Source organism: Calonectris borealis, chromosome 1, assembly GCF_964195595.1.
Source record: "Calonectris borealis chromosome 1, bCalBor7.hap1.2, whole genome shotgun sequence".
NCBI lineage: Eukaryota > Metazoa > Chordata > Aves > Procellariiformes > Procellariidae > Calonectris > Calonectris borealis.
Window position 1 is genome coordinate 200,970,011 of NC_134312.1, and position 144,179 is coordinate 201,114,189.

Consider the following 144,179-nt stretch of genomic DNA (forward strand, 5'->3'; position numbering starts at 1 on the left):
TTTAAAATACAGCCAAAAGATATATTTCCACACTCTGATTTGTACTGCTATTATTTCTATTCTGATGCTTTATATTTATTCATATTGCCAATAAAATAAAGAATTATTGTGAGTTTCCAAAGGGCCTACCTTCAGAGTCCTGAACAAGCTTTCCTCTGGTGGGAAAAAATAGTCAATTCTGTCTAGTTTTGATCCTACCTGGCTTTTCTATGTGCACAAAGCAGAAGTCTGTGTTGTTCATATTTTCACACCTTAGAAATATAGTCATCAATCTACCTGATATTTAAGTTTCTGTATGCCTATATTCCCACATGGGCTGCCTAGGCTCCTGCTTTTCTCAGAAAACAGCAAGGAAAAACAATAGCCACTTTTCTGGAAGTTTTCTGTGCTCTTGTCCTGGTTTCAGCTGGGATAGAGTTAAATTTCTTCCTAGTGCTGTGTTTTGGATTTAGTATGAGAAGAATGTTGATAACACACTGATGTTTTTAGTTGTTACTAAGTATCCGGCTAGTCAAGGACTTTTCAGCTTCCTACGCTCTGCTCAGTGCACAAGAGGCTGGGAGGGAGCATATCTGGGACAGCTGACCCAAACTGGCCAACGGGGTATTCCATACCATGTGACATCATGCTCAGTATATGAATGGTAGGCATGTCCAGGAAGTAGCGATCGCTGTTTTTTGGGCATTGCTCAGCGGGTGGTGAGCAATGGCATTGTGCATCACTCATTTTGTATATTATTATTATTATTATTATTATTATTATTATTATTATTATTATTATTATTATTATTATTATTATTATTACTTTCTCTTCCTTTTCTGTTCTATTAAACTGTCTTTATCTCAACCCATGAGTTTTTCTCACTCTTACCCTTCTGATTCTCTCTCTGTCCCACTGGGGCGTGGCGGGGAGTGAGTGAGTGGCTGTGTGATGTTCGGCTGCCTGCCGGGTTAAACACGACAGCTCTACTCTTCCCTCCCTACAGAGCTGATAACCCCTGCTCCAACTTCTGAAGGGCTCACTCAGACATCCAAGGACAGTTGACGGTAAAGCCCAGAGCCGCTCATCAAATGCAGGGGATGCCTGTACCAGGGAATGGCAATGTGCTTTCTAAAGGCTACAATAGACAAACCTATCTTAGCGCACAAACCTATAAAAGGTTAGTCCTCAGGTCACATCTCTTACTCCCACACCATGTGAAGGGCAGAAGACACCTCATCCAAGCTGCCCAAGTGCTGCACAGCTGGTCCATCCTATTCAAGCGGGCTCATCCAGTAGGCAACGGGGAGACAATGTTATTTCCCGACAGCAATCTCATCTATGAGGAAAGGCTGAGAGAGCTGGGACTGTTCATCCTGGAAAAGAGGAGGCTCAGGGGGATTTCATCAACATATATAAATACCTGAAAGGAAGGTACAAAGGGGATGGAGCCAGAATCTTCCCAGTGGTGCCCAGGGACAGGATAAGAGGGCAACAGGCACAAACTGAAACACAGGAGGCTCCCTCTGAACACCAGGAAACACTTTTATACTGTGAGGTTGACCGAGCACTGGCACAAGTTGCCCAGAGAGGTTATGAGGCTCCATCACTGGAGATATTCAAAAGTCGTCTGGGCATGGTTTTGGGCAACCTGCTCTAGGTGGCCCTTCTTGAGGAGGGGGTTGAACCGGGTGACCTTTGGAGGTCCCTTCCAACCTCAATCTTTCTGTGACTCTGTGAAAGACTATGAGACAGAGCAAACTCTGGCAATGCTTGTATCATCTACCAGCAAAGATCCTGTAACAACAAAGCCAGACAATTGTAGGCAGAGTTTTCCTTCAAAAACTGAAAATACTGTCACATACTAAGAAAGGGCCTGTGCAGGAACGGTGATGTGCTCTTATTCATGAGCCTGCCGTTCTGGAAGTGGAAGAAACTCTTACACTCTGTCACTGCAGTGTTGTTCCCCATAAGACATTCTGCCATGGTGTACCTCTTCCAAATTTACATTTCCCAGTTCATATACTTTCTAAAATATTTCTTACAAAACTATTTTACAACCAAAGTCATGAAGATTTTTAGGCACTTTTTGTCTAAATCAATGCATTTCAAACTGTGAAACCAATAATGTCCTGTTGCTGAGGTTCCAGTGATACACAGGGCCATGGGGAGACAGCTGGTCTCGAGGACATCAGTGACATATAGCTTTACAGTAATGTCCAGTTAAAATTTGATGATTAGGGAGCACGGTGACGAGATGAGTAGTGCAGCCTCCTGCTCCAGAAAGCTGAGGAATCAGGGCTGCTGTTCAGTGTGGAGGGGAGGCATGACAGCCTGGTTTGGGGTGGCAGAAGGCAGTGGAAATCATGGCAATTCCTTTGTGCTTCCAACCACTTCCAAGTGGTTTAAAAGGCCACCCAGAGAGATTGTGTCCCCAATTTTATTATCAAACAATTTTACCTGGCTGCTGGCAACTTGAGTTGAGTGTTTCCCACTGATATTCTCACTACCCCCTGCCAGGAGTTACTGCCCTTTCCTAGTCCTGTGAATTAAACTAGATAAGAAATAAACTAAATTAGTCACATAAGCAGCGTATATTCAACAAGTCAGCTCTAGGATCTGGAGCAACAAGGGTGGCTGGGCAGACTGGCCCCCACATTGGTGACAGTGTTGTAACCACAATTTCTGAGTGATGATATGACACTGGACTGTCTCACCACATACTTGCCCTTCAGGTACAATACTTTTTGACTGTCTTGAACACTAGAAATATTTTGTGATATATATAACTAGAAGATTGGATGGAGAGTTGAAGACGTGTCAAAATTGATAGTAGTGTTTTCAGACTTTTCCTCCTACATTTTGGCATAAAACAAAGTCTATAGCTTAAGAAAATTATAATTAAATAAAGAAATAATAAAGAAATAAAAATATAAAGAAATAAAATATAAAGAAATAAAATATAAAGAAATAAAATATAAAGAAATAATTTTAGAACAGAATTGGAGTTGAACTCTTTATATTTACATTTTTAATAACACATCTGGAATTCACTATTTAAAATTTTGCAAATTTTTTTAGCATAATAACCAAGTTTAATTTTCAGTTGAGCTCAGAGATGGAGGTGGATACTGATTGCACATCCTTTTTTCAGGGGAGAAAAGACACTTGTTCTAACTGAAACCAGCTGGAAATACTTGCACTTAATTTAACTTCAGTTTTTCCTAGTTATCTAAAAAGATCACACTCTACTTGCTTAAACAAAACATTTAAAAATGCAGTTGTCATCCATTCTATTCCTCTTGTAGCTGAACACTTTTGTTGTTTTATAATAAATGGTGACATTAGTTCATATCATGTGATTAAAAGGATTCATCACACATTAGAGCCCATAATCGCAGCCTATAGTCTCATTTTAACATTTCTCACTGGCATATCCTACTTGACCCTGCTTACTGCAGCACTTCTATTATGCTGTCTAAAAGGACAAGAGGACTGAACAGAAACAAAAATGCAGGGGTGAACATTGCTTTCACACTCACAGCTATGTGTTCAGTGCTGTTATAGCTCTAGATGAATAGAAGAAATCTGGAGTCTGGCCAACACCGCTTGATAAAAATCTCCATCTTCTAAAAAAAATGTCCTGATGAGTTTAAAACAAACTGAACAACTAAACCAGTGAGCAAGAATCTTCTTTCACAGAAATATAGGACACCACTCAAGACAGCCTGATTTAATACGGTATCAGATTCATACTTCATGCACTATCACTGTTCAGTGGTGTTTATTTTCTTTCTTGGCATGCTGGTAATATATGATGAGGTTAAATATCAAAAGATTGAAGGCTACCGATTAGATCTTTCTGTCTAGGTTTGTAACAGGTAATGCAGCGCTGACAGCCTGCTGACAGCCATATATACCAGTTTGTAACAGGTAATGCAGCCCTGGTGAAGGGCCTGGAGCACAAGTCTTATGAGGAGCGGCTGAGGGAACTGGGGTTGTTTAGCCTGGAGAAGAGGAGGCTGAGGGGAGACCTCATCGCGCTCTACAACTACCTGAAAGGAGGGTGTAGCGAGGTGGGTGTTGGTCTCTTCTCCCAAGTAACTAGCGATAGGACAAGAGGAAATGGCCTCAAGTTGCGCCAAGGGAGGTTTAGATTGAGCATTAGGAAAAATTTCTTTACTGAAAGAGTGGTCAGGCCTTGGAACAGGCTGCCCAGGGAAGTGGTGGAGTCACCATCCCTGGAGGTATTTAAAAGACGTGTAGATGAGGCCCTTAGGGACATGGTGTAGTGGGCATGGTGGTGTTGGGTTGACGGTTGGACTCGATGATCTTAGAGGTCTTTTCCAACCTGTATGATTCTATGATTCTATATGCTTAGGAAAGAAATCAAGCTATAATAGAGCAAAAACACACCTTCACGGTTCAACTTTGTTACACACGGTTTGCCGATAACATCACGAAAATAGCTTTCATATCTCCATGGAGTGACACAAACAGCCAAACCAGATCTTTCTTCTTTTAGCTCTTTCTTTTTTCCTCTCTTTCTTTTAAGAGAACTGCATATCAAAACAATGTGAAAATAAAAGGTAGCGAGGTGCTGTCTGAAGCTGAGCGAAACAAGTTTTGCTAGAGTTGAGCTGTTGGCAGGTTTGTGCCACGGGGTCTTGGGGCCAGTGGAGGGGCAGGGAGGCTGCTGCCGGTGTCGGGGCTTTGGGGGACAGGAGGAGGGCAGACAGCCCTGCTGCGGGCGAAGGAAAGAGGGCTTCGCATCCAGCCCGCAGGGCTCCTGCACACTGCTCCCACAGCCTGTTTCGCTTGTGTTTTGCCCCAAGAGCTTCCAGGTGGAAATATGGTGAGGAAGCCTAAGCTCAAAAGAAAGCCCAGCTTGAGGTTTTTCCTCATTTGTGTTTCTCTGCTACTTACACTCAGTTATCATTATTCATCATTACTCATTTAACTCCTAACCAGTCTTAATGTTTGCATCCATCAGTTTTCTTTACTGTTGCCCTCTTTTACTCACTAAAAAAAGCCTATCTAGAAGCCTGCATTACCCTTTTTACATTGCCATAGTTTTTGCTTCTTTTTCCCCTTGTGGCCTGTCTGATGGGGTCACCCGCTGACGAAATTGAAGGAGCAGACCGTGAGTACGAGCACTGGGCACGTGATGTCCACACTGTCTCCTTGCGGGCTCTGCCACCCACCTCTCCATGGCAAACCTGCTGGAGAGAGGGCTGGCTCAGAGCATTGTGGGTGCTGTCTTCCCGGTGCCTCAGAACTGGGGATTTGGTCTGGACTTTCTTTTATTTAGCAGTTTTAGGATAGCCTTAGAGAGTAGCAGGTCCGAATGAAAGCTGTTGGGTGGGTGCATGGTGTGGTTGGAGTGAGGCAGAAAATGTCCTCGTAACCCTCCTCCTGGGCCCCAAGCGTGGCCACCTGCATGTTTCCGAGCTACACCTCGGGCCGAGCCAGTTTAACTCATCTTCTGAACCGAATCTTCTCCAGCTTTGCTGAAATCCAGGAGCACAATGGTGGCTGGTGTGCACCAAACAGCAGTTCCCCTTCCTTGAGGAAAAAATCCCAATCAATCTGAATCACACCACCTCAGTTTCTCCATTTTAAAACCCTACTCCGCAGTGCTTATTGCTCCTCTCTCAATTGCTCACATTTTCTTCTGAGATGAAGAGACAGCCTGTTCCAGTGGCCCCTTTTTTACTTGGCAAAATCAAGGTAGACTCAGGCTTTCCCCACATCTCTCATAGCCCTCAAAAAATGATGTGTACAAACTCCTGTGCACAGAAAGAACACATGAGACATCCCACAGTCCAAGGTATTTCACATCTCCACTGGGGGACTTTGCTCAGATTTTCAAAACTAAACAAAATCTTCTGTGCTGGTTTTGGCTGGGATAGAGTTAATTTTCTTCATAGTAGCTAGTATGGGGCTATATTTTAGATTTGTGCTGAAAACAGTGTTGATAACACAGGGATGTTTTCTTTACCACTGAGCAGTGCTTACACAGAGTCAAGGCCTTTTCTGCTCCTCACCCCACCCCACCAGCGAGTAGGCTGGGGGTGCACAAGAAGCTGGGAGGGGACACAGCTGGGACAGCTGACCCCATCTGACCAAAGGATAATCCACACCATATGACGTCATGCTCAGCATATAAAGCTGGGGGAAGAAGAAGGAAGGGGGGGACGTTTGGAGTGATTGACGTTTGTCTTCCCAAGTAACTGTTACGTGTGATGGAGCCCTGCTTTCCTGGCGATGGCTGAACACCTGCCTGCCGATGGGAAGGAGTGAATGAATTCCTTGTTTTGCTTTGCTTGTGCGCACGGCTTTTGCTTTACCTGTTAAACTGTCTTTATCTCAACCCACGAGTTTTCTCACTTTTACTCTTCTGATTCTCTCCCCCACTGTGAGGGGAGTGAGCGAGCGGCTGTGTGCTGTTTAGTTGCCGGTTGGGGTTAAACCATGACATCTTCCCTGCTCATTTTGCAGAGGCTGGTTATCCTGGCTGGGCCTTTTTTCACAGTTTAACATATTTTTCATTATATCTTCTAAAGTCCAGGCTTCAGGGCTGCCTTACAGTGGATTTTTTTTATTCTTCCAGTGTGGCTGATGATATCTTGCTTTTTCAATAGCTTTCATGGTCCTATTGCATCTCGGCTCTCCTCCTACCTGAGTCCAGCCCCATCAGCATCAGTCAGCTGCCGTCCCCTTTTGCTCGCATTTACACTGCAGAGCTCTGACACGTGAATAGGGTCCGGTGTCAGAACTAGTGTGACCATTCCTGCGGCTGTTGGAGGCTCTCCCGCATGGGAAAGGAACCCTTTCTCATCTCCTGCCCGCCAAAACCAGATCCTTTTGCTGGCTACCACAGAGATCTTCCATTTCTTCCAGAATCCATCGCCCGCTAGTGTTTTTTCGCCATTGAGTCAGCATTTACTCAGCAAAAGTAAGAGTTAAATAGTTAAATAATTGTTTCAAGCAGTATCTAAGCACTTATGTGGTGGTAGTTACTGTAGCATCCAACCTCATCCAACCTCCTCATACCCTGTAGCACCCAGGCAAGGAAGGGAAATCTCATTACTTTTGTTTTCCAGCTGTGGATTTGCCCACAGCCATACTGAAAAGCTGTGGTGCAGCCACCTCAGGACACCCAAGTTCACGTGGGCTATGAAAATACCCAGGTGTGATATGCCTATTAACATGGAAACATTCCTCTAATACCCCCCCCATGATAGCTTCTTGATTTTGACAGGTCAGGATATTGCATGTTTACATCTATTACATCTAGAAAAATAAGTAGATGAGATAAAAGAAAGGGAGACCCTGAGAGTTATTTGGGTCATTTAAGCACATAAGGGATGGGATTCAACTTGTCTAAGTTTAGATGGGAGTAAATCTGGGTGCCCTTAGAGTCCATGGTGACAGACAGGCACTTCTGCGGTGTGATTAATCTGATTTGCTTCAGATACCCGCACTGGGATTTGCACAACAGAGAGCTGTGCCCGCCTGTTCTCTTACTGAATTTGGAGGGAGCTGAGGGGTGAGCTGTGATGGAGATTCCAGCATCACGGAGGGGACTTCCCCACTTGCAGCTCTTAACTGCTGCTCTGTTAACAGAGGTGGCTATTGATGTGCTGGTGGTTTGAAACACTGAGTGATGCTCAACCTATCCCATTCCAAGAGTCGCTGCAGTGTTGTGTTCTGGTATAAAAAGCCGCAATGATTTTTCTGTGTGTCTTCAAGTCACAAAAGGTATCAGTTATCCAAGTATCCGCCACCTGAGCCCACAGGAAGCTGGAGCAGGCAAGGCTGGACCCACGGGGTGGTTGCCAGCTGGCAGCAGAGCACCAGCTTTTAGAGTAACTTATTCCTTTTGTTCCTTTGGAATTATTTTCTCTAGATTTGTTTCTTCAGCTTTCGATGCTACGGTCGCCAGTGCCACAAGTGCCGGGTAGACACCCCCAGTCCTGCCTCCAGCCGGAGACCCTGCTCCCTCCCCAGCTTCCCCCACATCCTTTTTCCCCAGTCAGTGGTTTGGGTGGCCCCAGACCACACCACTTCCTTGCTGCCGCTGCCGTGGGTTGCCCAGGGCTCTCATCTTCAGTTTGGAGTTAGAGACTCCATCATAACCTCTTCCCGTACCCTTTTGCCTGAAAGATCCTATTCCTCAGTTGGGTGTCTGTGGGGCTCGAGCAGAGACAATTGAAGGCCACGAACACCACGCAGCTCCAAGAGTGATCCCAGCAGCATGCACCTTCTTTTTATTGTGACACAACTCCTCTTTCTTCATGAAAAGCATTCCCAGCCAAGACATGCTCTCCATAAAACACAGAAGGAAACGTGGCTAAGGCTTCCTCTGGCCTGCAGACGTTACCTGTTCTGGGACCCAGGACCGTGGGCATGGCCAGTTTAGGCCAGCGATTTCTCTTTGCAAGAGTACAATCGCTTTGTGTGTGAGGGAAGATGCGGTGATGCTGTATATGGGTCCTCCCAACTCACCTCTGAACATTTCCCAGTGCTGCCACAAACAAAAACTGCGATCACCGTCCAAACCTGTCCACATCGTGGTGCTCCCATATACGCTCCTGTGTGCATGTTGCTCCCATATACGTGGTGCGTGGTCCTCGGCATGGTGCTCCTGTATAGATGATGCATGGTGCATGGTCCTCAGCGTGGTGCTCCTGTGTCTCTGCACGTGAAGAGAGCTCGGCCCCTGTGTGGCCGCTCATGAAGGAGGTGTCAGGAAAATTGCAGTAACTTTCACACGAGGTGGCAGAGCACTCCCGTTGGGCCGCAACCTTTCCCATCTCGGACCCAGCCGCCTCTCCCAGCTTACCAGGACTCGGTGCTGTCTCCCAACACCTCTCCTTCCATGCTGAGGGAGTCAGCTGTCAAATCATCACTGCCCGGGTCAGTCCTCCTCCGGGGCAGGTACCCAGAGCCCCCACGGCCAGGGGCAGCTGCGGGTCTCCTGCAGCGCTCTGCTGCTTCACTTCATTTCTCTCTGGTCTGTCAAATAGGAAAGAAAAAGGTGCAGTGTAAAATCCCCGCTCCCCTCCCCCGCCCCGACTGCTTTTTAATCGCATATTTTTGTTTGAATTTGTCTGGTTAACATTGGCTCTGTCTTGCCCTGCTTTACTGTAGCACATCTGTATGCCTGGAAAACAGCAGCACTGACACGGAAATTCAGGAAAAGAAGAGAGTTGAAATTAGATTACTGTTTTCTCTCTCATTCTTAAATAAAATTGATTTTTTTGACATCTTTTGCTTGTTAACAGTACTATGTAATTAATGGATCTCATTTCACTTTAATATGAAACTCCCCGAGACCTGCATTGTTCATGTTCCTGAGTTTTCACAGAGTTAACAAAAATGTGGTTACATGGAGCTTTGATTGTGTGTGGTGTCAGTTATGGGCTGCGGGCTTTGTTCGGGACTGGCTGTGCAGGCACCCACGTGGCCATCCCAGACACCTCACACAATGGCATAAAAAGGCTCTCGTCTTGTCAGCAACACCAAATTTGGAGAAAAAAAGGCAGAAAAAGATTTCAAACAATTGTCTTCTGTTGCAAGAGCATATATTTTAGTAGATAGCTCTGATGTATCATTTATCTTCTAATGCAATTAATACAATATTAATTTATGTGCTGACAGCATCACATATTATTTAAGGAACTGATTTTGATCACCTAAATTCCTACTTCAGAATAAATTGATCACCGATTGCCATGACTTAATTCTGAAATTTTCCCAATCCGTTCTTGATCATGCTTTTTTGCCTCACTGAGAAAGGCATAATGGCCGCACTGCGATCTGCCTTCCCTCATATATCAAAAGCTATTTTGCCTGGCACTGCCAGTGAGAGTCCTGGTTAGCCAGAATATCTTTTACAAGACTTAGAAGATTGAACAGCTGAAAATTTTGTTGAAAATGAGTACAAATTATGAAGTAGCATTATATATAAGGTACTTGCCTGCTGACACTTATTGTTTCTTCTGTGAAGATGACTGTTGAACTTCTTCTGACTCAAGACATATGGAAGTCAAATCTGGCAGAGACTACAGCAATATGTAGTAAACGGAGTTAATGTTCCCATTTACAGAAAAAATCTGATTTAAGTCTTCCTGTAACTGAGAAACATGATCACCATAATATGTCCATTGAGCTATGGCCAAAGCTCACGGAAACCAATGTCACTGCTTTCCTTTCCTGCAGCCACCACTGGATAAGGACCTCCCAGCAGCAGGTGGTATAGCTGTTATGAGATGAGCTTCTTACAAAGGTTAAAATACACGTAGCATTTTTGTATTAAAGAAATACTGTTTGATACTGGGGAAAAATATAATTATTATGCAAAATGCTTAGTACTAAAAGAACATTTTCTGTTAAAAGAAAAAAGTTATTTGTCTCAGGTGTGTTATACATGCTCAGAGATTGCCAGTGAACACGATCCCAGTGGGAGAAACTGCTTGTACAGCAATTTCCCATTCTGCCTTTCATAGAATCATGGAATCATAGAATCATTAAGGTTGGAAAAGATCTCTAAGATCATCGAGACCAACCGTCAACCCAACACCACCATGCCCACTAAACCACATCCCTAAGCGCCTCATCTACACGTCTTTTAAATACTTCCAGGGATGGTGACTCAACCACTTCCCTGGGCAGCCTGTTCCAAGGCCTGACCACTCTTGCAGTAAACAAATTTCTCCTAATGTCCAATCTAAACCTCCCTTGGTGCAACTTGAGGCCATTTCCTCCTGTCCTATCGCTTGTTACTTGGGAGAAGAGACCAACACCCACCTCGCTACAACTTCCCTTCAGGTAGTTGTAGAGCGCGATGAGGTCTCCCCTCAGCCTCCTCTTCTCCTTAAACAACCCCAGTTCCCTCAGCTGCTCCTCATAAGACTTGTGCTCCAGGCCCTTCACCAGCTTCATTGCCCTTCTCTGGACACGCTCCAGCACCTCCATGTCCTTCTTGTAGTGAGGGGCCCAAAACTGAACACAGTATTCGAGGTGCGGCCTCACCAGTGCCGAGTACAGGGGCACGATCACCTCCCTACTCCTGCTGGCCACACTATTGCTGATACAGGCCAGGATGCCATTGGCCTTCTTGGCCACCTGGGCACACTGCTGGCTCATGTTCAGCCGGCTGTCAATCAGCACCCCCAGGTCCTTTTCCTCCGGGCAGCTTTCCAGCCACTCTTCCCCAAGCCTGTAGCGTTGCATGGGGTTGCTGTGACCCAAGTGCAGGACCCGGCACTTGGCCTTGTTGAACCTCATACAGTTGGCCTCAGCCCATGGATCCAGCCTGTCCAGGTCCCTTTGCAGAGCCTTCCTACCCTCGAGCAGATCAACACTCCCGCCCAGCTTGGTGTCATCTGCAAACTTACTGAGGGAGCACTCGATCCCCTCATCCAGATCATCGATAAAGATATTGAACAGGACCGGCCCCAGTACTGAGCCCTGGGGAACACCACTCGTGACCAGCCGCCAACTGGATTTAACTCTGTTCACCACAACTCTCTGGGCTCGGCCGTCCAGCCAGTTTTTTACCCAGCGAAGAGTACACCTGTCTAAGCCGTGAGCCGCCAGCTTCTCTAGAAGAATGCCATGGGAGACAGTGTCAAAGGCTTTACTGAAGTCCAGGTAGACCACATCCACAGCCTTTCCCTGGGTTCATGTGTACAGTCACCTCGAGGTTCTCTTGTAACCAGCAAACGAGCAGTATCATGGCAGGAACAGACCTCTATTTCTTCTGGCTTGGAAAGAATTCTTGCTTGCCAAAGAAGCAAAGGCAATCTGAGGAATTTGCACTGCAGTACGAGTAAAACTCCCCACTTCTCCCTTGTGAAACACTTTCTTTTGCCAGGTTTCCAGTGCTTGTATCATGCATTTGGTAACCAGCAGAAGGGAGGGACCTGTTTTATATTCCCAGTGTTCATGGGTCTTACTATCAGGGCCAAAGGAGGGTTGTCTCTTGCAATATTCCCACTAGCAGAGGTGAGGATTAGCCTTTACAGACCCACAGTGATGAAGCTGGGAGATGGGTGGCTGGGTGACGCAGGGTTTGGCCCCCAGGAGAAGCTGTTTGGTGGTGGCCTGTGCTCATAGCAACATGTGGCGAGCAACATGGCAACTCTCAAAATCACTGACTTGGTGCAGAAAGGCTTGTGGTTTGATGGGTGGGTTTGGTGGGTTGGTCTGGGCAGATTTAGAGGAATTTCATGTGCCTGGAAGAACACGTGCAAAGAAACCAGAGCAGCCCTGCAAACTGCCAGGCAGTTGCAAAAGGGGACACTATTTGGCAAAATAGCTTTGGCTAGCAACTGCTTCGTAGAGCCCTTTTCTCCATGGAGTTGAGAAAACATGCTCAGGTCCCTGTTCTGTGGTAGTGACCTTGGCCTGGAAAAGGTGCTGAGGGTTTCTGTCCTACCTTCTTTCCATTTTGGCCACCCAGGGTTATGCCATGCAGTAAAGCTGGAGGCAAGAATCCCTGATGCACCAGTCAGCAACCAGTCTAGTCCTAAAGGGCACGTCCACGTGCACCTCAGTTCGGGCAGTAGTCACCAGCCAGCTTTCAGGCCATGCGGGTCTGCTGCAAGGATGGACCTTCTTCGGCAGGTTGGGCTCCACCCAGAATCTGCCAAAGCTGTAATGTTTTGGTATAGAACAGGCAAAGAGTCTCTAGGCCAGATAAAGAAAGCACAAAATGAGCACAGCTGGGGGTCAAAGCACTAACATAAAGAAGGGGAAACCTGTGTTTTCTTCCCTTCATGGCCACCACTTATGTGTTGTATTCAGTAATGGTTTCACATACAAATTCCATAAGCCTTAAATCAGTTGTGTAACAATTTAGAAAAGATCAGGTGTTTCTTTGGTTTGTTGGCTGTTGGGTTCACACCGCTCAAAGGTCACGTAGATGCCTTCTCACAGAGGCTATTTCTGGCCAGCACAGTTCCAGGGAGTGAGGTACATGTACAGGCTTATACTACTATGGAAACTACTCTAAAATGAGATTCCTCACTTGATGAAGGGTGCACTTGTACTTTCCTCTGAGCTTCATGCATCAAACATCAAGTAGCTGATGCAGAATTTAATTTTTTTTCTATGATGTTGCAAATTATCTGCAGGGAAAAGAGTTTCTCTTTCAAGATCAGTGTTCCTTAGCCAGGCTTTCTCCCATTCACGTATGAGACAGCTCAATTTGGGATGAGCCTAAGGGGGTGCCTTCTAAAAACATCATAAACATGATTATGTTTTAACCAATGCTACGTATCAGCTAAAGAAACCTGCTGCCTTTTACCCCTGCTAGAGGTATAGTTTAAGACAAATTGCAGCAAGACAGCAGCACCTCAGGTGCTTGTATTGAAGAGGAGGAGGTGAGGAGTTTGGGTGGCCTGGCAGGCAACAAAACATCTCCAGAAGTGTGCAGGGGGCAAAATAGCAATCACAACTATGTTCAACAAGCTTTGACCCTTGAGGCAGACAAAAGAGCCCAAGTTCTCCATCTGAAAGACCTGCCGTGTGTGGACCAGAAAAATGCCAAAAGCTGTAACTGTTTCTGATGTGGCCTCCTGTCACATATTCCTTGCTCAGACCACAGAAGTTTCTTTCTGAGGAAATCAATCTTAGCAAGACTCTGACAGCAAATGCGCATGCATGTGTGTCTGCCATTGGGCGAGACATGCCCTCACCATGACGTTTATCACCTGGTACATCCGTAGGAAATCAGCTTTCACTCAGGGTCTCTGTATGACCAAACCCAGTTGCTTATGAGCTGAAAATGAGAAGATTCGTTTCCTGTGCTTGATCTCCCTTCCTGTATTGAAGAAAGGTTTTTCTCAGAAGTTGAAATATTGTGCTCATGACAACATTGCTTTTTCTTGAATTTGACCCAATTAGTCTGGTACCTTGCTGGGGATCCTGGGATAGGCCCTCGCTTTTGACCCTGGCAATGTTTGTAATGCCTTTCTTAATCACAGACAGAGAAAGAGACCTTTTAGAGTCCAAACCATGACTTGTTACAGCCATGATCTCAATTTGCAGAGCCTGTAACGCTGTTTCGAAGGCCTCCGCTACTGTGTTAGTCACCTTCCTAGGTAACTTCCTAGGAAACAAGAAGCTTGGATCTATTGATTCCTCTAGCAACAGTTCAGCAAAGTGATTGTCATGAACTAGAAATGATGGGCTATAAATGCTCATCTTCAAAATCTTTTCAAAGAAAAAGCAGCCCAAGCCCTTAAAGGATTCCTAGCACTCTCCTTGGCACCTGCATTTTCTGTAAGATACAGTTTGGGATGTTGAATGCTAATTTCCCCCATAAGTTGAGAATCATACAAAACCAAGTTGTAGCAGAGCTTCAGAGCTGCATTCAAATGAGCCAGTTTATGTTAAATTCCCTATCCCTCACATGAATTCCTAGGGTCTGCCAGGAACACCGTGGCTGGGGGAGCTGGCAGGCTTCTGTCAGAGATGTAAAGACCAGAACAGGAGTTCTCAGGCATGGCTGGTACAGGTGGGTACCCACTGCAGGAGACACTCATAAAAACATTTTGCTTTTATTATTTTGCTCTTTTAACGTTAGGATACAAATCTAATGTGCACCACGATGCGAGTGAAAAATCACAGCAGGTTCTGGATGGACATATCTCCAGGCTCTGCTGTCATAAAACATCAAAACCCTGCCTGGCCGATATGGCCCAGGACTGCAAAGTTAAGGCAGATCACCTTCTGCAATAGATACATGCAGGAGAACGCCACACCTATGCTATAGCTCACTGTCTTCAGCTCCCAACCTGAATGATCCGTTAACATCTGGGGCATCTTGACATGAATCTGGACTAGAATCATTAAGGTTGGAAAAGACCTCTAAGATCATCGAGTCCAACCGTCAACCCAACACCACCATGCCCGCTAAGCCATGTCCCTAAGGGCCTCATCTACACGTCTTTTAAATACTTCCAGGGATGGAGACTCAACCACTTCCCTGGGCAGCCTGTTCCAAGACTTCCCTGCTCCTGCTGGCCACACTATTTCTGATACAGGCCAGGATGCCATTGGCCTTCTTGGCGACCTGGGCACACTGCCGGCTCATGTTCAGTAGTACCCAAATGCACCCCCGGGGATTCTGGAAGATCTCACACTACTCACCCTTCCAGCCCTCTGGGCTCATGTGATTCCCACCACAAGCCCTGCAAGATCTGTGATGAGGCGAGTCTTCCACCGCAGGAACTCTGCAGGCAGGGCACAGCGGTCACCCTGCGGCACCAGGGTGGAGCTGCCACTGCCTCGCCCCTTGCGAGTGGGGACCTTTTCCAGCAGGACATGGGAATTACTCCATTAGTGAGAAAGAACAGGCAGGAGCAGCCAAGCACAAGAGCGGGCTGGAGAGGCATTTCCCAGGACAGGCACCTCCGTTGCCACCGGCAGCACAGTGCCTCAGCTCCCGGCCTCCTCCACCAGGCCAAATGCAGCCCCTGTCAGTGCACCTCTAGCCCATGGTGGCAGTGAGGATGCCACTGGCACTGAGAAATCTTTTTCCTCCTGGTAACGATCATCTCAGAAGACCACAGCAGCACGTGACAGCTCCCCCTTGACTCAGGAACCTCCTTCCCTGCGTTGGGAATGGCTGTGCCTTTGGGAAGGCAGAGCACAAAACAACTTGTACATGTTTTTTTTTTCTCTGAGGCCCTTTTGCTTGCCTGTTTCTCCTTGCACTGCAGAAATCTGTCCCAGCGTGCTGCTGGAGGAACAGAAGGAGCTGGGGTACTTGCTTAAAAATATAGGGGAGAGGTTTCACTTGCTTGCATTTAAAGAAAAAAAAATCTATACATTGTTTCTGTGATTGCTCTCCTGATGCAAAAACACATTCACCCTTACCTAGAAGACTTAGCACTGCTCCCCCCTGAAATTACATCCCAATGGGTTTCTGCAGAGTTTCTGCTACTGTGAAGGGGGCATTGCTCTTTTCTTGTTAATTTTGAATTCTTTTGCTTGACAGTTCAGGGTAACATCCCTTGTTATTCACTTCCTCCCTACTGAGCGTAGATCCTTCAGTCTTTCTCCCAGAAAATTGTTTTCACATCTTTGCTAGGCTCTGATCCTCAGAAAGTTCAATAATTGCAGCACAAAGGCTGGTCCCTTAAACCAGACTGCAGAGCTACCAAGGAATTTTATAGGTTTCTTTCTTACTCTGGCAATGTACTGAAACTTAACTCACCTAAGCTATTGCCTGTGGTTCTGGGGATTTAGCTGATGTGAGGAGTTACTTGCTGCTCTGAACCTCCTCCTCTCTTCCTTTGTGAGATTCTCCAGTTGAAACTGGAGGAGAAATCGCATTATTTTGCAATGAGACACCAATGATACAGACAAGAATGTCATCCCTTGGGGGTGAGCACACTTTTTTTTTTTAAATGTGTGAAAATACACGTTTGACATTGCCTCTGGGGATGAGGTGGGATTTTATAAGAAATACTTTTTGCCTGAAGGTCAGCAGACATGACTGCTTCAGTGTAATGTGGTCATCTCTCTGGACGAACAGTCATACATCTATAAATACATAGTGCAATCTATAGATACTTCTTTGAAGTATATCACTTCAAGTACATTGGCTATAGGAACTGTCCAAGATACAAGAGCATGTATATGAACAAGCCTGTACATTGCAAAAGACGCCTGGGCTCCAATTCTCCAACCAACCTGAACTGAATGGACGTGCTGGTAGAGAATTCAAATTATTTCCTTTTCAGGTCCCTCAGCTGACGTTAAGCCCATCAAAGACTGCTCTTCCTCCCGTTATCTTTCAAAACATGTCTTTTTTTATTATTTTTTAAAACTTTCACCTTTAATCTTGGTAAGGTCACTGATACAGCCAGAACTCATCAGAGGGAAAAAAAAGAATTATTTCTTAAGTTAATGGAAATCTGACTGTAAATCTTTCATTATTTATTCTTTTTATTATTACCATACAGTTGTTATGTACTAATGTGGATGTCACGTCTGGGGCTACAGAAAAGACAAATCAAAAATGTTTTTAGATGTAATGAGGAGAGGAGACTTTTGGGATTATTTTTTTTCCAGAGGTACCGCGGCCAATAATTTTGCAGTGATGGTGGGTCCCTTCCTTTCCCTTAGTGACACAGCTTTATCCTGAGCTGAAAAGCTTCCTCTTCACTTTCAAGTAGGGTATTTAAAAAATTGATTAAAGACTAGAAATGCAAATACTACTATATTGCCTTGCATAATGCATGCTGAAAGCAGAAATCATCTTCATGACTGGAGGAAGCATACTGCTTACTCAGCAAACATACTAAGAAATAAAAATACTATTTCATATTTTAAACCAGTAAAGCACTTTTGGTTTGGCCCAAATGAAATGTCAGCATTTTACATTACACAATTGACAAGGATGTTCCTGTTCATTTCCCAGAAAGGACACGGAGGTTTCATGTTTTATAAAACATAAACATTTTTTTTCAGTGTAAAAACAAAATAGAGGACTTACAAGTACCTAGGCACATTGTACATGACACAACCCACTAATGCTTTGAACACTTCCCTCCCCTGTGACTGTGAATCAGGAACAATTATTTAAATAAATAAATCAATAAATACATAAATAAAGGAAGAAGATGCTAATAAGCCTAACTCTCCTTGTACTGGGGAGAAGACCCATCCTTGAGTTCTTCTCAGAGAAACCAAAACAGCCTGCTTGTGTTTGGCAAGAACCAGCCACCAAAGCATTTTTAAATTATTTTTTTTAAAAGCGTACAACTCAAACTCAGGAAACAGCCCCAGCTCAAAGAAGGAGCTGGTTTAATGTTAGGTTTTGTTCCTTCCAGACCTCTCAAGTCCAAACTGCCAGCTCCCCTGCTCGGCACCAGCGGGCTTTGCTTTCCAAAGCTTTCACCTCCTGCACAGCTGGAAGCACCAGGCAACAGAGGGACACGCGTTTTCAGTATCTGCCCTTCTGTCAAACTCCCACCATTTCGGGTGAAGGTAGGTAAAACCAACACAATAAAGATTTAAACTTGGGGAACAATTCTAGGAAGCTTTCAGCACTCGCGTCAGGAAGGAAGATAGCTGCTCTGCTGCTGCCTTGACATTGCCCCCTGCCCCACGGGGCAGGGGATGCAGCCAGAAGTGGCCCTCACCAAGTGCCACATGCTACTTCTTTGAGAAATGTCACATCTCGGAGAAAGCAAAACTCAGATCACGTTCAAGTGCCGTTCATACTCACATCCTTGGAGTTTGAAAAATTACTTGAATGAGAAATCAAAGTTGAGCTTGATCTTCTAATTTTCTTTTTCTATTTGCTTTTTGTGAACACCTGCAGAAGTTGTTCTGCTCAGGAGTGTTTCAGGACTGCCACCAGCACTGGTTTGCCTGGGTAAAACCACGCTTCATAAGGGAGCAACAATCTGGGCTGCTTTGCCCAGCTATGACAAACAAGAGGGTCACCCTGTTGCTCCTCACCCGTAGCCAGCTCTCACATCCTCCTGCCAGCAACGGAGGAAACGACCACGGTGTTCTTGAAGGATTTTTCCAAGGACTCTGCTATCTTCAGGGATTTTCTCCTTTCATTTCACAAAGAAAACAAAAAAAAGGACTGGAGTAGAAAAACATTTGATTAAACAATTAGTTGAAGCGCTGTGATGCCCCACCAGTAGCGGTACCTGGGACACAATACAGTGATTTATCTGCATCCTTCCCTACTCAAATTATGCACATGCAAGTGTGCCGTGACTGCTGTATCAGTGGCTTTACTCCACGAAGACAACTGGTTCTTGGGTGAGGAAATACAACAATTTCTCAGATATATGTATTTGGAAACACGAACATACTGATATCCTGAAAATACAACTAGCCAGACTAAGCACTTTTAAATATATACCTCATTTCCACGTCCACTGGCAGCACACAGCAGTCACTGGGGGAAATCCTCTGAGCCAGGCTATGCGGGAAGTTGGAACAGGTGACAGAAGCTCGGAAGGGATCATCAGAGTATGAATTAAAGCCGTGCTCCTAAACTCCGTTAACTGTTCAAAATGGATACAGTAAATCTTTTCTGTCCCTTCTCCTTGTGCATTTGCTCCCTCTCCTTGCCCACCAATGCCAGCTCGTCTTGTCACCATCACCTCTCTCTCTCTCCCCCCCCCCCCTCCCCGAAGCTCTGAACACATGCTAGTGTTTCACTCAAATCCTTTCTGGTATTTTACCTGTGAGAGGGGAGGCTTTTGTAAATGTTAAGGTACAATTATGCCTTATTAAGAGATAGGGAAGAGGTAGAATTACCATTTCAGCTTCTTCCCTGCCCAAGACTTATTTCACACCCAAACATGAACTTGGCTCATGTTGCAGTCACACATTTTCCATCAGAGACCGACAGCAAGAAACTCTGAAGCAACCTGATAGCAAAGGGAAGAGCACGAGAGATGCCCGAGTGCGGCGCAGGTCGGCCCTGCCTGCGGGCAGGAGAGGGGAGGTGCTGCCCACCGGCACCCACAGCGAGCTGGGGCCCTGCCAAGGCAGAGCCGCTCGCCAGAGGCTGCCAGCTCCGACCGGAGTAGCACAATGAGCCCGCACTAATCCCCACATCATCTTTGTATGTTTGTGAGATGCCTGCTGTGCTCGTGGGTGTCCAAAGAGATGGCTAATTAGTATTACAGACACTAAGACCAGCCTCAGTTTTGAAGCACATGTCCCATTACACGCTGGTTTCAAGCATCCATGCCACTGCTCATGTGCTGAGGTTTTCAGGTTTCAACATTTCAAATCAAAAAGCTGCTGGAGGAAAGATTTATTTCTGACTTGAGAAATCGGAAATTGCCACGCTTAACCAAGCCCTTGGGGACAGCGTCTCCAGCGCTGCGGCCACATTCAGACCCCTCACACAAACCCTACGGCTTCGCTCTAACCCTAAACAAAGGGTAACTCAACCTTCAGTGCGTCCAAAGCATCGTTAGCATTTGCCATTATAACCTGAAGAGTCACATATGACGGCCTAACACCCTTTTAAATCTTGATAACTTCCTGGCCCTAAACCACTTTGAATTTCAGTTGCATTCAGAGCCCCCACGCTCAGTCCAAGAGGAATCAAAAAGCTCCCACTCCACGTACTCTGCATCACATTCCGTCTTACATTCCGTCTTACATGTAATGCGTATCACATAACGCACAACAGGAGTGTAACGAACTGAAAAGTGAATGTTTACAAAAATGGAAATTGAAATATTTAACTGCCCTTCCTAACAGTAAGAGACAAAAATGGGAAAGCACAACAGAAAAAAACACTTCTATATAATAAAAAAGGTCAGCAAAAATAGAAATGGGGTGTGAGTGCCTACCATCACTCATGCCTTTTCTCTTCCATCCCACAGATCTCCTCCTTTTGGGACTGTAAGGTTTATGAGCCACCTCTCCTGTTTTCCCACCTATTCACACAGCCTCTCACAGGCCAAAGTCCTAGATACTAAGAAAACAAATTTTGCTGCATTATAGAGTCACACTGTGAGCATTTTAAAGATAATTAATATTGTACATATTGAAATTACTCCACAACCACAACCTTTTGTTCAATAAAAATTAACTGTCACAATTTATGCTTAGTTCAGTAATTACAAAAAGCTGCATTTTCCTCAATGACTGCACACAATTATTTATAGAAAAAAAGATGACTAACAAAGCAAATTTCTGTTCTGAAAACTGCATGAATTTTTCACTGTTTCTCAGACTGCACTATATTTTGTATGCAATTTGCCATCTAATTTTCTTAGGATCTTGAGGCTACTACTTCACCTGCGAATTGTTCAAAACTAGATCTCAAACTGAGGAGATGCAGAGCACACGCTGGCATGATTTGAGGAGTTAGGAAAATCCTGTCTAGCCTGGACTGCATTGCCAGCACCATCTGCGGGGCTCCGCGCGGACAGCGCGGTGCAGTCCCCACGCTGCATTTCTCAGGTGAGCTGTGCCAGAGCTCACAGGGAAGGCCGGACCCGCCAGGTTGCCACTTCACACCCTCGTAAGGTGGAAGGCGAGGGCAAGTTCCTGATACGTATCATTACTTGGAAGCTCTGTGTAGAACAGGGCATCATACGTTTTCCTGCACAGCAACCTGCAGGTAACTCAATGACACCAACTTAATTCCGGTCCAGCTGCTGACAGTTCCTACAAAGAAAAAGAAAATGTATTTGCCCTGAACTCCTAATTATTATAAAATTGCATGTCTTTATTTTTTCAAAACTAAGGTCTTTTATTGCATTTTGCATCACCATTCAAATTTAGGAATAAAATGCATACATTGAGCCATGATGCATTCTTGACCGCAATATCTCAGCAGCTTACAACGTTCGATCTAAACACAATAAACACTTCAAAAACATTATTGCTGATGATGGAATAGCTCCATCTTCTGGAATAAAAGTTATTTTCTTGGCAACCATCTTTGTATTTCCAACATGGATCTGTGTGTAAAAATTTCTATTTCAAAACCTAACTTGAATATTTTTACTGATACGGTAGGTGAATCTTGGGTAGAAAATGGGAGGAATTTAGGATAATAATGTGATTTCTGATAAACTGCAGGGAGCATTCATTGTTTTCTAATGACACTGAAAACGCACATCTGTTGTACAGCATGCCCTATTAAAAACTGACCTTGTTATTTCAGAAATAGATGTAATCTGATTTTGAGAACAAGAATTTAAACTCTGTTTAAGACAAAACACTCAACACGCACATAACAACTTTAGTCCTGATTTAGGGTATTTTAAGCTCCACATTAAAAGTTTGTAGTCTTACAGAAGTGTGTTTGTAGTTAAACACTGTCCTAAACAGGGAGTGATTAAAGCCCCTGCTGAAGTACTTGAAGCCTGCACTATAGAGAAGGGGCTACAAGTGATCCTTATTGCTATTTATCAAAAAAATGAAATGTATGTTTAAATGAAGTATTTCAAGTTAAGCACATGATGTATTTTAGGCAGGTAATTAGCAACGATGATTCCCATACATAAAATTTAACTTATGGTCAAGTCAGATGTTCAACTGGAGAGGCCAGAACAAAACCATGATTACAATTTCTGATTTTATCACTTTTATGTATCATGGGCATATTTTATGGCTGTTGCCATAAAAAAACAAGCGTTAATGAACTAAGTTCTTATGTACTCACTCACAAAGGGAAAAGAGCATTGAAGCTGTTAGTGATCTATTGACTGTTGCTGCGTAGCATTTCTTGATTTCACAGGAAGGATAGAGCCACCAGAAAAAAAATGAAAAATTAAACATGTACTTTTGAAATAGTGGTATATCTAAAGTTAATACATACTCACGGACACACAAGAATAGCAGAAATTTAAATAAACTTGCTTAACAAAACAAAGCAACTGAAGCTTTATTTCTCTATATAGAAAGAGGCGTCCCTATGTGCATTCTTTTAAGCTAAGGAAAATGAAAGCGCCATGCAGCCCTTGCAAGAAATAAATCCTAAGGTGGTAATATATATATACATAGAAAGTTTCCCCTTTAGTAGATGATTCCTCTCAACAGATGCTTAATGTCATTTAGGAGAGCCAAACTTATAACTATTTTATAGTAGAATATTCTACTACATTTTTTTCAGTACAATAGCAAAACCATTGCATGAACCACCATATTGCTCGCATCAGTTAAACAAGAGCAAGTAACAAAATTTAAGCAGCTAAACGTGTATCTGGAAATCAGACTCCTTATGCAAAGTAAACACAATGAAAGGATATAGAACAAACAAAAGGACTCTTCTTCAAAAAAATTATCTTTCAACTTTCTGCAACTTCACGTCCCATATGGCTTTTGAATGGAGGCATTAGTTAAAAGAATTTTCCCACCCATAGTCAAGTATTGACTGTATTTAAATACAGCAATGCAAGGACAAACAAAAGTTAAAAATTTAGCATACCATATTACTTTATGTAATATAGCATTAAAATCCCTTTTGCTAAGGCTACAAAGGACATTTACAGTAATATGAGGTACCAGCATTTATGGTCAGAAAAGTGAAGATGGAAAAGAATTATATAGCATTGTCATCAGACATTTCTTTTCTCTTTCTTTTTTTCCTTTTTTTTTTTTTTTTGAGGGGGTTTTGGTTTTGGCTTTTACAAAATACATGTCTGATGACCACATGCTTTAAGCTTAAATTCATTTATTTTCATATATATATATATATATTTTATTTGTAGGGGCAATTGAGAGAGAGTCACAAATAAGGAAAGGACACTAAGGTTTTAATAAGGGCAACAAAAAAATGTTTTCACCAGAATAGATTCACATTACAGTACATCAATATTGACAGCATTCTCTTTTGTCTATTTTTGGTACATAAGATGGAATCTCTCTACATAACCTTATAAGGCTTCAGTAACTAAAAAGTAAAAAACCTATTAGTTTACAATTTATTTAAAAATTCTGAAAGACACAGCAAGTTCTAAACTTTAGTAGTGCTACCCATACACAACCATCTGGTTTAAGAACCCATTAAAAGAGCCTCCTTTCAAGGGAGCTTCCAACAGCAGAGTTGTGCAATATGGATGTCTCTTACTACAAGGGAAAAAAAAAATTACACATGGCACATTCTCATTCATATTTTGCAATGTAAAAAGTTACAAACATACCTAATCAAATAAATAATAAAAAAAGAATCTGAAATGTGTTTGTTATGTATCCTAAAACCACTACGCAGAATAATGGAAACTTTCACTCACAGACTATTTACATGGTAATACCCAGGTGAGGGTACACACTGCTACAAAACTCATAAAACAAAGGGTAAACTTGAAATGTTTTCCATAGTAAAGGTCTAGCAGCATGACTATATCTAATGCTGTTTGTTTTCTTGACAGTTTTTGGAAGTTTATTTTAATCTATGTCTTCATCCAGTTCATAATTGTCTTTATCATAAATATCTTTTACTAAAAGAACCCGTACGAGCATATTTTCCAAAGTGTTGCGGTCCAGTGAAGTGGCAGTGTACCAGATGGGACTCTCTGCGGAGACAGAGCACTCTGGTTGCAGATAGAACATGTCCGTCCTCTGATTCAGATTCTGTGGGCTACAAGGGGGGAAGACAAGAGGGGTAAGAAAAACAGCCTCACGGGACAAAACAGTACGTTAGCACTTCTGACATCCTACGTAAACAAAACTCTAACTGTACTTCGGCAAGTTACAAAAAGAAGATTAACAGGGAGAAATGTGGTCTTGTTCCTAGAAGGAGCCGTGTCGGGTCTGGCCCAAGCCCAGCCAGTCCCGCATTCTCAGAGCGGCCAAAAGGCTGGGACTGAGCAAGCGTTCAGGAGACCATAGACTCTTCCAGCTTTCAAAAATTTGCAGCCCCAGGACTTGCTAAACCAGAAAGTACTTTCTATGTATTTAGGAACCCCTGATTGACAGATTTGCAAAGAGGCCCAACTTTGACATCAGTAATTGCTTGCACCGCTGCCTGATGCAGCGATCTCTGAATACAGAGCCTGGGGTTCCTCTGAAAGTCAAGGATGGTAGTTCTGAGAGATGCACAGAAATACAACAAGCTAAAATTCCCCCTCCTCCTATTTTACTTAAAGGATTGGTCACTATAAGTCTTAAAATCTTTTAATTCATGACCTGCTATACTTTGGAGTTCATATACATGCTTGATCCAGCTCAGACAAATCCTCTAAGCCACTGGAGAAGACCCCTCAAAGAAATTCTAGCATTCTGTTCATTTAGGCAAGTCTCAGAAAATAATTTTCAATTCTGCATGTACAAGTGCCCACCCATGCTCCCTCCTTCATAAATACTGCAGACTTCAGAGGTCAACTGTATTTCATGTTTGTTTGGTAAAAATAAGAATTTTTACCAGCTTGTCTTCCCAAACTAGCTGACAAAAGTTTCAGGTATTGCTCTTCACCTGCTGGGGTGAATGTTGGCTTGTTCTACTCTCACATAAATCAGATTAAGAGTCACATAAGAAGTCAAAATACAATAGTTTAAAATATTCTAATAGTTTAAATATTTTAACTCCCTTCCTACTTTTTTGACAAGCCAGTATTTTTATAGGAACAAGCAATAATATAGTGCTCATAGCTGTGAAAGAGAGGATCCTGAAATTTCAGCTGCAACTGTCCACTGATTACGAACTATATTTCAAACAGCTGGCATTACCTTAAATTTTACAATAGCTTTTAAAGTGTTAAATATTTTATTAAAATTATTTCATCAAAGATGCAAGGTATATGTTATTAGAAGTGGAACCAGGAGAAGCAGTCTGCTGTCTAGTCAGCAACGGTGACCAATATCTGTAAGACAGCAGGACTTGAAAACACACCATAAACGATGCTCCAAATGGGTTTAAGTGCATTCATTTCCCCAAAGTTGAGATGTTTCTAAAGAAAGATAAATTATTCGTTCTCTCCCCGCTACTGGCTGTATAACTCAGTTCAAAAATCCAGCTTCAACTGTTAACGATATACCCTCTCCAAACCATGACAATGGATAGTGTGAAGGCAAAAAAAAAAACCCTGCAACAATCAGAATTAACTGAGTTTATGAAAAGCAGGTGCTTGCATTAACAGACCACAAATTACTCTCTACAAGTTTCTCTCTATCACATCACATACTTGCTCTTCTGCCTACATTGTCCCTAAGCTCTTTCTTCACTTTTAAGAATAAGATGCTGTTTCCTAACACATGTTGTGTCTCATACTTCACTTGATTTATGGTGTTGTATATACAATGTGATTTTATTTCTTTGGTGTCACTAGCCTATATTTCACTTAGAGTTACATAAAATCTCCATTAAAATCAGTCGCTTGAATGGCTGTTCCAACTAAAGAAAAGCATTTCCCATGAAATTCTGTTTTCAAACACTTCCAAAACACTTAGCTGCTAATTTTTTTTTTTTTGTTAGAGTTGCCTAAGCTTTTCTTTTTAATTTCTGTGCAGATTGGAAGGAAACAAGCTATTTCTAAATGCTGGGTTATGGTCAGTAGTATTTTTTTCTACTACAAAATATTTTAAACATGCTTTCAAACTAGGTATCTCAACAGCATCTACATTTCAAATTCCTGGTAACTTAACATCAAGCAAATCCATTGTCTCAATCCAATCCTTACTGAAGAGACAGGGACCTCACAAATGAAACCCTCAGTAGCAAAACCTACCAGATTCCTTGCTGGTAATTCTCTGCAGAGACATTGGGTGTTTCCCAGTAAGAAAATTGAATCATACTGTCACTCCCAGATAGAGTCCTTGACAATTAACACTGAAGTACTCTGCTGCTCCCACACTTTCTGCACGTCTTGTCCAGATACAGAACTGGAGATTTCAATGCTTTCATTTAGCTATTTTTCAGAAGATCTCAATCCATTCCCTCTGTTTGAGCATATTTCATATTGCATCAAACCATTTCCCTTTTGTAACTGGTCTACTCTAGACCACTTCTGTATTACCCCGAACCATACTTACCTTTTAGATAGATAGCACTCAAACATTTTCACAGGGCATCTGGCTGGATCAGATGTGTTTTCAATTTGTTCAAATACTGGTTCATCATCTTCATGTTTCCTTTTTCCAGTAGTAATTTTATCTTTAAGAAGAAAATCAACAACATCTAAGCCATAACTTGAAGTTATTTTACATTTTTCAGTTAACACCCCAGAGTGGGCAGCCCACTAAGCACTGCAACGCAATCACCACAGCTATGCACATCTGCAAACTGGAAATGCAACCTACAGCCACAACAAAGTCGCAGCATTTAGCATTGAGACCAGTGGGCTCAAAGGGATCTTTAACGCAGAGACCCTCTAGTCTCCACGGACCACACACTCCGATTAAAGATCCAGGAGCCGAGGCAGACCTCTGGCTCCCGGCAAGGTGCCCAGATGTCCCTCAGAGGAGCACAGTGTTGGATGCTCCTGCAATACTTATTTTGGAACTGCCATAGTACCTTCACTATCAGCTCTGCACAGGGAAGACACTTGATATCGAAGACAAGCTTTGCTTTCCATTGTTAGAGGATTTTTTTTCCACTGTCTAAAAACAGTGCCAAAAGAAAGTCTTAAGTGCTGCTCCACTGTTTTCAGGCCAAAATATTTAGTGTTAAAGTAGAACAGAGTATTCAGAAGAGCAACCGGTGAATGTGATCCTAGCTGTTTAATCCTCCAAAGGTAATCTTCTTCAACTCGAGAGAATATTGATCCTTCAAAAAAAGAGTATCAGAGAAAATACAATGGATTAGCCCATAAACTGCCCAGGTGCAAAAGAATCCAGTCCGGTAAAATTTAACAAAATGCTCATGACAGAAGCCTCTAATAATCGTATTTAATTATATGTCCACACCCCCAAAACCACCTCTTAAAGACACAGACACTGTTTCAGGAAGAGACAGTCAATGGGAAATATTAGTATAGGCAATTTCATATAGAACACATTTCTGTTTAATTACAACAGTATTGCTTACATGCAGCTCCCTATGTTACTACATAAAAACAAATGTTGAAGGGGCTAATCCTAATCCCTTCATAAAAAGCGTATTTTTTAGTTCATTTTATTCTGCCCAGGCAAGGCCTCCAAATGGCTATACCTTCTTCTTTCTTATTGCTAATGGATACCTCACTTGGAAAGCACTCCTGGACCATACCAGAGTATAGGGAGGGTCCTATACAGAGACTCTCCAGAGCTATACAGAGAAAAGCCAGTTTCAAGAAGAGAGAGGAAAGGGGCTGGTAAGGACAAGCCCTTACTCAAGAGAGGATTGCAAGAAAGATGGAAGAACAGTGGGTTCTGCAGTTCAGCACCAACATCGATCTGCTGGGGAAAATTCCTGTTTTCTCCATGAACTGACGATCCTCCTGAGCAGAAGGCCCATAGCAGAGTCCTCCCAATCCAGATGAGAAAGACTAAAATATGTAGCTTGTTAGCCCTACCCACACATAGCCCAGTGCCTGTCTGCCTGCTTCCCATCTGGGAAAAAAATGGGCAAAAAATAAATTCAGCTCACATAAAAAGTACAGGTTGAAGAGCCGCTGCTTATTCTAACTTTCTCTCCTAAGAATGGAGAGTCAATTTAAGATTAACAGGCAATGGCAAAATCAACTCTTGCAGCATGGATTACCAAGAAACAAGACAATAAGAACAGGTACAGTCTTAATTGAACTCTTAGATGAGATCTTTATCATTTTTAATCAATTCCTATTGCAATGCATAACATGTTTGTATATATCTACATGCTTAAGAATACAGAACTATTAAGAGATGAAAAACATACATGACCAAAAAGAAAATTACCATCTGGAAGTATGCTTGGTTGCCAACTTCTAAGGATTTTATTTAATTCCTGTTCAAACGTCTGGTAGATTGGATCAATAAATATGTTGTCGTTTCGATTACTTCCGTATAAATACTACAGAAAAGAGAGAGAGAGACAATATTTACAATTCCAGATTGGAACAAATCCTGTGCTACAGGGTTCTTTTTCAGCACAATGCTTGCACTTTTAAAAAACCCAATCTATATATATCTACAAATAAAGCAATGACACTTTTCCAATATTTAGCAGTTAAAAGTTACCTCCAATACAACGTATGTTGCAAATTTCTAACTGGATATGAATCATAGATTAATTACAACTCTAACATTTTTCTCTAAAATTTCTTATGTGCAACATTTTTTCAGTGAATGGGAAATCATTTTAAAAAAAAACCAAAACAACTAATTTATCTTTTCCTCCACCTGGGTCTTCAAAGAAAAAAAAATTTAGCAAGAACCTGCCATTTTAAATGTGAACTCTGGACACTGACAGAATCATCTTCAACACAGAACTGGGAGTGAAAAAAACCCAATATATTTGTGGTAATGATAAGCAGCAGCGCAAGAAAAATGACAGGATGGTGCAAGGCGCCTGCCTATTCTGCAATCTAATTATCTTAACCCTGTTGACCTTACAAACAGAAACTCTTTTGAACCTTTACCAAGAATTAATGGCTGAGGGCTATACTAGTATTTGACATTATCCTCTCTGGAGACATTTCTAAGAAACGGAGGATCGGCTTCTTAAACTTTCCACTTCTGTGTTATCTTTGTGTGAACAAGCTTGTTGTTAGTGAATACAATAAAAGTGACAGACACAAAAAAATGTACTCACTTCTGGAAACAGCATCTATTTCTGTACACATACTTGAAATAACATTAAACACAGCACTCATTTATACTAGGCGATTCAGTATATCTTGACATCCTTATCTTTGCACTTGGTTTTATAATAAGGAAAAATGAATGAATACACTTCCTAGAAGCCTCCAACACAACGTCTTTATTTAGATAACTATTTTATACGATATGTTTAACTAATTCTTCAAAGCGCAATATTCCCCAAAATGTGCTTGTTTCTACATATATCCGTTTTGATTTTGTAAAGCAATTCTAAACCAGACAATAGAGCTTACTACAAGCTTCATGGGGTTTGCCCCTCTGCTCCCTGGCATATTTTTCCTCCATGAATTTTCTTTTTTCTCTGGTTTGCATTAAAAGACTCACACTGAAAGCTGGCAGTGAAACTGAAATTGAACTGAAAACTGGTTCAAAACCAATTCCCACACAAGCCTGTAAGAACTCAACTGAAAATATTTCTGTTTCCTGGTTCAGAGTAAGCGTTTGGCTAAACCCTGACATCCCCAGTAGAAACCTGTGAAGCACCCTGGACCGTTAGCACTGCAGGGTCTACAGAAGAAAGATGTCATGTTGCAGCCTTCCCTGCTACACAATACCCAACACATATCCGCAAACCTCCATTTCCACACCATAGCACCGTGCTCTGCTACTCCACAAACTCTAGAGGGGGCAGGATTAGCGTAAGCCCTTTCCACCTGAGATAAGCTTTATCGAAACCGCAGAGAACAGGTAGGAACCCAACATGCCTCCGAGTCCCACAGTGGAGAACAGGCTGAATCACTGTCCACAGCACCTTCAAACATCTGCCAAGCTCCATCAGCCTGAATTTTGCCCAAACAACCCCATTATTACACGTGCAAAAAACCAACCAAACAAAAAATCCCCAATCTGTATTGGGACAAAGAATGAAGGCCACGATGCAGCAGGCGAGCGAGGCAGGCTAACACCTTCTTCTAGGTGAACCTTTTCCACTAGATACCTGCCTGACCATGCAACAATTTTTACTTTTAAGTGCGATATTTTTCAGGACCAGTACTTCAGAGTTATCAAAACCATTATTGAACTATTTCCGGCTGGAAGCAGAACAATTTCAGCTGCACATGAACCTGAACTGAGAAAATGTTCTGGTTTGACTCTGGGACTAGTTTGCTGGAACAGATTTTCCAAGTGCTTCCTTTAAGAGAAACAGTTCTTTTACAAAGTCAAAAAAACAACTTAAGACTTGAAGACTCCTGAGCACTTCCCCTGTGCTCTAACCATATTACACCCAGGAGGAAAAAGCTCCAAGCTGAGCCCATACATTGCCACAGTGAGTGCAGTAATTCTGGTGAAGTGGGGAGGTGCTCTTTTTCTAGCCTATAGCTTCCACATTCTTTTCCTTTGAAGAGAAACTTACTCTAAGTTAGCAAAATATTGCTGATCTTTGGCTTTATCCTTAAACGGCAACATTTAATCTCCTCTGAGCCCCTTCTGAGTTAAACAGATCCAGTATCTTTTAGGCAGTAGCAGACAATTTATGCTCTTTCAGGAGTACACACGTCAGGGTTGTCAGATGGAAAGAAGGACTAAGAAAATACTAGAAGCCAATGGAGTTCTGTTGCACATTGTGACAACTACGTTGCATTTAGTGTACCACTAACTTGTTTAAACCCGTTTCTTCAGAAGGGTAACACATACCCATATACATAAAATTTGCCATTAGGACACAGATGTTGGCTGTAGCCCTTGGCAGCTCACATGCTTACATGTTTCTGTCCCTCACTTGCTGTCTGCCTTTGTGAAATGCAAACTCTTCAGAACAAGGCACACCTTCCTACCTTCCTAGCAGTGGCACAATTAGGCCAATGAAATGGGGCTGTTAACGTCACCTGAATTAAATACTGGACACTAAGTATAAACAATAACTACAGTAACATGACCACAAGTTGTTCCTCTAATGTTCCAGCATTGTGTATGTGTATTAGGGCTCTTGATAATTGTGTTGTGCCACACAAACTTTGGTTCTGATGAGCTAAAAAAAAAAAAAAATGTTTTACACATAACTAGCTTTCACAGTAGACAAGATAGACAATGTCAAAGGCACAAAGAGAAAGGTGAAAAGAGAAAAGATATTAGTTGAGTTCCATTTTATAAACACATAGCTCGTTGTATGTATTGTTTATCAGCTTAATGAGTATTTTCAATTCAACAGAAAGATATAGAGACAGCAGAGTGCAGCACAGAAAGCTAGCTGAATTTGAAACATGCTTCGTAGCAATATTGACTAAAATGCCAAACAATGAATGCTCGCTTCTCAAATTTCAGCCTTGAGGGAAAGATACTATCTAACTCCTTAATTTTGCATACTCTCAATACAGAAAAATTAGTGGAGTACTATTTATTTTAAGATTTTGATTAAAAGATTTGTTATCTGATTCAAGTCCACCTTAAGTACAAAAAAAGTTTAAGCAAGATTGCAAAGCCTGTGAACAGCTTGCTTTCCACATCATATGTATTTTTATTGCCTTTTAACTTGAATGAAGTCTTCTGTGTTCTCAGCTCTGAACACAGCTTATTTTATCTATAATTTGCCTTATGTACCAAAATTAAGACATCCTCTGCTTAAAAGACAAGCTGTGGAATAGCTTTTCTAATTATCTAGTAATATGTTATTGCCTTCACATACAATACATCTAAACTGACTCCCTTTTGGTTTGAAATACAATGTAATTGCAATTTGGGTGCTGGGGCATGTGTGTGTAAGACAGTAAATTTAGAAGAGTTTCCTGCACTCTACAAAAAAAGCCTGACTGCCCACAGTCTGCAATATTCAGTAAATCAGACTCTCCTAAAAGACATTTCAAATAGCTTGTTTCCACTTTACGCTAAGTAACTGAATTAGTAAACCTTTAAAGATTATTCCTTGTTTCATTCGGCTTTTACGTTAAGCCATCTTTAGCAAATAAAATGAAGCACAGCATTGGAAAAATTATGTCATTTTATGCAAATTCCTTGCTTTAACCCAGCAAGAAGCTTAAAGTTATTACAATATACCAGTTTACATTTGAGTTTTCAGGATGGATCTGCAAACTCATTTTCTATACAGACAGCTTTCTACGATGTGATTTACACAGCAGCCTCTCTGTGTTCCAGATCATAGCCATTATATTAAGAACAGCTCCTAGCCAATACATCCACATTATCTCCATTCTTCCACTCAAATGGGTTAGAGTCAAATCAGCAGCTCTGCTTCCCATCTCTACAGCCTCTACTAACCTCCTGAATCCCAAGACACAGATAATAGATGCTGTCAGGTGCATAGTTCTCTCCATTTGGCCTTCGAATTTCATTGACAAAATGTGTCAACCCATAGTTTAACTCAGCTGAAGTATGTGATAATAGATCTTCTTTTAATTTCACAGACTTTGCTGTAAAATAAAGAAAAAATGTTACATTATACAACAGTATTATTACATGGTGGGTGTGGGATGGGTTATTTTTGGACTGGAGAGGGGGAAACTGGCTTGATGTCCTCTCCACTAACCAATGGATGAGCCTAAATTAGTTCAAATGTTATGTCTATATTAAAATAAGCAAGGCTACCAAAGTCTAATTAACCAAATGCAGTATCACCCACTGATGAATGTACTGTCATGCACAGCTGAGGATGACACAGAAGTGGCCCAAGATGCTGAAGTGAACGCAGTGCTGTAGAGGGAGACTGTCAGGGGAAATGGCAGTTTCCAAAGATCCAACAGCATAATGCAAGGGTGCTAAGACGCATGTGGGAGCTGAAGAACAGCAGGAGTAGCAGCAATCCCCCTTTTCCCTCACAGTACAAATGTACACAGAGAGGAGCATTGCAGAAAGAGCAGCAAGGCTCCACGGGAGCGAAGGCCACCTTGGTCAGAGCTCCACAGCCAGGCAATGCCAACCTCAGATGAGGATCTCTTTCCAGGACAAAGAGTAGGATGCCCCTCCCTTGCAATTTAGAAGTCCAGAAGTCCTGAAAAGGTGTGAACTCCAAGGCAAGTTATAGTATGAGGAAAAACAGGATGCAAACAAAAAATCAAAATGGTCATGGAAAGTCAGAAGAGCCAGGAAGGTGCTGTCCTGGCTTGCACGAGAAGTGTGAGACCCAACATCTTGAACCAAGGAGGGAAAACTAGAAAAAAAGAGTTTAACAACTCCATGGTAAAATAATCCCAGTCATTGTGGGAACATTAGGGACATGTGAAAACTTCTATTAAAAATTCCAGCTGAAAATCAGACAAGTACAGCAATTCTCCCTACCAAATAAGAATCTGGATGCCAGATTTTTGGAAATACTTACTCGATTTCAGTTCCTCTAATTCTGGAAGCTCTTCATCTAAATGCCGAGACTTTACCCAGTGCTTCCATGCATTTACACCATATGCGTATTTGAATGGAAAACTACACTCTGAGTTTTCAGAGCTGTCATCGTGAGACTGGTATTCTAACACCGCTTTCCTCTTCACCCCCTGCCATTGAAACACAGTGGTTAACGCCGCCGACAGCCGCTGACAGCAATAATGCAGCAGCTGGGCAGAATAAGCAAGCTGCAGGCCAAATTACAAACTGAATGTTCAGTGTAAAGAAACACATGCTTCATTCAGTAGGTAGTTTCTGTGCTGAACATACTTCTAAGAACAGTATTTACTTAAGCTGACAGACGTTTCTAGTTGGCCTTTCTAACTGGTTCCTAACACTGACAGAATAATTTTTGATAATGGAGTTGCTGTATTGGTTATATTGTATTAAGAAACAAACACACGATGCACCAAATAATTCAGTGTATTCATAGGATTTCATTGTGTTAATGAAAGGAAGTTAAAGATGCTACAAATCTATGTCAGAAGGTCAACTTTTAGGCTCAACTGAACCCATCAATGGAAAAGCCAGCATTGGTCTCAAATTAAAGCATGTCCAGCATGTGGATAATGTCCAGAGGATAATACCAACGGTTTAGACTCCAAATTCAAAACTAGAAAGACATATTTATTCTTAGAAAGTTTTATTAGAAGTTGGCTGTTTTTTTTTTAAAGCTGCGGTATCTACTGCAGTTATTGCAACAAAACCATTTCAGCTTTGTGCCAGGCACCAGAAACTCTATTTCCTGTTAGTTTCCTTCTAAATAAAAGAATATGGCTAATTTATTTGGAATGTCTAAACTAAGATTTTTGACTGAAAATAGTATCTGGGAAAATTACAAGCGAATAAAAATGTTTTTTTTAAACTATTTTATATAGGAGATGCTATAGCTCCCATTATAAGCCATGGTAATGCCAACATTCTTCCATTTTACTATCAAATTAAACCAAGACAGCTTTGTAAAAAGTCGAAGGTAGAAAAGCATTACTAAGAGTACAGTAAGTATATACACACTAGCACATTACATCAACAGTTCTACCAAGGTGAAACAAAAATGGGATCAGAATTTAGAAATCACGCTCCTATTAAATCCAACAGTTAACTGCAACAGACATAGGACCGAAACAATTTTATTATTTGAAATATCTCAATTTACATCATAAAGATAGGATATTAGGTATGAATAGACAATAACGCGTTTTAGAGCAGCATGAGAACTGAAAAAAAAAACCAAACCCAAACCTGGCATATTTTTGCCCACTTAAATTTTGTGCTTTTTTGATTTTTTTAATAGCATGACAAAATTACCTTCTTTTTGGACCGAGGCCTTGGCTGTTCCTCGTATTCTTCCCCAAAAACAGGAGGTAACAAAAACTCATTTTCTGTATCAAGTTCCTCAGTTGCTGAAAATACATTAACAGAAACTTATTTCTAATAACATCTTTTGAATAATATTGGTTTGAAAAAAACCAATGAACTATATCAGTATGCATTAAGGGGTCCACAAAAGCACACATATAATCATTACCAAAGACTGGATTTCAGTAAGAGGAAATAAACCTATTCTTGTTTTGAAAGTAAGGCAAAGCTATCAAAATGTTTATTTCTAAATAAATTGTAAAGGACACAATGCTCAACATTTTCAAGCACCATCTCAAGTCACTAAGGCAACATTTCTTACTATGGACCCTTACGCAATTTTTCCTGCCTAGGCAGTCTTTGGTATTAAAAAGTTTAAGTTATGGTGAGAATGAGCAGCTATGAGTGGAAAAAAATACGAATTAACTTACTACATGCACTTTTATTCATGTATTTCCATCATTTCTATCCATGTTTTATATTTTATATAGCACATTATATTTGTTAAAAACATTAAGAATCAGAATGTAAACTCTCTCAGAGAAACTGGCTTTAGTCTATATCCATACAAATGGTGGAGGTCTAGCTCATGATGGATATTACAGTAATTTCAGTTACCAGATATATGGTAATATGTCAAAATACTATTTACTTAACATTTCAGGGTTAGGATGAAGGACTCTTTCAGGCAACACAGCAGAATGAGACAACATATAAAAAGATTTAATGTTGCAAGTTCCACCTTTATTTACTTTACTGAAGATGGCTCACCCCTGATTTAGCCATCAAGCAATGTCTTCATTCAAAACTGAATGCTCTTCTGATAGTCTGATTTCACCACCTTACCACTCAAGACACCATTCAAACTGGTCCAGATAAAATAGCACTCACATGCAAAGATTCAAGAACTCTGCCCCAGACTAACACCAGTCCTTCTCCTGCTACCACAAAGAATCTTTCTCAGAAGCACTTCAGTGTAATCAAGATCTATCACAAGCTGCTATTATTTCCTATTCCACTTTGATTATTTTTTCCTTCCATGTTTTTTCTTTCTCATGTACCAAGCTTCACTTATAAAAAGGGTTAAAAATCTGGCTAATAAAATTCCTAAGACTAAGGTCAGACTAACCCTTAGACTTGAGCTTTAAATTAGACATACAGCAGACTGAGAAACCCAGTCTGGGCATCTAGTGCAGATATCAATGGCACGAGGCAAAAGACGACTTTCAACATCAGATACAGAAGCTATCCAGGGGAGGTATGAGAGTGTTATGGCCAAAAGAATCATAGAAACATTAAGGTTGGAAAAGATCTCTAAGATCATTGAGTCCAACTGTCAACCCAACACCACCATGCCCACTAAACCACGTCCCTAAACGCCACATCTACACGTCTTTTAAATACTTCCAGGGATGGGGACTCAACCACTTCCCTGGGCAGCCTGTTCCAAGGCCTGACCACTCTTGCAGTAAAGAAATTTTTCCTAATGTCCAATCTAAACCTCCCTTGGCGCAACTTGAAGCCATTTGCTCTCGTCCTATCGCTTGTTACTTGGGAGAAGAGACCAACACCCACCTCGCTACAACCTCCCTTCAGGTAGTTGTAGAGCACGATGAGCTCAGCCTCCTCTTCTCCAGACTAAACAATCCCAGTTCCCTCAGCCGCTCCTCATAAGACTTGTGCTCCAGGCCCTTCACCAGCTTCGTTGCCCTCCTCTGGACACGCTCCAGCACCTCCATGTCCTTCTTGTAGTGAGGGGCCCAAAACTGAACACAGTATTCGAGGTGCAGCCCCACCAGGGCCAAGTACAGGGGCACGATCACCTCCCTGCTCCTGCTGGCCACACTATTTCTGATACAGGCCAGGATGCCGTTGGCCTTCTTGGCCACCTGGGCACACTGCTGGCTCATGTTCAGCCGGCTGTCAACCAACACCCCCAGGTCCTTTTCCTCTGGGCAGCTTTCCAGCCACTCTTCCCCAAGCCTGTAGCGTTGCATGGGGTTGCTGTGGCCGAAGTGCAGGACCCGGCACTTGGCCTTGTTGAACCTCATACAGTTGGCCTCAGCCCATCGATCCAGCCTGTCCAGGTCCCTCTGCAGAGCCTTCCTACCCTCGAGCAGATCAACACTTCCACCCAGCTTGGTGTCATCTGCAAACTTACTGAGGGAGCACTCGATCCCCTCGTCCAGATCATTGATAAAGATATTGAACAAGATCGGCCCCAGTACTGAGCCCTGGGGAACACCGCTCATGACCGGCTGCCAACTGGATTTAACTCCGTTCACCACAACTCTCTGGGCCCGGCTGAAGAGTACACCTGTCTAAGCCGTGAGCCGCCAGCTTCTCCAGGAGAATGCTGTGGGAGACAGTGTCAAAGGCTTTACTGAAGTCCAGGTAGACCACATCCACAGCCTTTCCCTCATCCACTAGATGGGTCACCTGGTCATAGAAGGAGATCAGGTTGGTCAAGCAGGACCTGCCTTCCATGAACGCGTGCTGGCTGGGCCTGATCCCCTGGTTGTCCCGCACATGGCTTGTGAGCACCCTCATAATCCTCCCTGGCACCGAGGTCAGGCTGACCGGCCTGTAGTTCCCCGGATCCTCCTTCCAGCCCTTCTTGTAGATGGGCATCATATTGACAAGCCTCCAGTCGTCCGGGACCTCCCCTGTTAACCAGGACTGCTGGTAAATGATGGAGAGTGGCTTGGCAAGCTCCTCCGCCAGCTCCTTCCTTCAGTACCCTCGGGTGGATCCCATGTGGCCCCATAGACTTGTGAGCGTCCAGGTGGCGTAGTAGGTCATTAACTTCTTCCTCTTGGATTATGGGGGGTTTATTCTGCTCGACGTCCCTGTCTTCCAGCTCAGGGGGCTGAGTACCCTGAGGATAACTGCTCTGACTATTGAAGACTGAGGCAAAGAAGGCGTTAAGTACCTCAGCCTTATCCTCGCCCTTGGTGGCAACGTTCCCCCCCGCATCCAATAAAGGATGGAGATTCTCCTTGGCTCTCTTTTTGTCATTAATATACTTGTAAAAACATTTTTTGTTGTCTCTTAGGACAGTGGCCAGGTTGAGTTCTAGCTGGGCTTTTGCCTTTCTAATTTCTACTCTGCACGACCTAACAAGATCCCTGTACTCTTCTTGAGTTGCCTGCCCCTTCTTCCAAAGGTGATAAAGTTTCCTTTTTTTCCTGAGTCCCAGCCAGAGCTCCCCGTTCAGCCAGGCCGGTCATCTTCCGCACCTGTTCTTCTTACGGCACATGGGGACAGCCCGCTCCTGCACCTTGAAGACTTCCTTCTTGAAGAACGTCCAGCCTTCCTGGACCCCTTTGCCCTTCAGGACTGTCTCCCAAGGGACCCTCTCGACCAGTGTCTTGAGCAGGCCAAAGTCCGCCCTTTGGAAGTCCATGGTAGCAGTTTTGCTGGCCCCCTTCCTTACTTCACTAAGTATCAAGAATTCTATCATTTCGTGGTCGCTAAGTCCAAGCCGGCCTCCGACCACCACATCTCCCACCAGTCCTTCTCTGTTTGTGAACAGCAGGTCAAGCGAGGCACCTCCCCTAGCGGGCTCGCTTACCAGCTGCGTCAGGAAGTTATCTTCCACACACTCCAGGAACCTCCTCGACTGTTTCCTCTCTGCCATGTTGTATTTCCAGCAGACGTCCGGAAAGTTGAAGTCCCCCACGAGAACAAGGGCTAGCGACTGTGAGACTTCTGCCAGCCTCTTGTAGAATATTTCGTCTGCCTCCTCGTCCTGGCTAGGTGGTCTATAACAGACTCCCAGCAGGATATCTGCCTTGTTGGCCTTCCCCCTCATCCTTACCCACAAGCACTCGACCTCATCATCGCTATCATTGAGCTCGAAGCACTCCCTAACATACAGGGCTACCCCACCGCCTCTCCTTCCTCACCTGTCCCTTCTGAAGAGCTTATAGCCATCCACGGCAGCACTCCAGTCGTAAGACTCATCCCACCATGTTTCCGTGATGGCGACTAAGTCATAGCTACCCTGCTGCACAATGGCTTCCAGCTCCTCCTGTTTGCCGCCCATGCTGCGTGCATTGGTGTAGATGCACTTGAGCTGGGCTGCCGATTTCTCCCCCGACATTGGCGTGCCGCCCCTAGGCTCTTCTCTAGAGAGCCTGGTTTTATCCCCTTCCCCCTTCGAACCTAGTTTAAAGCCCTCTCGATGAGCCCTGCCAGCTCATACGCGAGAATCCTTTTCCCCCTGTGAGACAGCTGAACTCCATCCTTCGCCAGCAGGACCGGTGCCGTGTAAACCTCCCATGATCGAAGAAGCCAAAATTCCGCCGACGGGACCAGCCCCTAAGCCACGTGTTGATCCGATGAGTTTTCCTGTTCCCTTCAGTGTTCCTCCCTGCCACTGAAGGGATTGAGGAAGCTATGTCAAGGGAGACACTAGATACAGTCAGGAGCTTTCTTGGATCTTGGATTGATGAGGACATGGTATAAGGAAACAGACACAGCTGCCTGCATTCTGTAGAGTGGTAGAAATTTTAATACAGAAAACCAAGACATTCTTTCAAGAAAGGTCTCAAAGTAGTGATTTCCTTGGTAATTCAAATAACGCTACCTTTTTCAAATACAGGTATGGACATTACAAGATACTAAAAGGTAACACAAGTGATGTGCAGCACACCATCTTGCAATTTTCTAACAAACTTGAGTGGGAAATTTGCCCTTTTGTCATTTCTGCTCTAAACCACCATTTCCCATGGAAATACCTGGTGACTGAAGAATGCATTCATCATTGTTTTCCATGACATATGCCATCTAAGTCTTTGAGCTTTCAAAATAGCTTTCCTAAATCCATGTCCAAAACCCAGTGATGCAGCCAAGTTCGTTTGTGAAAGCTTAATTCCTCCTTTTCTTTGCATTCTGTTTCAAATATTGTATTTAGAAAGATGGAGGAACTAATTCAGAAGTCTTGCAAAGACATGGCAAAGTTTTACCTAACAGTCAGTCAAGTGGATCTTGCAATCAAGTAAAGCTCCTCTGAAGGGATGATGAAACAAAGTACAATGGTTGCCCACGATGTCTATTTCACAATATTTATTAAAATAACAGAAAAAATACCTCTTGGAAAGTCTATTTCAATATCGAGGTCTGGTTCATATGGAACATCAGGCAAGCTTGTCCGTGCCTCTGTTTCTGAGTTTAGTAGATTTGACTCAATTATTACACCTGTCAAAAAAAAAAAAAAAAGGAAAAACTCTTGTTATTTTAACCAACATATGGATTAGTCAAAACAGGGCAGATTTAGAACATTAGAAGCTGAGTTGTTCTAAAGCTGCTCGTTCTGTTCATCGCCATCCTAGGTTTTGTTGTTCTTGGGATCTCAGGTTTACTCTCCAATCTGATTTCCTTCAAACAGAAAAGATACTTATTAGCCCATCTGTCCTTCTTCATTAAGATGAGTCAGCAAAGCACGTGTATAGAAAATCAAATACTGGTGAATCTGGATCATATCAACCAATCACAGAACTCAAACAAGCTTGACAAACCTAACTATCTATTTTTCTACATGATTCTGCCCACAACAGAACAGACTTTCAAGTTTGTGAAAGAAATCCTACAAAAGCAAACAAGGCAGGCAGGCAGAGAGAAATAAAAACTTGACCTCTTTCTAACTTCTGGCAAAGACAGATTTCTCCGAATTCAGTTCTCTGCAAACGAGTAAGCTCTGATTCCATACATCTACTCATTCAGCTAGCTGTACTTAGCAAAAGAGAGCAAGGAACTGCAAATGACAACCTTGCAGCACTGCAGAAATGTCCAGCTTTACTCGGGGAATGGCAACAGTTTGGAAAGCAATAAGCTTCCTGGGACTGCAGCACCATTGACCTCCTATACACCAGGCCCAAAGCGTAAGTTCATGTCATTTATCAACATCCTTTGAGACATCTGTTGAAAGAGCTTGAAAAAACCCCAGAATTTCACCTGAGTCATGGAAAAACCTTAAAATATAGTTTTTGGAAGAGAAGGTAAATTCTCCTAGAAGATACAGAAGAGACTTGAGGATTTTGGCAGGCAGAACTGGGAAAGAGGGGCAAAGAGGTATGTGCACTGCAAAAATATCATTACAGGATATGCCGGATTTTTTGATCTTCAGCTGTAAGGTTGTCCCAGACAGTTCTCTCCTGGTGGGAGACAAGCTGGTGGGAGTGAGCTGGTGGGATGACAAGCCATTTCAGCATCACAACCCCAATGATCTATCAGTTGATGTGTTACTACCTTCAAAGAGATGATACTTGCAGGTCAGGACCAATCAAGAGCAAAAGCATCATTAGGCCACCTGGTTTTGTTGACCACAGTTCCACTTGTGAAACAAATGTTTCTCTTAATTTTAACAGTCCTCGTTATTTCCTCATACCCAACATAAAATGTGCCTAGTAATGTGTTACTACAAAGAGATCAGACCCGTTGTATCCGACCTTGTTCAGAGAAAGTTGTGTTCACACCTGTAAGACACAGCTACAGAGATCACTTTCCCTAAACTTTTGACTTGAGTTTTTCTGGGAGGAAGAATAGCTTGGTTTTGGCTTGTTTTGAGTGATGCTGAGAAGAACACATGTGCATGCAATCCTGGATGACTGCTTGCCATCAGCCAGGGAGCTGGCGCGAGCAAAGGGAATGCTTGCGTTTTTAAAGACAAAGGTCTGGTACAGCACACCAAAGACACACAACAGACGTCAGAGTTTTCTGTATTTCAAATGTGCTAAAGTGATCTTTAAAAATATTTAAATAATTAAGATTTCAACTTGAAGTTGGAACTCAATAATAGCACTGTTGTAGTTAAAGAATCTGTCTCTAAAATAAAAAAACCCAACCCTTCTCTTGATTCACATACACCCCAGCACTCCAAAGAGTCAAAAACTTGGCAGGAAACTCACTGGCCACATCAGAAGCTTCAGCTTTTCCATCATGTTCAGGTACCGTCCCTGACAAGTTCAGTAGCTCAGTTTCCAGAGGATTTGAGGGCACTTTTCCCTTCAGCTCTTCTATTGCTGCAAGGATTTTCTCACTGCTATCCAGAGTAGTGGGCAAGAAAACTGGCACTGGCACCTATGCAGACAGGGAGGAAGAGATAATTAGAAAAGAAAAGAAAAAATGCTGCAACAAAGCATCAACAGCAGTCAACACAGAAACAAACTCTACACCCCTCTTCTAAAAAACAGTTAATACAGATTAGAAACGTATCACTCCAGTGTGGGCTGACAAAAAAATGTTGACAGGTTAAAAAATTCAATATAAATGATTGAGAACAGAAGGGAAAGCAGGAAAGGATACAGAAAAAAATTAAATATGACAAAATATAGTGGGTCAAAGTAAGAACAGAAGGGACTTCGGAGCTTCAAACCTGTCTGACTGTAACTTCAGACTAACAGTTTGGACAAATCACCATCCCATTTTAGTGGCTTGATTGTGAAACACGGAATTTTAGGAATTCAGGGTTTTCTTCCACCATTTGGATGAGATTTGGTACATAAATGATAACAAACTTAACTTAGAGTTATTTTCTTTTGCTGGCACAAGGTTCATTTTTTTTTTTGCTTTTCTTCCTTCTGTTTATCCTACTCTGCCATCCCTCCCCAACACAAACTTTCAGTTTCCCCATTAGCAGAACAAATCAAATGTTCAATGCTTATTCAAACTCAAAAGTATCACTCAGAATTGTTCCTAAAAAGTTCAGCAGCACAAAATTTTCACACTGAAAGCAGGCAGATAGGTCCTAAAGAACAATCAGGAAATTAAGTGCCACTATCGGGTTTCTAACATTTTTTCAATGAATAGTGCTGCAGCATCCTGCAATCCTTTAGATGGACCAGAATGAGAACAGTCAACAATACAAAGTGGTCCCACACATGGATGTGAATGGATGCCAAAAATGAAGCTGAAGTCTCACTTACAGGAACAGGAACCGTTGTAGGAACAGGAACATTTTGACTATACATGTTCATAGGCACCGGAACATAGACAGGTATAGGAATAGGCACTGGGACATACTCTTTTTTCCAATCATCTTCTATTAAAAGAAAAAAGAAAAAGGCAAACACTGCCAGGTACTTAAATATATTTTACACCTGCAGTTTAGGGAAAAGAATCAGAGTATTTGCAACGTGTTCCAAGACAGTAACAATTTAAAAAATCTGCAATGAAGAAATGAGTAGTTCCAGTACAGTTCAAGAGTTACCTGTCTGACAAGATTTTGTCTGCATATGAGGTTTACAGTATGTGGCTTTCGTCATTGTCAAAGGCTTGCAAAGAACTGCCTTGTTCTTCATTTCTCTGTTAGGTGTTGGAGAAGGTGGTGGTGCTGAGCCCTACAAACAAGCAAATAAAAGAGAACGTGCTGTTACACCACACTGATTTCAACACAAGGTTCTTGATTTAATGTATCCATTGATACCTTTCATATATGAGATACTGAAGAGGAAGCTCACAACAGCACAACACAACAGCACCAACTATTATTCTTTAATTGCAAGCTATTCTACATTTCTAGTAATGAGCTGCCACTGCCAGGAATGTAACATAGCTGTATTTTGCTCAGACAGGGCTAGTATTTTGATTAACAACTTTCGGCTCATTGTCCTTTTCTTTTTTTTTTTTAGTTTAAGATACTCTTAAGATATTCTTCTTTACATGGAAGTGCAATCTAGGCTATTTTATAACTTAAAAAATAATTTTAGCTGTAAAAAGAACTCGTTATAAGTAGCATAACAAACTTTTGGCTCAAGGTCTAACCTTCTTGAACTATGCTATAATCCAAAGATCACATTTTTAAAAAAAATGTATTTTTAAATAAAATATCTCTAACCAATTACTTAATACCTAAAGTATGAACTTCGAGCTCCCCCTGCTGGCTCTACAATAGTGACAACAAATACTTGGGAACATCCCATAATGCTCAAACTGCATCCTTAGAGTCAACAGGTAAAAAACCCCTTGTTCCAGACATGGTTCTTGTCCCCTAGCACCTGTTTTAGAACCTGATTTAAGAAACAGATTGTCACTTTTATTTGGTCATATGTAGTAAAACTAGCTCCACATATCCTTTTAAATATGGAAAGAAAGTCAAATCATAAGAACAGCAGCAGGCTTTATTTAACAGGCATACACTTTTTAAAATATAAAAAAAAATACTGTATCACACATAGCTTTTATATGATCTTTAAAAATTTATGGACTGAATTAACATCATTAAACAAAAAATACTAGATGTTTTCAACATGACAGTTTAGCTTGTCTGATGTCTCTAGTTACCTAAGCAATCTTATTTTCTGTGTTTTTCATTAATATATTTTATAATGCCATAAAAATACTTTCATTTAAATCTAAGATTTACCTTGTAGAAGCCTATTTGCATTAAAAAAGTGAGTCAATTTTTTTCATGGAAAAATAGGCGTTCTGAGATCTTCCATGCGACAAACAAATCAAAACACCACTAAGCTTCAAAGAAAATGCACTAAGCTAACAGAAAAAAATTATTATTAATGCCTCTTTTGACAAGCTGACAAAAACTGAAACTCAAAATGAAGGCTGCTGCTCCACTGATGATCCCCATCCTCCCAACAGTGCTGCAAAAGGTTACGCTCCCCTACTCTGTCACCTGCAGCAAAGTCAATCAGACCTTGAGCACCAATTATTCTACTCTTGGGAATTATAATTTAAGATCTGAAGCTTTATTTTCAGCCTGTCAAAGCTGAGATACAACCTCAATTTTCTAATCGACCAGTGAAATTCCCTTCCCTTTCTACACTCGAACACTCGATCAGTCTAAACATGTAAGATACACAGAGTTTGTGGATTAACTTTTCAGCAACACTTTCATGCACTACAGATGTAAAATACATGGCTGATGATTTGGTTTCCCAGAAGTCACTGAAAAGACAAAATATGAACATTTAAAAATTTAATTTCAACTACTGATGTGAAAAAGACTGAAAAACTCCATAAATTTAGCTTAGTGTCATTCAAAGATACTAATTTTTAGATACTAATTTTTTGGTTTTTAATAGTATCCCTTTAAGCCACCAGGATCTCACATTTTAAATACATCCAATTATGTTATATATATGTTAAATATATGTACTTACTGTTATTTTTGTTCGGGGGGTTTGACAGCCCTGATCTAAAAACGTAAGAAAACATTTTTAGAATTTGTTTTCCCTTTTTCAGAATCAAAGCATATTTCAGTAAGCAACTCAGACAACATCTATCATCAGGATAACATTAAATTAACAGCACTGATTAGTACTGTATCACAGGTGAGAACTGTACGCAAGACTTCTCATTCATAGGCACTTGCTACTCCGGCACTGAACCTTACACAAGGCATGCCAAATCAATGCTCCATCCAGATGTGAATATAGCCTCTTTCAGAAAAGTAAATACCAAAATGTTCAAATATGATAATGGCCATTCAAAGAAGTTGTGTTGCTATAATTACATTAATTAAAAAGCTGATTTATTTGAACTTTGCCTGACTTGCCATTTAAACCACGCAAACGTGTTCAGCCCCCATCAGCAGATTTACACAGTACCTATTGCCAAGAGAATAAAAAAAAAAGCAGCAATGTATTCCTCTTATCTAGGTACTTTCATTCCACTCCATTTATTTCCATTTAATTTATTTCTTTTTTCATTCCTAGTGCATTTATCTGCTCTCTGTGACCAAAACACATTTTGAAAAGAAGTGTTTCCACAGAGCAAGTAATGACAAACCGGAGCACAATGAAAGAGGAAAACATTTTCTGTCTCCATGATGGTACAACACTACAATTATGCTTAACCTAAAAAGATGATTTGTTTTTTAAAAAGTGATTACAAAATTGTTTGATTACCTGACAATGTTTCAGCTCTCGAAAAAGCAATAAAATAAAGAGCTAAGATAAAAAATAGCAAGCAGCTCAATGATGCCTCTGATGATAAAGTAAAAAAGGGTAATCGCTAACACAGTTTATTACAACAAATAAATAATTCATGCAGCTTTAAATTTTTCATTTAAAGGGAGCATCTTGTTTGCCATTTAGCAGCCGTAAAGCAGCACATACCATAGTGTAAGTTCTCAGGTCCTTTTTGGGTTGCCAGATTTGGTTCGTTTTGTTGACAGTAGAAACGGAGCAAACAGTGCTGATCACAAAAGTGTTTCATTTCGCCACGCCACTGCACTTTCTCTTTGAGAGTTCCTTGAGACTTACAACAGTCACATCGTGCAGCCTTAATGCAAAGGAAGATTTTGACATTTTTAAACAAGCCTTGGAAAAAAATTATTTCTACATTTTAAAAGGTTACGTATTTAAGAGTACTGAAGAATCATTACCGCTACACAGTTAAGTCTCCGTCATTAGGCTCTATGATAGTCACACTACCTTCTAACCTGTGTATACAGGCACACCTGTCACTTTATTTTCAATTGTTTGCTGGGGGTTAACACCCAGAATGAATCTGCTTTGTTTCATTAAGTCTTTACCAAGTCTTTGAAAATTGCTTACTTCTAGACAGTCAGCAAAAGGTGAATTTTATGCATCAATTTTAATTAATTCCACTGAAGCATTCTGCAAAACAAGAGCAGAAGGTGACTGAGACTCCTTAAAGACTCTCTTGAACCGAGGACAAGCAGAGTTGGTTTTTCCCCCCAAAGTTTGATGTTTTTTTCATTTTAAGTCACAAACAGAATCACTTCTCTAGGTATCAAATAGAGCCCTTTAGTGTAAATAACTTCTATATTTTCATAATTTTAGTAGTTTGACAACAATTTTAGATTCCAATTAATTAGTTAATCAAAGTTTCTCTGTGATTTATAAATAGCTCTCAAACTAAAGAGGTTTCCAAAAAATCTAGTTAGCATGTAACTTGAAACTCAAAACTTTGTTCCTCTGTATCCCTAGATAAACATTTAGGTAATATATCTTTCACCAGCCTACGTGATAATTTCATGAGGCACCACTAAGAAAGACATTGTTTTTCTCCAAAACAGATTCTACTGAATTTAATCAGCCATGCTATAAATTACTATCTGAACAGTGGTAGCCCCAGTTTCAGATCTTCAAGTAAGCAAAAAATTGTTTGCACTACTACTCCCCTTGATATTGCTTGCAACCTCCATCTTAAAGCAGTCCTTAAAAAAAATAAAAGCTTTATGGATGCTCAGGAATCCAAAATAAGTCAACCTAATATATTGCCAGGGGAGAAAGAGGGAAGTTATGATAATACGCAACACAAAACATTAATATGTAAAACCATACACAACATTGCAGTTATGCACAAAGCTCTGATGGCTAAAAAAAAAAAAGTCCAACTGTAGTTCTCACGACTCCAAAAAAGTATGAACAGGCCAATCAGCACAAATTTAAAAAGTAATTAAATGTTGAGCTCCTTCTCTGTACTTGAACAGTCCAGCACCATCCTCTGGCAATGTAGAAAATGCAGCTCTCGGTTTTAATTTTCAAATATTTAAGATGATATATAAAGAGACTAGAATTGGGAGCAATTAAAGCTGTGGCTTCAGGATCACCTCACACTAAGCGCCCAAGTGCCCCTGGAAGGGCAGGTACTTCTCTTCCCCCTCCTATGTGCAGGTGTCAGCAGTAGTGCTTATGCACCTGCAGGGTACAGGAGGTCAGGGACCTTACAGCACTGCGTTACCCCCATCCTCCCTCAATTTTTGTACATTTGTCACTTTGACTTTCTGCTGATGCTGATCCACAGTTCATTTTGCAGCAGAGATGTTCTCCGTGGGACAAAAGAGCAAATAAGTTGTATTCTTGGAAGGGAGTGGGGAAGACAATGAAATGTGGAGTGTTGCCAAAATAGCCTAGATTTATCAGTTCAGGGAAACTGTGAATTCACACCTTTAATGCAAATGCATCTTCCAAAACCACCAAAAGGCTGAAATACCGGTAAAAAAAAGTTTATGTATAATTCACTCTAATTTTAAATCTCAAGCCCACCTAACACTGATTGACAGCTGACCCGTCTACAGAAAAGCCCACCTATTCTGACCTGCTGCACACTGCTTGACTATCAAAGCACCACTTTCTGCTCAATTTTCTCTCTCCTTCCAAGAAAGAAAAAGTTGACAAGATTTGTCACATGTAGCAACTACAGCCTTCCTGCAACTGTCTTCTCCCTCTCCTGGTTCTGCTCTTTAATTTAGGCCTTTGAATAAGTGTATTATTGTCTCTCCTGGGCTGCTACTAAGGTATTTAGGTGAAAAAATTTTGGTTTGCTTCCACATGGAAATTACTATTCCTTAGCAAGCCTAAGATTCCTTTATAAGGATGCTTCACTTCTCATCATATCTTTGCTACACCATAATTCTACCATTTCCATAATCATGCTTGCAGTCAATACTACAGACCCTTCCATGCACTGAAGTTTCCTACTACCTGCTTGCTCTCCCCACTTCCCTGACCATGAAATTAACTGAAAGCAAAAGTGTGAATTCACGATTTTCTGCTTTTTCCTTCCTTCCCCTTTCCATTTGTTTTCATTTGGAATACTGGCACTATATGTTAATTGAATCTCCAAAATACCTGCCTTCAAGTCTGCCCTATCTCTGTGTTTCCAGAAAGTCCATCTATACTCTCTGTGCTCCAATTGCACATAACTCCTTTGCCACTCATAACTGCTTTTTGGTCCAATTCTTTTCCCAGGTCCAACTTCAGCATGTTCAAATGGGCATGGCGGTTAGTATAAATCACTAATGTTTGCCCCAAACTCGATTTAAAAACAAAGTTTTCACATGTGGGGCTTTTATTTACATTTTTAATCCTCCAATGACCTGTTCCTAAATGTTTGCCAATGGTTTGGACTGGTATTAATTTGACCTAGTCTTAGCTGTCTATTCTGAGTTCAATCTGCAATAGATCGGAAGCAAGAGATGTTTCCAGAGAGCGAGTGATTATAAGAGAAAGGAGATCAGCTGTTCTGAAACAGTACCTACTTGAAATTCAGATGCCTAACTATACAATGGCTAAATTCGGACAAGAAAAATTCCACAAGGTTGTCTTGCTGCCTCTACCATTTAGATTAATGCTGGCTCCATTGTTTCAAATTTTACCACTGTTGGCAATCATTGCTATCTGAGCTCACCAGCCACAATCATTTTTCTATGCCTCAGACGGTAGTTCCCCACCTCCTACTTAGTCTTTGCTGAAGACACCTGACCTCCACTGAATACACAGTCATCACTGCACATGCTCAGTCCAATCAATACTCCACTGTAGCCTTGAATGACCTGTAAGCGCACTTCAGCTGTAGTATTTTGAGCAATGTTTCACAATGTATATTTAATGAAACAGATATCTGCGCTGTTCTCAGAACTGTATACTCTTTTTCAAGGTACTTTCAATGCTCTAGTATAGGTAACATCAAATGATTGAAACTGTCATCAAACATCAGGCTACTAAAATACTTATATTGAAATGTCCTAGGCATTTTTCAGATTAACATCCAAACCATGGCATGCCATTGAAGTTTACTCGAGGAGTTTACCTCAAGACACCAAAAATTTGACACCTCTCCTCTTAGAGGCATGTAGACACCATACAGTAGAAATTTCCTCAAAACTTGGCACCAACCGGTAACTGTAGCTGTAACCCAACAGATGATTAGGACTGAACTATTTTTTTACATTTCAATCCCTCATATTAGGTTTGAAGATCACTTTAGATAAGTCTGATGTGCTTCTAATACTTTTAGATAAGAGTCTGTTGTCTGCTATCTTTGAGAAGAGAATTTTGGCATTCAGGGAAGCTCTCCCATAATACTCAATTATTTTTAAAAGTTAAGATGTTTTCCAGATACTACTACATGAAAAAGATATGTCCATAAAAAAAAGTAGACAAAGAAGATGGAGACAAACACTTGTTTAATGAACACAATGCTGGTGTTAAAACATTACTAGGTTATTACTACTTATTTCTCTTCATGTATACATTCATTGAAACTCCAAAATAACACTGGACATTGCATAAATGAGACAAAGCTCATACATATGTAACTATTCTTTTAAGAAGCTAACAGACAAAACAGCAAATGAAGTACAAATTCGGGGAGGGATCCGTATCTATTCTGTCTTCCTATATTTTGACCATTATCTATTTATGGCTAGGTAAGAACATCAGCTAACAACGCACTACCAAATCTAAGATATCTGGAGTGACTTTTATAAAAGAAGGAGAAGTTACCAGCAAGGAGGTAAAGAAAAAAAAAAAGACAATTTTAGCAAAACACACAATTTCCCAAAACCTATTACATGTCTTCCCCATGTAATAAATCCCAAACTTTCATAATCAGAACTGAATTAGGCAAAGGCTTTAAGAAGTATTTGAAAAAAGTGACAATCAACAATTCAACATCATGTAACACTACTTCCACTAGCAAGCGTAAGATTCAAAAAGTAAAAATATCTAACACTTCAGTATCATCAAAAGTATCAAAAGTCACTAGTTACCAGCAAGTCTGTTTAGATTAAATTGCCTTTTCATGGCATCATGTCTAACTTCCCTGTACCACAGTACCAACAGCATTTCTTAAGCAGACTTAATGGGCCAATTAAGTTATTGCCTTATCCCAGAAAGATAACCTGAAGTCAGAGTTTTCAAGTGGTTCTCAAACCTGAATCAGAATACAAGCTTCCATAGAAGTTTACGTACACGAAACTAGTTTGGTATGCACACCCCCGAGACTATATTCTTTGCTGAATCACCAAGAGATTTCTAAAGCAAACCAAAGCTTTATTAAGTTCTCTATCAGAAGGCACTTTTCACACAGGGATAAATTTCACCCCATATCCCAAGTTTTAAGGCATATAGATTAAATATTATTGTATGAAGTTAACATTTCAGTAAGTTTAAGAACTTTGCAGCCAAGCTTCGTCACCCTATTTTCACATGAGACAGAAGAAACACATTCTGGTCTTCAGTAGTTTTCTTTTCAGGAATGTCTAACAGGACCCTACATACATTATTCAAAATAAAGACTTTACAATGTTTGGCTGTAACATTTCTGGAACCAGCCATTCCAGAATATCAGATATGTCTTCAGATTCAGTTCTTTTACGGTAGGTAGATCATCTTGAATTACAGGACTTGTATCTAGCCCTCTAACATTTCAAGCTTTTTATTGCCTTCCGGGCTGTGTACAGAGTTTTGGTAAAGATGAATTTTGAACTGTCTTTTTTGCAATTGCATCCACAAGTGTAGTTCTTGTTTTGATATTATCAGTGTAGCTTTCCAGGATGTTCACACCAGAGATCAAATATTTTATCCATGGTACTAATCGCAGCTTAAACCCAGTCCAATTTCACCTTTATTTCTTTCAAAAATGAAAACAAAAAAACTTTTAACGTGAACTCTTTGCTGGTTGTGCTTCACAAGGTAGTTAAACTTCCAGAGATTTAGAAACAGATGCCATCTGTTTGATTTAAACTTTTATTAGAAATCCATTTGGTCTTGCTTTTCCCTTTGGCATCCTTTCCACTGGGAAATACTGAACAATCAAAGCCTCTGCAGTTCAAACTGTGGGAGAAGGGAAAAGGCAAAAAAGGAGGCAAAAACAGGAACAAGAAAAACTCTGCTAACCTAGTTTATTGTCAGTCAACTCAAGGTATCATCCACCTGTTACTAACAGTGTTTTCAACATTCTGAATACACATTTAAGAAGTTTTGACAAGAAAAATATGGTATCGAGGAGAAAAAATTGGAATTGTAAAGTAACAAATATACATAGTAGTTTCTTGTTTTTCTGTAACTCAAGACTTCCTTGCCAAATGAATTAATAAAATCAGATGGTAGAAATGCTGCTCTAAGATCTAAGAAAACTCAAATGATGAAATTAATACATTTGCTTATTGTGTAGCAAATGCTTTGCTGAAGTAAGCCATATTTGCTGCACAGTCCTTGAGATATCCTCACATGTGCATTTTTGGTTTTTTTAACTGTGGAGCTCTCGTCAAAAATTCTGAGTTACTTGCCTTGTAGTACCAGTCCTGAAATTTTTTACAGCACTCTTCACTGCAGAAATCTCTCACTACACCATCAAGTTCCTTAGTTGCTCCCTTTTTGCACAGCTGTGAGCAGTAATTACAAGTAACACATCTCAGTCCTAACCGTCTTGCAAAGTCTTGTTTATATAGCAGCTTGCAGCCTGGAAACAGATTTTAAACATTAGGAACAAAGTAATTTTTACAGAGAGATATCACAATTAAGAGTTAAATATTGAAAATTAAATGAATACAACAACAGCTAACAACCGGGGCTTCAGACAAATTCAGATTGCGTAATAGAGTATATTTCAAGACATTTTTACTTGAATACCTTTCCTACACAACTCTATGGTTTCATGTGATGTCTGCATCTTTTTCAAAACACTATACTTGAATCTGTGCTTATCAAATCCCTGAATAAACAGTCAGAAAAAATACATAATTTTCTTTTCATATAGACCCATGCAAAAGCGTTGACTTGGAATTATATGGCTCAGTTACACATCCTCAGAATAGATATCCAGACAATGATGAGCAGAAATTTTAGACAACACTATCCACTAAAACAATACCTATCTTCAAGGATCAGCTTATTTCTATTACTACTTTCATTCCTATTAATAAAACAAACCACTTAAGACAACTAATTAATTTTTAAGAACACTAATAGGTACAAGATGACCTAAGAACCAAGAACTTTTTTAAAAAATATAACTATGAAGTAAGCAATGATCAATACTGAGATAATTATGCACTGATAAGAGTTTACATATGAAATTTGTGTAGGATTTGTATGCAATGAATCTTTTCTTTTTTCTTTTCACATCAGTTTTGCGTTTTTTTTTTTTTGCGTTTGCTATGCAGTCATAATTTCAAGGTTGCCATAATGAAAGCTATATTCTTCAATAATCTGATCCTCCCTCAAGCAAATTAGAAAAGACATTCTAACGTATTAAGTGCATTAAAAGATGAATACTGTAGCTATTACATAGGCTATTTTGAGAATATAATGTATTTAAACTACCTCAAATCTAGTGACTATTCAGCTGACGCCTAAATCATATACCATATATCTCTGTAATTGTGCTAATTTTACAGAAGAGAACAGTATGAGAAGATGAAGTAACTGTCTATATTAAACACTGGAGGGACAAGACAACATCTACACAGACCTTGGATTTAAGGTACTGCACCTGTTTTTATGATCTCCCAAATATCACAGTACCACCAAGACCAGAACTCAAGTCTTCCAAGTGCCCACTCTGCTAGGGTATATAGTCTAACACATGCAGACTTCTGTAATTCTGATAAGTTATGAAACTCAACATGTAACATACATGCTGCACTTCCTCTGGCATACAGAATATAAAAATACTATAATTATAATGTATTCAATAATTCCAATTAAGTGACTTGTGCTGTTGTCTATTAGGGTAGTATTTCATGTGTGTGAAACTGAGATACTATTTTAAAATCACTAAAAGCACAAGAACGCAAGTGGAAGCTGCAGCAGACAGCATTTTCCAAAAACAAAAGGTTATCGAGGAATTTTAACTTGCAATGCTACAAGCTTTGCTAACAAATTAAATTTGCTAGCGATGTCAAAACAAGACAATTATAGAATATTGTACAAATGAGACACTGTAGGTAATAACTGTGTTTTAAACTGTTTGGGGTTTTTTTTTTGTTATATATCTGATTCTTTAACAACAGAATAAAGAAAATTACGAACACACAAAACAGGCACTGCAGATGGAAAGTGCCAAATCAAGCAATCATCCTTGCAGTGCAACTAATTCGGATGTTAAATACACTGCTCTGAAGGAAATAATAATTCTGAAGATACCAACATGTCAAGCTATTAGTTAAAAGTACCCATTAAAGCACTGAAAATTTCTTGCCAGTATTTTTTCCTGCTGGCTGTATCTCTCATTATTGTATGGGGCATCTGATTCTTTCCACTTCTTTACAATTCCAGAGTTAGCTCAGCACCACAATGTATCCTCCTCTTCAGCTGTGCCTTAGAAGAGCCATTCAGTGCTCCATCAACCTTTCAGACTATAGATTAGTAGAAGTCTACTACCAATCTCTCTCTACTACCAATCAGGTAAGCTATGTACACCTGGCTAAATAGTCTACAAAATGGAATGGGCAAAGTTGACATTTTTCTTGGCTGCTAAACTATAGGGAGTAAAATTGAAGATACTGCTGTTACATTAAAAAAAGTTATCAGGTAAGAAATTTTCCATTCTATAGTCAAACATCTCCCACATCTCTGTGACTCATGGAAAATAATGAGCAGTGAACATTAAGTAAGGGGAAACAAAAAGTCCAAAATTCCAGCCCTTAAGACTACATGCCTGAAAAACACGGGGTTTTTTATAGATCACTGACTGCAGGGCTTCTTGCTGAAGGAGGCCTCTACAGAAGATAGAAAATCCATCTTTATAAAACTTCAGATGTTGACAGAAGATTGTTATAACCCTGAAGACTTCTAAAATAGAAGTACAGGCTTTTCTTTCTGCAACATCATGAGCAAAATTCTTCAGATTTGTCTGATACTTTTTTATGTCTTTATAATAAGTAACTTAATCCACCTGACCAGGGAACATTTGTTTGCTTCAAGATCTTCTCACTTTAGACAAAGTGAAAACAAAATGCCTTTCTTTTTATAGGATGTATTTTAATTAGGTCCTTGGTACTCTGTGCATACCTAGGATATAACTTTTTATTATAATGCTATGGTTTTGATCGGAATAGCAAGACTTTCTTTGAAGTATGGAAAAAGGTATTTGCCCTTGGCAAAACAGACTCTGAGCTCAAACAACTTGGTCTTCACGGTGCACAGTGTAAATCCTGAATCAACAGAGCAGTAGCATCCATGCTGGCTTTGTAGATGTGACCAAGAAGTGGGATTTGACTGACAGCACATTGTGGATGAGTAATACAAAAAGCACTGGTCGTCTGATCTTTCCGATACCAACACTAAAATCCTCAGGGTTTGGCCAGCCTAACTCCCCTGGGGACTTGGGATTCATGAGTAAAAGTGCTGCCTAAGACAAAGAGCTGACAGCCCCAACATTTTGAACAAAAAGATGTGAGTAAAATCCTAAGTTCCTCAGGATTTCTGCTATAACATCAGACATACAAGTTACAATGTGACCAGATGGAAATCTCTAGTGCTTTAAAGTGACTCTAAGAGAAAATAGCTTTTAATCTCAAAGAAAAATGTAAATGCAGGTCATTTTGTTCAAGCTACACAGGTAATCAATTACGTTCTTTAACAAAGTTGTAACAGAAGACCACCACGCAAGTCAACTGTCTCAGATTGTTAAGGAGCATTTTCAGACAAAGTATCTCCAACTCAAAATCTGAACCAGGCAAAAAAGAAGTAGCTGAGTATCTGCTAAATCAGCGTAACGTATCCTTAATTATGCTATTAGAATTCTGGCTTCCAAGCAAAACCCAACACAAAACCTATCCCTTCCAAACGCCCTGAACTTTGGTTCCCCACATGAACTATGGAGAGAGGATAAGGATCTGAACACAGGCAACAAAGGCTTACTGACAGGACAACACACAAGCAGTTCCTCCAAATCTTTACTTCAGGGACGTTCCAGGTCAAGAGAGCTTCCTTTCTCTTGGCAGACCCAAGAACTGCCAGGTCCAGCCCTGCTGAGCTACCCACAGTAGGAAACACGCTTCACCTGACTGCAGCCTCAGTGCAAGCAAGCTACTAAGAACCTGATCCTATTCTACCAGCAACACCTTCCTGAATTACGGCAAGTTCAGTACATTCACATACCAAGCAGTTGTGAAAAAGGATTGCTGAACTAGGAACACTTCCTCAGTCCTCAACACCAGTCTCTTTTTACCACAGAAAATAACATCTTTTATAGAAAGTAATTGTTCCATCCTAAAAGCCATTAGTTTTTTACCTCTGAAAGGCTGTACTTACTAGACTACCTTTCTCCTCCTCCAAGCTACATACAAGACTTGCTGTTCTCTCATCTTGTAATAACTTCACTGTTATCCTTTAACAACTTCATCTAGAGAAGAATAACAACAGGCCTGTCATATCACAAGCCTGTAGTATCAAGAAGCATTACAAGCTAGGTCTTCAAGTTTTCTGGAGCTATGTTCCATCCACATCTTTCTGCTGCCTCCCTCTGTATTGATTCAAATGCAATAGTCACCTCTTCCATACTCACATTCCTATCATCCGCTGTCTCTGGCTTCACAATAAACATCACTATCCTTAGGAAAACAGATGCAATGCATCCAATTTTGGGTCCTGCTTGGATAACCATTAAAATAGACCCCATCCTCTCTGTGTAACAGAGAGGCTGTGTATCCCACTTACTTCCTTGTCTTCTGCTTAAGAGCCTTTTATTATTTTATTATTCAACTCAACTTTTATACATCTTCAGTTTATCTGAATATTTTCTGATATTAGATACTAGCTCATTCCTTTCTCCTCTCTCCTACTCCCACCCAGGTACTAAGTTTTTGCTTGTTCTTAAATCTTTAAGTTGATTATTCTTTCAGGTTAATAAGAAGCATCTTTGTAAGCGTTCTACATCTTGTGCTCATAATCTCAGCACCGTAAATTGTCATCACCCCTTATCTGCAATAGCCAATGCTGTCTTCGCTTAAAGAACTGGCTCAAACCTCTTCAAAGACACAACAGTGGAATTAACACTGAAGAACACCAATCTAACAAGGGCCACTGTAGTCGAACAATGCAAAGCATTTCACTTGATATTCTTTACCATGTTAGAAATTAGCTCTCCATTGTCAAAAAAATCTCAAGATTCAGCACAACCTGTACTAAAATTAAAATTTAAATGACATTACTTTAACAGTATCAATGTTCTCCCTCTATAGACAGAGGGAAGATAAACATATAATCTCTTCCTCAGCCTGGTTCTATCTTTCGACTTTTTCAACTACAAGAATGCTGCCAGAAGTATCAAAATCCAGGTTAATAAGTTAAAATTTTCAAGTCATTCCAGAAGATACGCGTCCAACAAGCACTAAGTGGAAACTACATCTACGTGATCAGACTCTTCCACAAGTAGAATACCACAAGAACCAACTCGCCAGCTCTTCCATGTGTATTTGTCTGGAAGGTGTGGACCTGTGCTTTCCTTCAGCATAGCCAGGAGCCTCCATGTGGTGCTTCAGCAGCAAGGGAGCCTGTTAAGTATTTCATAAGGCACTTTTCCGATTTGAATATGCTGTCTTTTTTACCTTAACTCATTTTTATCAGCGCAAAAGTATCTTTGAGCTTTTACAGTAACAAAACTTGTTTGGAATAGTCATCTGGAGCTCAAAGATTTAATACCAGACTACTAAATAAGACTCCATGGCCTGAACAACTGCACCGTGCCAATCAGAGTTCTCTAACGAAAACTGCCATGGCTCAAATGGATGTCAGGGATGTCCCACTGTAACTTTTGTCCATAGCAGTCAAAGGAGATTGTATTCTCTTAGAATAACTCAGGCACCTCAAAATCCCCCCGAAGCTGACTTCCACTTTTCTACTAACTTGATTTGTGGGAAAGGAATACCTTCCTGCAGTAACAACATGACTCTTGCAATTGCAAAAGGGCATTTCTATGGATTGTACATTTTACAGTATTTAAGACGCTTTTCATTTGTCCCCTTTTGCCAGGATATTCTAACTCAGCACCAAATAAACCTTCAAAAGAAAGCCACAAGGAAGCTGATATTTCAGGTTAGAATTTATCTCACAGGGACACTGCCAAAGGAAGTGGTCAGACGCAAAACCAAACTGTCTAACATGGTAGGCTAAAGCTGAAAAGGCACCATAGCAAGCCCAAGTTATTTTAACATGGTAGGCCACTGTCAGAGCTGCAGAGAGAGAGATAACAGCTCTGTGAAGCACAAGCCCAAGAGCTTGTAACAGAAGATTTTTATTATGCAAAACACTTAACTCTGATATGAAATTTTACATATACTAAATATCATTTTTTTTTCCTCTAACTATGTTCTATACTACTTACCAATCCTCAATAGCTTTATGAGGTCCTATTGCAAAGTGGTGTGCAGTTAGGAAGTTGTAATTATGCCATAAGATTTTTCATAAAAACGGGTACTTTACTACTGTCTTCAAAAATTTCTGTATGCTCGCCCAAATTCTGTACACTTTATTTTTAAAAGCTGTATCAGTGTCTCTAAGAATACATAGTTGATAATGTAAACTATAAAAAAAGCTGTGTTTAAACAGTTTCTGTAGCTCTCATGTTTAACAATAACGAAACCAAACATCAGGAATGAAGAGGTTCAAGTAGGCTTGATGGCAACCCCCTTAACCGAGGGGAACACAGCAGCTCAGCGCGGCAGGGCCAGCGTACCAACTTTTCCTCAGCGCAGTTCTCCACCTACCGGAGAAGCCCAGCAACTATAACTAAGTCTCAGCAACACTTCGTATCACACATCGGTTTTGAAACCAGTTTGTCAACGTTTCTAGTAACAACAGGAATTGCTATAAATTTCAGGTAATATCTTAATTGGTTGTGAAACATTCATATGTAAGCACCTGTATAAAATTTAACACACTCGTGTTTAGGCTATTCCCAAGATCTGTAATGTTTTCATATAAATCTAAAAATTAATCAACTAAACATTTAATAGTATACTTTACTGAACAATCCCCTGTGCAGCAGTGGTTGGAAAAATGCCACTCAAATCTAATGCTTTAACTAAATATACATCTTTCCTAGACATATTCAGTTCTGAAATTACTTAATTTCCTAAATTTCTTTTGCCACTTGTCAGGTCTACAGTATTTCAAAAGGGGTTCTCTCTACTTCGATGAAACATCAGAATTGTCTACATTGAGTTTAATTTGCAGAATCCGTAATCCCCAGAAATTTATTAGCATACTATCAAGATGATAGTACAGTTGCTAGTTTCATATGTGTCTTTTATCTGTATTATCCATTTGAAAGGAACTCCCAAGCATCAGATAACTGAGTTACTCCACAGCTTACTGACCTTCTCCTTCCAAGAGGCAGACTACTGGATATGAATCAGTGTTATTAAAATTCACATTATAAAATTATTACAAAGCTTGTGTTATTTAAATCATAACACTTAGTTCTACTGAAAAGATTAATTAAATGCAAAATAAGTCTACAAATAAAAAAAGTTATGGTGATACTCATCATAAAATAGTTCCATCGCTGAATTGCCAAAGACCGATTTGTTCTTCTAGACCCTCAGAAGGGATATATGTTAAAAAACCCCCAAAACTCAATAACTTGAGGATTTCCTCAGGATTAAAAACTTGCACAGCCTATCCTCAATTGTCACTCATGCAACTATACGTACATAAAAATCCACAAGCAACTTTGATCTTCTTGCTTTAGCATATACAATATATATCTCATTTAATTTAGATACTGGTATTTTGGAATGAGGCATTCTAGTGGCAAAACACCAGGAGAGTTTAATTTCCAAAGCCTCAGCACCAGGGGAACAGATTAGACTTTTTCAACTAGTCCGTTCAGGTTGTTCATCCTCCATGTAGCATCCGAGTTTTGGACAGAAACAGAAAAAGCATACTGTACTCCATGAAACAATTAATAACCATCTTTAGCATAAATGATAGGTCAGTTCTAATTACACCTTATTGCAACGGGAGTTTCAGCTGGTCACTGCACATATTTTTAAATCTCAAGAGAAACATATATAGAAACAGAGTTGGAATGAAACTGCACAGAAATAGTGATCCCAGAGACTTTAATGTGGGTGCCAGGGTTTGTGTGTAAATATATATGTATGTGCATGCATACAAAAACCTCAGGTATGAAGAATGTGAGCAGAGGAATGATGGCATCTTCAGTACTCCGACTAGGCAGGCCTTAGCAGTCAAGGGGTATTTGTGGCTGATCTTATATATGCTTTCCCATCAGTTTGCTTGAAGACGAACAAATAAGCGCTCTTGCAGAAATTTCAACACCTGTTTAACTTCTGTTGATTTTATCTAGGAGTCTTCTTTTAAAAACACACACCTGAAATTTTCCAGTATTTTCCCTTGAGAGTTCAATTTCTTCCAAAAATGCCAATAACTTTTGGGACTGAGCACCTCAAATCGCAATACATTGTCTTCTGGTGAAGAATAATTGTATGCTCAACAAAATGATTTATATTGGTGAAATTTCTTGAACACTTTGCAATAGCAAAACCAGTATGCCTCTACATCCAACAGGTTTATTTGGTACATCTATTAGTTTTTCTACTTTACAAACAGTTGGACATATTTCTGGAAAAATCTATGACATCAAGGAAAAACTGGTGGTGTTTGGGTGCCTGGAAAAGGGGGATCATCACCTCTGATGATGGAACTTCTATTTGTTGACCTCCACTCAGTCCATCTAAAGACCTGGCCCTCTTCTCCCAACATCAGATCTATACACTGTTAACACTTGGATTCCAGTATTTCTGCAGCAATCAATGACAGTCCTTGGTTTTCCTTCAAAATACAGGGCCCAGGTTGTTTCTACAGAACTTCTGTCCAGGTCAGCAGTTTATTTTCATTGGGTAACACAGACAGCTTTTTTCATATGCATCACAAAGTAGATCTAAGCTACAGCTAGCAGATGTGTGCCATATTTATTCAAGTTACACTCTACTTAATGGTGCTTTTGACTACCTTCTCTCTATTACTCAGTGGTTCAGATCATCACAGTAAGCTGACAAACTTTGTTTTAATGGTAACATTTGGCATATTCATCTTCATAAAGATCATCTTTGCTCTCAAGCTGGTGGTCCAACACATGTAAACTTAGTGATGGACCCACACTAAGACGTCTGGCAATGGGTTCCCCTCGTTTAGTAATTATATTCATGCAGGAGAAGGTGTTTTTATTTCTTTCCTTCCTCAAATTTTCCAATAGGAAATACAAGTCCTCACTTATTTCAAGCTTCCTCATACAGAAATATATCTACGGAAGTAATAATATGGCATAGCCCACATTATGAATCTTACCGATTTTGTTGTGACAGCCACTAGGCTTTAAAATTAGGGATTCGTAAGTATTCACAGTAATACCAGCAAATACGGTAATCTCCAGGCCAAAAAAAGTTTGCTCTTGTCTTTGCATATATTCTGTGGAACTGTTTTATTCACAGAAACAATTTCTAGCTAGATATTATTGAGCACTGCAATGATACACTGTAAAACTGGGCCTTGCTTTGTCCTTTTTTCCTCTCCAGCTATCACTGTGCAGTCCAGAACACAAGAAGAAAGTAATCATGGCAAAGAAACCTAAGCCACCACACTCCATTCATCAGAAACAAAAGATTGCAGAGTCCAGAGCTATAAGGGAACGGCATGGAGGGAAGGCTGCCTCCAGCCCCGCACTCCACCCCTCTCCAGCTTAACAGGATCTTGCTACAAGTAAATTGGCACATCTGCTGTTTAATCTGCCTGAAAGCAGAGATCTTCAGCAAGGTTTATCAAATGATAGTGAAAGCTTTATTATTATAACTAAAGAAAAAAAAAATATTCACTATATCCTCCAGAGATAGGTCGTCCAAACTCACAGTTAAACTTCTAAGATCAGGATTAAATACCATTATCAAAGGACAGCTCACCAGAAGAGGAAAGGATAGGTTCTTGTTAAGACTGTATTTTACTGTTTCTATTAAAACAGTATTTTAATGCAACTTAAAAGAATCCTCTGCCCATGTACCTCCTTTTTAGTTTGTTCTCTTTTTGAAAATCCAAATCATTAATCAGGAAAATTATAATGACAGTAATCAACATACATCGACAGGCATCATTCGAGTTATTGCTTGAATAACTATTCTAAGCCAACACAGAATTTCCACTGTAATATTAAATTTTGAAAATCCTAATCAAAGAAAAAGCTTGATACTCCTCAACGCAGTTAGTGTTGGTATAGGCTCTGCTGCATAGATTTCAAAAAATAATTTATGTATTTTTTTTGCATATGTATATATGCATACATATGTGTATGTGTATGTATTTATACACACACACTTAAGAGTGTTGCCCACTCTTCCTTAACCTGGAGTAAGTGGTGAAAAACTTAACAAAAGACCATAAAAGCAGCTCAGATAAATTAACAGGTACATGCACTCATAATAACAGGTACATGCACTTCATTAATAATAATGAAGAAACTTCTGCTTTAGCCTCAAGTAAAACAGAATGAGTTGTTACCTTAAATTTTAACATTAAATATTAACATAGTAATTCAACTGCAGTAAAACTACAATGACCAATACCTGAGGAAAAAGCCAAATACATACATACCTTCACTACAAAAGGGTCTTTTGATGCCAGAGAAATTCACCGTCTCATGTAGCGTTTTCTCTTCTTGACAGTATTCACAGTATGTAACTATGCAGTGCAGTTTCTTATAATCATCAGAACATGCTCTGCTGCAGAACTGATACACTTTGTTCTAAATGCAAAGTTGCAAAGCATCACGAATAGGGTTAATGGATAAAATCTTAAGGTCTGGATAGCGCAACTTTAAATAATAGTTTGCCATTAAGACACAACTTTAACTTTGCAAAGTAATCAGAAATGCAAACACACAAATAGGGTATGACTTCTAATGCTAAGAATTAACAACTCTCAGTCAAGCTGCCAGTGAGTGCTACAAATACTCATCGTTTCATATGAAAATGCTAAACAGAAAATATGCCAATCAATCTTAGCATATCCTCTTCAGATACTTCTCTCAGTTCATAGAGAAGTGTAACAATGGTCTATTACATCTACAGTCATACAATAACTGAAGATGAAAGCAGATTTCAAACTTACAGCTGATTTGAGAAATTACATCTTTCTTTAAATTCCACAGATGCTTTTTTATTTGTTATTTTTGAACAAAGACTTCTGCTTTTATCCATACCGAAGTTAAATGATATTCTACAGAAGCAGGTAGATTTTATTAACTTAATTTTTTAAGCTTCAATACCTTATAAAATAGTTATCTAGAAAAACTGTATTGGAGTTACAGGTTTAAACACTTCATTCTAAAAATAACACCAAAACCCCCCTTACCTCCCATTCCAGTACTTCTGGTTTTGAACAAAAAGAACTTTTGCAATAATTACATTTCAACTGAATATCACTGGGAGAGACAAACTGACCATTTGTTGAAGACTGCACACTGAGAGTCTGAAAAACAAATATATACACACATCACTAAAAAAGAAAGTTACTTTTAAAATGTGTTTTTACAATTAAGCCTATAGCGTTTGAGAATTTGGGAGTTTATTTATAAACTCGGGAGCATTTCTGGCAAAAGCACACTGGGTTAGTCTTCTCCCTTAATTCTTTTTCCCTTGTCATCTTAGGTTTTCCAATCTCGAATCTTTACCCTTGCTTCCACTGTAATTACTTTAGGTCGTATTTCTTTTACCTTACCTTTCTAATGCCTGTTATTTAAGGGTAACTATAAATGCCAAAAAAATAGTCTCCCAAAACTGAACACCTGTTAATCACAAAACATGTATTTTCAGATAAATACATTTCACAGCTTGCTTTATTTTGGTCACAGAAGTTCAGACAAAGACCTACAAACAAACATTTTCGAATCCAAACCTCACCAAGGCAGATTATCAACATCTTACCTAAAGCATACCACTTGAAAATACAAATACTGAAGTAAAAGACCTTCAGTGAGAAACCCTGCATCTACTCAGATTAAGAGAAAATTAGCTAATAGTCCTAGCTGGCCTCAATCACCATGGCAGGAAGATGCAATCACTCAACTAGCCAGCCCCTAAACAACTAAGGGTTTTCAGATTGAGAAAAATACTATAGAGTGCATATGTAGGTATGAGAATTTAATTCTGTAACTGAATAATTCACTTAATGAATTTCTGAGGCAATCAATAGACAGAGAACTCAATTTTATAGTATCTGTAGTCTTCCAATAGGTCTTGCATGCCTACAGAACATAGTCTTTTGCACGTTCCCTAGATCAAGCAACAACTATTGGTGTATTACACGCGCAATGTTCAAGACAAAATTCGATTCTGTAGTGATCACAGTCACTTGAAGAATCCAGAAGACGAATTTCTTACGTTCATCTTCTCAACAAACTTTCTCACACTGTTGGCAACAAGACAAATATATTTAAAGATGACAAATTCTCTTCAGACAGATTTTACTACCTCTCCACCTTGTAACAGTGAAAATGTAAAACATTTCTGTTACAGGATATTTTTCTTCAGACCCTCATGTTACTAAGGGTTCACCTACACTAAAAAAAAAAGAAAAAAAGTGATGAGACTGATTACTGATATAAACCCTCACATAAGTGGACCGGTACTGCTGAGTGCTAGCTAGCAGTGCAAACAGTATCATTTTATGCAGATGCACTAATTCTGTATCAGGAGTTTGCAGACATTAAGTAGTCATGGACATCTCCCAATCATGGACAGGGCCTGATAACAAAATGCCATATACAGCAGAAAAGATGCCACCTTTATCCCAATGGCCCATTGGCCCACAACAGCTTTAACACAGTCTGGTGCCCACGTGCAGCATTGTCATATTTTTCCCACTATATCCAGCAAATGTCCCTGTGGTTGAGAGAGGTTTGCTAGACTTTGGCTGCTCTAAATAGGTAGTTGAAGACTTGTACTAACATGGGAGCCACAAAGGCATTTTAAGCTCAAGGTACGATCTGTGCATTTCCGCATTTGCAGGTTTCTTCACAGAGCAAACACCATGCTCAACACGTGCTACTGTACGGGTTATGTAAGCACAATCAAAGTCCTAGAAGATCTGGTTGAAAACAAAAAGAAATCAAGAAGCAAGTATACCCACCACCTCCAGTTCAGGAATGAAGGAAATGTTAAAGAACTTAGCAGATGTGACAGAAACACTTGTACAGAAACACTGAAGACAGAGGGAGAAATGAAGATGAAATATATTAAGTGCTCATCAAATGAAAAGCAACCGTATTTTTTGATGTCTGTAATTACCTTTAAATATGGGACCAAAACACCCTATTGTGAGGGCTACAAGTTAAAAGTAAAACATGGTTTTTTTTGTTGTTTTCTGATGTATGGCACATAGCTGCTTTTATTTCTTTTCCCAACTGTTTGCTGTGCTAGAAATTCAGGCCCTACATAGTCTAGGGGGCTGGTAATCGAACAATAACAAAAGCTACAGATACGAGAACAACAGAGTTTGAGACTGTTTAAAATTAAAACTTGTTTTAAAGAGTATTTACATCTAACTGTAGATAAAAAAATCTTAACAATTAAGCATTACTGCTTCTAAAACAAAACCAATGTTTTTTATTATAAACTCCTAAGGTCAGCTAAATATTTTCCCACAGAAATCAGTAAAGAACTGAATTCATATTACTGAAAGCTCTAAACCAAGCAGAAGATGGTTGTAAAACCAACAATTAACCACAAGATGATTTTGTATGCCTCCTTAAAGTTTCTATTATCCTGCTTACAATTAAGGACTGCTTCTGCACAGTATTTTAATGAGTCAAGATGACATGCACATAGTATTTTCATCATCTTGCTTTGCCTCTAACTTACAAGATGCTTAGAATAGAGACTATCTTTAGGAATTATTTGGGAGCATTATTATACACAAAGAATAATGCAGCAAAAAGATCATAAATTCATTAAAATCTTCCACAGGTCAACCCGAACAGCAAGGTTTTAATAATGTTGTGCTTTATCAAAGATACCTTTGAAATCATACACATATGCGCTCTTTTGAGTATCTTAAATTCAATCAAAAAATAGTTATATTTAACCTCACTTTTCTTGAGCCTGCCCTGAACAAGAGCACGGAGAGTCCCAAGCAAAGCCCTTTTCAGCCTTCAGTGCAACCACCTCAAACTGCTCTAAGCTGCCAAATTACTAACGAACAGTAGGCAGAAGCAGCCTAGGACTCTTCTGAGAAGACCAGAGTAGTAGCACAGCTTCTGGCCTGCCCCTGACACCGCAGCATAAGCAATAGAGGGGTTATCCTTGCTCACAGCAACACAAAATCAAATTGTGGAAACATTGCTGTACATAAATGTGTATGTGGAAGGGCTAGTAGGCAGCCAGACTGTGGTCAGTTTTTTCCTAGTTGAGAAAAAATAACTTTGAAAGAATCAAGTTGTTCTTAATGTGAAAAAGAGAAGTAGATATGTATGAGGAATCTTTTACACACAGACATCCACTAGGACCGTTCCACAAGCAAAATCAGGGGCACTAAATTAAATGGGAAAGGAACAAACGCTCCCCTTACGCTCAGGCACACACAGACCTTCCAACCTCAGTGTGGAAGCCTCAATTATTTTTATTATGATAAAATTTGGAAAAGTATTTCTGTGACAAGCACACCAAGCTTCCTCCACACTTCCTGCTGCAACATACTCCTTTTTTTAAATATGTGTATGTGCGAGAGAGAGGTAAGGTATGTAACGAAGAACACTTACAGACACCATAATGATGCTGAAAGAGACACAACATCAGTGAATAACCAGAGTGAGTAACCTGCTAAAAACCATTGTACTTATTATTCTTACACATACCGATCCTACAACTCTCCACATACATCCATAAACTTAAAAAAATTGAAGCTTTAGCACAAATTTTCTGAAAATTTTGCAGATACTCATGTTTTGCAAGATAGCTTGTACTTTAAGACACTTATACATTTGCTAACTTTAGGAAGACACTTGTACTACAGCCTCCACATTCACAATAAATAAATTAGCAGTTTATTTTTCCTGAGACAAGTTCAGAGCAAGATCTTCAACTGACCCAGTAAAGGTACCAATAGCAAAACTGGCTTAAAACAATACAACTTTGGAACAGTTCTGTCCTTAACTCTGCAATAACATCCTCCAAGACAGATCATGAAAGAAGATAAGATACAATCACACTATTCTACCACCAACTACCAAACAAAAATCACATCAAGCAGACCATTCTGCCTCTTTTACCCTCTTTCTTACAAGGATGAATGCTCTTGCAAGCTGTCTGCACAAAGGAGAATATAGATATGGGTGTAAGTTGCACAAGCAGCTCAACTGAATCTTTTGAATATTTTAATACATTAAAACAACAGTTAGGTATAAACAAAAGGTTATTCATAAGATAAAATGACAATCAACCCTAAAGTACTGTAAACAAATTGGGAATTTAAATATTCCAACCCATTTGTAAACCAAAAGCACTAAAATTTTTGCAGACCTGAAACAGCAGTTACTCTGTCCTGAGAAGGGTAACCCCTAATGAAGAAAAACATATAGGAAGAACACACGCAGTAAGAAAAAGGGATGAATATAATGCCAGAAAATTAAAACAAGAGTTATCTGCATTAGTAAACAGTGAGAAATACGGAGCACCATAGTGAATCAGCCTTTTTTTTAAAAGATCATTGCAGAAAGCATTGCAATTGATCGAATGGATTAAACCATTTTCTCAATTTAAGTTCAATCCCTTATGTGTCACTTAGGTATAAAAAAGCCTCAAGGGAACACTTACAGTCCAATGCTCACATTGTGGTATACCGTCCTTTCCATCTAAATACTAAATGAACAGAACAAAGAAGCTGTTCTCATACAATCAACTCTTACCTAATGATGAATATATTTTATTCTTCTAGGCAGTGAATATATGAAAACTATCAGAAGTCAGAATCTGCCAGAGATGTTTGACCAAACTAACTGTAAGCAAGTGAACATCCACCCTTGGTCTTTACTGAGAACTCACAGACCATATGGCTGCTCTAATTAAACTCCACTACAACGTTAAAGAGACAGATCTATATGTAGCACTGAAACTGCAAGAGAAACATCAGCAGGGTCTCAGTAAGATCAGAAACTCACAACCAGCATCAACTGATCTGGCAGTTATATTCAATAATGTTGCTTAATGTTGACTTATCTGCAAATCCAAGAAGGCCCAGGCTGTATTTGTCATTCACTAGCTTTATTTTTCTCACTCAAATAGCAGAAAGGTTCAGTTCTAAGAACTCTTGAGGCTGCAATTAATTGTAAGACCACGTAGAATAAAACAGATGCTGAATGAGTTTGCAAGAAGTATTACAGATTTGTCATTACATACTAACAATCTGCATCTATTTTGTTAATCAGTTCCACTCTCAGACATCTACTACATTGGTTAGGATGGAAGCACAGAACAGGGCTATATGATGAAGGTCCTATCCAGGCTATATTAAGGAAGCAATTAAGAGATTCATTTGCTTTCCAGTTGACAGAAAACAGCAAAGTTTAATTACAAGTGGGAAAACCCCATATGGGTGTAACTGTTCAACAACACAAGTGAAGGCAATTATCAATTACATAGCGCATATCTGGGAAAACTGTTTTTACATACAAAAATTGAAACATTTTCTTTAAAAATGTTCTTTGATTACCTAGAAATTGATCACTACAACAGATTTTACATATGCTTTAACCTTAAGTCATATTAAAAATATGACATTTTCAAAAAGCATAGCAGCTTCTTCCAGCGTGCCTATCACTAAGCTTGCAACACTCCGGTTTCTGAACATAATTTAAACAGCTAGCTTTGTCCATAAACATTCTAATGGCTTAGGATCCAACCTTGCATTTCAGAGACAGTCGCTATTCCCCATGAGACACCTTTTTAGTACAATATTCAACATTACTGTATTTAGTATAAAAGAGATGAAATTTGTTGATCTTCAATGCAAAACAGCAAGGCTCGTCTCCATAAAGAGGCTGGGGTGGTAAAAATAAGATGAGCAGTGACATTGCTTTGCGTTTTCTTATAGTATCAAGGAGAAATGGGTTGTTATTACTGGTTTTCTAAGTTTAAGATAGCAGCTAGTGTTATCATTATGAAACAGTACTTTGATCAAAGAAATTGTTATGAGCCAGAAGCATCTGCTATGTTAATTATAACTCATAAACATGTATATACAAGCAAGTTAGTTTAATATGCAAAATCTTAACACAAACACAGGTACACAAATATTTAGGGAGGAAAAGATTTAACACAACAGCTAACCTGAAATTTAGCTACACAACTGGAACTGCAAAAGTTGTACAGTTTTCCATCAGGCATTGTGGCTTGATACTGAGGTAAAGAGTTTCGTTTACAAAAGTGGCAAATAATTCCCATACCTAAAAGAAAAACGTAGTTTACAAACAAAATAAACACAAAATAGTAGCGCAAAAAAAAAAAACCTGGATTACAGGTCAGCTCTTCCCACCATTTCAACATAAAAAGCTAAGATTTGTTTGTCTTCCAGTCAGCTTCTACAAGTCACATAAAACAAAAGAAACTGCAGAGGTTTTGCTGCATTCTTCCATTACAGATCAGCATTAAATATAAAATAGTACCTTCTTCTATAAAATTCACTGGAGCATTTTCAACTTTGAGTTTGCTGAATTGAGATCTATGCTTGCTTTGCATATTGAAGAACACACATTTTGAGTTATTTACCAGTTCCTTTCACCCAGATTAAAAATTTTACCTAGAGAATATCCACATACATTATAACTACCTCTATCCTTCTCCAATTGTTGCTTGAGGAGATAAAATGGGGTGGGGTTGAATCACAGACAAGAGACTATCAATTCATATGCATGACAACTGCACTATCATTCTGTGACACATCAGGGCACATTACGTCTCAACGTTTTTTCCCCAGAAGCCTTAAGACAGTTGAAAACTGTTTCCGACACCAAGCAAAAAGGCGAGTGGGGAAAATGACCCCTCACGGGTCCATTTACTAGTGCTGAATATAAGATGATCTTTTTCTTGTTTTTTTTTAAATAAGTTTAAAAACCTATGAAGTCACATCTGCACAGATTAATTCTAAAACAAAACAACCCACCCCCAGTGTTCCAACTTCCAAAAAAAAGTCTACTCTTATCAGTGATGAAAATCCATCATCCTTTTCACTTACTTTGTGATTTTGCATATTTTGATTTGTGTGTGTTCATGCATGCGGTTGAGCAGTATGGCTCCATATATCCATTAGGTCCTATGCACTGAGTCATGTCAAAAAACCTGCACTGAGCTCTGCAGCCAGTACAAGATGTTAATTTGCCATATTTCTAAAACATAAAACAAAGCAAAACAATGCATTAGTTAAAACTATGTTTGGCTTTTGATTTTAAATTATGGTATAACAAACATAGAGGAAAACTTGTTTATTTATTTCTGCAATTTGCTCCTCCATCAGAACCGTCCTATATTAACAAACTTTCATGATCACCCTCTCAAAAGCATTCAGCACTATGGTTGGGTCTCCTGCTCCTGGGGGGAAGCTAAAACTGGCTAAAACTAAACTTCTGTGTAAAGACAAAACAAACACACCCCCCTCAAAAACAACGAACAAAAAAAAAAATCCCAAACCCCACCATCTGCAAACTGTGAACTGTGGTAAGAGTATACAGCAAGTTGTGCTGACTTGGGAGAGTTCGAAACAACACTGTTCCTTTCTCCTTGTTGATGGGACAATGGCTGTAAGAAAAGAAACAGGAGTCTGGCACGGCGAAGATGAAGAATAAATAATGGTTCTAAACTTTGAAAAAAATTTGTACTCTCCAAATGATAACATCCTTAATATTATCACGTATGACTTAGGCGTAGCAATTTCTTGGTAACAGCACTGTTGAGAGAACCTCTAACTTCTCAACTCTCCTAGTTCCAGCTCTCCAGGCAGGAGAAACACACTGCGGAGTTCCTATGCTCCTCATTGGGTCCAATGAGGAACTGTGACTCCGTGAACCTGGTAACAGACTCAATTTTGAAATCTCTCAACACAGCAGTCAGTCAATCAACAGTTTTCCACAGAAGGGAACAAGTGTTCTATAAAAACCACAGAAAAGTTGCACCAAGCAGAAATACCAACGACACGGTCAACACACAAAATCAATAGTTCTGATCTCCTACATGTATTACATACTTCAGTGTTAGGCAAATCTCTCAAGCACCATAAAGCAAGTCTCCGAAAAAAAATGTCTAGACACCTTCCCTGCCCATAGAAATAGTATCATGGTTTTGACAGTGATCACAGAGAATTCTTCGTCTGAACAGCGATGAGTCTCCTACCAGACAGACTCTCTCAGTGAGTATTAGAAAATACCCTACTGACACTTAGACACTTAAGATTTCTTCCCTTCTGTTGAGGAAAGAACTACCTCTCCCTCCTTCCCTCTTCTCAAGGACTGAAGGGGGAAGGAAAGGCAAAGCATGCTTCATAGGTGCTTCACCTTGTTCAGTGTAACAGAAGCCTCAGTGGATATCTCTGTTCTTCCTATCTTTAACTACTTACATTTCAGAACTAGCTAAATGCAGTCTTAGAGACAGCCAGAGAAGAAACTTATGGTTTTATAAGATGTATTATCTTCCCTATATTAAAAACACGTACATAAAAACGTACAAATACACATGCCTCTGCCACAAATTAGGTGTAGCATCTTGCAGAGACCAGCAAAATTTCAAAATACCACACAACTTCACAATTTCCTCATGTTGCTTTGATGAAAGCTTGGCTGTGGATTTCCTCCAAAAGAGTATGTGTCAAGATATCAAGCTCCTACCTAGAGGAGCTAGGTATTTATACAACTCCAGAATCCTTCCTTCCCATCTTATTTCATTTTTTTCTGTTTGCCTTTAAAAATGTTATCCAGCACCTAATAATCCTCCTAATCATCCACAATATTGACAAAATTCACAGTAAGTACCAAGACCAAAATGCAGCAATTATACTGTTCTATGAGTTGGAGCTATTCTTCCAATATACATTCATCTACTCTGACAGGCTAACAGACAGGACATCAAGAATACTTCAAGTTATATTACCAGTGAAAACACAGGAGGTCACAATCTACAAAGGACTTGACTTTTCGGAGCAAGCTTAATGGACAACCACCGTCAAAAAACCTGCATGCACAAATAGCCTTTGTACCTCTAGAATAAACTAAAATGTGAATCTAGAAGCACTGATGCAAATATGCTAACAAACAGCTTAACAAAGAGCATCCAGGAATATAATCAGAAAACAATGCACAGGTAAATGAAGTTTTCACAAGTTCTAGGTCCAAAAGAAAAATCAAACTGAGGCTATGATGACTTCAAGAGACAGCAAGATGAAAATACAGGTTATAAGAAATTTATAGTAAGCTGATCAGAGCATAATCAGAAGAGATTCATTGTGTCAACAGACTACGTGTTTCAACAAAAATCCCTTGAAAGTAGAAATAGCTTTTGCTAACCAGCATCTCAAGAATCTCATTATTTAACTGATATCAAGAAAGGATCATGCACGCAAAGTACAATGCAGCAGCATGTCCATCACTTCTGAATTTCAAACATCCTTATAATATTGGAGTTGTTTACTGATTTGACCCTAGTTCTTTCAGACTTAAAAGCAATAAGAAGAATCTTTACCAGTATCTAGTGATAATCTAGCAAACCTAGATCTAAATTATCAACACTACGAAGAACACGAATTTCCAAAAAACATATCAAGGATGCAGACGATTCTGTGGGTAGAAACAAAAGCATAACAGCAAAGCTCTCACTTTACTCTTGTCACAGCAACTAAGAAGAGTGTTTGAGCATTTCTGCATTATTAGAAGTTTAAACATGTTGTTACACAAGTGAAGGAGATAGGACACCAGTGAAGAAAAAAAATTAAAAGGCCCAAAACCTCTTCAAATTCATTGCTCGCAAAACCTCCTAATCATCATCTCCTTCAAGTTGAACTTTTTCCTGCATTTTTATTACTCGTCAGCACTCCTCAAACTTCTAAGTTCGAATCTTAAAATCATTCAAAAACCAAGGAGTACAACACTATTATAAAAAAAGATTAAAGCATACCTGAAAGTATTCATCAATCAGCATTATACAGGCATCTCAAACATTTATTTTAATAGTTTATCTAACTCAAAGGCTTCCTCCATTGACAACATCAGAGAACCTCGTACTGTACTATCCCATATGTTTTTAGATAGCCAAAATGCAAACCAAGAATTTTCTCTTTTTCTTAGAATCATAGAATTGTTTGGGTTGGAAGGCACCTTTAAAGGTCATCTAGTCCAACAGCAGGGACATCTTAAGTATCAAATTTCCAAATAAGACTCTCTTTTCTCAAGGTTCTCAGGTAACTTACATTTCTACTCTCACATTCATCACAACATGTTATCTTTCGTCTCTTAAGAATCTGCAGTAATTTCATTCTGTAGAAAAAGCAAGATTTGAGAATCCTCTCCCTAGAAGTACCCTTCTAGCTGGAATAAATAAACAGAAGATTCACTGAAACGAAGGAGAACTACAGTAATACATAGGGTCGAAGAGCATTCTTATGAGGTAAGGATTTTTGGTCTGGAAACAAGGTAACTTAAGAGGATGACAGAACCAAAAATGGTGTAATGAGGGGCACTGTGGATCAACTGTTCATTGTCTTTTCTAATATTAACAACTATGGGAAATCATGAATATCAACAGAAGAAGTTTCAAAACAAACAACAGGAGGCAGCTCTTCACATAACAGCAGGTCAGCAGAACTTCTTACTTAAGAGTGTCATGGATGGAAAAACTGCTTGTATGTGTTCACAAGGAGACTGGTCAAGCACTTACTGAGGAGATTCACTAAAAATAGCATACAGGAACATTGCATAAAGTTCAAGAGTCAGAAGCTAAGAGAATGCTCGAGGGAAAATACGCGAAGTTCCTGCCCTGTCCTTACTCTTCCTCGCATGCCCACTTACACATACACTGCAGGAGTCTCTATCCCCGATCTGAACCAGAACAGCTGTTCTCATCTTCTTACTACAGGAGATTTTTCTTTTTAATTGAATATTTTAATCATCCTCAAGGAAAAGTGGGTGTTCAGAAATGAAATTAAGAAAAATGTAAAGCTGTGTCAGTGTTGTGGGTATTTCATGGTCAGGAGACAAAAGAACGAACTTCACTGATAGAGAGAAAAGCAGAACAAAGAATACCAAAATCTTCATTATTGACTAAGTAAAGAGGGAACAAAAAAAAAATTACAAAACTTCCTGACTCTTTATTTTAAACATCACTGCTTCATTCTTTGTTTCAGAAGTATAGAATCACAGACTCATATAGATTGGAGGGACCTCCAGAGGTCAAGTGCCACCTCCTGCACAAAGCAGGTCCACAGCTGGTTACTGAGGATCTTGTCCAGTCAAATCTGAGCATCTCCAAGGATAAGCATTCCAAAACCTCTCTGGAGGATTTCACTGCCCTCACAGCAAAAAAAGCTTTTCCTTCTATCTAAATCAAGTTTCCCCTTGTTTTCAAGTTGTGTCTGTTGCCTCTCATCCTTCCACTACGCACTTGTTGAAGAGTCCAACTTTGTCCTCTCTCCACCCTCCCACTGAATAACTGATCCCCCTTTAGCCTTCTCAAGGTCACACAAACTAAGGTCTCCCACGCTTGTCCTCCTGTCATGTGCTCCAGCCCTCTAAACATCTTGGTAGCTCTCCACTGAACTTGCATCAGTATGTCAATGGCTTTCACCTTGTGGAATCCAAAACTGGACACAGCGCTCCAGATGCAGTCTCGGAAGTGCAGCAGGATGGGGCGGGGCACGGAAATCACTTCCCTTGACCTGCTGGCTACACTCTTGCTAATATAACAATAAGTTGCCCAGAGAGCCTGTGGAGTCCCCATCCTTGGAGATATTCAAAACTCAAATGGACACGGTCCTGGACAACCTGCTCCAGGTGACCCTGCTTGAGCAGGGGGGTAGACAAGATGACCTCCAAAGGTCCCTTCCAACCTCAAGCATTCTGTGATACAACCCAGGATGCAGTTGGCCATCTTAGCTGCAAGGGCGCACTGCTACCTCCTGTTCAACTTGTTGTCCACCCAAGTCTTTTTCTCCAAAGCTGCTTTCTTAGCAGTTATCTTCCATTCCAGATGAAGTACTGATCATCTTGTGCTCCCCATCATACTTCAATGGTAGGCAAAAGTGATTATAGGCAAAAACTTGCACATTCAAACCAGCCTCAGTTTCAAGTTTCCTTCAAAGATGGAATTAACTCAGAATCAATCCACAAAAGAAAGTATCAAGTATTTTCCTTCCATGCACCACTTCTAGCAAATTCAAATCTATGGTGTCCTATAAAATATATGCAAGTTTAAGGACTGCTATTTTAAATAAAAACATTGCTATCAAATTAGTAAAGAAAATAGTATCAATTAGATTACTAAGTACAGAAAAATTAAATTAATCCAGAGGCAAAATTTCTAGAGAATAATGGCCCAGGGCCCTCTGAGGGGAAACTTGTCTGACTACACCTCTCCCTCACTACTCCACCTAGATTCTGCATTGAGATGACCTAATTTTAGCTAGATCCCATTGCATATTTGACCTCTTCCAAAGCATGAAGTCTAAGGTAAACGCAGAAGCCTGAATATTCTTCTGTTCTTATTATATTTGATTCTGAACTCACTCATTCTCTCATGACTTGTTAATCCTAGAAATTAGGTCTACTTCATAATAGGTATCTCATGATAGATAACTGAGAAAAGACTATTATAAAACACTTTATGCGATTTGAAAATTCTTACGAGTTACTAGTTCTATATACATTTCAAATCTTCATTCTGTCCACTAGGACAGTGTTGAACTCAAATTGGCAACTGCAAAAGTGGCTATCAAGGTGCAAGACAAAGAGATGAATGGGATATATTCCAGAAATACAAGTATTGTTGCAACAGAAATCCAAATCCCTGGGAATAAGAGAAAATTCACTTGGAGGGTTTCTGAGGAATTTTTATTCTTGCCATTATCATAAACAATCATTTTTGAAGGAATTGATCTTCCTTTACATCTTACTGAAAGGATCATGAAAGCTGAAGTCTAGAGCTCTTCTTGCATACATCCTACTAAGAACAAAGATCAAGTCCCAAAATAAATACCAGACCAACACTATAATTTCATGGTATTTTAGAAGTAAGCCTCACTTCTGTTTGCAACTGAAACTAATGAAAGTCTCTGTTCTTGAACTTTCTAGCTGCAAGAGTATTTCAATAAAGCCATTAGTGCCCTGCATCTAGGCATCTGTGCTACAGATTTTTATTCTTGACTGAAAAAAGCAGTATGATCTGCTTCACGTGCCTTCAGAAGGTTAGAGAGCAGGATGAAGAACATGCCTGCAGTATAAGAGAGCATTCTTGCTACAACTTCTCCCATGCAAGGGCCAGTCGATTGAGAATACCAGAGTATCAGCTGATTGCCACAACGCTACATAGCAGCCCAAAGATTTGTTTCCATTTGAAGCAAATGCTTTGCAGTTAAACTCGTATGGTCCATGGTAAAACAGATCAGTACATACTTCTCAATTCACGCAAACTTCTCTCTGGTAGCTTTACAGAGTAACAGTTTCGGATTAGAAATAAGATAAATACTGGAAAAGCTTCTAGAAAAGAATATTCTGGGACAGAAACACAGTCAACCTGTGTTCAAATAGAAAGGTAAAGGAGAAAGAAGACAGAAATTTTTTGTGAGTAGAAAAGCAGAGATATTCACTACATGGAATTCTATGATAACAAAGATCCATTAGTAAGGCAATCAAGAAAATAGCAGCTAAACTACTTCAGATTTATTTGAAAGAAGGATGGTCTGGATGGATCCAGAAGCAACACGCACATCTAAGAAAAGAACCAGATGTCAGCAGAATCTGTAACAGCAAAGAAAGAAGAAACCGTATTATTTATACAGTCTTTTGAAATACCGCACCCAAATCATCTCTCCCCCAAGAATAACAACTCTTCCCTGCTCCAACAGAAGAGATTAAGATTAGTAACACCTCAAAAGTATTTGCCCAAGTCTGTAGAGCAAAAGCTGAAGTAATTGCTTTTGTGGCCCTTGAACACCAAGGGATTTCTGTTTATGTTCCATCAGCTGAACTCTGCAAACACTCAAATCAATAACTTGTCCAGTAACTTTTCTTTGGCATCTCCAACTGGCAGTGCTCCGTTTGCCAGTTTTGCTCCTGCTCCCAAGACACTTGCCTTCATGCCTTCAAGAAAAGCAGAGCTGAAAATCCCTTCTTCCCCTGCCTCAAAAAGCAAGTTACTTTTATATTAACTGAATGTTTCATCTGTTTCTGTTTCGCCTTTTCTCCCTCTTCCCCTCAATCCTGTACAATTATTCCAGGTACAGCAGTGCATGGATGTGGTTATATCCATCCTAATTCTGATACCTATTCATATCACCTCCTTGCTTCCTCCTCCTAAGAATGTCCTATGCTCCCACACAGATCATACCTCACAATTTTAACTGCGCTATGTACTTTTCTTCAGAACTACAAAGCTGTTTTACCATCTCTGATGTACCTATCTCACTTTATCTTCTAAAATATCAACAAAATAACATCCTGAACACTTACTATGAATGATATTCATGTGCCTGAGGAAGCTGATTATCTAGCTTTTACTGAAGAGCAGCAAATTCTACAGCTGATGACAGACATTTGAAGAAGAAATGGCAAAATAAATGGTTCCAGAAATGGGAGTAAATAAAAGGTAGAAGAAAAGGTAAAAGAACAGGACAGTTTCTAGAAGGACTTATTTGCATCAGAGACGCAAGAAACTGGAGGCATAAATACCAAGAGGCCTCAAAAAAAACCCCCACACCACTAAGCAGGAAGAAAGGGGAATTGAGTATTTGTACAAGTGTTCATAGTATCAGACTTCAGTAGTATCAGAGATTACTTAATACCAAACTAAGTATTACCTGAAGTGAGACAGAAGTGGTTTACCATATGAGGAAGAGATTCCACTAGTAAACCACAGTTTGAACTGGCTGAAACCACAGAACCTCTCTTTAAAAGTGACCAGAAATTAAAAAAAAAAAAAAAAAAAATTGAAAAGTCAGTATTTCTAATATTTCAACATAAAGGAGCTGTTCAACTCTCACAATTACTGGTTTTGTCAACAGTACTTACTCTTGAAACAGACACTTGGAAACAAGAGTTTACAAAGCAGTAACAAGGGCAGGAAGCAGCAGATTTTGCAGTTAATTGTACTATCAAAATAAAGAGAAGGACAGATCTGTCTTAATAGCAAAGAAGCACAGAAAAAGAACAGACACTGCATGGGACAAGACAAAGTTGAAAAGCCTAGATGCTTCCACTGAAGTACTATGTGACAAGATATTCTAGCATAGCATTCAGTGACATTTAAACCAGTAGATAACAATACATTTTGTGAGACTAAACACAAAGTCTACATAAGCATTGAATCATAAGTTGCAGAACTATTGCATACAGTGAAGGCTCCTAAACCCCTGCACACAGATAAAGCAGATGAAATGAGTTTTAAGAGTTTCACAAAAGCAGCTGTTTGGCAAGGAGTAGAATTCTAAACAAGGAAGCACAACTGCCTAGGTTGGGTCTTCTCTATTGCTTGCAAGTGAATAGCTTAAAGCGATGGCATAGCCTGGTTAGTCTTGAAGCACATTCATAGTAAGTCTTCATCTAATCAAGGAAGTCAATCAAATGCACTTTTATTGAAGTACTGAAGGAAAGTTTTTACTAGATGAAAAAACACCACAAGCATTCTCTCCAACTAGGAAAATACTCATTTGGCTTGCATTCACCTGGTACTCACTTCATTCCAGAGCTATTAAGAAGCCTATGAAGAAATAGCTAGAGATCCTTCCTCCCTTTTTTGACAGCACATGAAGACCATAACTTTTATGCAGCACCCAAAGTAAGCAAATCTGAGGTCATATTCTAACAACAAGAATTTTAGTTAAGGAAACAAAGCAAAAAAAGTAAAGGAACATTTTAAACTAGTAAAGCATTAAATGCTTTCATGGCAGAATCAAGAGCACTGTGGACTGATCAGGCCAGTAAGCAAAGCAATTAAAAACTGTATTTTTAGAAGTAGACACAGACTTAACTTTATCTTAGTTGAACAGCAGAAAATTAAAAGGTATGGTTGGTTGCAAGCCAAGTCACAGAATTCACTTGTTCCTTAGAACAAGGTTGTCAAGCCTGTACCCAAATCCAGCAAAGCAGGACACAAACAACATTGCAATTGCCTTGAAAAGTAAAGCAACTAATTTTGTAGAAACAGAAAATATGCAATAGTATCAGAAACAGAAACATTGAAACAACATATGTATGTGCTTTTGGTTCATATGTCTTCATGGTAGGCATATTTGAGGTCTGTTTCAATTTGTTGCAGAGATACTAATTTTTAAATAAATCACGGAAGTAATTTCTAGAATTTAAGTTCTCATTTTAATTATATGAAATGCCTACACGAAGAAATAAGATATTTCAGCATTTGCAGAATTACATAGACAATTTAATCACCTCCCTGTCAGATATGATCTCACTCTCTTCTAGCATTGTTTTCTTGTTTTGTTCATTTTGTCTAGCGTCATTCTTTAAGTCCCTTTTGCCCCTCTACATGTGAAGAGTTTGAACTTCAGTGCATCAGGCAAAGAATCTATGATCTAGAAGTAGTAGTCATCTTCAGGTTTAAAAAAAAATAACCACTTCCAATACGGGTTTTGTTTTGACATCTTACCTAAATTGTCACAGTGATTTCATTTTTGGAGGAATGATTTCATCGTTGTTTTCCCTTTTCTAAAAAAGCTTGACTCGCACTTAGCTGTCTTCATGAATGGCTGTTGTGCCATTAGGAAATTAACATGCTTTTGCATATAATCACAGTGGGCATTATTTAGGCTATGTCTATTTAATTTTTTTTTTTTAATTCTTACACAATTTATTAATCTATTTATTTTTCATGGCTTTTTAAATATGAAAGAAACCTAAGCTCTGTAATTACTTCAGTTTTAGGTAAGAAAGAACAGCCATCACCTCTCAGAAAAGCAAAACACAGGATGCAATATTCAAGAGTATTTGTGTCTCCATTTTAAAGCAGATTCTGAAACTGGTACGTGGAAAGCTAAGTGCATTCATCACTTTGAAAGATGACTTAGGCACTTCACAAAAAACCTACTCCCCATCCCAGGAATAACACTGTTTCCTACTCCCACCAACAGTCTAAAGGAGAGGAAAGAAACCCTTTGTAGCTGATGGATTATTTGTACTCAGTGGCCATTCTGAGAGCCACAGTAATTTTTATTACCCACAATTTTAATTTTTTCATTCCAAGAAGAAAAAAATGTCCATGATAAGTTATTGAAAATTAATTGTTCAAATCAGTGTAATATTTATTCAAAAAAATAGGGATGAAGTATATAGATAGGTACAAGTAATAAGAATCAGTTTTCATTTATTACGACTACAAATGTATAGCATATTGATAGGTGTATGACATTTACATTATAAACTGCTTAATACAAAGCTCATACCAGTAAGACCTATGTATTTTACAACTGTTTGTAAGAAAACATTTGCTAAAACTGTTATGTGACACACGATAATCAGTTGTACAACACAATGCTGTAATCAATGATACATCAACTTTTCCTATATTATTTATTCCATTGAGTTTATTTCAGTATGTCATAGCGACTCTCCCATATTCTCTCCTTCACCGGTTTTCCTTTAAAAGCAAGATCCAATAAAAAATTTCCAAGAAAACATTGTTACGACTGAATAAAGCAACCTACAATTTACCAATTGTGGCCCAATGAGTTGTCAGTGACATTTTCCAAAGTCTAAATTCCTTTTATAAAAACAGAATTCCTTGAATACATTCAGTTCAAAAAACCTTAATGCAAATGAAAGTTCAAACCTAAATAAATCCTGCTAGACAACTAAATATTCTCAAATAATCATGTCCTGAGCAACTTTGGCACCTACAACAACATACACTAAAAAACTCCTAATTTTATAGTTTGAGTTTCTCTTAATATCAAAAATACCCCAAAACCCCCACACGCCAGGAACATTTGAAACCTACCAGTTAAGAATTACACTTAATCACCACTCCAAACCAGATGCACATGAGCACTAGAATTAAGCTTCTCATAGCCTATTACAGTTCCCCAGTACCAAATATTTCCACAAAAGATTTAAGAACTTGCTTGAATGAAGTCTGCTGTCAGAACTGAATGCACCAAAACAATGCGTCTCAATTTTAAAGGTTCTCTTAAGGATCCTCATGTTAATGCACAATACCCGACACCACTTGTGAAGATTCCTGGTACTGCAAACTGCTCCTCCGCCCGAAATCAAACCAGAACATAAACTTGCTACCATATCCTTCTCATTCTCAAATACATATCTAAACACAAAATACAAAAATATCTGAACAAATAGAGTACAGTCTGTAATGAGAGTTAAGTACAGATTTATCATTCGACCTCTCAAAATTCCACGTTCATTTCATAATTCCATGTGCAGTGCATGTTATACTGGTTGTGTGGGAATGTCTCAAGTTCAAAGTTAATCTCATGCCTTTTTGTTTCTTCCAGAGACAGTATTCAACGTTTCTTCAAGTCTTTCCATGGCTTCTGGGCATGACTATGTTTTTAGTATCTTGGAAACCTATCCTGTCCCTTTTGGTATAGCTGTGACAAAAGAATAACGCTTATGTTACGTTTTCAGTTACGCTGTTTACATATGCACGTTTCCAGATTTGCTGTTTGCACATTGCATATACACAAGAACAGCCATCCCCAAAAGTTTCAAAACTGAATGTCCAAAGAGAAAATACAAACACACATGATGCAACCTTAAAGAACTTAAAAACATTCAGCACTGCACTCCCTTTTCTCTTGGATCATTGGTTTCTCAAAAATGGAAAGAGATGAAGAAAGAACCCAAAGCAATGTGCAGCACCGGGGCCACTCACATATTCAAGTGTGAACTTCAAAATCAGATAAAGAAATTTCTTGCTAGTAAAATAGTACTTTCATATTTCGTAACACTACCCCTACAAACTCAGAGCAGAATGTACCAAACAAAAAAACCCAAGAAAAAAAAAAATTCCCAAATTGCATATCCTCCTCCAAAATATTTAATATTTCAGAGCTATGCTATTATACCATAAATACTGTGATTAACATTTAAACCTTCCAGCCAGCATTAGCAATGGTTCAGAGCTAAGCTGGCTCTGTAATATGTAAAAGACATCAGCATCAGATTTCTTGATTTGGAATTATTTTTAACCACAACAATTATTTCTATCTTAACTGTTTTAAGAATAAATAAAAACCAAACCAAGTAAAGAAAATAAAAGCACAAAATTTAACATGTGGAAGGATGAAAGTAACAATAAATTTTGAAATCCTATGCTGTACAGTGAAGGAGATTAGACATAGTACCGGTACATAGCCAATGTGTAATCAGTTAGAGCACTCTCACAGCAATGTCCAATCTGTATGCTCTGTACACTTTTGAATGTTTCAATCGCATACAAGCGAGCTTTTATATCTAAAAAAGAACACCGCTTAAGGACCAGTAAGCTTGTGTCTTGGGCTTGCTATTAATATACTCATAAGTTATACACAAATTAGAAAGAAATAGAAATTATTAACAGAAAGTTTAATTTTAATGGTATTTTCATTAATAACAAATAGGTATTGCTATTACAGCAACATCAAAAAAAGCCAGTAGTAAAAGGTCGATTCTGACTAGTCTGCCCTCACTGGAATTAATTTCATTTTTAGAAGTCTTTATTACTTAAGACTTCTAATGAGAAGTAAAACCAAGTTATGAATAACAGGATAAATTTAAGGAGTATTAATGTTTATTTAATTTTAATTTATAGGTAAAGAAGTAATTACCTGCTTGTATTCACCAACGCAGTTCTGACAACAGAATCTTTTCTGCTGGCCATCAATAGTAAGAATATTGTTTCCAGCTCCTTTACTGGGCAAATATTCCCCACAATGCTCACAGCAATTCATGACTAAACCATTTGCCATCCTGTACCTATTGAAGCAATGGTCACTGCACAGCTTATGAGTCATATTTTTAAAGCTAACTTCATGACGAATCTAAAAAAAAAAAAAAAAAAAAAGAAAAAGGTATTCTATCACCACACAAGCATAAAGTTGCCTGAAATTACTAGACAAGCCAAAAGTCTAACATTCAAGTATAATAACTAAAACCAGATTATACTAGCTCACTTTTAAAGAACAAAGATGATTGAAGTGACCATGAAATACGGAAACAGAAATTGGTGTTTCTGTTGTCTCCAAAGTTCTAGAAAAAAATCTTGGACCTATTTGTTCTTGTAGCCTAGAAGCAAAGATCACAGGGAAGGATGTAATAATTGCATATTAGAGCAGAAGGTCAACTTACGGAATTTTATAAAATACTCAATTTGCAGGTTAACAATATGGCATATAAAGACTGGCCAGACACATATGCTGTGTAAAGTAGTAGCCTGAATGAACTATGGTGGGCCCAGTAATGGCATCAAGAATAAATTAATACCTTAATGAGAATTTAAAATTACGTATATTCTACATATCTCTAAAAACATTTGCATAATCTTTCAAAATACACAGTAAAATAAAGTAAATAATACATTAAATCTTGACTTTTTTCAACAGCAATTCTTCTATGTGGGAGATCTGCATTATAATTACAAAATTCTATGCCTAATAGAATTGTTGACAGTAGCTACAAGATACCAGCAAAAGGCACTTCAAGTTTCTGAAACAAAAATCAAGTATTAACCTCTGAATTCTTTCTTCCTTCAGTTGCTCTTCATGAATATTAAGTCTGTGTATCTCAGTATCTCACTGCATATGAAAACACTGAATCATATTTTAAGTTTCCTTATTTTCAGTTCTCTTATTTCAGAATGTAAGTTATTAGTATTGTCATTACTGAGAAAGATAAGAGGGGGAAAAAAAAAACAGTCAACCAGACCTCAGTTAGTTTACCACAGATAGTGCATCTTGATTTATTCAAAACTCCTTTCGAGGGATTCTGTTTATCTTCATAGAAGGATAAACATGATGTACTGCAAAACTCCTGGAAAGACTCACTTGAATCAACTTGAGCAACAATGGTACCTTTCATTGTTGTTATATCTCTGAAAGACAAAAAAACCTCTAGTGTGCTTGTGTATAAATACATATATGTATTAAACAAGAACACTTTATATCTTGTAAGATGCATCCTTCCTTTTAATGCTTACATTTCAATCCAGTTTTGTGGGTGTACAGTTGTTAGTCACGTATCAAACACTAAGTTTAATAACATTTTTACAACTACTGCAAGTACTGCAAGTACAATGTTTTTCCTGTGTAAAAACCTATTTTTTTGTTTGGACTAGATTTATATTTTTCCCATTATATTATTCTAGAACCAAGTGACATTAATGCACCATTAGGTACCAGCTGTGGCAAACTCAATCTTATACAAAAAACTAACACAGCAAATTTAAACTAGCCCTTTTGCAACTTTAAACAAAAGCTGTACTTAAGTTTCATACGAAAAATTCAGATTTATAGTAAAAGGCAAGAAATGGTCTTTTTTTGTATATAACTCCACCATTTCCAGTATTAATCTCCGGATAGGATGAGGGAAGAAGATTGTTTTTGTATACTTATAAATATAACCAAAAAGCTTAAAACTCTACCACAAACTTGCATAGTTTTATAATTTGAAATTTGAAAGAAGTTAATTCCATCATTACTTTAAAGTTCCAAAGCACCTGAATGGTTCACGCAGTTGCCCATGAAAGTGCACCAATTTAATGCATTAAACCAGACAAGCAACCATCAATAAAATTAATTTGAAATCGAACAAACCTTCTTCTAACCAAACTGACACACACTGTTTTTCACTGAAGTTAATTCTAGACTTCCTTGATTGTATGCTGCACATGCTGCAAACTTAGCAAAGTCACTAACATCAAGCTTGTCAGTGCACCTTTGTAATCAGGTCTCTCAAACTTCTAAGGTCATTTCTAAGGTAGTTTCACTCTTAATCCCAAACTATCACATATCATAAATCAGAAGCAGCAAGGAGAAGAAATAAAAACCTCCCCCTTTGCCCTTCTAAGTAAAAAAACCTATTATTGACATACAGCTATTGGGCAGAAAATAAAAAAATTGACTGGGCATGTCTGGATCTCTATTGACATCACGATGGATCACCAGTTGGAAAAGACATGCCACAGACACTCATACGTAGGAGCCCTAAAACTGGATGAGTGGAAAACACTGGAAAAATGCTGCATGCTTCCCTAGACACACTCCCTGGAAAATAAACTTGTACCGCCCCTGGATATTAACACTTGCAAGTCTGCCTTCCTCCATCAAAGGAAAATCAGCAGATTTTGGCTTGCCCTTTGGCAAGCTAGTAAGGATTTGTGTTGGGGAGTGTTATCACTTCTGTTCTGCAAAACAAAGCCAGAGCTCCTGCCCCGAGGAGCTTACAGTTTCTGGCTGGATTCCACCAAGACTTGTAACATTATTAACTTGTATCAAAGGACACATTAACTTGTATCAAAGGACACAACTGCAAAGTCAAAAAAAGTAACACAAGTCAATAAAAATTATAAACACTAAGGAGAATGACAGATATTTCCTATACTTTCCTTCTTATGCTAATTCCTACGCTATTTATGTAGTTACAAAGGTTCAGAATAGTGCTAGAAAAGTGGTTTACAATTAAATAAGTAAGAATTCTTACTTTTCAGATGGGGTTATACAATTTTTTTTTAAAGTTATCATAGGCTTCACTTTTTCCACTTAATCTACCTATTTAAAGATAAATCTGAGCATTACCTCTGAAAGTCTGACCTATGACATATCAACTATTATCATCTATTCAACCTACGTTCAAGATCTCCTGGATTTTGCTAAAGTTCACTTATCCTTTCACTGAAGTGCAATCTGACAATATTATGTCTGTTTTAGGAGGAAAAGAACACAGAAGCAAGTATGCAGCAGAGAGTACCTTTTTGCTACCACCAGGTAGCAAAAATTTGGCAAAAAAAGCAAAAAAAAGGCTGGATAAGATTGGGCTTCACAACAAAGCCATGCTACAGAGGAACACTTTCATGCATATACTGCCTTCTATTTAGCTGTGATTGAGTAAGCAACTGTATACTAGTAGAAGAGTGAAGACCAACATCACCTCAAAAATTGTCAAAGGTGACTTCACAGAGGTTCTCTAGAAATCAAATACACTAAACAAACTATTTTAAATAACCCCAAAAGCTAGAAATAAGGTATTTTCCTCATAATTCAAAAATAAAGCCTTTAGGGCAGTTTTATATGTAGCCTCTTACAATAGACAGATAAGTATCTCCAAATTTGCAAGGGAGCACATATTTAGCCATGAATTTTCAAGATTTCAGTCAGAAATAAAGAGATTAGTCTAATCATCATCTTTATATATAATACAGCTAGCTGAATATGGTAGTCACCAGATTACTTCTAAAAAAAAGTAGTGTATAAACATGTACAAGCCAACAGAAAGAGTATAGAGTGCTTTTAACTATCTCTGTAAAGGCAAGGGTTGAGAGAATTTGAGCTTTTACATGTATTTAAAAAAAGCTAAAATATGTTAAATCTGCTAGGTTTTCAGTGTACCAAGGTATGAATACACAGGATATCAATACTTTCTATAGTTTATTTTTACTGAGTCTCAAGGGGAAAAAAAAAAAAAGATACTCAGATTAGTAGCTTACGTCTGAATACAAGCCATTAATCCACCACACTGCACACTGAAGTAAAACTTTTTCACTAGTTTAAATCTGTGATTGAGCAAAGACCACCTCACCAAAACATACATTAACAAAGGTAGTCTTTACTACAAGCCTTCTTTATTTCAGCAAGAATTCATCATTTAACCAGTGTGACTGCAGGATGTACTGGATTGCGATTTTACTGAAAAAAATATGAAAAAGTACAAGTATCTCAGTAATCAGTACACTGAAAGAAAAAGATAGTACAGCTATTTTGTACACCTAACACTACAACAGTACAATTATGAAAGACTTCTCTCTGGCAATTTTAAGTTTGGGAAATAATGAAAAATTACAAGTCAAACCTAACCAATAATATAGAATAAGCCACTTCTAGGTATGCTTCTCTCTCCCTCTGTACTGCCCGCTTAAGGTATCTTTAGTTTCAAAAGTTGCCATAGTTGCCCCTCACTATGGGGAAAGTCTAAGGCTTCTCCTCTCCCCACACTGCCAACAGTAGAAGAGCTCCCAAATTTCTTCCAGCTTCTTGCAAGTTATCAGTTTCTCCTCCTTTTAAAGCCTCTTGATTTTATATCTTCATCTATCAAAATGAATGCTTTCTATACAACCCAAGGTCCACTTTTTTCATAAAGGACTTTAGATACAAAGAATGTATCTTGACACAGGATATATTATAACTTGGACACCTTGTCTTTTAAAAAAAAAAAAAAATCAGTAATTTTTAGTGTATTGGCTTTCATAGAAACAATCTGCCATACTCCAAATTCAAAAGCTGGTAGACTTTTTATTTTGTTATAGCAGACACAGTGAATTCAACATTTCCAAACAACATTACAATGACACTATAAAAAGTACTTGTATAGTCAGATTTTATATCATTAATGGAGGAATTCTCATACATGCATGAGAATCTAAAGTATTACTGGATTTAGCTGCTAATATGAAACAAAATAAAAAAATCCCTTACTTTCTGCACATAACACAAAGCTTCTTTGGAGTGGGTTTGTGTGAGAATGATGAGAGGCAGGTAGTAGAACAAAAAAGGTGAGCCGATCCTTTTCGCTGATACGCAGTCTGTCCCTTTTGTAAAGGCTTTTTGCAGTTTGCGCATGTGACTTTAACCTGTTTAGAAGGCTGCTGCTGGGCAGAAGGTTGGAAAAGCTGTTTAGGAAGTGATGCTACAGGTGACAAGGAATCCACACCTGGTTGCTTCTGATTCCTAGGGAAGGAAGCTGACTGGGATATCCAAGAATCTTCAAGACAAAAACAAACATATATATAAAAAAGTAAGTGAACTTTTATAAAAGTAAGTGAACTTTATGTAAGTGACATGTACATATATATATAGAATAATATTCACAGATACATAATCATAAAATATTTTTTCTGTTGGAACTGACAATTAACAGAAGAAAGATGAAATTTTAGAAATTCAGGTTTAAAGTAAAATGCTGTTTGATGATACCATTCTCCATTCTTACAAAGCTTCAGAACATGAACAAATTTCAGGATGGCCCCATCCTACATCTAGTGACAAGTTTTGCAGACTTCAATTCACTTGCACTGGGTTTGCAAACTGGCAATTTTATCTTCAAACAAAGAAAACTGCAATTACCAACTGCAATAAAAAAAAAAGAGAGACCAACAAAGAACAAGGAATTTCTAAACTAAGGTTTGAGATATAAACTCTGCAAATTTATACGAACATGAAATCTTGGATTTTGATTAGTTATTTTGTTGTAAAGCTTTAACAAGCATCTGTATAAGTTCATGTGTCTGGCCTCAGTGATAAACCCTAGAGCTGGGGTTTCCCATACTAGTTTCCTAGTCCAGCCTGCAGCCAGAGACCTATACTGCAGTTAGAGCAAAGCACAGTGGCTCCACATCCGGGATCTGCATTTATGTCATTGATTCCTGGAAGTGTTCCTGTTTTTCTCAATAATCTTTTCAATGCAATGAATACCATTTAATGTGCAAACTGGCAAAGTCATGGGAGTTCCCAGTCTTCCTCAGTAGAAACCAATGAACCTAGAAAATAGTATTTCATTAAGTTCTGGCAGTACACAAATCCATGTCCCTGTGTTCCAGACTCCACTAGTCCTCCATCTGTATTTTTGAACAACAGACTACTATAGAATGAAGTCATCTTTGCCCAATCTTTTGTAGCATAACATGCTACAGAGTAACGTGCATAACAAGAACTTAAGTAAAACTTCTTCTCCAACAGAAATACATCCAGAAAGATCACATGCTTCTGTTAAATTACATGCTCGGTATTTTGGTTTGGAGCAGAATATACAGTTCTGGGGGAAAAAAAAATATCCCCCTATAAAATGTAATTTCTAGGCTTTTCTCTGGAATTTAAGCTTTCATTTTAAATAATTATCACCAGAATTTAGGAATGTTGAGCTTCTGAAGAATGCAAAAAATGACACATTACTTAAGCATGAATTAAAACCTGAATAAGAACTTCTTCCCACTATAACAAACATTTACACATATTTTCAATAGTATGTGTCAGCTATCCCAAATATTGTCACAACACTTGGGACTTACCTTTCAAGCTTTTTATTCCCAGCATCTAGAACAGTACTTCACTGTTATTTACTGAATAGTAAATACCTGCATAAATATTATTGTATTTGGTAGTACTTGTGCTACTACTTCCAAATAACGAGTAAACACAGCATTTACTCTAACTAAATAAAAATTCTAAAGCCTTGAATGTCTTACTGGAGTAACTCAGTGTATTCCTGGAGTGTTATTACAACTAGTATTAACAACCAAATACAAGAAAGATGATTTTAAGTTCTGTAACTTCAGATAACAAAAACCTTAACCTATAGACTTCAGCAACTGCCCATACCTTATTCTTAAGGGACATTATCTTGGTCCATAATCATTCATTAAATAGAAGGCACCCTTTCCTCATACTATTTTCTAAAATTCTCTCTTTCCCCAAGAGGGTTTTATTAACAACATATTCTGCTGCATAGTTTTAAAATTAATTTTAGGGACAAAGTTCCAAGAACGCTTGTTACAGCAACAAAAAAACGTATATTCCTTAGCAAGTAAAAGATCATTTTCTGATATGACTTTGTAGCTGTCAAGGATGTCCTATTTTTCAGACATGTAAGACAAGTTGGAAATTTACTCATTGTAATGCTTGAGGGTAAATAGAAGAACTGGAACAAATGGGTGAGGGAAAGAGAGAAAGGAAGCAGAACAAAACATATTCTTCTTTAAACCATTAAAGAAGTTTACCTTTGAAGGCATGTACATACTGACAAATTAAGATATGTTACCACAGTGCTTAAAGCTAAAATTCACTTGAGTGCCCTCTTCAAACTTTTCTATACTGTTCTGTCTACTACCTCAGATATACTTATATCCTGGTAGCACCTTAACACCTCAAAGATTCTCCTCTTTTCTCATAGGTTGCAAGTGGGAGCACATCGTATCTCTTATCAGGAATACATACCATGCGCAGTAAAGTTACATGTGCTTGTAATTCCAGTAGCACTCAGCTGCCACTCACGAAAATTTGAGTTTGCTAGGCTCATTTGGGTTTGAAACTTTTACCATGACTTCCTAGTACATCATAAAGATTATTTCAATATTTCCTTAGTATCTTAAGGCTTTAGACAGCCTCCCTTAATTGATACTTTGCTGCATTTCTCCTTCCACAAACATTCCACAAGAATATCTAAAGATCTTCTTGTCTTTCCTTTTTTTGCTTTCACTCCTTCTACATCACACCTTCATAGACATTAATTTTTATATTGTGACTTTTCTTCATATCTCACTTTTTAACCATGTTACCTCCTCCACTTTATATTCTCTACAAAGGATCTGTATAATCTGTTTTTCATGTCCTTGAACTGAGAAGGTGTATCACACTTCCTCAGTTGATTCCTGATGAGTTTCCAAGTCTCACTGCCCATATACCTTCATTCTTCAGGTTCCTATCTGCAATTCTTTAATGGTCAAGTTTATGAGACTGTACCGTTTCATATTAAATTTCTTCTTACTATAATGGCTGTTCAAGGTGTTCCCATTCTTTCGCACCCATTCCTGCGCTAAACTGCTATAAATTATTCCTTACTCTCATTTGCACCAATACATTTATTCGTGGACCCATCTTGCAAAAATGGCTCAATGAAATGATGTCTTTTAAAAAAAAGCTGAAAAAACCATATCAGCACAACTTGGGGAAGAGGTGGTGAAGACTACAGTAATAAAGTTTTACAGCGCTATGCAACTCTTGAAACATGTTCAGCTACATCTGTATTAATGATCTGGTTCAGATCAGGACAATTCTGAACTGCATCCTCAATTTACTAGTTGATTCTGGTTTTGGAGCAGTTTTGATGCATAAAAACTAGATTCCGTTCAGAGAAACAAAACCTAAGTTCCAGTCCAAAAGTCATCTACATGGACTTCTGTTCATCTACCTGGACTTCTCCAAGACTTTTGATATGGTCCCCCACAACATTCTTGCTGCTAAACTGGAGACATAAGGATTTGATGGATAAGGACTTGGCTGGATGGTTACGTCCAAAGAATTGCAGTTAACGGCTCAATGTCCAAGTGGAAACCAGTAACAAGCTGTGTCCCTCAAGAGTCCGTACTGGGACTGATAGTATTAATATCTTCATCAACAATATAGACAGTGGGATTAAGTGCACCCTCAGTAAGTTTACAGATAACACCAAGCTGAGTGGTGCAGTTGATAAGCTAGAGGGAAGGGATGCCATCCAGACGGACCTTGATAGGCTCGAGGAATGGACCCACATGAACCTCACGAAGCTCAACAAGGCCAAGTGCAAGGTCCTTCACCTGGGCAATCCTCAGTATCAAGACAAACTGGGGGATGAATGGATTGAGAGTAGCTCTGTGGAGAAGGACTTGGGGATACTGATAGATGAAAAACTGGACATGAGCTGGCAATGTGTGTTTGCAGCCCAGAAAGCCAACCGTATCCTGGGCTGCATCAAAAGAAGTGTGGCCAGCAGGTCAAGGGAAGTGATTCTGCCCCTCTACCGTGCTCTGGTGAGGCCCCACCTGGAGTACTGCATCCAGCGCTGGGGTCCCCAGTACAAGACAGACGTGGGCCTGTTAGAGCAGGTCCAGAGGAAGGCCAAAAAAATTTACAGAAGGCTGGAACGCCTGTCCTGTGAAGAAAGGCAAAGAGAGTTGGGGTTGTTCAGCCTGGAGAAGAGAAGGCTCTGAGGAGACCTTATTGCAGCCTTTCAATATATAAAGGGAGCTTATGAGAAAGATGGAGAGATACTTTTTACCAAGACCTGTAGTGACAGGGTAAGGGGGAATGGTTTTAAATTGAAAGAGAGTAGATTTCGACTGGACATGAGGAATAAATTTTTTTATGATGAGGGTGGCCAGACACTGCAACAGGCTGCCCAGAGAAGTTGTGGATGCCCCATCACTGGAGGCATTCAAGGTCAGGTTGGACGGGGCTTTGAGCAACCTGGTCTAGTGGAAGATGTCCCTGCCCATGGCAGGGTGGTTGGACTACATGACCTTTAAAGGTCCCTTCCAAACAAAACCATTCTATCAAACGTACTCCAGTGCTTACTGGGGACATTAGGTTCTGAATTAATGTGTTGGACAGAAGTTTCTCTGTTATACACCTACTGCTTCCCATACAGTGAAGCACTTAGCTGAGGGGAATAGACTAACACTGATCTAGAAGAAAACTTCCAAACCACATATAGAATCATAGAATCATTTAGGTTGAAAAAGATCTTTAAGATCATCAAGTCCAACTGTAAACCCAACACTGCCAGGTCCACCACTAAACCATGTCCCTAAGCGCCTCATCTACACGTCTTTTAAATACTTCCAGGGATCGTGACTCAACCACTTCCCTGGGCAGCCTGGTCCAATGTTTCACCACTCTTTCAGTAAAGAAATTTTTCCTAATATCCAATCTAAACCTCCCTTGGAGCAACTTGAGGCCATTTCCTCTTGTCTTATCGCTAGTTACTTGGGAGAAGAGACCGACCCCCACCTCGCTACAACCTCCTTCCAGGTAGCTGTAGAGCGCGATGAGGTCTCTCCTCAGCCTCGTTTTCTCCAGGCTAAACAACCCTAGTTCCCTCAGCCACTCCTCACAGGACTTGCTCTCTAGACCCTTCACCAGCTTCGTTGCCCTTCTCTGGACACGCTCCAGCACCTCAAGGTCCTTGTAGTGAGGGGCCCAAAACTGAACACAGTATTCGAGGTGCGGCCCCACCAGTGCCGAGTACAGGGGCATGATCACCTCCCTAGTCCTGCTGGCCACACTATTTCTGACACAAATACATATAATGTATTTGCCAGAGCCTCACTATCAACAATTTTGATCTATTATTTTTCTAACAACATGTAGATGTCACATGTCCTAATTCCTTTGTCACTAGGGGAGAAAAAAGAAGTATCAGGAAACAATACATGTTTGCATCTTCAAGGTTTCAAATCCTCTATATAGGAAGCTAACATGAATAACAGGTCTTGTCCAAGATGCAAGCTAGAATGTCTTTAGGTAACGGACTAGTTCTGAGATTTGCAAAACTGCTCTGTAAATTTATGTATTAAGTCCTTACACAAAGTTTTGACATACCACAAATGCTAACTAGCAAATCCCTAAAGAAAGTTGTGGTACCTGAACCAACTTCTTACATCCTATTTCTGAACTATAAAGCAGTGTTTTTCAACCAATGATCTTCAAATTGTATAAATCAAAGCATTTTTATTATCAGTAGGCTTAAATTTACTAAGCAGGAGCCTCCACGTCCATTGGAAATATTTTAGAAATCTGGAAATCAGAACAGATGGAACACCACTGATCCAGAAAAGATTAATCTATCCTTAGCAATCTTAGACTGGAATTGTGTAGAATATATTAAACATATTTAAGATCAAATGCTTCCTGTCATATTATCAAAGTTTCTAACAGGCAGGGTTAACTTCTACTGACAATATTTTCTATAAGAAAAGGAGACAACTTCCAAGGAAAAAGAACAAACTGAAACTTACATTTTGAAAACCTTTCCTTTACATTTTTGAAAGTACAAAAACCTGTAAATGATCTGCACCTACCGTGTTTCAGGCTTTTTCTTGTGTAAAAGCCACTTCCACTATAGCTGTCTTCCCTCTTTCCTCCTCTTGTTTCTTCTTCTCATGTTGTCATTTTTTTAATTCCTCTCGTTTGGTATTTTTCTCCTTCCCTTTTACCTGCGGCAGCCCTTCCTGCTTCCTTTTGAACCTACTACTTTATTTTTCACATACAAAGACCGCAGCCATAAAAAAATCCTCTATCTGTACACCTTGAAATACATCTCTCATATCCACTTGTAAACCTATTTTTCCCTCCCTTCTGAGTGAGTCTTTTTCATCAAGGCTCTAAAAGGACTCCCAGTCACTACTCCTCTCTCTCTGAACTCAATCTATTTCAATACTGCTATGGTCCCAGCCTACCAGACTTCATACCAGCAAAATTCTGGTGTGTCTCCGTTAATCACACCAAAAATGAAAGTTCAGTAGTTTAAGGGAAAGCACATGATGATTTTCTTAAGATGCGCTTTCCCCAAGAAAAACAAAGGCACTACTTTAAGGTAATAAATGCTTTAAGTTCTCATCCATGACTACCTGACCATCTGTGATAACACAATAATCATACCCCATGCCTAAGTGATCAACTAGCAATAGTGGGAATGTTGGTTTTAAAAGATTAGGAACTGAATTTCTAAATCATTCAGTGAGACATCCAGACTATAAAAACTTCCCAGCTTTCAACTTCAGAAGTCAAATTTTGAAATCAGTTTCAAGATTAACACAAAAAACCTACAACCTAACATCCTACTTAAAGCTTAGCTTCATACTGCCATTTCCATAATACAATATGAAAGGTATTAATACTCTTGCAGTACATTTGCTAATATATGACCAAATTGAAGAACTGTGCTATTTAAATATTTGTTGAAAAACAGGTGAAAAAAAATCCATGTGTTTTAATCAGCATATGAGCAAGTTAAGAAATCGTTCATTAACAAGGGTCTACAGCACCTAGATTCTAACGGTTTTAAATTTTCCTTTTAAAATGACCCTAACTAGTCTGAAGTTAAACCTGCAGCAAAAGTGGTGATTTGGCTTTTTCCCCCACTTCTAACCTAACAGGGCAGCAGAGTACCAGTATGTGTTGGAACTTGGAAGGTGCTGGAACTGGAAGGTTTTAAATTACTTATGTGAAAGCTTAAATTCTGTAGACTAGCAATTCCAGACCACCATTCATGGCTGCCCCATTTGGCTTTTAGCAATACCTGTTTAGTCGATAAATCAGGAGACAAAATACTGCTATTTACACAGAGATATAGAACAAAACCAGGTAATTCAAACTAATTAATACTGTATGATATAAATACATATTATCACAGGCGACTAAATAGCAATTATAAAGTGTATATAACTTACTGCAAGACTATGTGAGTTCACAAGTAACTTGGATCCCGTTTTGTTAAGCATTGTAAATACCGAGAATTGCTCAGTATGCAATGAATTATGACAGCTAGTTACTTACAACTTAAGATCAGACTTTCAAATTCAAGTTTTTTGCATGTCAAATTATGTTCAGAGGGCAAGACAACAGATCAGTAATAATACTGAAATAACTTTGATGCATTATACTAGCCACAGAACTGCACAAAAAGGTACAAAAGTTACATAGATACATTTATTTGTGTCAATTAAAGGGATACACTTAAGTCATAAAGAAAGCTTTGCTTTAGATACAAATGCTTGCATGTCAAAACATCTGAAGGTGTCACTAACTGCTAAACTGGGATAGTTTACTTACCTAACACATTATGTCATTGAGCATATTTTATTCCAGAGTTACAGATAAGGTTGTGATGGGGATGAAGGGAACCAAGATCTTCCATATGAATTAAGCTAAAAAACTAAGCAGTGCCACTGCCAGAAATATTTAATCAAACATTCTATTATTTATTTTCAGCTTTTAAGGGAATTTTCAGAATTGCAACTTACCAGGATTATGATGAGTCACAGATTCTCCGTTTTGAAATACATCTCCAGCCACGTTCATTCTACCAGGATTGAAAGGTCCTACACCAGTCTTGGTCTGTGAAGTCAAAGATGGGGTGTATGTTTGCATATTAACACCAAAATTACTTGACTGCAGTCCGTTAGATACATCTCCCAAGTTGGCATTCTGCAGTGATGTAACATGTGTAATCATTAAGTTCATGTCACGCCCTTCAGCATTTTCTAAATGACCATCACTCACAGAGCTCATAGCACCTGTTTCTAACGTAGTAACATTAGCAATCTGAATTTCAGAGTCTGGTTCTGTGGTTATACCACTATTACCTATTCCTGAATTTACCTTACTTCTTGAAAAACTGGAAGCTGAGAATTCCATATCATTGGTTCTATTTTTACACTCTGGAAGTCTTCGTTCATTAAAACTGGAAGCATTCTTCTCTTGTCCTTGATTTGTTTCAATATCTTCTTCATCATCAATAATAATAGTTTCACTTATACTCCCCTTCTGAGAATTTAAGTCTTTTGGAGGAGGAAGCATTTTGCAATCATTCCCTTGAAGTTCTTCATTTTTTGATGACGTAAATGCAGTGTTCCTTTGATCTGCTATCAGTGATGTAGAATTTTGTGGAGGTTGTATAGGTTCAATAAAAACTACATCATCGTCATCTTCTATAGGCGGGTTTTGGAATTTATTAGGTCTAGAAACTAAAGAACTTGGTGGACCTCCAAATGTATTTCCTACATTTGCAAGACCTGCTGCCATGGTGGTATTCCCTAGTAGACCAGGATTATGTTCAGACAGTTCTAATCCTCCCAGAGGACTCGTGTCCATTCCAGATCTGCTGTTTAAAGAAAAACATAAAGCAAGGAAAAACACACCTAACTTCAGAGTAAGATATAACTTTCCAATAACAGTTCTTGAAAATAACTACAGAATTAATAGTTCCAGCTTTTACTTTGTTTTCTTCCTGAAATCATGTAAAGAAAAAATAAAGTTTCTCTATGCTCTTCTTAGAATGTCTTAACATTCGTTTACTTTCCAATCCTATACTAGCAAAAAAATACTGCCATTACCAACATTTCCCACACAATAGCTACACATCATTATGTTTATCAATACGTACACACACAGGAAATAGAATTTTTGATGGTATTTATTACATGATCATGATTTCCCAGTCCCTTTCCCACTCACATATGCACACAATGATTCTGTAACACTGCTTTTGCTAGACTGCAAAGCAGGATCAAAAGTTAGACGTGCAGAAAGAAAATCTGAATTCCTATTAAATTTCATTTTTATTAGAAATGTTAGAGTTTCAATATCAATAAATTTATACAATAAAAGACTGAAGTGCATATCCAAGTGCCGGGGGAGGGGGGGAAGGCAACTTCATTTTGCATATTAACAACTTTGACACGTGACAGATTTTCCCCCAACCCTAAACTGCCAAAGCTCCTTAGGTGGCCCCAATACAACTGGAACACAGAAGTAAGCAAAAGAGATATGGAACTGCTGCACGTGATGAGAATAGGTATATTACTGAGCAGTGGAAGGTGCACAGCAACCTCTTATTTCTAGCCACTACCAGGGGCCCCTCATTTGAGGTCCTGACTTACTACCTCATGTTCCACTGCAGCTTTCCACAACTTTCTCTCTTTTCTTTTGAACAGCAACCAATGCTTCTTCAGGCTCCTTCCCAACAGCTACTTTGCCTGGGGGTTTCTGTTTGCTTTTAGTAATTGTTCAGTTTGGGGAATCTGTTGTTTATAATTGTCAATTCTACCATGAATCAAAAAATTATAAAAGGCAACCTGGATGTATGATCTCTGTGCCTGTAATTCCAAACTGTATATAATCAGTGCTAAAGGAACCTAACACCTCTCCAAAACACATCTGTACTAAAAATCAGTAAATTAAATTGATCTTGATATACACAACAAGAAAAATACAGACATAATAACATGATAACTTGGGTATGTCTTGGAGTGTACACTAATGTGTGACATCACTGAGCTTTTGTGAAAGGTTAGAAGTAGCTTTCTGTGCATTTTTATAAATCCTTTATAAAGGAAGGTAAATAGAGGAAGTAGAAATATCCTGCTCATCAATACTTACCCATCCAGAAATCCACTGCAATCTGTTTACCTTAATAAGTTGCTCCAACAGCTTTTATTTTCTTTCCTATGGGGAACCTGCTCTTCTTGTATCAACTTGCTGCCCTCTGCAAAAGCAGTGTGTTCTAAAACAGGGTTAAAACAAACATTAGACAGCCGAAACAGTTTCTTCATCTCAAACCTCTTCTACCAACTATGTTCATTAAATTGACTTCCTTTTAAATTTACACTTTAAGTTCAAAACTGACTTCTAGCACTATCATCCTACAACATTAGAGAGAGAATGTCAGCCTATACAATCATTGCTGTGGGTAAAGCAGAAAGAGTACTGTTTATTCTAAATTTTCCACTCTGTCACATCACATTTCCAGAATCCTTTGTTTGATGCTTTATAGATAGATGGAAAAAATACAATGTTTGGTAAGAGACAGATAGACATAACTGCAATTAAGTAATCAAACACTAGAATTAAGAAGTATATCTGTAATAGAGTATTAAGGAGAAAAATGGTTCAAGTAAACTGAGCTAGAGAAAAGAAACCTCAGCAGTTACATTTCTTTGCTTTTTATCATGTCAACCTCCTTGATGCTTGTAGCAGAATGTACTATGCTAAAATTAAGATATAGCAAAACGAAAATTACAGAATATACATTATAAATCAGGCTTACAATGCAATATAAACCTTACATTGCTAATAATTTTCAAATTGTATATATGCCCTGCAGTGATACTTAGCACAGGTTTAGGCATCCATAGCTTATATTAACATATGTGATCATTCACAAGAGACTGAAAATGTTCAAAGTTCAAGCCTGTATTTATTTTTCAAGTTTTATAATAGTCATTAGGTTTCCCAGTCTTGGCAGCATTTTTAAAATGGAGAGTATAAATTTGTGTAGTTATCTACTGTTTGAGGACAGCCCTTAAAATCCCCAGACAGTAAAGAAGCCCAGAGAAATAAAGCTCAAATATTCTTCTACGCATTCACAACATTATCCATTGTCCATTAACTGAGCGGGAGCGAGGTGGGGGCGGGGGCGACCAAACAGCAAAGCTGTGAACCAGATTAATCCTAGAAGAGAGGCGACCACCTTCTAATTCCTTCATATGTTAGTCTTACAGCCTAATACCATTATGTAATAGCATTTGAACCGCAATAAAGATAACATTCTATTGGAATGAAAGAGGTTTTCTTACAAAAAACCAAATTGTATTATCAATGCAGTTGGCTTGTACCTCCCTGGAAATCAGTCAGTTACACTGAAGATTAATTTAATCCAATATTCTCTTTTACCTATCTTATTTTTCCCTCTGGTGCTGAATAATTCAAAGTTAGATTTCCCTACATCTCAGCTTTTGCTGAAAAGAATTCATTTAGTTAACTGATTCTTAAAGTTTCCCAGGTTTATTCCATGTATTTTCTTTCTCTACAAGGACAAAAGCATCACAAGCACATAAAGCTTTTAATAAAGTTTTAAATATACCTGAACAGATGGGAGTGAAGAAGAAATGAGACTATGCCAAGACCATACCTCAGGCCTGACTCAAACCTTTGCTATTCCTATTTTTACAGATCCTTAGTAGAAAGACAGACTTAGGCTGTATTACAGTACATGCACATAAAATGGAGCAAAGGTAAGACTCAAAACATGTATCTTTTTGCCTAAATAGATTCAATTTTTTCCACAAAGGCTCTTAGAAAGGTTTTAATGACCTGTATTATTAGGTATGACATAAAAATAAGAAAAGTTTATGTGCTTAACCATTAGTGCATAGTCATAAGAAAAATTTGCATCTATTTCCTCACAAATATCAGCTCCTACCTCTGCAAGACTCAGCAACAAAATTACCCCCTCCCAAAAAAATTAGAATTTTTTCCCAAAAAATTGCAAAATGTGGTAGCTTGTTTTCTAAAAATGCTAGTACCAAGGAAAAACACAAAAACCACATCGACAATGTCACAGTCAGTATTTCTAAATGAACAACTACCAAAAAAGGAATGACCTACAGAGTGAAAAGAACAGGTTTAGAATGCAAAACTAGGAAAAACCTCACACTTCACAACTGGTAACAGCGAATTGTTGAGACTTGGAAAAAACCCAACAAAACACAAACTGGTGAGACCTAGTCTGCAGAAAATGCATGTTCAATACTGCTGCAGAATGAGCTCAAGGCTTTGTGGTAGTGCACAGGCACCAAAATTACAGCTGGATGGAAACAGAGGCACTACCAATATACCACAGTCCTTCCTGAACCAGGCTTGTGTCCTTCTTTTAAATTAGGCTACATGACTCAACTATAAGTCTTCATGATGATTACAATCCCACAGCTACATTAGAGGCTTAATTGCTGAAAGAAATAAAAGGCAAAATCCTTCTCTGGAAGGATGGCAAATACTACAGCTTTTAAGACAGCCAGCTAGGTAACGCTTCATAGGCTAAGTCTTAACTCCATAGTTGAATAAAATAGAGTTTTACATTTCTCATGAATTGCAGAAATTGGAGTGGGGTGTGTGTTTACTAAAAAAAAAAAAAAAAATCAATTCCACTTTAACAAAAGCAGAAACTGGAATTTAGAAGCCTTTACTAAGTGCCATTAATAACACCTGGGATGAAGAGTCATGGTTATGACTGTGGAGTCACTGAAATCCAGCCAAAACTACAGATCCACCAACACAGGGCACTTGAAACAGACATCCAAAGTAGGACCAGCATGTGCAAGTGCTTCCATATAAAGGCTAGAAGCCTAAAAATAAAAAAGGAAAACGTGAAAGACTGCTTTTGAGAGAATACATAATTGAGACATCTTCAAAAGTGAATGGATGAACAAAATTCAGGAGATAGTATTATACTAAGGTACAAACATAGGAAGAAGAAGAGAGTGATTGATTTGCCCAAGTGAAGGAATACTACTTTCTGCTAGGAAAGCACAGTATCCTAACTACATTATTTACCTCAACAGGTACTGTGCTACATTTAAATTCCATATGCAAACTAGAAGAAATAGCATATTAATGGTGTACTATCAATCACTTCCACTCAACAGTGACGGCACATCTGAGATAAGAGGAACAAGAGAGACTGCAAAGTAATAACTGAAGACTTGAACTACTGTTGTGCAGACTAAGGGAGGAGGGCATACCAAACCAACCAAACAAAAAAAGCACACACATCCCACAACTCAATGATGGAGACATTCTTAAAACACAGCCAACTGCAACCAGTTAGAAGACTAAGCAGGAGGAAAAACAACTCCTGATATAATTCTGAGCCACACAACATAGTTCAAGATGTAATTATCCAGCTAGCACTCCAGAAGAGCATATTTAAACTCCCAGGGGAATAAAAAAAAAAAAAGAAAAAAAATTTCATTACTTCAACATTTGCCTTCAAAAAGGAGAACAACGTAAGTGTGAGAAACCCAGTTAAATGGAAATGAAATGGAGCAGCTAGAAGAACAAAAAGCTTCTTGAGAGCATGAAGGCCATATTAAGTATACAACCAATCTACAAAGACCCAAAAAACCATAAAGACTACTATCAAGAAGTCTCCAAGCTAAAAAGATGCTGGAATTGTACTAGGGGGAAGTTTCATATACATTTGCCCTATTCTTTACCTTTTGCTAGGCATGGTTCAAGGCTACTGAGCTATGTCAGAACAAAGGTTTGTCTAAAATGCCATTTCTTGCCAATTTTACAAACAGTAAGATTTTTCCTAAAGAAAAAGAGTACCCAAAAAGCCTGAACCACAGCAGAAAACACGGAATAAACTCTTTGCATTGATGTTCAGTAAGGAAAAGATCAGGGAAGACCACATCTAAGCTCTCTTTCTAGGGGTCAAGTCAGAGGAAAAATGTCATATCAAAGTGCTAATAGAGGAGTATTTTAGAACAAATCACTAGGGCCACATGCATTCACTTAAGATTTCTGACGACAGTCAGCAATTTTATATTTCAGTATCTATAACCAATTACTTAAGCAGAAGGTGATAACAGTTACTCAAATAATTACAGACTACAGTCCTATCTCCATCACTAAACAGGCTGATAAAAACCACAGCTGAATAAATATACAAAAGAAAAAATAACATATGGGGAAAGAATTAACATGGATTTTGCAAAGAAAAAGTAATGCCTCACAGGTCTACTGGAGAGATCTTTTGAAGGGTTCACATACTTGTTGATCAACCCTGATTAAACTGGTATACAGCACTTAGGACTTCCAAAAGGCATGCCTCACTAAAGACTGCACTGGAAATTATCTATCAAAGATTTGGGAAAGGGTTCTCTGGGGGATTTGTAATTATTTAAAGAGAAAAATATAATGTATTGTTTGCTGTTATCACAATAAAGAGAAGTTACCAGAGAGGTTCCAAAATAAAATTATATAGGTCAACATACATAAATCAACCATAAGAGACAATGACTACCAAAGCGAGTTTCCTAATCATACAAAACTATTCACAGCAGCTGAAAACAGAAACTGGTTGTAAAGAACTACAGACGGATATCACAGTGCTGAATGCTCAGACAGTATGATAGGCAAAATCACTAGTGATAAATGCAAGGTAATGAACAGGGAGAAAAGAGTAACTACATAGATAGCAATTCCTCTAAAGTGGAAGTCTAAGATCCAAGTTGCAATTCTTTCACTCTTTAAAATCAAATCTATTCAATCATCAACAACCAAAGAGGAAAAACAATACAAAAGAAGAAGAATCAAGAACAATACAGAACACGTTTGTCACTACATAAGTAAGATACTGGTGAAATATGTTTTTTATCAAGAGATGTTCAGGTCACCCCCTTTTCAGAGAAAGGGAAAAAGAGATGAGTTACATGAACAGTTTATATTAAAGGAAAAATCTTCTCGCTGGAAAAGAGACAATTCAAGGAAGATGATAAATCTGCAAGAAAAAAAAAACATAGAAGATAGAGAGCTATACCCAGTGTCTTACAACACACAAACAAAAAGGCACCCAGTGAAATAATTAAGTAGCTTTAATCTACTATGCAGGAAAACATTTTCTTTTCTTCTTACTTGTGAGAGTCACTGCCACAGAAGGCTACAGAGGCCAGAAATGCAACCAGTTCAAATAGGGATTGGGCAAACATAAAAATAAATGCACTGATGACTGTTAAACACAGTGGTCCAAAGGCAACTCTACAAAAGTCCTTAGCCTACCAGCTGCTGAAAACCAGAATACACCTGCAGAAAAATCATGCTCTAACTGCCAAATTTCTATTCCTAGACATCACTGTTGCAAACAGGTTACTGAATTGCCTACTAAACTAGTACAGCAATTAATCTAACCTAGTAGAGGAATAATAATATTCTTACATGCAGAAGAAATGTCACTAGTCCCATGGAAGCTTTATCCACTTACCCAAAATCTGAATTTTGGCCTATGGCTGTCAGGCTGACTTCAGTTGGGGGGATGGGTGTCAACATTTAGGCAAAATAATCAGGTAAGAGACTAATCTGAACGCATCTCGATGCTCTGTGAGGCTATACGGTTCTAACGATCAATTCCTGACCCTGACATTTCTTTGATCATAACATAATTTAATTCCTTAATTCAGCTACTTCCAAGAGTTCTTATCCTTCCTTATTACAGTAAGTCACTTTTTATCATTTGACTTTTCATAAGTCTGATGATCAAAAACTCAGTCTATTGTAAAGATAGCATGCAGCTATCAAGAAGCTCTTTCTTGAGCTTAGCTTAACAGTATGCTGTAACATCTTGCTACAACTCAGGAACGTTCATTCCCTACATAATCAGATGCAACGTATGTACCATGGCTTTCTTGGGGTATGAACCATCAACCGAAGCGCAGTGGCTGACCAAATGTATGCCACAGTTCACCCCAAAAGCAAAGTAAACCACTCCAATTAAAATCACCTGTAAGCTTTTTTTACACTGCAACTGAGGCAGTCTAATAGCCCAACTATACCCACTCGTAAGGATTGAAAAATGCTAGAAAAGCAGAAGTAATACAACATTTTTAAAGGGTGGCAATTTAAGCCAGCTTTAAGCTAAATCTGAATGCTGCTCCTGCAGTCCAGTCTCAATTTAGGTACTGAATAATATATACTGTGTATGGACAGACACCTACCTGTGTGAGTAGAACGCCATGTTAGAAAAAGAGGAGTTGCAGGGCCCTTCTGGGTCATCAGATATGAAACTCTTACCACAGGCAACCACACAATAAAACCGTTTTTATTAAACATCCTTACTATAAACATTCAGCATTTTTGGTGATTTTTTTGTTCTGTTTTGTTTTGGGGTTTTTTCCTCCTTATACTCTTCCTGAGGGATATGTAGCCATCAACCCTAGCATTTTATGCTCAGATATGCCTCAGTTAAGTGGTGCCTCTGATTTACTGTCAACTTTTACATCTCCGACTTTAACAAAAATGTTAACACTTCTGAAGGTCCACGTTATCAGGTCCACAGACTCATTTTGTTATGCTATCATGTGGCAGAGCTGTTTCTGCAACCACACACATAACCAGACAAAAGTTGATCCAGCTGACAAGAGACTTTCCTGCTGGAGTCCTTTCCAGCCGGATCAGTTCCCCAGAACAAAAATCTCTGTGCAACGCTAACAGCTGTGCCTGAACATAACAAGGTTGGTGCCACAGCTCTGAACTTCAGTGTAGAGATCATTTTAGCAGACAGGATAGCAGTGACAAGCCGAAAGCCACAGACTAAACTGCACTACCCTGACAGCAAATACTGTGTAAAACACTCCAAAATGCATGTGCTAACTGACAACGAAGCAAGCAGCAACAGACTGAACATTAAAACACATGTATATCCACTGGTCACAAACAGTAGGGTATGTGAAACTTGTAAGACTTTAAGCAAACCTAACACACTACATTAAGGCCACAATGACAACTATTTAATCAGTCGACCAGCTTCACACACAAATTATGCTAGTGAGTTCAACATAAATACTTGCATACTTTGGGCTAAACTCAAGTGCAAGTATTCACAACACCAAAGTAAAACAAGGGTCTTTCTTAACATATTATATAAGTTAATTATAAATATTAACCTAGAGTCTGAATAACATTTAATACTAACTCATCAATGTATTTATATTGCTGTTTTTCAGAACACAGGTAAGAGCTTTCAGGAACAGGATACTAAGTTTAGGTCCACAAATCTAAGCTATCCATTGCCTGAGTACCATCATTACAAAAGCCTCATTACTTCAGCCTAGAGACACTACTCCAGAATTTATTTTCCAGTAGGTTTGGAGCTGCTTCAAATTTCACTCTTTCCCCAGATTTTCAAAGTAGTTGTATGGATTGAAGAAATTAGCTTACTAAAAGTCATTATGTAACACCCAAAATGTGTTTGTCACACAGATTTCAGGAAATTTAAGAGAAAAGCATACACACACAAAGATCTGTAATCCAGCAAAGACAGCAGTAAAAAGGCAAGATCTACATAGTGAAAAAAATATTTTGAAGCAGTTCAGTCGTAAGTTTCAGTTTTATTTAAAAGAGAAACTATTTACACACAAACTAAAGCTTAGTGAAAACATGCAAACTTCTGTATCTCCTGATCATTTTAACTGCACTGCAGCCATGAGTGTTACATGTGAATGCTGACATCTGGTTTCCAACTGGTATTTCCAGGAACCTTTATTTAACACAGCCTCTTCTTTGGGTCTTCCTGCTCAACCAGTGCTAAGAATTGCTCCCCTGCATGCATGAACAGAACCAAAATTCAGAGTCAATCTCAAACTTGATTCTATTCAGGGTCAATCTTGAATGCAAGCATATCCACACCAAGCACCTATTATTTTCAAGATTACTCATAGGGGAATAAGCAGCTCTTGGCATAGCAATTCATGGCAAATCAAAATCATAATGTTGACTAACTATGTGTAAGTTTTCGGGCAGCCACAGTGACACGTATCTTCCCCCCCCCCCCCCCCCCCCCACACACACTTTCAATGTATTTCATGGCTGTTTAATCATGAAAAGGTGCTGATCAGCAAGAACCCAGCACCACTTCTAGCCTTAAAAGCCATTATGTGTAATGCGGTAGACAATAAATTTTCTCTCTCTACTACTCAAGCAGCCACATGCTGCTTAAGGATATCCTTTATTATAACTAAAATAGAAAGGTGAAACAAGACAAAGAACCAAAGGACCCACAGAAGTTGTTGTATCTAAATGCTTATCTATTACTTATATCCAAATGCATATCTATTTCCAGGAAAGTAGGTAACACTAGACCACAGCAACAGACTTGAAAGATGACCTAAGTGGAAAGGGAGCAGTACAGCCACAGTATAGAAACACTATGCTAAAGACATGAAAATAGGAAAAGGGCAAGTAAAACACTGAAAAATAAATAGTAGAAAGTAGCCTTAATACAGCATGCTAAGAGGTCAAATTGTCATCTGACGTATCTTAATTTTAAAAAATTTAACACTTTGTAGGAAAAAAAAATACATATTGAACGACTAGATAAGAAACAGACCTGAGAATAGTAAAATTATTTAGATGTCTGGACTGGGCAATGGAATACAGGCCACTGATAAACATCAGTGGGTCACAGCACACATTTTAAAAACATGCCTGACTCTTGCTCCACAGGGACCAATGAAGATTAATTAAGAACTCAAAACTATGAAGTCCCTAGCTTTTGCTAGCATTCAAGAAATTAAATTGAGATAGTAATACACAAAATGTATACCACCTTTAGAACAGCATTTAATCATTACAGACTCTAGGAAGCATGGTTGGATGTACTCCATTAACACATGTATTACAGCAAATGCTACAAATTTAGTATAGATACTAATGAGAAAAGGCTCTATAACTAAGCAAATATTCTACTTCTCTATCTTTCATAAGAGGTATAGTTGCATTGGCTATACTTTTGATAGAATTGTATCATGATTATAGTGACTATACTAATCAGTAAGCACCTAATATAGACAAATAGCATGCAATTTTTCAAATTTGTAAAGTTACAAGAAATTGGCGGTACAGCCAGTCACATATAAACCAATCAAATTTTAAAAAAACCAACCAAAGACAGGAAAGAGAAAGAGAAATCTCAAGTGCAAGAGGATGAGATCTACCAGATCCAATGCATCCTGTAGAACATGTTCAGAAACAGACCGATTTATTAACTACAGTAATGCTGATTCTTTTAAGAAGTTAACCTTCCCTATAAAATACAGGGTTTTTTTAAAGTCAGTACATTTAAGGTAATTTTAAGAAGCTGTTTTTAAACAATATTTCATTAATCTACATTTTCTTAATAATTTTACCCAAACAGCACAAGTTCTTATTTTTATGTTGGGGGGGGGGGGGGGGGGAAGTGTTCAAATTAACTTACAGTAAAGCACTGCATATCAATGGAGAGCATCTTCCTGGTCACTAAATGGTATCAGACTTAGCTTAAGCACTGCAAGTTTAATGGAAGAGCTGAAGTTGGAAGGAACCTCTGATATCACCTTATCAAACGCACCCCAGCTCAGAGCAGTGACAAATTAGAAATGAGATCCATTTTGAAGTTAAGTCAGGTTGTTAGTGTCATATCCAACAGAGTTTTGAATATCTATAAGGATATAGATTTCCTAGCCTCTCTGGACGCCCTCTTCCAGTGTTTGATTATCTTAGCTATTCAGAATTTTCCTTGTTGCAACTTATGCCCATTACCTGCCATCCTATCAACGTACATCTCTGAGAAGTGCCTGGCTTCAACTTCTCTATACTCTCCCGTTAATTAGCTGAAGACTAAGCAGTAACATGTTCCTCCAGCCTTCTCTTTGGAGTGAACACACGCATCCCTCAGCTTTTCCTTCTTTGTTACGTGCTCTAAACTGGTGGCCCTCCACTGGGCTCACTCCAGTATATCAGTATCTTTATTATGACAGGGTCTACGCAAAACTGGACTAAACACTGTAGATGTGGTCTCCCAAATGTCAAACAGTGGGGAACAATCATTTCCCCAAAACTGCTGGCTACAGTCTTGCTTAATTCAGCCCAGTATGCTGTTTGCAGTCATCCCTGTGAGGGTGCATTATTCATGTTCAACTTGCTACGCAGCAGGACTACCTGAAGGTGCCTTCTATCCTATCTATGCCCAGCCTGTACTATTCCCATACATTTTGGAAATGAAGACACTTTACTAATTATCAACATGGGCTTTTAATGCTATTCTTCATTAGTGCTTCCTCTTGTTTGGTTGGGTTTTTAAAAATTTTTATTTTAAACTAGCATGAAGTCTACGTTCGTATAAATACAGCCCATGAAACAAGTAACTATGCGTGGGTAACTGGTAACCGCCATGCCTAACGGCACACCCAGTTTCTCAGCACCTGATTGCACAAATCTTTTTTACACATGCTTTTAAAATCCTTTCTTTTTACTTTTGCATGTGCTTAGAAAGAGGAAAAACTGTCACGCTAGTAAATGAACAAGAAGTTTGTAGACAGACGATTTTCCTTGTCTTTAACAATAACATCAGCTAGTAGTCTCAACCAGATTTTTTCATCCCTGAGAAATACCCAAGTACCAGCTAACAACCTAGTATATTTGGCCCAGTATGGACAAGCTTCTTCAACACAATTTACCTGCAGTGATTGGCGTTCCATGCATCTAGTAATTCAGAACAAGGAAAATCGAATTTAAGAGAGTACGTGAATACTATGCTACATATAGGAGAGAAACCCACATAGACTATGACCAAGTAAACAGCCAATGAAGCTACAGTATAACAAAGGAAAGAAAATCTTAACATCATGAACAAAATGAGATAAAAAAGGAAGGGGAAGAAAAGAAAAAATAACCACAAAATAGTTCAAGTTCTATGCTGAGATAAGGTTGACAAGAAATGGGATCCAAGGCAAGAATGGATACAGTCAGCAAGGCAAGTATGGTAGGTTTTCACAGCTGCATTCACTGGCTGGCTGTAAGTTACATTATGCAATCAAGACTCCAGTTTATCAAACTAATTTTAAAAAGGTAGCTTTATTTTTAAACAACTAGATGCATATTGTATTTGCTAAGTCTGCAGTTCCACAACAATAAACCACATCCAGTCTAGGACAGGACTACTGGGGTTTTGAATTCCCACTCCTCTCTCCCACTTTCTCCAGCACAACTCTTTCTCCCTTTCTCACTAGCTGTTCACAGGTCCCAACAGCTAGTTCGCTATGGGACCTAATGTGGTAGAAAGCTGAAATACAAAAAACAGAGCAAACAACCAACGCCTACACAGCTCCCCTGAAAAAAAAAATTCATTGTGATGATTCATAGAGCTAAACTGACTCCCAAAAAAAGAAACAGTAAAGGCCAGTGTTGGTACAAAGAAGAGAGGACAATGACAACCCTAAGTTAAGCATATATGCTTATTTGAATTTAACCCCATAAAAAATACACTATATAGCATTTGTTCTCAGCCAGTATTTTGTCTTTCGAGTCCAAATCTGCAACTGGAATAAAGACCTGCAGAACAAAGTGTATTCCAAGCCTAAAAAAGTTTTTAAAAAATTTAACTTTGCTAGTGGGGGGCTTTTCAAATCCTCTGTAAACTTTTGCCTCAAAAGGAGAAAGTGATGCCTCAATAAGTTATTCCAGCTCTTAGTTAACCCAACTCTTAGTTATCCTACCTGCTGAAAGGCTACACACTGTTCCTTGTCTGAATTTGTATTGCTTAGGCAATAATCACGACTCAGAAATTAAGCCTTTAACACTGAGGGGGGGGTTGGGAGGTTGGGGGTAGGGGGATGGGAAAAGCACCCTATTATCTATTATGTTATTGGGTGTATAGTCTCTCCTAGACCAGGATTAAGTCACACCCTAATCTATTCTTTTAATTGAGGAATAGACTGAGTTTCTAAAGTCTGTTAATAGAAAGCATGTTTTCTACTCCTTCTTAAGTCATTCTTGTAGGTCTTCTCTGAACTCTCCAATTCTTTTTGGTTATTAAAAAATGCTGGGCTTGGTTCAGATCATAATTGCTGTACTATACACAATATTAATCAGACCATGTCAGTATTTCTGTTTGTTAATTCTTTGGACAGAAGTATACGTAATGATGGCCAAACACAGTGACAATGGCAACAGTTCCAAGATATATCCAACATTTGTGTCCGGTAAAAACCAAAACAACCAACCTTTGTTGCACTCTCCATTTTCTGTCACTTGTAAATTGCAATTATTTTTTTATTATAAATATTACAGAGAACTTCTTACCTGGCCTTTCTAGATACTACTTGGCTTCTTTAATGAGGCACCATCTACCAGAACAAAACCTCACCTTCTGAATGAAGATTTTTCAAAAATAACACGACCACCCCCACCACAAGCAAAACAAAATAAACAAAACCCCCCAAAACCCACACACAGAGAAATACTAGCTAGTAATTCAAAAAATGTAAATTCAAAAATGGTAAATTCCTCCAGCTTAGTAAGAGTTCTTAAACATATATAGGTTGGTGTATTAAACATAAATTCTTGCTCGAACAAAATGATTAAATGATTTCAGGTATAACAGAACACTAGATCATCTTCCCCTTTCCACACACATACACACACACAAAAAAAAAAGAAAGAGAAAAGAAAAGAAAAAAGACACTGATACCACACCCATATATTGCAACTCTTATCACACAGGATCCTAGGAGCCAAAGTTATGGACCACATTATGCTAGCCATGGTACAAACACAGAATAAGACTGTTCAAAGAGCAAACAAGCTAAACATAAGGGACAACAGATGGAGAGAGACAAAAAGGAGAACACAAGGAAACAGCACCACCATAAACAATAGTTAGAATTAGTTCTTGTTCTAAGGATGGTGTATTTGAGTCCCAGAGTGACAGGAAAGGTGGTGGTTTGGTTTTGTTTTTAGTAAGCTTTGTTTCCTAAAGTAGGCTTATTTTGCATTACCAGGTCGCAACTGGTGCACACAAGGTGCACACAAGGAACTTCTACAAGCTTGAGGAGCATCACAGGAGAATGAACAATAGTATGTAACTGCCCATGATGTCACTTTCTAAACAGCACTTAAAATCTTATTAATAACAACAACAAAACGATAGATAATACCCTTCACAGCTAAACCCCAACTTTAAATTAAAGGCAAGTAACTTGTTACTCTTACAACCATAAAATATAAGATGCAAAAAAATCAGACAGTCAAAGCAGAGGATGAGGAAAGCACTCTTGTTCAGGATTCTGAATCCGTATCAACAGAGCAGGATCATTTTTACCACAACCGTTAAGAAAAACTGTTACAAGATACAGAGACCAAAGGCAAGGTACGAGATTTAGTCATGTGATTTATTAACACAACTATATAACAAACACTTAATTGCTTATAAGCAATTAAGAGACAGCTTACTATGTAGAAGAAATCTGCAGTCTGTCAGAAGAGTAGCATGTGCTGTGTCTAAAACAAGGGCTAGATTACAGGCTTAAACCAAAGATCTCATGACAACGGTGTCCACAAGTGACAGACAGCACAGAGAATTTTCCTTTTGGGGAGGAAGGAAGGGCTGCCTTTGTGATAGTAGCCTGAGCTAAAGGTCAGACATCCACAAAGAGAAGTCAGAAGCACACACCGAGGTTTAGCTGGTATAGAAGGCAGCAAGTCTGGAAGAGAGAGGGACTTGAAGGTCATCCATACAGAGATGATAGCTGAGTTTATGAATGAGATTAACAAAGTAACTTGTAGAGAAATTTGATGTAGTACTATGGGTAAATGCCAAACCGGAGACACCTTACAGGGATCTAAAGAAAAGGAACTCCAGAAAGAAGTAAGGTTTTCACCAAGGTTAAACTTCTGGGGGGAGATGGGGAGGAAAAAAAAGGATAGTTGCATCACGAGCGTTTACTTTAAACTTTTGTTTAAAGTTCAGTACAGTTATACTGCACAGAAGAGCCTGAGGAACACAAGATGCCAATATGCTTCCAACAAAAGCCTGCAGGAGGAAGACAAACAGGTCCATGTTTCTAGGAGTGACTATGAGCCGTATCAGGCCTAAATTAGAAAATTGCGCACATAGCTATTTTATGGGTTATGCCCAATTTTACCATCTTTTTCCAATGCCATCTTTCACAACAAAAGAATTGACGAAAGTGCATGTAGAAACCAATACGAACTCGTCCATAATGCCACTGCCCTCTCCTAATGATCCAGTCAGCCCCTCAAGAGTTAGATGGGTGAGCTTTGGTGCAAGTATCTAAGCAGTTGTTGTCCTACCAGTTAACAGAGCATGTGACCAAGTGTACATCACTACCTTTGCACAATCTATTAAACAGGGGAAAAGGTGGAATTTAGATGACATCCTGCTTAGCGTGTGTCAGTAAGTATTAAAACTAATGAGTAGGGACTATGCCTTGATAGACTAGGGGCACAAATTTAGGTAGTATGGCTTTTAGAAGTTACAGTGATACAAACTGAAGGATTCCGATAGTCTTGTAAGAGTTAAGGAAAAAAGTTTATGAATCTTAATGTACAGTTAAGTACAGAGTACCTAATTCATTTATTTTAGGTAAAGCAGTAACATATTAAGTGTTAAGTATTTTAGAGATCTAAAACTATCATTTCTGCACAACAGCAATGCATGATTAAGTAGTGTCATTTCAGACAAACTTAAGCAAAGAAAACAAAAAAACCACCACAATCCTCTTGTGCTACTGACACTCAGTATGGTTGGGGAGAGCACTGGTAATGCCCGAGTACATTTCAAACCATTACTGCAGCTACTCTGTTCAGAGCACTGAATGCCTGCTTCTGCGCCCCTGCCTCAGTGATGCATCCCTGCCACCCCCATCAGATTATTCTCCAGTGACTGATGGTAGAAGGGGCAGAGAAGGAAGTTATGGTGAAGGTAGCTCCAAAAAGCTTGGGAAACACAGAGAAAGATAGAGTTCTTAAGCATTAGAACAAACTTACAAAGCGTGAATACTCTCCGAACACAGAGCAGTTTGAAAAATACATTGGTGGCAATCATGTCACCGACGACTCTCAGTTGACCACAAAACTGAACTGCTAATTTTAATTATGTTGGACTAGTAATATCTGAATTTGTCATCTGTATTAAAACCATCATTTGAAAAATTTTGTTCTGATAGCAAACTGGAGTAAGGAAACAATTTTCATCATTGACATGTCCAATCCACGAGATATTTCAGGTGAAGGCATGAGAATCCCTCAGTGGACAGTTATGATCTAACCTGTCTATAAAGGACAGTCGTTGATCTCACCTAATGCAACCGTTAATGTTCTCATCCATACAGACATATAATCAAATTTTGCATGTATGGAGGGAGTGTGTGTGGGGGGGGGGGGGGGGGGGGGAGGGAGAGAGAGAGAATCCTATTGAACTCTAGTGGCACAGAGTTTCACAGAATAAATATGGGTTTTGTCTTAAAATTTATAATTTCTGGAAGGTCACAGAAGACAAAAGCCTTAAATTGCCAAAACAATTTAAGTATAAATAAGTAGAGTTTAAATCACAGAATCAGGTTGGAACTAAACCACGTCCCTAAGCGCCACCTCTACACGTCTTTTAAATACTTCCAGGGATCGTGACTCAACCACTTCCCTGGGCAGCCTGTTCCAAGGCCTGAGAACTCTTTCAGTAAAGAAATTTCTCCTAATGTCCAATCTAAACCTCCCCTGGCACAACTTGAGGCCATTTCCTCCTGTCCCATCGCTTGTTACTTGGCAGAAGAGACCGGCACCCACCTCGCTACAACATCCTTTCAGGTAGTTGTAGAGCGCGATGAGGTCTCCGCTCAGCCTCCTCTTCTCCAGGCTAAACATTCCCAGTTCCCTCAGCCGCTCCTCATAAGACTTGTGCTCCAGGCCCTTCACCAGCTTCGTTGCCCTTCTCTGGACACGCTCCAGCACCTCAATGTCCTTCTTGTAGTGAGGGGCCCAAAACTGAACACAGTATTCGAGGTGTGGCCTCACCAGTGCCGAGTACAGGGGCACGATCACCTCCCTGCTCCTGCTGGCCACACTATTTCTGATACAAGCCAGGATGCTGTCGGCCTTCTTGGCCACCTGGGCACACTGCTGGCTCATATTCAGCCAAGCCACCCAGAGCAGCAATAAATGCTCCTTGGCCATCTCAGTGGGGGTAAAGGATGGAAATCCACATGGCAGCAAAGACACAAGGCTTGTTGATGGGTTAGAAAACACAGAAGCACCCTGGAACAGTCACATAGGAATTAGGGCTTCTCCCCCAAAAAAGGTGGCAGGATCAATAACCCAATTCAAGTGCATCTACACCAATGCACGGGCAATAAAGAGGAGGAGTTGGAAGCCATTGTGCAACTGGAAAACTATGATATAAAATCAATATAGTCAAAGTGTTAACTGAAGAGGACATACCATGCAACGGCATTCCAGAAGTCTCACACGGCGCCCTTCTACCTAAAATTTCTCTTAGAAGTACAAAACACTATCTGACAAACTCACAAATCTCGGTCCAAAATTAAGAATTTTAATACTAGCATCTAAATTGAGCAGATCATTCATATACCAAGTTAGCACCTACTGCCAGCCATAGTTGCCAGCAGCACGTAGGGTAGGCTACAAGTATGGAAAAAGAGCTAATTTTCCTCTGAACTCTAATCTCTCAGAAACCCAGTTATCCTCCTGGAGCATTCACCTGGTAAGATTAAATCCCTGAAACTAAGTTAAAGTTAAAAAGAAGTTGCAAAAAAAAGTGCTTTCAACTGTTGAGTTAAACTCAACAATTTCAGCAGACAACAAAACTCCTGTAGCATATAAAGCTTTAAGAGCCTCATGAGGCAAGTATTACCTCAAACTTCTCAGAATGGACAGACTACTAGCCTTTTGAACTCTTCTGCTCTTCAAATTTCAATCCCTTTCCACAGCTAGGTTGAGTTCATTGTTATTTGTGATGTACACGTCTTCTGGAAAAGAGAAACAGTTCTCCATGAACAGTGGATTTTCCATTAGTAACAATACTTGATATAAATTCTTCACAGAACTCCTCATTCTGCTTTTGTTGCAGAGTATATTGATTGCAAACTCTGACACAAGACGATAGAACTTCAGTAATTCTGTATTTAGTCCTCGAAACCAAAATGAAAGCTACTGTAACAATGCAAGACTGTTCATGACGCTTCTGGACAAAAAAAAAAAAAAGGAAAGAAAGCCAGCAAAAACCTGAAAGAGTTTGTACCAGTTTTGGTCCCACATCCCTCCATATACTTGAACAAGCTCTGTAGAAGACAAAGAAACTTGCTTTCACTTTTTCATTGGCATTTGTACATTCTTGATGATGCAAATCCCTCTTAGCGTATTATTCCAGGGTAAGCAACAGTAGAATGCAATCATGTATTCGGGGTCAAAGAGGATTAATAATAATAATATAAAGCAAATTTATTAGATACTCTAATTAAGACAGTCTTTTATTAAAAAAAGTTATTTAGTTTAACTACCTAATAACGTCCCAACATCACCTTCATTTCACAAATCGTGGCTGGGGAGTTGGTTCCTAGAGCTGACCTTGCAGCAGTAAGCACCGAATACATTCCCTCGCGCAAGAGCATGGCCTATCACATGCCACTTTATACCTCCAGTCATGTGCTAGAGAAAAGGCTGTACCACCACCACCACAGTTGGAGGAGGACAATGTGCCATCTACTCAAATGCTTCTGTGCAAGACATTAGTGTAATTCACAAACCAGCTGGCAACTGCTTATTCAGGTTTACTGAACCTTAGCTATACAGCTGTTCTTGGCAGTATTCTCATCTTTTATTCTCATCTTTTCATAGGCAGCCACACAAAGCTGCAGTAATTTTTTTCAAACCGGCTCCAGTATATAACATCCTTTTTCACTCCCTTCCAGCACAACGGCCTCCCTCCTTCCAAAGCATTATTTGCCTTGATTACTCTTAGAAGTAACTTTTTTAACATGAAGAAGCATCAGAAAAGCAGAACTGGAATGTATAATGAATCAGAAGTAAAATCAAACGGTAGCCTTACATTCAAGGCCTGGTAAGAGTTAAAAAATTACAATTAAAATTTAAAAATTACAGTAATAAGTCAAGGTTTAGAACAGATCACTTTACTAATGATAACAGGCCACTTTACTAATGATAACAGGCCATGATAACAGCATCTTTCATGAAGTTGGTAATGTTAGAAGCTCAGAATAAATCTAAATCTGATGCCTTCCTCCTAAGCAGTGAGGTTTTGCAGAGAACCACTTAGTCTTTGTGTATGTAAGCCACCAAAAAGTGACAAAGAAAGTTGCAAGCTATGCAGATCTAGGAAATCTACTATGTAGAATGGCAAGGGAGGAAAAAAAAAAATTTTCAAGATACAAGTGGTGGGGAAGACTACAACACCTGAATGCCCCCTGCACCCAGGTGAAGAACCCAGAGCGCAAGACAGGCGCTGCCTTTTTGTTTTGTTCTCTGGCTGCACGTTACCCACCAGACCTGCGGGGCCGGCTGCGCTTTTCGCGGCGGCCTCTAGCGGCAGCAGCCCGCGGATGGCGGCCGCATCCAGGCTCCACTCCTAAAACCTCTCCCCATGCGCACACCGCCTTACTTTCTCCTTCGCTGCACTGCTTTGCGATTTCAGAATCCCCCCCACAAAAAAACGCCCATTATTAAAAGAGGCGCAAACCAGAGTCAAATTACACCCCAATCCTAAGGACAGGGATTGGTAATCAGCCTCTCCTTAGCCAACCTAATACCCAACAGAGATCACAATCTGCTTTGAAAATCCCACCCAGATGAAACACCGAAAATGCTCACTATTAAGAAGCTGTGGGTTTCCCCAGTGACCTCCAGCTTTCCGGGGAAGGGGCAAAGCAGATGGCTCAGAAGCCCCGCCAAGGCACCCAAATTGCCAAAGGTGCCCAACAAAATCACCCAAGCAAATCTGCGGGCGTGAAGAACCAGTCTGAACACACAAAGGAGAGACGCTGGAGTACGCTCTGCAAATTGCTGGGTTATTTTAAACCTCTCACTCCTCTTCTTAGCTTCAAGATATGCAGGACACGGGATTGGAGAAAGAGGGGGAAAAAATTTAAAGATGGCTAAAGGTGTCTCGTCACGGATTTTAATACACACTCTAAAACTCTAGAGGGCACCCGAAATATGCCCTCCCCCTCCCTCCTGAGCCGGGTAACGTGAGCAGCGGCAGCAGCCCGTCGTCTGCCTGCCGGAGTTGGTATTGCAGGAGCGATGTCTGCAGCAGCAGCGCCCACCCCGAGGAGGAGCCGCCTCACGGCCATTACTGGGGCTTCGCCCCAGGGCAGCAGCTGCTAGACCCAGGAATTTCCCCACCCAACACTGGAGGCCCCTCCTTCTACCCCTGCCCCCGGAGAATATGGGGGGGTGGGTCAAGCCCTCCCTAAGCAGGTCTAGCAGAGGCAGAAATAGATACATAAATAACACTCACAATGGAGCTCCCTCTCCTTGTTGGTCTGTGCCAAGGCTGCACCAAACTGGGCTGGAGCCTAAGGGAAAGACATGGGGTTAACACGGGGCAGCGAGGAGCAGGGAGCGCCCCCAAGCAGCGTTTCCTTTGCCTGGCCAGGGCAGGTATCGCCCGCATCACCCACCACTTCCCTTTAATTCCAACCCTTTAAATAAATAAATAAATAAAAATTGCCCTCCCCGGGGGCGGTGGGGTACTCCTCAAGCACACCCACGCCGCCTGCCCCCGCTCAAGGCGGACAAGGAGCCGCCCCGGCCGCAGCTGCACCAGGGGCTTCTCCGCGCGAGTGCGTGGGGAAAGGCAGCGGCGGCACCCACAGCGGGGAGCAAATATTACCTGCTAACTTGCCTAAGCAGCCCTGAACCGGAGCCCCGGGGGGTCGCAGGGCCCTCAGCGGCGGCGCCTCAGCGCCGGGCGAGCGCCTCGGCCCCCCGCACGCTCCCACGGCAGTTGCCCCCGGTCTCGGGTTTGCCCCCCTGCAGTCGGCCAGCAGCACTGCCGCCTCCTGTCCGCCATTAGAGAGACCCAGCCAAACAATACGGGAGGGGAGCAGCGACGGCGGCAGGATCCGCGGAGCGCCGCGCGGGCAGGGGAGGGGAGGGAGGCACCCGCGGGGGGGCGGCGAGGGCGGTGGGTGGGGGAGGCACCGGGGCAGAACAACAGCCGAGGGCCCGGCGGGGAAGGGAGGGAGGGAGGGAGTTAAAATAGGAGGCGCTAAAACAGACCCGGCCCTTCCCCCAAATGCCCCTGCCCCCCCCTTAGGGCTGCCCCCGGGCGCCCCCCATTTACCCCCGTCGCCCACCTCCGGGCCACGATGGTTATCCGCGGGGCTGCCCCAGGTGCTGCCCGCGCCCCCTCCGCCGCCGCGAGAGGTGGCGGCACGGCGGCGACGACACCGTGGGGTACTTAGCCCGGGTAGCTCGGAGGCACGGCGGCTGCTCTCCCATCCCCGCCCTGGGGGCAGTTCCGCGCCGCCAACCGCCCGCCAGCCCGCCCCTGAGGCGCAGCACCCCGCACCCCCACCTTACCCGGCTCCCCACCGCTCGCAGCGCACGGACCCCCCCCCCCCCCCCGCGGGGGACGCACGCACTCTGCGCTACTCCTCCGGCGTCTCAACTCTAACTCGGTCCAGTCCCGGGCTAAGCGCAGCTGCTAGCGAAGGGGAGGAGGAACCGGGCCAAGCGAGCTCGGGGGAGATCCGCCTCCCTGCCCCGCCATTGGCTCCCCCAGAGGGCGGGCTCTAGCGCTGGGCTAGCGGAGTGGGTGGGCCGCCCATCCATCAGAGCCGCCCGCAGCCGGTTGACCCTATAAACTGCCAATCTTCCTCCTGGCCATGCCTGGGGTTCTTCCCACTTCGATCCATCAGGTTTGAGGAACCCGGATCGTTGCCCACCGGCTCGTTACCCGCGTCCGAGGGCTGCGCTCGCGCACCCCGCGCGGCTCTTTGACAGCAGCAACTTGCAGAAGTTTGCGCTGCCGCTGGGCCGGGGCGGGCCGGCTGCGCTCCGCCGGCGGGGAGGTTGCGCCGCTCACCCCAGCCTTGCACTCGGTCCCTGTGGGCGCCACAGCCCCAGCCGTGGGGCGCGGGCTCACCTCTCCCTCTCCGCCCCCCCCCGCCGCCGAGCGATAGGGCTGGCAGGACTCCTCCGTGGCCCTCCGAGAGGTCCCACCCCGCTCCTTCCCTCAGCAGGATTTTGAACCTGGGGCCATTTCCATGAGGGACAGAGCGTGGATAATGGAAGCGCTCCCACACGCGATAGAGACTGAGCGCACGTATCCCAGGGAGGGCGCCTCGGCCGCGCCCCCGCAGCCTGCCCCGCCGAGCAGCGCCTCCTCGCAGCCCTCGCCCCAGGACGCCCTCCTGCCCCCACCCGCTGCGGGGGAGGACGCCATGTCAGCCGCCGACATGGCTCCTAGAGGAGCTGGTGGTGGTGGTGGTGGTGGTGGCAGTGGTGGCGTCCTCCATTTTGTCGGAAGCTGCTGCGGGGAGCTTGGGACCAGTTCGAACCAACATGAGGCGCAGCGGGGCGCCCATTTGAGGCGCCTCTGCCCGGCTCTCCGCGGGAAGAGGAGCCGGGTGCCCCCGGCAGTGCCGTGGGTGGGGACGAGTGCTGACGGCGACCAGGCGCCGGGAGCCAAGCTCTCCGCCCGCCCTCCGCCAAAATGGAGGATGCGCACTTCCCTTGCGCGGCTCCTTCCCCCCGCGCTGGTCATGGCACTCACGCCCGCTCTTTCGAGGGCTTGGGGAACTCAGCCTGCCGTCTTGCGCGCTGGTCCCGCTCTGCCCCATTTACTCATCCTCCTCTGCCCAGAAGAGGGAGAGCGAGCAAATACCCGCCCTGCCTCCTCTAGCCGGTACCAATTCGCGTCAACCACGCGGAGCAGTGTCCCCTGGAGAGAGCGTCTTGCATGCGCAAGGAGCCGGGTTCAAGCCGCTGGCGCCATTTCCAGCCCGGAGCCGGCAGCCTCCCACGGGATCAGCCTGGGGAGCCCGCGGAGCAGCCTTGCTCTCGGGCGGCACAGAAGTCACTTAAGGGCTGGCTCCTTCCTCCACCACCCTTGATGTGTTTGGCTAATAATTTTCATGTGTGGGAGAGACCAGAGATTTTTTATCTTCTATTGTCACAACAATATATCTAATTTCTTTCTAACGGTCCCACCCGGAGACACAGGCTTCAGTCAACAACTCAACCCAAAAGCTTCTCCAACGCTGATACTGTATGATGTTGATGGGAATTAATGTTTTTTTTTTCACACCATCGTAGCCATCAGATGAAGCTTGGAAGGACTACTTGGTGTTGGGGGAGAGAGTTACCTCAGGGCTGGTGGCAGCTTGCATCGCCATTCCTCATCCCTGAAAGAAAGAGGTGAGTTGACGGTGAAATAGTTCTAACACAACCACTGCCAACGAAGAAGGTGCCATGGAGATGAATCACCACCTGTTTTGAAGGTCTCCTCAAAGTTGCCCTGTAAATTCAAAACCTTTGTTCTACAGCATCACACAGTCCAGCTAATTATGTTCATAGTAACCAGACAGCTGTTGAAATTTCAACATTGAATCTCGTACGCTCCATTAGGTCAGCTGGCTCCTGACCATTTCCATTATTAGCCTTGAATATCTTCTAGGTTGGTAAAAGTCAAAACTATGTCAAGTCATCCTCCACATTACATATTTTCCAACCTTTCCAGTTGGACATCTCTGGAAGACGTCTTTTGTTCTACAACAGTGCTTATCCATAAACATTTAAGTTCTGATGAAGTTCAGAAAGAAATTCAAGAGGACTTAAGCACCTGTTTGTGAGAGCTTTGATGCGTCCAGAAATGGATGGTAGAAAACAAGTGGTTTTCTAATTTAGAACATGTTAAGTGAAACCTATCACTCTTACTAGTCATTTAAAAAGTAAACAAAGAGCACCTTCCTCTTACCACTGCCCTAGCAATACATATTACCTAACAGTGTTATCCAGGACTTTTATCTAGCAATGTATCAACAGACCATTTTCATTAATGTTTTAGCTGTTACAGTTCAGACAGAAATTGTAATGGTTTTGCTTGCAATTTTGGAACTGTACTGAAATGTATTTATATAGAAAAGCCTATAACTCCAGAAAACTCTTGTCCCCCTATAGATACGTAACCCTATTTTTGAATTTGTATGTTTAAATATAGACAAAAATAATGAAATACACCATGATTTTTCCATTATTTTTTCAACTGACATCAGGAGAAAGGAGGAAAATGTTCAGACACCTATGTAAATTCCTCTTCATCTGTAAACCCATGTATAATTCAGATTATTTTTAAGAATAATCCAGATCAAGTAATTCTTTTTTATGGTTTGAAAGACTTAGCATTAGCTCAAACCCTAAGCAGTAAAACCTCTTCATGAACACCAGAGATCTGAAACGGATGTATTTAGGCTCCACACCACTGCTTTCATGGACAGGCCTGATGTCAGCAACTTCACTAAAAACGTCAAACGTATTGACTGGCAGTAGATAAATTCAACAAAGCTGAACCAACAGTATGCTCAGTGACTTACAAGAAGAGTGACATCCTTCTATCTGTCATGGAGTAAAATTGTCTCAAAAAGCAGTCAACTGTATTTGAACTGAGAAGGAATAATCTGATATATTTTAAAGAGTTTATGTTTGAGCAGTAATCTTAAGAACACTACCAAGCCAACCTTCAAGTGATGCACAGTATATTGTAGGAACAGAATGAACATAGTTTAAAGCTACCTCCTGCTATCAGCAATATTTATCTATGATAAAGGATAGTGGCATTTGTTCCAGAATTAGAAGGAAACATATTCCATTGACTGAAGGACTTCTTCAGCCTGAACACTGTTTAGGTTTACATCAATCTAATTGTGCAGATGTCTAGAAGAGCGTTCTGACGAATGAAGAGGAAATACTTGAATAAGATGTCTTTCACTACTTCATATATGTAACACCTGGAAAGTAGAGGTTCATGAAACCCTTTAGAACACTAATAAATCAGTTTATTACAACTGATTTGAAGATTGGCGTGGAAAAAAATTTTGTTTGGAATGCAGATAAAACTTATGTTTATAGAAATGTCTGTGTGTTTCCACCACCTGTGGAAGTAAAAATGGAGTGCAATCCTTTGTAAAGTATGTGACCCCAAAATTTCTTTCATGTCATTGTTGGCTTCTATACTGCCCTGCCCCACAAACCTTGTAATTTCTGCCTTACACAGTTTTATTTATCCTCTTTATCTTGTTTTTTTCTCTGCTTTCTTCCCCTACCATTTCTGCCAGTATTTCTCTTTCTTTTCTGTCCTTAATCTCACTTTTGTCTATTTAACCTCAATCCTGCTTAGCCATCACAAAGAAGAAAGATGTGGACAAACTGTATTGGTTGATGGAACATGTTGTGTTTTCATGGTCATGGCATAATGGAATTCTGGTCTACTAGCTGGTTGCCCAACACAACTTCAAAAAATAGTAGTGGAAGGAAAAAGACTAAAAAACCAAAACCAAACAAAAAAAGTAGAATCTTAAAACATCTATGATCAGTAACACCTTGATCATTTTGTTTTTATTATATAATATTCCCTCTATCGGTGTTCTGATTTTTGAGTTTCATTAGGCATTGCAGCTATTCTTTATAGACTAAAGCTCTTAATGAAAAGATACCATATGTGTGTACATGTTTGTAATGTACATAACAGAACCCATAATATAAAAAAATTTTAAAAAATTGCTTTCTACAAAACATTACCTGTGGTTTTCATTATGGTTGTTGAACTACATATACTTTTCATGATATTTATAAACAAATCAATATGTATCTATAAATAAATTGTATTCAGGAGTTTAATTTGCAGCTTATTCAACCAAAAGTGATCTTTCAAAAGGTCAAATAATGAGATAATATACACTATCCTATAAGATTACTATTCATTGCATGATATAATATGTCTTCAAATGACCTTTATGCTACATACCATATTTCAGTTTTGAAAAAGTAAAGAATAACTTATGTTCTAAACTCGGCAACCCCACCATAGAAGACACAGTGATACAGTAAAGACTAAGAATGTAATACCCAGTAAAGTGTTATTCTGAAATAACTTGCAGTAATCAACATAATTTTTACTTGCAAAATAATTTGTATTAGTTTTTAAACATTTGAGGGTTTTAGTTGGATAAATCTCTTGTTTTTATGGAGAAGAAATGACAGTGCAAAACAGAATATAGGACCTTAAGACTGGAAGAGACTCCCTCGGTCAGTGAGTCCAGTTTCTTACTATTACAGGAAACTGTCATATAATCCCTTCCAGAAACTTTTCAAGCTCCATCTTAGTGGTAGTTTGATATGTTTACCCCCTACTCCTGTTGCAAATCTGTTCCAGAACTTCATTGTTTTGGTGGTTAGAAACCTTCTTCTAATTTCCAGACTAAATTTATTCAAGAATCCATTTGCTGTTGTGCCAGTATTTGTCCGTTGGCTTAAATAGCTCTTCTCCCTCCCTGGTGTTTACCCCTGATATATTTATAGACAGTAATCATATTCCCTCTCAGCCTTCCTTTTGCTAGACTAAACAAAGATCTTTTAGTCTCTTCTTGCTCAACAAATCTTCATTCCACTGGTCATTCTACTAGCCTTTATTGCCACCTGTCCCAGTCTGAACTCATCTGTCTTGAATGTGTGTTCAAATTCCCATAATATTCCATTTTAAATGGAATTACTACATTGTGCAATACATTAATATTTCCATATCTCCATGAAATATCACAGTCTTGGATGTGCAGTTGCCTTTTTGCACAACTACATGAGATAACCACCATCTATTCTAGTAGTACCTATGTTCTTTTCTACACCACTCATTTCCTGGGAAAGTTCTCCATTAACAGCAAAATTGTTATTAGCTTCCAAGTGCATGACCTTGCATTTTGTATTATAGCAGTTTGTTTTGTTTCCATTAGTTCAATCATCAAGGTCATTCATTGTTTTTCCATATGACATCCCACTGCAGCTGTGTTGATGATGCTGCCTAATTTTGTGAAACCAGCCAATGCAATAAGCTTATTTTCTCTTCTTTACCAAACAATAAGATCAATCCCAAGAATAACTCCCGAAGAAATCTACTGGCAGACACTCTTCAATTTGACAGTCTCCTGTTCGGTACTACCTGCTGCCATTTCCCTCATTCTGCTCTGGAAAATATCATCTTATCTCTGTGCTTCTCGATGTGTAGCAAAGCTTTTTTGCTAGTCAGTCTCTCTTTCCCTGAAAGCTCTCTACTTATTCTCAATTATCCTTTTTATGCACTGTGTTAGCACCTGCCCCTTGAAGAAACAGCAAATCATTTCCGTTTCAAACTCCTGACCTCCACAGTTCAGTTGACTTGATTAACTAGGTCTCTCAGTTTACCAAAATTTGCCTTATGAAATCAAGAGGCTTAGATACAGACCTGCTTTTGTTTTCTTTCCATGCAATTTACACTAAATCAACTTTAGGATAATTTTCTACAACTAGCTTTTCTATACTGTCCTCAAACTGTAAGTCCAAGTCTAAAATAGCATCACTTCATGTTAGTTTAGTGACATTTTGCTGAGAAAAGCTGTCAGCTATGACATTCAGCCTTATTTGGGGCCCTGCCACCATTAATAACATTTGTTCTCCAACCTACTAAACCAATTAAGGAAAAAAAAGCAAATCGTTTTTTCCCACCTTAGTGAGTTAAAGTGACTTATGTGTCAAACAGGTACCGAAGCCCCCACAAAGACAGCACAGAAGAGCGTGCAGCCTGATGGAGGACGGCATGACTCCATTTCAGCAGGAGGGAGTTGTTGCATGAACCTAGCTTCTCATCTTACCATAACCTATCTTTGGAGCGGCATCTGTGTATGTATTCATATATATAAACAAAATTCCTTATTCTTTCCAAATCCAATTTCTTTCTAGGTTTTCTTTAGTGGATCTCAAAAACTATTTGATCACAAATATTAATCAAGTACTGGATTGGTAAATCAGTATTTTCTATTCTCCTCCTAAACAAGATCTTTCTACTTACAGGTTGAAGATCTCTTCCTGTGGGGTCTGTAAGAACAGTGTTGAAAGAAAGTGCTTCAGTATATAGGAACCTTCAACTCTGTTTCTTTCCATTAAATCTGGCATATGGTATTCCTGTATTTTCCTGGTATTTCTCATACTGAGGAGCTTGAATAAGATCAGGCTCCATGAGGTTTAGCGTGTGGTTTCACCACAGGCAAGTTGCTGCATGATAAAGCTGCTGCCAAAAGTGGCGGTCCTGGCTATAAATTTCTGTCACCTTTCTATGCTGACATGAGCATTCATGTGGCTAAAAATTGGCCAATTTTCAGTTGGACCAACACGTTGATCTTGCTGCATGTGCAATCAGATGAGTGATAGTACCAGATAAGGGGGTGCAGTGGGAAGCACAGGGGAACAATGTATATCCCATTTGTGAAACTGCACTGCTAGCCTGCATAAATCAAAGTGATGCTACATATATGAAAAGGAATGAGTAGTTTTTGACTGGTGATCTGGCTTCTGCTTTAACTCAGTAAGATCCACAATGTAGTTTTTAATTGGTTATTAGCATTGTTTAGAACTGGCTGAGAGAAAAAAACCTGCAAAATATGAAATTGTGAAGTGAATTCTATTTCATAAGGCTTAAAATTGGTCAGTTTTTAAAACATTCCTTAAGAAATTTCTTGTAGGAAATTTAATAAAAAATCAAATTATTAAAAATCATAGTAAGTTTTTCTTACTGCAGATCACTGTGATGATAGTTCTGACAATATTTTGACACATTCTTCATAGACAAAAACTGGAAAAAATGGTAATTTTTTACAAACTTTTTCATTTTCAAAGCAAAGCCATTTTTCTTCAGTTTCATTCAAAGTGTCTGAGCCTGTTCTAGCAATGAACAAAGTTGCTTTTTTAGGCAACTTGTCCTTTCCTGTTGGATGAGGACTGTGCCATGGTCATTAGTACCTTCAGATTGGATTAAAGCATTGCTGTTTTATATGCTAAAGGGCCATTTGGAAAAATGAGTTAGGGCAGGACACAGTTAGGAAATCTACTACAGGATCTTTCCACCAGGGCTTCATTGAACTATAAGGTGGATGGGAGAGTATGCTAAACAGCACAGTCCCTCTCTTGCCATGAGACTCAAAATATGTGCCGTACAGAGCCTTGCAAATGGGAAGGATCCAATCCTACTTTCCACCAAGACAAGATTGTGTGATGAGACTGTCATAAGACTCCTTACTGACCTTACCATTTCTTCCTTTAGAATGACTGCAAAATGAGACTTTCACCTGTGTCCAGAAAAAATTCTTGTTCTTTAAACATCTGTCATCATATTGCCTCTTTTCCACATACCCAAAATTTTTCTTCCTTCTTCGTTGCATTAACCAGTGCTTGATCCTCAAGTTCAGTCCCTTCACTGGTGCACTCCCACCCCCAATTCTGAATCTGTTGTGGTCTTCTCTTTACTTCTGTGGCCCTCCAAAGGTCCATCATTCCCTTTTAACTTTCTAGTGTCTCTTAAGGTACCTTCCCTTCAATCTCTTGCTCTTACTCTAAAACTGTAATCTTCTTTCATAAACATTTCTCCATTTTGTTCTAAACCATTCCTGTGCTCTCCATTATAAATAAATATGTTATACACAAAAAAGTAATTGAAGCAATAGTAAGTTTGCAAAGTCAAATGCTTACAGGTTAGGAAATGCAACATCCCCTACATGCCCATGCAACTTCAGTTCAGTTCTAAAAAGCCAGCTGTGAAAATCACAGCCAATTCATGACATGGAGAAATGCCTGCCCTACCCTCCACTCTCTGGAGCTGCTATCTCCTATCCTTGAGCCTTGCTGCCTATGTTCAGCTCAACAGGCAGCTCCTCCTCCCACTTTTTCAGCTTATGCTGAATCAGACTCAAAAATCCCCACCCTGTGATCCCACCTTCAGACCTCCTCCTATGCTTTCCACTCCTTGAACTAGTTATTAATTGACAATGCACATTTGAGCGTACGCATTATGTCATATTCCCGAATTACACTAATACTCCTTTTTCATATCACCTCAGTCTCATTCAGCATACAAGGTGAATGACATTCAACGTTTTGTTTTATCCCCATGTTAGGGTATTCAGTTCATGCTTTTTTTAAGAAAAAAGCTCTAAATAATTTTTTTAAGAAAAAAGCTCTAAATAATTTTCCTTGGGATGGTGTAATCCTGTATGTATGTATGTATTAGGGGACAAGAGCCTGGAGTGCAAGCACAGCCCTGCAGAAACGGATCTGGGGGTTTTGGTTGATGGTAAGCTCAATATAAGTCAATAATATACCCTGGCAGCCAAAAGGGCCAGCCATATCCTGGGGTGCATTAGGCACAGTATAGCTAACTGGTCAAAAGAAGCGATTGTCCCGCTATACTCAGCATTGGTGTGGCCTCACCCCAAGTACTGTGTGCAGTTTTGGGCTCCACAACAGAAGAAAGATATAAAAATATTAGAATGTGTCCAAAGGAGGGCAACAAAGATGGTGAAGCTAGAGGGCATGACTTATGAGGAGCAGCTGTGGATACTAGGTTTGTTCAGCTTAGAGGAGACTGAGGGTTGACCTCATTGCTGTGTACAACGTCCTCATGAGGGGGAGCAGAGGGGGAGATGCTGATCTCTTCTTTCTGGTGGCTGGTGATAGGACATAAGGGAATGGCTTAAAGCTGCATCAGGGTAAGTTCAGATGGGGTATTCGGAAAAAGTTCTTCACTGAGAGGGTGGTCAAGCACTGGAGCAAGCTCCCCAGGGAAGTGCTCATGGCCCCAATCCTGTCGGTGTTCAAGAAACATTTGGACAATGCTCCTAGATATATGGTTCAACTTTTAGGTTGCCCTGTGTGGAGTCAGGACTTGGACTCAATGATCCTTGTGGGTCCCTTCCAACTCAGGATATGCTATGATTCTATGGTTCTTTTGACACCTATCACTGGCAGATGACAGCTTCACAAACATTAGTCCATTTATCCCCATTTTATACACAGAGAACTAAGGTACAATTATATTAGTGTCAAAAATATGTGTTATTTTGTCTGTTTTGGATGGCTATGTTTATCAAGGATATAGCATTTATTTTTACACTTCATTTGGCAATCACATCTGACAGCAACTTCACTTGCAGTTGAGAAGTCTCCAGAGTGTGAAACTGGGTACCTAAGAAGTGAAAAATACATCTCTCTTCTCATCGCCTATCCCAAATCTGAACTAAATGAGTTTCAGCCTCATGCAGGATTCATTGAAATGAGACAAGGAGAGAATCCAGTTGGTCAGGAGATACTCTTCTGTCCAAAACACACAAACAACTTTTTCTTGTTGAAATCTGCCTCAGTCACTGCACTGTGTAGCTTTTGTACCTGATGAGGAAAGGGTCATAGAAACAACAGGCTACTTCATGACTAGATACTCTGAACACCAGCTATCCTGTGTACTGAAGGAAGGAATGGCCTGTGGTAAAAATAGTATGTGACCTCATAAATAAAAGATTGTATCATAGTACATATATTCCAGGAGTTTGAATTAAGTTTTCATGAACAGCTTGCGTTCAAGTGCTCTCTACTTTTTGAATGTTTTAGTTTCTGTAATCTTAACACTCTCCAAATTATTTTTAGGAGGTAACTTCCTAAAAGGCAATCTAGAAAAACAACCATCAGAAATTCTATCTTGTTGAAGCAAATTTACATTCCTGGGGCTCATCCAAAAAGTTCAAAACTCAGGAGTTTATAGAACAAATTCTGGTGACATGAGCTAATAGCAAATAAAAGCAGGATAAAACTATCATCTGTGAATTCTGTGCAGCTCAATCGTTAGGGAGAGATAAACTAATATTTTATTTTGTCTCTTTACCAGCTAACTCAGGAATCCTGGATTCTAATCTGCATTCAAACGGACCATGCATTCCCTTTTCTTCTCCATCACTACCTGCCCTTCAGCCTATGTCTCCGTCTTCCATTTTCCCACATATGTCCTAACTTCCAGTCTGAAGTTGCACAGCCTGGCACATCTGAGGCTTATATTCTAGTCCTCTATCTTTGAAACCTTGTTCCAGCTCCCATCCTTTCCTTATCTCAGGAATCATTCAATTCCCTCAAACATATCTTCTCACATGTCTGTATTCCAGCACCGCTGCCCTGATCTCAGTTCTTGACACTGTAGCAAGCTGTTCAGGAACAATTACAGAGTTTGCACCTCAGACTGGAGCGTATCAGTATGGATGGAACCTAAGAATTTATCAATCACAAGCTAACTTGTGCAAACAGAATTTTCAGGCTTATGGGAACATAGAAACATAAAAGCAGACAAACCAAAGGTCTGTTTAGCCCAGGATCCCACCTCTCGCAGTTGCCAATGGTGGACGTCTAGGGAATAGCAGAAGACAGCAATAGAGTGATACCTCTCCAAATATTCTCTCAGCCTCCAGCTTACAACTTTTGCAAATGAAGGTTAGTGGATAGAAATCAGGAGGTGGGAAACATCAGGTTGCATATATTACCATGGATCGTAGTTGTTAAATACATAGGTTTCAAGGTTTCTTTTGGAACAAACAGGAGATATTTATGGATTTCTATGGGCTCTCCCCCACGGCTTTTGGATAATGTAGTTACCCATGTGTCACGTATTAAAGATTCAGGATTTCAAGGTACCTAACATTGACCATATTATCAAATCAACCCCAACCTGTCCGAAGTCATTGTTCTGCCAGAGAACAGATGACCCACTGAGGAAGGTGGCTTGTTTCTCTAATCAGATAGAAGTGAGATACCAGTTAATTGCTAGACAAGGAAGAGGTAGAACTTTGATGTAACATGTGAGAGAGGAAGCTTACAACCAGATAACCTACAGGAGAAAGCTTCATCTGAACTTAAAATATACTTTATTATAAATCCCTTTACAACAAAGCTAAATGCCATACATTTTAACTTTCTGCAGTTTATAGACCTTTAATTTAATGAGAAAGTGTCAACAGATACATTTTACTGATTGAAAAAATAGAGTATTTGACTCTATTTCTAGTTTTGTTGGTAAAACAGAAGTAAAAATATGGAACAGAAGTAAAACTATGAAGACACCTGTGAGGAAAGATCCTAGGTTGGAAACTTTGCTCTACAAAGTCACTTTTCAACACACATAATTTAAAATGGCTAGAGATAATTAGGGAAAAATCTCCATTATGAAGAGATCTCCATCGCAGACGACTAGAGAATCAGAGGGCGGGAATTCATGTAATCATGTGGTTCATGCAATCTGGGAATGGGAAAGAAATAAGTATCAGAGTTTTCTTACTGATGAGTCTTACTGATGGGACTTACTGTATCTGATGGGTCACTGATAATAGCAGCAAAACTTATGATGGCATAATTTAGAGAAACTCTTGCTTTAACTTCTGTAGGGACCCAAAAGTAAGAGATGAGAAGTCACTTTCCACTGTATACAGGAGCAGCACATAACACAATGTGATCCAGTAAGACATTTATAAAATGTAATTGAGGATCTTCCTCATTTTCTGACTATAAGCCAGTTAATTAATACAGTTAATCTTTAAGGGCATGTCACTCACATAGAATGATATAATCATTTAGTAAGAGAGTGCAAGGAAGACATAGGCATTTTAATATTTCTACAAGCAAGCTCATCAGTTGGGAAGAAATTTTACCATCTTTAAGAGTCCAGGTGCTCTACCCTGGCCAGTGCTAACTGTGTCACAATGAAATATGATCCTTCAACACTGTCTTGTAGGCAAGAGGACCATTATAATCCTTAAATGTATAAAGAACAAAATATTAAGAGGTTGTAGGGAAGTTATATTACAACTGTACTTGGCAAAGTTGTGGACCAGTACTGAAGTACATGGTCCAAAACATGAAAAAATAGACAAAACAAATGAGAAAATTATGAAGAATAACTAAGAAAGTGAAAAAATGGACTTACGGTGTGGTTTCGTCTCACAGAACTGCACAACTGTAGATGATACAGTATTTCTGCACATACTTTTCTCTCACCATTGACTGTTTAGGGTAGTCTTGATGCTTACTTACTCTAAATGCCCAACTTCTGGATCTCCAAAGAGGGCAAAGCCAATCTGTAGTGAGAGACACCATTGTACTGAGAAGCTCAAGTGACTTTAGCTTTGTACAAATCCTAACTTTATTTATGATTTCTCCCATGGGAAACTTATATTTGCTAGTACTAGAGCTCCTTGTTTATTGCCTAGATGTTGAAGTCAGACATAACAGAACAAAAGAAAGGCACAGGCTGCACTGGAACTACTTATCAAGCTTTGGTATGGATTCTTCATCACTAAAAATATTTTAATCACAGTTATATTTTTTTTCCCTAGAAGTTATAACTCACGTGGGAATTAATTCTGAGAAGGTCTTTTGTTCTATGTTGATTAGTCAGCCAAGGGTCTATTCAAGAATCAATCAGGAGAGGGGACATAACAGCCCTTCCTGACTTTCTGATCAGTGAAGCCATCCTGGATATCCTTTTGTCATTAATAGGGCCCAGGTAGTTTAACTAGAATCAAGAATTAGGAAGAAAAATGGAAAAATGTCCTGTGACACTTAAACTACACGTGGTCTAATCAGTTAGTCAGAGAAAGACTGGTGAGTTTCATGTTACTGTTTATTTAGATGTGATTATACCTAAAGTGTTTTAATTTTCTTTCTTTTACTGACTCAGAGGAGGGTTGAGAAGCTTCACAGAATTCCTACCTCTCCCAATTCCCTCAGTTCTAGAAACTCTAAAGCAGGTGTTTCTTGGGCATTGATCACTTAAATTTCAGGCTAAATGTCAATAATGTAAATAAAAAAAATACAGAGATGCTGCAGCATTTTCCTGTTTTAGTGTTCTCACTTTCTAATTGTCACTTAGAAGTTGATGTATTGAATATTCCCACGTATATACCAGCTGAGGTAGTGGCTGTCTTGTACATTTGGCATTGGTCCAGGGAACCGTGATTATGCTTCTTTGCTATGAAATGAAGGAATCATGTACTATTTGACAGTAAGTGTTTGAGGAATATTCAACTATGTTCATCACTTAAAAAAAGACTCCAGAGACAAACAGAATTAGCTAACCTTTTAGAAAAAATCACTATGAATTTTCTGCATAGCACAGGACTTTTAAACACAGGAATGCAATATTGCTTGAATATGAAGCAAAGCTAATCCAGTATATTTTGCATTATAGAGAAAGAAACATAAAAGTTAAGCGCTTGGAGAGTTCTCATTTTATATGCAAGGTTAATAATACTGTCTTGAGATCAACCCTCTTTCCCTAAAATACTGCATGTATTTTCCTTATTAGCTGTTAACAAGCATTATTCCAAGATGAGTCTAGCCCAAGCTAATGGATACTGAAAGCGGTTATAAGTAGCATTTTGAAATTAAAAAACTTAAAACCATATACGTATTAATAGCTGAGAATATTTGCACCTATTATTTCTCAACAAGCAATAGACCATGCAAAATAAGCCACAACAAAACCCACAGATTTTCATTGTAAATAAAGAAGATGCTGAACTCAGGAAGCCAGAACTGTCAAAGGATTTACCAGATTAAGTAGTCAGTCAAGAGTATGTTCACGGACAAAGCTAAAAAGAACTGAAGAAAGTTCTAGTGTATGCAAAGCGCTGGGGTGATCTCGAAAACAAGTGCCACTACTGGAGTGGGAGGGGAAACAATACAGGACCAGAAAGCAGATCTCAAGAATATCAGCAAGAACTCAAGAGCAAAAGTCAGGAGCATGCTTACAACTGACATGCAAAGAACAGCAAAGAATTCCAGTGCACATGAAATGTATGGGGTAGATCTCCTTTAAATACAGGGGGCAAAGCTCCAGGGTCAGCTTCCAGCTTGTCCACTTGTCAAGACTTGCTGCGATCAGCTACAGAGCTATTAGCCCAGAAAGTGACTCCCAGAGCAATCTGACTGTAGGACACACAGAGTGTAATCCTTAACGCATTGATACTACTTGGATTTCTCAATGGCACAAGTGAGAAACAGCACCTCTCAGCTCCAAAATATATTTTGCGGCTGAGTATGGTGTTAGAGCAAACAAAGCACAGGGTTTCAAAAAAAAAAACCACAAAGTAGAAGTTCCACTGTGGACTGTGGCAATACCACTGATAAAGATTAATTCCATCAATGAAAAGCTGTCTTTAGACATTTTGACTATACAGTATGATTTGTTTAGGTTTGTTTCTGGGAATTTTAGTCATTGCAGCAACTCCATTACCCAACACTGGGACAGAACAGCTAAATTCAAATTCAAATGAAACATTACACAGTAGAGGAAAATTGAGTTGGTCTCAGCAGGCCAAAGTTTCCAGTTGTCATTAAATTTTTGTAGTCTGAAATGATCCTTTCATATCATAGTACATATTTGCATATAACTTGTCATCCTCCTCTGGAGACAAGATAAGCAGTATTTTTAAATATCTTAAGATGATACTGAAGGCTTTTATATTTTTAACTCTAAACCTCTTACCTCTGTAGGACACAACCACGTTTGCATTGATAAGAAGTTCTGAGAACTGGAAAAATATCACCACTATCGATATGGAAAGCAGCTTACTTCACCTATAGGTACATCAACAAATTTTACTTTTCAGGGTTGGAGATAGCTCCTATGTTGAATGGTAGCTGGATCCAGGTGCCCTCTTTTATCTACCACATGATAGAAAGAGTGCACCTCAGCAGGGGTGCCAATGTGAGACTGGGAGGGAAGGTAGGAGGGATGTGACTTGGACCTTCTACCCTGATTTGTAATTGAAAAAAGGAATACCTGGAATGGCAGATGTCCAATTAGCGGAACAAATGTTTTTGGACACTTGCTGATAAAGATACAGAGATAAAAAATAACAACCAGCAGAGTGATGAGACTATCAAGACACACAACTAGAAGCAGCTCATCTGTTGCGTATGGCACAAACTGAATCCTGGGGAAACAACAAAAGTGTGCTCGTGCTGGCTAACAATATGGTATTATAATGAGAAAAAGGACTTGCTTAAGTGAACAACTTACTCCTTCTTTATTTGCTTAAAATTACAGTTTAGAATATACCAAAGATAGTGTGAAGCACCAGAACAGTTATTCCTGGGAAACTTACTACTGGGAGTGGTAAAAATGAGTCATTGTTACAGACATAGTGTAGTATCTTCCACAAATAAAAAGCAACGACAACGTCAAGGAGAGTGACAACCACAACACATGCACCTTTGGGAACGGCTAATTACTCAGTAGGAGTCTGGGCACACCGAGTGATCAGAAGGGGTCAGCATGTGACAGTATGCCATACCAGCTCTTTTTAGAACATCAAACAAATAGTCTGGCGCTTTTCAGATACCGATTGGAGAATGAATAATTAATTCCATTTCAACTACTGTGCTGTATCTTTAGGTGCAAAAGGTGTCTAAAATAGTCTTAAGTATTCTATGCAAAGAACTGGAAATAGTGAAAGTAATACGGCCCATGAACAAGAATTCCCTGAATGGACCATGACAATGGCTTAGTTCACATATGAAGAGTTCCAGCTGCTTTTCGAGGAAATGGTATCAAAGTGACACATCAGCCTATTACCCTCCTGCCATGAATGGATTAGTGAAATGATTCATTCAGCCATTTGAGAAAGCAATCTGTGCTCCATTCCTGCATGGTATTAAGCTAGCTAGCTCAAGCTAGTTAACAACACAATAATCTTCTGTCTGTAGAAACACACTCTAGCACTATTGTTTATAGGACTTAATTTAAGACCTCACCAGGATGTCCTAATCCTTAATCTACAGAAGGATACTGAAAATAAATATTATGACTGAATAGTCACAGCTAAAAACATCTGAGCAAGCAGTTTTCATGTTAAAAAAAAAGGATATTTCTGAGGCCATTTGGAAAGATGCAGTAATTAGGACAGAGACTAGTCCTGTGCTTCACTACGCTGAAATCTCACAGAGCTAATTAGGTTGTGGAGAAGACATGGAATGCTCAGGCTGAAAGGGATCTCTCAGGATCATGTAGCTCATTGCTTTAGCCCAATGCAAAATGAATTATATCTGTATCATTCCTGACCTGCTCTTTAAAACTTTAGTTAATTTGTTTTTAGACAACCTCTACAACCTCATGAATTTTATTCCAACACTTCAACACCTTCGACATTCAGAAGTTTTCCCTAACATCCAGTTTGAATCTCTCTTGCTTTTTCAGAACAAATATACCTAGACTATATTCCTAATTTCTTTCAGACCATATTTTCTACAGTTCTAGTCATTCTTCTGGTTTTCTCTGGACACTTGCTAGTCGATGCATGACTTTGTTGAGTGCCCAGAATTGAACACAGTATTACAGTTGAAGAGTCTCCAGTGCCATATAATGTGGGATTATTTCCTGTGTCTTGTAGACTGTATTCCTGTTTATCCACCCCACTAGTGCTGGGGGTTTTGTATACAAATACAAATACATACCAACATTGGATGTTGGTAATACACCAGGAGTCCCACATCCTTCTTTGTAGAACCGTCACCTGAGCACTTCATTGTTCCCCATCCTACATTTGATTATTTTTGCCCAAAGGTAGCATCTTGCACTTTTCGCTGTTGAGTTATATCCTTTTTTTCCCCCGTGATTTCTCTGATTTACGCTTTTGAATTCTAATCCTGACTAAACATAGTTAAAATCCCTCCCATTTTTGTGTCATTTGCAAAGTTGGATTTTCTGTTTACCTACTCAGGTACCTTTTGAAATAGTGAACAATACTGGACCCTGCCCCTGCAGGACTCCTGTCAATACACTCTCCGCTCTCCCACTTGGACAGAGAACAATCAGTAACGACTCTATTAGTACAGTTTTGCATTACAATAGTTTCATCTAGGTCATGTTTCTCCAGGTTATTTATTAGACTTTCACATACAGGAATATCAGAACCTTTACTAAAGTCAGTGTACAAAACATCGACTGGTTCTTCATCTATAAGACCCATTAACCTGACACAGAAAACAATTAAACTACCTTGCTATAATTTGCTTTATACTGGCTGTAACTTTTGTTCTTTCTGATTCTTATAAGTAGTTTGTTCCAACATTTTTACAGGAAAAGGCATTAGGCTGATTGGTTTGGAATTCCCCGATTTCTCTTTTCCCCCTTTTTAAATATAAGTATGATGTTTTCCCTCTTCTAATGTGTCATTACTTTTCACAGTTTGACAAAGATAGCTATTAACTACTTCACCCAGTGCTTTAAGTATCCTAGACTGAGGTTCCTCAGGTTCAGACAATTTGAGAGTATACAATTCAAAGTATTTTCTAATCTGTTCTTTCTTATTTTTGGCTGAGTACTTACTCCTTTAACTATGGCATTGTGCTACCATCTGATCGCAATTTACCTTGGTGGTGGAAGCTGGTGCAAAAAAGGCATTTAACTGTTAGATCTGTTGATAATTTTCGTATGCGTTAATAAGTGGGCTAATTCTTCTCTTGATATTTGTGTTATTGCTGATGTAGTTAAATATATATGTACTATTCCTTGAAGGTCTTAGCTCACTGCCTCCTTGTTTGTTTTTATTTTTTGTGTGTCTTGGCCTATCCGATTTTTGTACCTTTATACTTATGCTATATATTTTTATTTCTTCCTTGGTAATTTGACCTATTTTGCACTTCCTCTCTGTTTCCTTGTTGTTTAAGAAGAATGAAGAACTCATGGTTTAACCAGCTTGGTCTCTTTATACATTCACTGTGTTTCCTACACAATGAAACAGTTCACACTTGTGTATGTAAATTATTGCTTTCAGGAACTGGCAGCTTGTCTCCAATTTCTGCTTGCTCTTATTTCCCGAAAGATCTTGAATTCCTATTTCCTCATCTCTACTTCCTAGGTGTTCTCCTAACTTCCCATTTTCAATCAGTTCCTCAGCTGGTTAAAAATGTATCCTGTAGAAACTTCCTTCAAGGTGCTTTCCCCTGCTGCATCAAAAAGTTTTCATCAGAGCATTGTAGGACCTTACTGGACAGTCTGTGTCCCACTGTGTTCTTTTCCCAACAAATAATAAGCCTAATTAATAATCTACATTACTATCAAAGAGTTGCTCTGGATGACTTGTCTACTTGCCCACAAGTAGTTACAACTTTTGGTTGCTGATCTGTAATAGGTTCCCACAGCAGTAACACCCATACATATTTCCTTTATTCTTTGTCCAAAGATCTTCAGCAGAAGATGTCCCTCTACCATCTGCAGCTCATAGCAAAGAGAAGTCTTTGCTTATCCCCTTATCTGTCCTTCTACAACAGGTTTTACCAAACTAGTATTCTAGTTCCCTGAAAAATAATACATCTGTTACACCAATTTGATCATAACTTGAATCATGTATTAAGAGTTAAAGGTCTTTAAACCCAGTCATTTACAACAGTTGTATTAAGCGGAGGGGTGAGGGAAGAGGGTGTTCATCTTCTAGCATGAGGTGAAGACTGAAGATTCATGACTGCTTATACTAACCATGAATGCTCAGGGCTTCTGATTATTTTAAGATATCCTCATCATCCTGAAAGTTGCTATACTGCAAAGACCCAGAGGTTTCCCTACTCCTTTTCATTCTACAGTGGGAATCAGCAAGTTCTCAGCCTACAAGACCTGTCTGACAAATCCCAGTGTACTATCCATACGTTTTTGGGGCATCTTCTCTTAGCCCTTGAAGTGGTCTATGGACTCAGATACATCATGACATAGGGTTCCCATTAGCTTTGCTGTGGCTACTCTGATGGAGTAGTGGTGGCAGGAGTTGCCTTCCCCACCATCCTGGCAACAGCAGTGGCACAGACTTTGTTATCTACTCCCAGACAGGCCTCAGGGGATGACTCCTCTCAGGAACAATGAAGTGACTACAGGAATCCCCATCTTCCTTCAGAGAAGAAGCAGGAGCAGGAAGAGGTATGCATAGATAGTACTTCTCTGTAGCCAAGCCATGCATGTGTCTGTGTGAAAGAAGCCATCTGTGACTTCTTTTGTCTGTTCACAGAGTTCTTTCACTAAGTGGTAGTTGCCGCTCATGCTTCTTATTTAGGCTAGGAGATTGAACACCCTCAACGTCATACCTAATTTATGATTGCAGTAGTTCCTTCACAACCACAAGACCAGAAATTTGCTTTTTAAGTTTTAGATACAAGTCAGAGATTTTTATTTAAGTACATTGTTCTGGGAGGTAGACAGCAGGCATGGGCATATAATAGCTATGCTTTAATCCTACCCTAGATAAAGTTAGCTGTCAATGTCCTAGAAAAACTCTAGAATGCATTATTCAGATCAGGTAGATTTTTTTATCATGTTATTTGGTAGGCTAAGAATAAGATAGTAAGATAGACATTGAATAAGCAACTGTATTTTCAAAAGTGACACCCAATAGTTCCTAATGAACTTACTAGTAGCTGTTGATTATTATTGCCCAAAATCAAACTATGTATTTAGAAAATGAAATATGGACAGGAGATACTAATTTCGGATTTCCATTAGAAAACTGACAAATTTTAAGGACCTATAATGTAACTGTACAATCAGTTTACAGCACACCAAAAAACTTCTCCTGCACCCAGAGATTAAACAATGGACTTTCCATGTGACACATTCTATTGTGAGAATGAAAATTTACTTGAAAATGTCCCTATTTAAGTAATTTTCACAGTGCACTAGCTCAGAATCATTCTTGTTAATAATCTTTATACAGTGCAGCTGAAATTGTTACTCAGGTGCTTTAATAAAAAAAAAAATATCCTGTAGTTGCTGCCTCTGCTTGATTGATAGGAACAGACCATAAGGCCATAGTTTCACAAGGCTCTCAATCTTTTTTAGGAAATCTAGTAGTATTGGATCAAAAACATTGCAGCTATGTGATGCAAAGTCCTGAGCTCATACAAACTCACCATGCAACTTCAGGTGTATGTAAAAAATGTGAAGGTTAAGTCTGTCCTAGAGGATTTGATATTGGATCGGGTATTATCTCACCAAGCTACTTTTGACTTCTTGCTGTATCAAGCATCTTTTGTCCTCCTATAGACAGTGTGAAAAAGGACAGCCACCATAAAAGAGGCATAAACTCTGTATCAAGTGCTCTAGTAGTGTGATGGAAATGCAATGCTGTATTCACGCTTGATCTAAATTAAAGCTGTACTGAAAGGTGATCCAGCATGTACAAATTTGGAACCAGGTCCTAAGGCTTCTCCTGATCAGAAGTATTCTAGTAAATGACCAGGATGCTTACTGCACTCATCTTAATTACTATAGTTTTACTTACTTACAACCCCTGTTCCAAGTAAACCATCCCATTCATTATTTTTCCACGAGTTTTAACAGTGGAAGGCAAGGTAAGATAGAAATAGATCCTTTTGAACTAGTGGATCCTAAGATCCAGATCCTACAAGGTATTTGGCTATCAGACTATAGTGGCTATAGTTCTATATAACTTGATATTTTGGGTTGAAGCAATTTTAAAATACATGTCAATATTGCACAGCACCAGGAATTTTTTCTCCATCACCTGGAATTCAGAACTAGTCCATCCAACTTCAAGTCAAACAAATTTACTAAAGTAAAACAATACAGGACTAAAGACAGAATTTAGATGGAAGCTTAGTTGTGCTGACAACCGTTCTACAACTATGGCAGTACAGTTTCTATAGTAAGATTGAACTAATTGAGTTGCATATGTAACTACAGTGAAAACCAATGTATTCTAGTGAAGTAATCAGGAAATTGGGAGACATGTCCCAGCTTCAGTGAGCAAATGGAGATTTAATATTCTGCCACTTAACAGTCAATTAAGTAACCACAGTTACTTTTTACTTTACAGTTACTCCCAGTCAGTCTCTGGGAGGTGAGTAGAAATGGATTTGTAATTGTGACTAAGAAGAAATGTGTATCTTTAAAAACCACGTTATCTGGAACACCTGGTATTTGGGATACTAGGTACGTATACCAGAGTGTCTTTGTAGGTAGATAGTTTTGTGACCAGTTCCCAAACAGATCCACATAGATCTTTAAACCTGCTGAATGGAGACAAATGCAAAGGCAGAACCATACTCCTATAAAAACGACAACTGGCAGCAGCTCTAGTCTCCAAGAGCAGCAGCTAAGCAGGCTGATGGATGTTCATCCTTCATCATTATTTCACTGTGTAGCACAACTAGCTGACTGTGTATTAATAATCTCTGAACCACTTTTCACCGTAATTCCTGTAATTCTACATCAAAAAACTTTGCATGTCAAGAAGACCTATGTAATCTGTAAAGATATTTCTTCACTGAGACTTCATTCAAACTTGATCTCTCTGTGCCATTCATCCATTCATTTAAGTTACCTGGAGAGCAAGTTTTGCAGTTCTGTCTCTTTCCACAAGTTTAGAAAAAGAATATTAGTTGCCTTTGATGGCCTTACTGCACTCCTTTGTATGATGTGAGCCTTTTACAATGTGCTTGGTTTTCCTTTTTGTACGGTTTGCTCCTCTGATCCAACATTTCTGCTGGGAGAAGTAAGAGATTCATACCAGAATACGGAATACATATTTTTAATTCTTGATTAACCAAAACTTTTATCACACTCTCAGAATGACTTGCATCTGAGGATGCATCTGAGATAGGCTTCCCTGAAGTGATTTTGAAATACACAAAGAATGTTTTATAACAGTAAATAGAGTGCTTCTCACAGGCAGCTCTTCTCTAGGTTAAACATCCACACTGTCTGGATGGACTGCAGTCTGTGTTCACAGATTTATGTGTATTTTTCAAATACAGTGTCACCCATTTTGCACAGTATGGTCTTCTGAAAGTTCACTTGGCAAGAAACAGTTCTTGCTAAGTATAAAGTGTGAAATCTGGCAATAAAATTTTAAATTAAACCCAGCATTTTTCAGCCTACATCCTGGCAAGTGCTGTCTTCCTAAAAAGTAGCAACTTCAGGCCAGTATTATGTGTAGCAGTGTAAGAGGGTGTAACTGAATGCTCATCCTTCTGCATTTATTAATATAAAATTTTGTTTAATAAGTTATAAGATCTTATAATGCAATCGTCAGTACTTGTATTTGTAACAGATAATCCCAATGGTATAATGATTTACTTAATGTAATGTTTTACATTGCAGTATCACTTAAGAGTATCACTTAGTCCCCCTGTGTTAATGACTTTATAAACATCTTAATACCTGTTCCAAAGTATTTACATTTTAAGTATGTTCCGTTTAACTTTATACAGTCTTAATGTACTCATTAATATTGGGCTTAAAATGAGTTCCATGAGATCAATCAATATCTGCTGTAAAATATATTGCAATTATAGTTTTAAATTAAATTAAATTGTAGAAATTATATAAAAGAAAGTGTGTATATTCACATAATATCTGACTCAGACTTCAGAAAGAAGCAATTAGTTGAGGATATATATATCTACCCAAAACATTCCACTTAGCTTCCCCAACATATACATTGCTTTTCTCCTCCACTCTCAGAATTAGCTTGAGGTAGTATTAAAAAAAAAAATAGCATAAAGTTCCCATTAGCTATTTGGATAAATATTTCTAAGGAAGATTTAACATATTTCTTTTTCAGACTTTTTAAAAATCAATTTGTGCTATAATAATTTTTTTAAGATAGCTAATAATTTTTTTACCTATCCCTTACTTCAAAACATCACCCCAAGTAGTCTCATTAGCTAAAAACTTATTAAATAGTAAACATCTAGCACATTAGAATTTATATTTTATTTGAAACTTTAGAAATTTGAATAGCTTGTATTATCTTCTAATCTTTTAAATCTCCTATCTTTTAAAATCACTGTACAATTTATACTAGTATTTCAACAAGTAAGACTACGCATACAAGCCCTTCTGTTGGATCAGATCAGTCAGTGGAATCTAAAAACTGTAGCAGTTGAAACTCGAGATTGCAAGTGCCTTTATTTATTAAAGCTTGATAATACACTTTCCTTTAAAAGTTGTTCTGATGAGTCTCACTTTACAAAAACAGTGTACTTCCAAGAGGTATTATTAAATGAATAAAAACAAATTACTTGTTTCATCCTTCTACATCTGACTTGCAAGATGCATTGAATATACCTACAACTGCATCATGAAAGCTAGTCCAAAACTGCTGTCAAAATCCCATTCCCTCGTGGGGATGATGCTACATTTGAAGCTGTGCCTGAAGCATTTTCGCCGTCCGCCCCAGACCCGCCAGGCATACCCGAGCAGGCTGCCCCAGGCAACGCTGCCGGCAGGACCCCGGCTCACCAGGCACCTCCACCACCGCTTTTCAGAGCAGCGTACCCACAGCCAGGTATGACAAGGCAACGATGGATGGGCAAGGATGACTGCAACACCTCTGTTGAGGATATATTGAACATTCCCTGTAAGAAAGGTTAAATGGAAAAAGAGACAGTAAAATGACATGATTGTCTTTCAAATGTATTGTCCATTGGAGAAGTATCTTGTAAGAGTGAATACACATTGGGGAATCCTGGCCAAGCCGCCATCAAGGTAAGTGATGATCAGTCCCGTGGGCAGAGAGGATCCCGTCTTGGGAGACAGCATCGGCTCTGACGTTTCCAGCCACGAACAGACACATCAGTGTAGAGTCAGCTTCTTTACTATATATGAAAAAAAGAGAATATACTTGTGAAGATTTCAGTGCTCTCTTCTTGAGTACAAAGTCCATTATAGGACTGTGTAAATCAATTACTCAGCCTAGAAGTTAAAACTGATTGTATCTAAGGTTTTCTACACTTTGTACAGGCTTACTCTCCTAAATTTTGTCCTAATATGGAAAAAAGGTGGATCTTTCAGATTCCCACGCTGTTGAAAACCACTGGGACCTCAAGCACCGCACCCTTTCAGTGTTACCCTCGGGCTGTTCTTAGCTGATGACCATTTCCCCGTATTCCCAAACGCAAAGGTTCACCCTCCGCAAAGGCTGAAGCGGCAGGACACGCCGCAAGGAGCGCCCTCTTTAAAAATGGCGGCCAACTCACATAGTTCTCAACGGGAGTGAAGCCACCATGGCCCTCAGGCCTCCATTTTGAGAGCGGCGGCGGCTTTGTGGCCCGCGGGTGGGCTGGGCCTCCCGGCGCGGCCGCAGCCGGGGCAGTCGGGCGGTGAGCTCAGCCGACTGGAAACAATGGCTCGGGGCTGAAAAATGGTAGAAAAAAGCTCATCAGCCTGTGATCTCGGCCCCATTGGGAAGAATGGGAGGCGCTGGCACTGTGGAAGGGATCAATTATTCATGAGGTTCCTCACAGGCGACTTTATGCGCCAGCCTCTGCTGACAGATAAGCCTCCAGTTATAGGGAAAAAAAAGTAATAATTAAAAAAGGAATTAGACCATCAGTGCTAAATAAGTATTTTAAAAGACAGCTTATGGTAGTACATTTACTAAAAAGATGGTAAGAGATTAGAATAAGAAATGTGTGATGCTATGCAAGGCTATATGGATGTAGAATAAAGGAATTACCATGTACCTAACAAAAAATGTGTGTTTTGTAGCATACACAGAGTAACTGCATGAAAGTAATTCACACTTCAAAAACCAAACTGGCCACCTACTGCAAGTGCAGCTAGATCTATTGCTGTTTGCGTAGCCCAGCTCCTTTTCTAATACCTCCAATTTTTGTGCTGATTGCAGCATATTTTCCTCTTAACACTGTTAATCCTTCTGTCTTCTATGGGAACAGTCACTGCTTTCTGGGGTGGACGGTACTAGTGTACAGCCCATGCCAGACATAATAGCTTCAATGCTCAATGTATTTTGGTATTTTGACCAACTGCCTCCTCATCCTCCAAGCACTCTGTCTTGGGCACCTCCCACTAACAGCAGAAACACGAAGAAGCGAGGGTGATGTTGCCATGTTGTTAGATGAAGGCTTTCGTCCTTTCAGTGCACTTGCCCTGCAGGTTGGCACATGCTGGTTCCCTGCATTGGTCATTCACCTTCTTTCTTCTTTCCTTGCACGTCAGGGCAGATTATGTTGCATTTGGTTCTCTATCATCCACGTTCTAGACTTGGCCTTACCTGACTTGATAGGTGGGCTGGATGCCACCGTCTCCGGTTATTTTCCATTTTGTCCTTATTATTGACCTGTTATCTATAGCTTCCTCCTATGATTCATATGGCAATGCAGCTTGGAAAGATGCCTTTTGCCACTCTTCAATGTAACAAAGTGATGGTTGGAGTCACCAAATCCTTAACTGTGTGTAATAACATCAGGTCTTTGTCTCTCATTATAGTAGAGAGTCTCCTTTGCCTTTTCTTCTCTTAATTCAAAAATACTCTTCATGGTTCTTTTGCTGTTCTTACTGAAAGTGGAGAATCCATTCTCCAGTCAGTCCACTCATTACCAAATCAAAGCTAATGTGTAGTCCCTGAAAGGATGCATCTTGATGGTTCAAAATTGCCT

General features: G+C 39.5%; 1 protein-coding gene across 20 annotated transcripts; it reads right to left on the minus strand.

The window, feature by feature from the left end:
• Positions 1-23,241: 23,241 nt before the first annotated feature.
• ZMYM2 (zinc finger MYM-type containing 2) lies at positions 23,242-118,534 on the minus strand. Of its 20 annotated transcripts, none has more exons than XM_075139956.1 (26): positions 118,301-118,532; positions 117,172-117,229; positions 114,550-114,664; positions 97,731-97,854; positions 95,594-96,453; positions 87,516-87,801; positions 83,755-83,920; positions 82,659-82,871; positions 69,864-70,014; positions 68,960-69,075; positions 62,991-63,107; positions 62,232-62,382; positions 51,908-52,080; positions 45,981-46,146; positions 45,024-45,058; positions 43,118-43,247; positions 42,834-42,949; positions 41,817-41,988; positions 40,000-40,107; positions 34,855-34,949; positions 33,488-33,656; positions 32,431-32,582; positions 28,294-28,408; positions 26,954-27,205; positions 26,473-26,593; positions 23,242-24,082 (listed from the first exon to the last, which is right to left on the minus strand). In XM_075139956.1, exons 5-26 carry the CDS (start codon positions 96,441-96,443, stop codon positions 23,890-23,892), a joined length of 4,047 nt encoding a protein of 1,348 aa, XP_074996057.1. In that variant the 5' UTR covers positions 96,444-96,453; positions 97,731-97,854; positions 114,550-114,664; positions 117,172-117,229; positions 118,301-118,532; the 3' UTR covers positions 23,242-23,889. The 20 variants fall into 20 exon arrangements, 19 of the variants coding, with proteins under 19 accessions (XP_074996057.1, XP_074996058.1, XP_074996066.1 ...); XM_075139957.1 differs by having other exon boundaries at positions 118,239-118,532; XM_075139965.1 differs by lacking the exon at positions 114,550-114,664 and having other exon boundaries at positions 95,594-95,687; positions 95,952-96,453; positions 118,301-118,519.
• Between the last annotated feature and the right edge of the window lie 25,645 nt (positions 118,535-144,179).

What these genes read in the sequence shown, in the direction of transcription:
- ZMYM2 (XM_075139962.1), bottom strand. Translation starts at nt 96,443, where the DNA reads ATGGACACGAGTCCTCTGGGAGGATTAGAACTGTCTGAACATAATCCT. An exon ending in GCGTTGGTGAATACAAGCAG is followed by an intron (nt 70,015 to 82,658) that starts GTAATTACTTCT and finishes TTTATGTTTTAG; the next exon opens with AAATATGGCAAATTAACATC. An exon ending in GACAAAATCTTGTCAGACAG is followed by an intron (nt 42,950 to 43,117) that starts GTAACTCTTGAA and finishes TTCTTTTAATAG; the next exon opens with AAGATGATTGGAAAAAAGAG.